This window comes from Tiliqua scincoides, chromosome 1 (genome assembly GCF_035046505.1).
Source record: "Tiliqua scincoides isolate rTilSci1 chromosome 1, rTilSci1.hap2, whole genome shotgun sequence".
In the NCBI taxonomy this organism is placed as follows: domain Eukaryota; kingdom Metazoa; phylum Chordata; class Lepidosauria; order Squamata; family Scincidae; genus Tiliqua; species Tiliqua scincoides.
In genome coordinates, this window is record NC_089821.1 from 32,464,413 (window position 1) to 32,608,591 (window position 144,179).

Below are 144,179 nucleotides of genomic sequence, written 5' to 3' on the forward strand. Positions count from 1 at the left end.
GCAACCGCCATAAACGCAACTGCAAAAATGCAATAAAAATCATTTTTTCTTATTTTAAGAATGTGGAAAATAAATAAATAAATAAATAAATAAATAAGATCAGTGCCACAACATACATAAAACCTGCAGTGTGTGTGAATTCACTAGAGAAGTCAGTGATGTTAGGAATTATTAATGGAACAAGAAGAAGGGGCAGGCAGAGAATGCGCTGGCTTGATACCATTTCAAAACAGATACAAAGATGAATGTCCAACAATTGAAAGGAGCCCTGTTTGACAGAGTAGCATGGAGAGCTCTCACCTATAAAGTCAGCAAGAGTCGGACATGATGGGCAGCCCAATCCTGAACTGCCCAGGCTCAGCGGCACTGAGGAAGGCTGCCGCCAGATCCTGCGCACCCCGGGCTACCGCGGGAGGTGCCTTGGGAGAAGGGGATTTTCATCCCCTTCCCCAGGGTAAGGTAAGCAGCCCCGCAGTGGGTAAGGCACTCAGTAGGGTGTGGAGCCCTCCACGAGTGCCTTGGATCCTGCGGAGCGGAGCTCCATAGACCCGCCTCCCTCCCTCCCCCAGGCACGCCTCCAGCCCACCCCCTTTCCCGCATCACGCCTCTGCGTCACACCTCCCCCCATCCTCTCTCTGCCCCCCGCCGGCCTCCCCTCTTCTCGGAATGCCTCCTCCCCGCCCCCACTTACCGTGCCGCGGCAGCTGCAGAGGCTGGGCTCCTGCCCCACGCTAGCCCAGCACCAGCTGGCACTGGGTTAGCATGGGCAGGAGCCCAGCGGTGAGGCTTGCGAACATGCCTTACAGCACGTTTGCGACAGTGCTTGGTGGCACATTGCCATGCCGCCGAGCACAGGATTGGGGTCTGACTGGATAAAACACACACACACAAAACATAAAGGCGGGCCTCTTTATCTGCAGATCAGGTATATGTGGATTCAGTTATGAGCCATTAGATATTTGATTTTCTCTGTAAACCGCTTCGTGAACTTTTTGTTGAAAAGCGGTATATAAATACTGTTGTTGTTGTTGTTCAGTTATCCGTGGATCGGGGGGGGGGGCTGTGTCCCCTGCGCTGATTCTGGGTTCTCCCTGGAGGATAGACCCTTGCTGTAGTTGTTTCCTGCCCTATTCCTTCTCCTTTAGAGGCTTGGGAAGAACCCAGAAGTGACTGCCTTGTGTCATTTGCAGTACAAGGAAGTCACTTCTGGGTTCTCCCCGGAGGAAGGTGCTTGCTTCAGTTGCTTTTGCCCCAATTCCTTCTCCTGTGGAGGATCCCCTTCAAGGGGATACTCCACAGCAGTAGGGAGTGCAAAGCCACCAGCACTTCCTCCTCCAGGGAGAACTCAGAAGTGACTGCCTTGTGCCACTTAAAGTGCTAGGCAGTCACTTCTGGATTCTCCCCGGAGGAGGGGTGCTTGCTACAGTGGCTTTGTTCCTTCTCCATAGGAAAAGGAATGGGGGTGCGAAGCCACCAGTGCCTCCTCTATAACCAGGGTGGAGCCTGAGGGGCAGTCATGTGGCTCTCTTTGGCATAGCGGCTAGGGTAGTTGGTCCTCAGTCTCTGCCCCGGTTATGCCTCTGGTCCCCTGCCTGCAGTACATAGGCTTGTTGGCAGTATGTCGCTCTTTGGTTCAGCAAGGATTTTGCTTTGTTTAAGGAAGAAACACAAAAACTAAGGTAATGGAATGGATGTGGGGGAGCATGTGGGAGGGGCTGCTTCAGTATTAGAGTAGTGTCCACCCATATCCATGGTTTCTGTATCTGCAGTGTGTGTGTGTGTGTTTGTGTGTGTGTGTGTGTGTGTGTGTGTGTGTGTAAGTAGTTAGCCTTGCATACAGCAGATACAGCCTGGCACCAGCCCTGGGTGTGCCTCAATGATGCCTGGAGGCTGGACAAATGGCAGATCTGCTCTTCCCAGGAGTCTGACTCGGGGGTTGGGCACCCCCACAAGCCTTTGAAATGTTCTTTCTAATTTTAAATTTGACAAAGTGATGGGTCATTTCATGGCAAATCTTCTTCAGCTCAGCTCCAGAGGGTCTGGGAAGGTGACTCAGATGTCCAGCTGCATCTTTCTTTGGGGCATCAGATGGTGCAGATGGTGGGCTTCCAGGTAGGCTTGAGATTTCATCACCTGCCCAAGACGAAGTGCTGCTTAAAGAGCAGAGTGAGTCTAAGGATGTTTTTGACATATGAAATTGGTATCTGGTGGACGCAAAGATGTACCCAGGTATTAGAACCCCAACTCACCGATAAGCAGAAATGAAGCAAAACCGAGCATTACAGGGAGGGTTCTTCTAGGTACATACGCACTCCCAATGGGGCTCATTCCTCCAGATATGGGAAGTGATGTCAGGGCTGATATAGCTACAGAAGGGACCAAAACGTGGCAGGCATCATACTTCTCTGATGTCATATCCCCCACACCTACAAGGACAGCTGTGGTTCTAAAGTTGATGCTATGGGGTAGTGGCTCTCTGTGAGTGCAGTGAAAGGGGACACTGGATACCACTTACTCCCCTCTTGCAGCCTTCTCCTTCTTCCTGCAACATATTTTGCAGAACATGTTGCTGTAGGTTATGATGGAGTAGATCAAGAATTCTGCAGAGATGAAGGACCATGTGAACTGATGTGAGGAAGCAAAGAAACTGGAGGACCTTTCACTCCCCATGAGGTCTCTGACTAAGAGAGGCTGCTCACTAGTCCATATCTCTTTCGTTGTTGAGTGCCTGGTTGTGGGGCCACAAGCCCGTCACACAAATGGGCAAAGAATCAAACATAGAGGAAGCAGGATATCGAGTCTTCATTTCTTTTGAATTCATATATTATCTTTCAGTTTCAGACCGCCAATTTCATAAATGCCAGTTGTTTACTCCAAACAGAATACCTTTTACTCCTACTTTTGTCAGGAGTACAACAGTTAACCTGTTGCTTCTTTTTTCTCTGTTTGATGCTCTGCAAGGCATCAGGCGCTTTTGTGCGCAGTCCAAAAAACCAAACAGATACAAGCAGTCACAAAAACAGCAGCTACTCAAGTGTTGTTGCTCCTTGGTTTGGCATCCTATTACTCACACCACCATAAAATAGCTGCTATCTCACCATATCGACAGATATACTTCAGGCTGCCACACACATTCTGCTGCTGCTTGATTCTTAGGGGATTCCCCAGATTTAGGGGCTACTTTTCATTTGGGGAAGGTTTTATCAGGAAGGTATTATCTTCCTTCCATGTAGGCTCTCTAACTTTGGGTGGCACTGGTGTGAGTGACCTTTCCCCTGTTCACTCCCAGTTAAAAGGGTGTAGCAGGGAGATAGGTCATTGTTAGTCATTGACTGCTAGGTGCTGCACCGGCCAGGCCGTTCTCCATTCACTTACATGTGCAAACAGTCCTAGGGTCTGAACCCGAGGAGCTCTGGCAACCCTCCTTCATGATCCTCAGGTCTTGGCCAAAAAGCTAGTTCTTACATTCAGAAGAGAACACTAGTGCATAGGTTCGGTTCCTTTTCCTTGGGTAAGGTATTGACAGACCCTAGGGAGACCCCTAACACAGACCAGGGCTCATCTTTACTCCCCACACTGAAGCTTTTCCCTTACCCAAGAGCGGTAAACCAACCCGAAACCCCAGAATATGGTGCAGAGCAGCCCTTTTCAACCCTTTTGATCTCATGGCACACTGACAAGGCACTAAAATTGTCAAGGCACACTACCAGTTTTTTGACAATTGTCAAGGCACACCAGATTGCCAGTATCACATCCCCATTGGCCCTATTAGTATATGACTCCCGCAACACACCTGCAGACCAGTGGTGGCACACCAGTGTGCCACTGCACACTGGCTGAAAATCGATGGTCTAGAGCAGGGGTGCCCAAACCCCGGCCCTGGGGCCACTTGCAGCCTTCAAGGACTCCCGGCCCTCAGGGAGCCCCCAGTCTCCAATGAGCCTCTGGCCCTCCAGAGATTTGCTGGAGCCTGTGCTGGCCTGATGCAACTGCTCTCAGCATGACAACTGTTCGACCTCTGGCATGAGCTGTGGAACGAGAGCTCCCTCCACTGCTTGCTGTGCAGCAGCAGCAGCAAAGGAAAGGCTGGCCTTGTTTTGCGCAAGGTCTTTCATAGGCCTCGAGCTATTGCAAGACCTTCATTCATTCATATGTTCCATCTCGAATATATTCATTTATGTCAATTTATTCAAATTTGAAATGTAAATTAATTCTTTTTTTCCCCCCAGGCCCCCTACCCAGTGTCAGAAAGATGATGTGGACCTCCTGCCAAAAACTTTGGACATCCCTGGTCTAGAGAAACAGAAACAAGAGCCGCTTGGACCCTGCAGTAAAGTCACAGTAAGGCATGTCCATCACGAGCACAAACATGATACTAGCAAGAGCTACTCTGGCTTCTGTGGCAGAGCTAATCTCTCCTTGTTAAAAACATCGGATATAACAAGGAGCCCAGCCCTGATTGGCTCAGAGGGCCCTTATGATGAAAACACAGCAGACTTCACAATTAGGCAGGAGCATCACACCATAGCTGTTGAAAAATGTATAGAAATAAATGTTTCTATAACCAAATGATTTCCTATAGAATAGATACTGTAATAGTTCACTCCCTAGTGAATGTACACTCTGTGGTAACCCTGCTTTTGTTGATTTGCAATGTACAAAATGGGCCTTAGAGCAGCTCAGGTTGGAGGGGGCTGCATTTTTATTTGCTGCGTTTTACAACTTGCATTTTACTAGAAGTTTCAAGTTGCATTTGTATTACTGACTGAGGCAATGCTGGTTTGATTCTGCATTCCTAAGACTTGCAGAATAAATATCATAAGCATTGACTTCATGCTTTGTCAACTCCAATGAAATACTCCAAATCCAATGGTTTGGATTCTCATTTCTGTAATGTTTTGTGTAGGCAACAGTTTAAGTCACAGTGAAGGAAAATAGGATGAATCCGTGACATTAGGCCCTGATCTCTTGATTTTGTATGCCTTCTGTTGGCCCGTCTGTACTGCTGCTGCAGTACTTGGAAGAGTGGAAAATCTACACTCATGAGAAGTAAATGAGTAACCAAATACCACAATTGCAAACAACAAAAATAGTGTGGCAAAAATACCCTAGAAAAACACCAAACAAATAACATTGCCAGACAACCCCCCCCCCCCCCCAAATATATTTGGCTGGATTTCAGAACTGGATTTTGCCCTAAGTAGAACAAAACATTTGGTCATACCTGGTTGTACATATTTGGTGTCCTGTATTTACTGACCAATTACAAACGCAGTTCATGCACTCACAAATGGAAGGATACTTATTTTGCCTTCAATTTTAAAAAGAAGTTTATACCTAAGACACTTAGTGAAGGATGAAACTGGACAAAACCAGCAGAGCTTCTCCAAGGAAATGATAACATACAGCTGTGCTAAAACAAATAAGGCCCCTTTTCATTCCTCTGCCGATCCACCAGACAGAGATCTAGCCTATAGGCAAGAAGGTGCCAGTGAAAAAATCTGTTTGTATTGTTAATTTGCCTGTGCACCCTGGCTACTGCTGCTACAGTCTAATTAGAGAGGATTCACTTGCAAAATTACAAAGGTCGGGCAGCTGCTGATGAAAATAAATAGCATGTTGTAAAATGTGCTAATGGAGAAACCAGGGAGAAACCTATATCACAGGTGTAACACACAAAGGAGAAAAGGGTGTACATTTCTTGTTTCGGATGTGAGGAGGTACTACAGAAGGATTGGGATGATTCCACTGCCGCAGATTTTTCCTTTTTCATCAGTCATCTCAGATTAACAATGACAGGACAGAAACACACAAGCATGTTACTAATATATGCATATATGTGTAGCTTTATAATTTTTAAATTTCCTATCCTCCCTGAGCCTTGGGGAACAGGAGAGTTACAGCCCAACCCTATACCCAGTTGCATCACCAGGTGCAGCAGCACCAAAATGGCAACCATTGTATCCAGCAGCCTCACTGGAGGTCACCTTGGGGGAAGAAGACTCTGCCTCCGAGCCCTGCAATCGGGCTTCTTACACCAACTATTTTGCCAGCGCAGATGAGAAAACCTTTGTGTCGGGCTGCAAAGCCCAACACGGAGGATAGGATCTGGCAGAAGAGGGCTGTGCCAGTCCCACCTGCCTTCCACCCTGGTTCCCCTTCACCCTGCCCTTCCCCAGCCCTGGAATCCCTCCCACCGTCCCAAAAATTATTACTGCTGCCCAGAGCTCTTCCATTGCTCCAGGCGGCATCCGTCCAGTGCTGGACCCAGCACCAGTGCTCTCTACTTACAGGGCGCCATAAACCTGCTTCATGACACCCGGCGCCGACACTGGAGCTCAGCAGCAGTGCTCTGAGCCCTCAGGACTGGGCTCTTAAACAAGCCAGCCAATCAACATATTATCTACCGTATTTTTCGCTCCATAAGATGCACTTTTCCCCCCCAAAAAAGTGTGGGGGGGGGAAGTGTGTGCATCTTATGGAGCAAATACTGGGGGCAAGGTCCGCACCGGGGGCAAGGTCCTCATTTGCACAGGTGCCACAGGGGGAGGGCAGGCTTACTTTAAAAGTAAGTTTTCCTCCTCTAAAAACTAGGTGTGTCTTATGGTCAGGTGCGTCTTATGGAGCGAAAAATACGGATATTGGAGAACAACAGTGTAATGTGTGTATATTTAGAGATTTACACACAACATATGGGCTAGGGTGATATACAAAATATGTTACGCAACACCTTGTTTTCTTTACACAGGGGTAAAAATCTGGAACAGAAGGAAATTAGGACAGTAGAAAAAGAAAAATAAAGCAAAGCAGAGAAAGATTCAAGGTAATGGTGCCAGGTGTTGCCTGTCCTACTTGGCTCATGACTCACAAGGGAGCAAGAAAATGTACCTACAGGCTCCAGTAAACCTGTGTTTAATAATTATGTTTGAGAAACAAATATGTGTTGCAATTATCCTTCAGCCAATATTCCTTCCTGCTTCTGAAGCTGGCTTCTCTACACCCCTCTTGACATCTTTCTCTGTTCTTCTTGTACTCATGTGTACAGTTTTAATTTTAGCCTTAGAAAGTATAACTGGAAGGATAAATAGGTTCAATTCTACCTACAGCATGCTTTATGTCTACCACACAATAGGCCCTATCTCTGGATCAATAGTTTATCACTGCAGTCTCTGTTCATTAGATCTTTTTCAGGTGAGGTAATAACTATTTCATTCGCCAGCAATGAGATTGCTACAGAGAGGGAGGGGGAGCAATTAAGTAACCTCATTTAACAATGATCAACTACATGATTTTGAAATGGCGATGATGAATATAATGTTGGAAAAGTTGAGTCATTGCATTGCACTCAGGTTGCATTCAGAGGAATGGGAATGAGGCGGAAAGGTTCCAACCAGTTAGAAAGCAGGCTACGAGCACATCATAGCCTTGCCCGACTCCTCAGAAGTAGCATGCAAACAAGTTGGACTGCAAGACTGGAGGTCAATTCATCAAATCATCTTTGAGAAATGTGGAAGAGCCACAAGATGACCTTCTTGCTCAATATTTTCAGGCTCAAATCATCCCCTGAAAGCACCTCCGTGAGCCAAGTGACCATTTCTCAAAAGGTGATTTCAAAACAAGGGTGTCAAACTTAAGACCGGCGAGTCAAATACAGCTCGTGGAAGCTCTTTGTCTGGCCTACATGATAATTGGGCTCTCCTAGCACCGCTGCTTCTGCTGAGGCTCTAGAAAGAAAAGATGGAAGGAGGTTTTAGAAGGCAAGGAACACTACAGGGTAAGGGGAGGATCAAGAGAGCAGCTCTGCTGAGGCATTGGGAGAACCCAATCAACATGTGGGCCACCCTTTCAGCAGTGCTGCTTCTACTGAGATGTCACTTCACAAAGCACTCTTAGCTGCTGAGCTGTGAAATGATGCTTTGGCAGAAGCGGCGCTGTTCAAAGGGCAGTCTGTGTGATAACTGGGCTCACCCATACCTTAAAAAAATGATCAGGATTTACATATCCATTCGTTATTTGATTTTCTCTATAAACTGCTTTGCGAACTTTCCATTGAAAAGCAGTATATAAATACCTTTAATATTTTATTATTCACAGCTAATGAGTTCCAACAGCTATAAGTTCCAATGAGCGCTTATATTTCACCATCATCAGTTTAATAAAGTCACTTCCTTCTTAATGATGTTACATCCGGCCTTCAGCAGGAACCATATTTGGCCCGCTGTTTGAAATGAGATTGAACACCCCTGCTTTAGAGCCTCTTTAGAAGTTATAACAAGTCATTTTACCACATGGAGGCACTGCCAAAAGATCTGTTAGCTCTGCCAAAGATCTGCTTAATTCCATGAATATTAAAGAATTGTTAGTATTCTTCCACCTGAGAAAAAAGAGACCTTCTAAGCTTATACAGAGATATAGCAAAAGTGAAATTTGCAAGCGACTCTTGAAGCTTTTATGAAGCGATGGATGCAAAGGGTTGTGTGCTTCCCTCACATGACAACATCTAGGGCTCTAAATGACCACTGGAGCTCATCCATCTTAACACCAGGTGAGAAATAAGAATCTTAGGCTGCAGTCCTATAATTCACCTGGGAATAAGGCCCACTGAATTCAATGAGACTTCCTTCTGAGCAGACATGCATAGGCTTGTGCTGTTACTTTGCAGTCAAAAGGATAAGGAATGAAGAGAATGTGCTTTCCAGGCTTCTCTTGCCTCATGTCTGGAACTCAGGGCTCAATCCTATGCAATTTTCCAGTGCTGATGCAACTGTGCCAATGGGGTGTGCACTGCATCTTGCAATTGGGGGGCAGTCACAGAGGCCTCCTCAAGGTATGGGAACATTTGTACCCTTACTTGAGGGCTGCATTACGGCTGCACCGGTGCTGGAAAGTTCCCTTGGCCAGTTTTGGAAGCCTCGAGGAGCCATGCAAATGGTCTGTGTGGCTGTTGTGAACCTGGTGCAACCAAGAGACACCGCTGCATTCTTCCTTAACCCATTTTTGCCCTGCCCACAAGTGTATACATTTGGACCTTGTAGCGTATATACAACTTTTGGGCAGAAATGGCTTAACCTTTCTTTAGATGTTCCTTTACTGGCAACCCAATCCTATGCATGTCTACTCAGAAGTAAATCATATTAGAGTCAATGGGGCTTACTCCCAGGAAAGTATGGATAGGATTGGGTTGTTAGTCTTTGGTTCAAATGAGAGCTCAGGCAGGGAATTGCAGCTAGGTTTGGTCAAATCCTAAAGGCAGCATCTGCCTAGGTCTTTTTTCATAAAGCAGAAGCAGCTGACGGACCAGCAATAGGTGTAGCCCCAAAGCAACTCTCACTGCCAGATCGAAATAATGTATATAAAAAAGGAAGGCAATTTTAATTAGCTACATGCTGACTAAAAAGAACAAAGGGAGTCTAGAATGCAACCATTTTGTAGAATGGACTATTACTATTTTAGTATACAGGCATTCAAGTCCCAGACACATAAGGCGCTCATATTAGGAGCAGGCATATGACAATCTATTGCTGGACAAATGACAGAGTGAAATTTGTCCTGACACTTAACAATGCTATTCCATTGCCAAGGTATCTCTGGCTGAATGAACCCTATAAAATATGTAAGTGCTCTTGCTCCACAACTGTAATTCAGGCATACATATAAGGTACAATAACCAAGGCCTCACTGCAAAAACCTGGAAAAGGACAGGAATACTGTAATGTCTAAGTGAAATTATCAGACTGTTCAGATTGCCCTCTGCTGGCCTCGGTTTGCATTTGCAGGTAAAAAAAATCATGTTCTGTGATTTCAGCTAATTAATCATACTAATTAATTAGCAGACTTTAGGCACAATCCTAACCCCTTATGTCAGTGCTTTCCAGCACTGGCATAGCAGTGCCAATGTGACATGTGCTGCTTCCTGCAGTTGGGTGTCACTCACGGACAAAGCAAGGGAATGTTTGTTTCCTTACCTCAGAGCTGCATTGCCCTTATGTCAGTGCTAGAAAGCACTGACATAAGGGGTTAGGACTGCGCCCTTTATGACTTATCCAAAATCTGATCACCAATGCAGTTAACAAAAGTCTTTGAAACACAGGGCCATTAAAGAACCTTATATGTGGACCGGAGAGATGAACTGGCTCTCTCCACCCAGCATCAGATTGGGGAAAATAAAAACAGTAATAGGCTGCTTTTGGCTGGATCTTGCACAGCACCAATGAACTCTGGACTTGTTTATTTTTTTAAAGTTGTGTACTATGTGTGTGATAATAGAAATATTTCTCTCTTACAAACCTGGATGAAGATTAATGTAGCAAGTGTTTCTGTAGCGATGTGCAGTAGCTGTTTAAAAAAGTGTGAATCCTTACTCCCTTTCTTTTAGACCCTTCCCCCAAAAAAGCTTAGTAAAGTGTTTAATAGACACATTTAAACTGGTTAAAAGATAATCAGATCTATGAACACATTTTGTGATAAAAAAAATTTGCTTAAGTATTATTCAGTTTAGCTCCTGGTCAATTTGAAGGATACAGACTGAATGAAGAGCATGATGAACTTTCTGTATCAGCAAGCAGGAACTTTCACAGTTTTGTCCAATAAGGAGTTAGGGAGGCATGGAGTGGGGTATCTTTTGCTCCTTCTTTGCCTATTCCAAAATCCTTCAGGGCTTGCTCTAGTATACATACTTGCTCTATACATATTGCTCTATGTATACATAAGTACACATACATATATATAGAAAACAAAGCTTGTCTGCCCAGTATTTGCATATCAATGTTAAACGTCAATTTTTGGGCGGGGGAGGGGAAGGGGAGGTTCTGTTGATTTTTATCCCTTATTGACCATTTGATATTAAAAAAACAAAAACCCAGACCAATGTATTTTTTTTCCTTTTTTTGTGTTATGGCCTTCATTGTTTTTAGACAATCTGAATTCTGAGAGAAAAAAAAGTGGGATATACACAGTAAACAAATATCTCTAGCCAGACACAATTGAGACATAGACTCTCTCTCAGCAAGTATCCAGTGGTCTGGCTCTTTGCATGTATACCACACACACTGCAGGTACCACCACTGTAATTTTTGGACAATGGAGGGAAATCAGTAAGATGGCTTCCAACATTCCTTGCGGACCACTGAAGTGTGAGATAATCAGGAACCAACCACATTGGTGGTGGAAATTCTGGAAGTTCACTACCAATTGCTCCCCAAAAACCAATAGCCCACACCCAGAAAAGCTTGACTGTATCCTATGGGTTACATCCAATCCCACTCTTGTGTGAGAGTTGTCTCTTCCTCACACAAGAAACGAGAAGGGGTGTGATTTTCATCTTTCTTCCCCTTCCAATCCAGTCCCCTGCAGCCCTCGAAAAACTAGTTATGAGTTGGGGGTTCTCAGCAACAAGAAGTACGTGGTGCAGGGCACTAGAGAGGGAAGTGGAAATAATCAAATATCATGCCCCCCCCCCTTGTGTGATCAAAGCATGCTCAAGAGAGGGTTTGGGTACTATCCAATGAATTTGTTTAGGAAGTATACAATGTGTATCTTAAAAATGGTGCCAAGCACATTTCAAGCAGAATATGCATTTGTTTAAAATTCTCTTCATTAAAAAATATCAAAAAGACATAAGAAAACACATCGTTCTTTCCACAGAGTACACTCTCAGAATTAACACATTATTGATACATATTTTTCAGTCATTCCCTAAAAAAAAAACAAAAAAAAAAAAAACCTTTCTTCCATCACTGGTTTTTTTGTTTTTTGACAAACAGCATTATCAGTGGAACCTTTGCAAAAGAACAACAAATGAAAAAGCCACTGGTTAGAGTTCATTTTATTTAAAGAAGTTTGTTGCACATTTAACAATGGAAAACACTTTGCAATCTCAAATTGCATATCATATCTGTATTTTCATATATCATATACATATATTTTATACATATACATATATGATATTTTCATATATACAGATTATCATACCTGTATCAAATCATATCTGTATTTTTTTCAGTCAAGACATATTTATTCTAAATGTGAACCAGATGCAAGATTTGTTTTCTAGCTTGCCAAATTTTATTAGAGCCCATTAATTTCAGCCCATTGGTACAAAAAAACAGCAGACCTACACACCCATGTGGGTCAACGCACAAAGGATCTTGACCTACTTCATGTCATTTCTGGAGAAACTGTGTCCTATGTCAATGAAATACCTGCATTTTATTGGATAATTCATCATTGCATTCTAAGCTAGTGGAACTCTGCTTGAATCTCTCCAGTCAAATTGAAATTCCCTTTAATTAGTCTCAACAGATGTTTAGGGATGCTTCAATTTGCTTGGAGCAAGACATGTCCCCCTCTCTCAACAAACAAAGGCTCCCCCTTGTGCTCAATCTATCAGAGGAAACCTTTGGACAAAAGTTCTTGGAAAAGGGGGGGAAATTTCCACTGGTCCAAAGCACACTGAATATCAGCACTAGAATCTCAAGCCACTCCAATCTCATGAGCGACCATGACATACATGTAGTTATACAAACTTGTGCCTATAAGATCATGCAATATAAACAGAACCTACACATGGTTAAATAAAATTACAATGTGGCATAAAGTCCTATGTCTGATGGAAGTCTAACCTATTACTTGAGACAGCAGTAAACCATGTCAACAAGCTGTGATCAACATTTTTCATATTTTTGCTTGACAACCTGGTAAATTTTGAACGGGGTAAACTTCTAACTTGCACTCCCATCCTGATCACCTGCAAGACTAGTCATTTTTGGACAGGTGACAGCAGATGTAACACACTAGCTTTCAGTGAGAGGCAAGGCTCAGAGTTATGGACACAATACAGTACAATATACAACTCTTTGGGCACTCCTGATCTGATGTTGCCTCTTGCAGGTGAACTGAAAGCAGGGTAAGAGGTTTAATTAATATAATACCATACAATCAACTGTGAACTGCTTATACAGTTTCATGTACAAAATTCTGCTTAATGGTAGAGAAAAGACATTAAAAAACAAGTTTATTGAACATAAATATTTTATTCTCGAACTAATTTCTCCCTGCACATGTGGACCAAGAGTCAGTCTCTTTTTCTCTCTCTCTCTCTAATGCTTTTACAAGATATTACATTTGCAAAATCTTGTCTTGATCTTGCTGGCAGCTGCAAACCTTCCTGGAGGCAACTGCACAGAGGATATGGGTAATATGAACCAGTCCTTCAGGAAACAAACATAGGCATTTAGCCCACTATGGAGCAGCAACATCTTAATAAGTATGTCAGGCTCCACAATACAGTTCTAAGGCAGAGTGAAGAAGGTCACTGCAAATTTGGGAAGCAATTTAAGTCAGTGAAGAGCCTTTTTTCACATTCCAAGTTCTACTTAAGGAAGACTCAAGATGAAGCTTCCTTAAGTAGAACTTGGAAAGTGAAAGTATACACTCAGTGTTTACACACTCAGTGGTAAATATGCACCTCTGGAAATCAAAAGCTTTAGGACTAGGCACTAGAAAGTTCTGACAGAAAGCAGTTTGTGTAGATTGGATTAATGTAATGTCACTCACAGCCCAATCCTAACCTGTGCCTGTGCAGCCAGGCTGCTCGGCATGCACTGTATCCTGTGCAGGTTAGGAAGAGGCTGGAGGTCTATTCGGGGTAAGGGGATAGAGAAGCCTCTATGGGGCTTCTCTGAGCCGCACCAGCTATTTAGCCAACACAAATCTAGGAAGCCCAGTGTAACGCCGGGAGGCTTGGGAGTGGGGTTAGGATATGGTGGAGGAGCCCTCTGCCAATCCCAACCCTTCCCATGCCTCACCTGCTCCCATGTCATCTTCCCCTGCCCCGAAATGCCCTCTCCCTGCCACCCTAACCATGCCCCTGCACTGCCTGAAGCCTTGTTTGCTTGCGCTGTTGGCTGGGGCTCCAGATGTGGTGCCGGCAGGCCAATGTAGGCCTTTCTGCAGGTACTGCTTGCCTGCGAGTCAGTGTAAAAGCACTTTACAGTGGCAACTGCTGTGCCAGCCCAGCGCAGTGATACAATTGTGCTGTCAGATGACATTTTTTTCAAGAGTTATTTCATATACGAGATGATGAATATCGTAAGATGAATATCTGCTAAAAGAAATAACTTCTGTACAAGAAACTGAATTAGTCCTACATGCTGTTTTGTCTTATGTTCATAAGAGGGGTCGTACATATGTGTGCAACAAAGAAATTATATTTGGAGTACAGACCATTTTCTACACAGAACAACTAATGTGCCTTCAATTTTTGATTTATGAGAAGTGGCCCTAATTCAGCAAGGATACATTAATTGTTAGTTAGCAACTCTTAAGTATAATTTTACTTATATGGCAGAATGATGGTTCAAGTGTTCCATAATATAATCCAATTAGCACTGTTAGGATTGTGTTGTGAATTCCAAAGACACGATTTCTCTGCCCACACAGATTCCATAAGAGAATATCTACAATATTGATATAACATAGTTGATTTATACCACGGAGTATAACCAACATATTAATGATGTGTAGGATTAAAAATTCAAGTCTCATTTCTCTCCTAGCCCACTCAGATTTGAATTTACTCTGCAGGAAAAATGAAAAAGGCAATTTAGGCAAGGATAAAAATTTCATTTTGAAAGAAACCAACTTCTGAAAATGTGTGTGTTTTACTATTAGATTATACTAGGAAAGAACACTTGAAATCTTGCACATAGACTATTTGCCTAAGTCCTGATAGGTTTGAAAGAGATAAAGGCAGGCATCATTTGGACAGCACTGTAGTCAAAAAACCGGAATGATATGAGATACAAAGGAACTACAGTGGACAACATTTGGCACTAGGGATTTATTAGTTATCTATGGAAGTTTCACCCATTGCTATGTAATTTAATATTGGCCCTCTGTAATACCATAATCACCATCACAAAAATCAATGAAGCAGTTATATTTATAGCATACTGAGGACCAACACAGAATTGCTAACAAAGTTCTTAGGATTCTCATAGCTGACAAAGCCTGGTTCTAACTGGGAAACTTTTTTTGTCTTAATATTCAACTTTCTCTCTCTAATAGCAGACTTGTTGAAACAGACTCATTGCATGTCAACTTCTGTGGCTGACTAAATGTTGGAATAGGTCTTCTTGCTTTCTTCACTCTGACCAAAGATTTCCCCTGAAGAACTGGATGGTTTTGTTCCCTTTCATTTGTTTTCTCATAGGCACATTCATTCTGCCTTATCTAAGATATTCACATCTGAAAACTGAACTGTCACCTGATATATTGCAGCAGGTTGTGTTCTTAAACAGTTTGACAGATTCAACATGTTTAACAGAATATTAGCATATAAAAGAAAAAAGTGGAAATCATGGATCTCCAGAAGATTTTCAAGTTTATTCAAATAAATAGTGTAATTGTCCACCTCAAGTAAAGCATCTGCCTTCCAATGCACCTGGGTTTTCTTCTTCTGTACAACTCCCACCTTTTTTTGCCAAGATGAGGACCAAATTGACCAAATTAATACAAGGCTAGACGGGTTGGATTCTCCAAGTTAGCTTTAAGGCTCCCCAGAAATTCTGAAGCTAGTTTGTCATCTACCACACGGACATCACTTGCTAATGTTACCGTCATGAGCTGGTGTTGCTGAAGTTTCTCGTTCCCTTCCTCATCCTCCACAACTGAAAGTTCTGTCCGAGCTCCTCCCACAGCAAGGAAACAAGCCTGAGGAGGGTTTATGATGCCAATGAAGCTGCTGATGCCAAACATATCTATATTTGAGATGCTAGGGGGGCAGGAGGGTGGAGGAAGAAAGAAAAGAGACATGGAAAGATAAAAATGAAAAAGCAGGAAAATAAATCCTAAACTAAAAAATGCAATTGCAAACGATTAAGTATGATGGTGTATTAGTATAAGATAAATGCTCCAATTTAGAATTTTAGCTTAATGCAACAACCCATTGTTGAAAACACAACTTTACAATGATTGATTAAACAGCCTACACAAAAGAAACACAGCCTGCATTCTCTACTCTGGAGATAAAGTAGATAGATTAAAGCTAACTTTTTTTTTTTTAATAACCTCAGTATGAGCAGCACTGTTTTTATTTTGCTACAGCCAAACTAGGCAGACTCTTTGGAAGTTTGATAGTTATTTTTGTAAAACATTTATTTTACTTGCATTTTCCATAGAAACGTTCCCACCCACCCCAGGCTTCTCCCGACTTCTGCCACACTTGCCATGCCCCTGCCATTCCAGTGCCTTCACAGGTATCCACTATTGTTCCACCTCGGTACTGAACAAGAAGGCAGAGGCGATACCAAGGTTGGCTTAACATCCCACACAATGAACTACAGTAACAGACAACTTGGATGTAAAGTACTAAGCATCCACTGGCAGGGAATTGCTTAACATAAAAGGCTTGATAGGCAGTGCTGTGTCTCTCTGTGTCAACTGGCACAGAGGACAGCAAGAAAAATAATTGTGCCCCATATGCTGTTCCACAGATTCTGAATATTGCAGAAAAGACATACACCACTGTTGACTTGCTGGGGCATAAGTCATGGGTGTGTCCTCGGTGCAAGGAGCTCCAAGGTCTCAGGGAACGCGTCCGCTCCCTTGAAGCCCTGGTGGCCGACCTGGAGAAGCGCAGGCAGGCAGAGGAGGACCGTGGGGAGACTTCCGGGGACAATCAGGCTTCGTCCCAACCTCAGGCTTGCAGCTCCTCAGCTGCCCGGGTGGGAAGTCTCGGGACTGGAGGACGTCATCCTGGAGAGGAGGGAAACAATCCCCTAGGGGGGACCCCTTCTCCAGGGGATGGGCCCGTATCCGAACGCACTCGGGATACTCCTCGGTGGGAGGGGGGTCGGGGGCTTCTTGTAGTGGGGGATTCAATTATTAGAAACATAGAGAGGGGGGTTTGCGACGGATGTGAGGACCGCATGGTGACTTGCCTGCCTGGTGCGAAGGTTGCGGACATCACTTCTTGTCTAGACAGGCTAGTAGACAGTGCTGGGGGAGAGGTAGCGGCTGTGGTGCATGTCGGCACCAACGATGTGGGCAAGTGTAGCTGGGAGGTCCTGGAGGCCAAATTTAGGCTTTTAGGCAGGAAGCTGAAAGCCAGGACCTCAAAGGTAGCGTTCTCTGAAGTGCTACCTGTTCCACACGCAGGGCCAGCTAGGCAGGCGGAGATCAGGGGTCTCAATGCGTGGATGAGACGGTGGTGTAGGGATGAGGGGTTTAGATTCGTTAGGCACTGGGGAATGTTTTGGGACAGGCGAGGCCTGTACAAGAGGGACGGGCTCCACTTGAACCAGAATGGAACCAGACTGCTGGCACATAACATTAAAAAGGTGGCAGAGCAGCTTTTAAACTGATCCCTGGGGGAAGGCCGACAGGAGCCAAGGGGCATCCGGTTCGGGACTCCTCATCCCTATGGGATGAGGATGGGGAGGTTAGAGAACAACAAGACAAAGGCACAGTAGGAGAAGAAATTGGGAAAGGTAGCGTGATGGGATGTGATAAACGGTTTGGCACACTGAGAGGATGCGGGGACAAAGGAGCGAATAAGCAGCCCATCCTAGGGCATTCCGTGTACAAATGCTTTTATGCGAATGCCCGAAGTCTACGAGCAAAGGTGGGAGAACTGGAATGTCTGGTGACAAGGGAAAACATTGACATAGTGGGCATAACGGAAACCTGGTGGAATGCGGAGAATCAGTGGGATACCGCAATCCCGGGCTATAAACTCTACAGGAGGGACAGGCAGGGGCGTGTTGGAGGTGGGGTGGCCCTTTATGTTAAGGAAGGGACAGAATCCAGCAAAGTAGAGATTGAAGGTGGGTCTGACTCCACCGTAGAATCTCTGTGGGTTAAATTACCAGGCTTATGCAGCGATGTAATACTGGGGGTGTGCTATCGTCCTCCAGACCAGAAATCGGATGGGGACCTTGAAATGAGGAAACAGATCAGGGAGGTGACAAGGAGGGACAGGGTTGTAATCATGGGGGACTTCAATTATCCTCATATTGACTGGGTCAATTTGTGTTCTGGTCATGATAAGGAAACCGGATTTCTTGACGTGCTAAATGACTGTGGCTAAGAGCAGCTAGTCACGGAGCCCACCAGAGGACAGGTGACTCTGGATTTAATATTGTGCGGTATGCAGGACCTGGTTAGAGATGTAAACGTTACTGAGCCATTGGGGAACAGTGATCATGCTGCGATCCGTTTTGACATGCACGTTGGGGGAAGAATACCAGGCAAATCTCTAACAAAAACCCTTGACTTCCGACGGGCGGACTTCCCTCAAATGAGGAGGCTGGTTAGAAGGAGGTTGAAAGGGAGGGTAAAAAGAGTCCAATCTCTCCAGAGTGCATGGAGGCTGCTTAAAACAACAGTAATAGAGGCCCAGCAGAGGTGTATACCGCAAAGGAAGAAGGGTTCCACTAAATCCAGGAGGGTGCCCGCATGGCTAACCAGCCAAGTTAGAGAGGCTGTGAAGGGCAAGGAAGCTTCCTTCCGTAAATGGAAGTCTTGCCCTAATGAGGAGAATAAAAAGGAACATAAACTGTGGCAAAAGAAATGTAAGAAGGTGATACGGGAGGCCAAGCGAGACTATGAGGAACGCATGGCCAGCAACATTAAGGGGAATAATAAAAGCTTCTTCAAATATGTTAGAAGCAGGAAACCCGCCAGAGAAGCGGTTGGCCCTCTGGATGGTGAGGGAGGGAAAGGGGAGATAAAAGGAGACTTAGAGATGGCAGAGAAATTAAATGAGTTCTTTGCATCTGTCTTCACGGCAGAAGACCTCGGGCAGATACCGCTGCCCGAACGGCCCCTCCTGACTGAGGAGTTAAGTCAGATAGAGGTTAAAAGAGAAGATGTTTCAGACCTCATTGATAAATTAAAGATCAGTAAGTCACCGGGCCCTGATGGCATCCACCCAAGAGTTATTAAGGAATTGAAGAATGAAGTTGCAGATCTCTTGACTAAGGTATGCAACTTGTCCCTCAAAACGGCCACGGTGCCAGAAGATTGAAGGATAGCAAATGTCACGCCTATTTTTAAAAAGGGAAAGAGGGGGGACCCGGGAAACTATAGGCCGGTCAGCCTAACATCCATACCGGGTAAGATGGTGGAATGCCTCATCAAAGATAGGATCTCAAAACACATAGATGAACAGGCTTTGCTGAGGGAGAGTCAGCATGGCTTCTGTAAGGGTAAGTCTTGCCTCACGAACCTTATAGAATTCTTTGAAAAGGTCAACAGGCATGTGGATGTAGGAGAACCCGTGGACATTATATATCTGGACTTTCAGAAGGCGTTTGACACGGTCCCTCACCAAAGGCTACTAAAAAAACTCCACAGTCAGGGAATTAGAGGACAGGTCCTCTCGTGGATTGAGAACTGGTTGGAGGCCAGGAAGCAGAGAGTGGGTGTCAATGGGCAATTCTCACAATGGAGAGAGGTGAAAAGCGGTGTGCCCCAAGGATCTGTCCTGGGACCGGTGCTTTTCAACCTCTTCATAAATGACCTGGAGACAGGGTTGAGCAGTGAGGTGGCTAAGTTTGCAGATGACACCAAACTTTTCCGAGTAGTGAAGACCAGAAGGGATTGTGAGGAGCTCCAGAAGGATCTCTCCAGACTGGCAGAATGGGCAGCAAAATGACAGATGCGCTTCAATGTCAGTAAGTGTAAAGTCATGCACATTGGGGCAAAAAATCAAAACTTTAGATATAGGCTGATGGGTTCTGAGCTGTCTGTGACAGATCAGGAGAGAGATCTTGGGGTGGTGGCGGACAGGTCGATGAAAGTGTCGACCCAATGTGCGGTGGCAGTGAAAAAGGCCAATTCTATGCTTGGGATCATTAGGAAGGGTATTGAGAACAAAACGGCTAGTATTATAATGCCGTTGTACAAATCTATGGTAAGGCCACACCTGGAGTATCGTGTCCAGTTCTGGTCGCCGCATCTCAAAAAAGACATAGTGGAAATGGAAAAGGTGCAAAAGAGAGCGACTAAGATGATTACGGGGCTGGGGCACCTTCCTTATGAGGAAAGGCTACGGCGTTTGGGCCTCTTCAGCCTAGAAAAGAGACGCCTGAGGGGGGACATGATTGAGACATACAAAATTATGGGATGGACAGAGTGGATAGGGAGATGCTCTTTACACTCTCACATAATACCAGAACCAGGGGACATCCACTAAAATTGAGTGTTGGGCGGGTTAGGACAGACAAAAGAAAATATTTCTTTACTCAGCGTGTGGTCGGTCTGTGGAACTCCTTACCACAGGATGTGGTGCTGGCGTCTAGCCTAGACGCCTTTAAAAGGGGTTGGACAAGTTTCTGGAGGAAAAATCCATTATGGGGTACAAGCCATGATGTGTATGCGCAACCTCCTGATTTTAGAAATGGGTTATGTCAGAATGCCAGATGCAAGGGAGGGCACCAGGATGAGGTCTCTTGTTATCTGGTGTGCTCCCTGGGGCATTTGGTGGGCCGCTGTGAGATACAGGAAGCTGGACTAGATGGGCCTATGGCCTGATCCAGTGGGGCTGTTCTTATGTTCTTATGACCATTTGGCATTCAATCCATTACGCTGGTATCATGCAACCTGAGAACCTGTCAACAATGGTGTTATCTCTTCTTGATCAACTGTAGGGGGATGCGGCTCAGAATCTAAACAATTCTTAGATTTATCTGAAACTATCAGGTATATCATTCCTCTGCAATGAAGTTGTTCTTGCGAATGAGTACCCATATTCTTGCTCAGCTGGATCCTCATTAGCCTGACAACAACAAAAAAAGCCTTTTGCTGAAATGCTTGATTATGATCAGGGAGGTGGTTACTAATTTAAAAATATTTCATAATAAAATAAATAGTGTTGCGCATTAGGCGACTGTATTCCAATTAAGTTGTGTATATCTTTATCGCTAGTGTGCCCTAGGATATTGTTATAGTCATCAATTACATGTACAACAACTGCAACATTTCTACCATTGCTGTCACAGTTGCGCATGCACTGGTTACATCCAGGTTAGGCTATAGCAAAGTGTTCCACATTTCTAAGGTTGCAATCCTGTATACACCTTCCTGGGGGGTAAGGTCCATTGAGCACAATGGGACCCACTTCTGAGAAGACCTACATAGGATTGTGCTGTAAGTCTGGTCTTTTAAAAAGCTTTAGCTGGAACAGATGAAACTGTGAGGTTGCTAATAGGAGTTTGACCGACCATGCCATACCAAACTACTTTGTATTGGCAACCTTCAGTCTCGAAAGACTACGGTATACCAAACTACACTGGCTTCTAATTTGCCTCAGTGTGCAATTGAAGGTGCTGGTTCTTACCTTTAAGGTTTCAAAGAGTTTGGGGCCAGGTTATCTAACAACAATGGTATATTGTATGAATCTGTGCATATGCTAGGATCAACAGGGGAGGCCCTGTTGTGTGTGCCTCTGCCTACAGTAGTGGGGGGCACTGAGACCCAAGACTGTGCATTTTCTGCAGCAATAGGCAGGTAACAATTATAGGTTGGTCCTATTTATTTGAAGATTCGGTGTCCGTGGATTTTACTATCCTCAGGTTCCTAATCTGCAGTGTCAGACTGACCTGTACCCTCTGGACATGTACCCAGAGGGTGTTCTGAGGCACAGGGAGGCTGCACATAGCCTTCCTAGGTCCCAAATGCCTTCTAAGGCCTCTGGGAGGAAAACCAGAAGTAACATTCTAAGGCCTTTTGAAGGCCTGAAGAGGCAGCGCACTGCCACTCCAGACCTCAGAACGCTCTCTGGACACAACTGGAGCACAGCTCCAGTAATGTTTGGATGTCTGGTATGCCCTGACACACAGATTTCATTATCTGTGGGTTTTGGCACTTGCAGGGGTTCCAGGGATGGAACTCCTGTGGATGCCAAGGCACAACTGTATTTGGGTTCATTTACCTGCTTCAGTGATCAACTCTTTGGAAAATCCTGGAAATTCTGTTTGATGGCAGTTTTATGAAGTTGCTATTGTTTATGAAGTTTTTATGAAGTTTATGAAGTTGCCACTACTGAGGGTTTTTTTTAATAGGTATCTGCAACTGAATCTGTTAATTTTTAAAATGTCTTTTTAAAAATTATTAAATTTTTTAAGGCAAGTTGTAGGCGGAAAAAATGGGATACAAATAGATTTGTAAATAAAATAGTTAACACTAGAGTTATGACTTCAGGGAACGACAGTCCTGAACAGATGAAATTCAGACAACTCAAAGAAATTCTGACAGCGATGGAACTGTAGTCAGCAGAAAACCGTGAATAGATTTACAATGTGATACTGTCCCCAACTACTAGATGCCTGAGAAGAGAGCAGATTGCATCTAATCAATTTGAGCTAGAGTTCTTGAACTGCTCTTTTGCTACTAACCCACAACTTCAGCCTGTCTGAATATTTATGGCATTCAACTGCATGGAGCAAGGCTAAAGGTGGAAGGTAAAAGACAGTCCCTGATGCAGTAAGAGAGAAACAGGGTAAACAGCATCCTGTCACTATTCCATGCTCTTTGTGCTGGTGCAGCAGTGGGCCCAGAAAAACTTGAGCAATAAAACACCCTGCTAAGCTTAATGTACAGCCTTGGAGACCCAACCACCCTCCTTCTAGTCATTAGGCAAGTGAACAGAAAGAAACAGCAGTCCAGTAGACCATCACAGAGTTCCAGCAAACATTTATACATTAGGGGCCTGTTCAAAAATATAGGATAAACAGAGACAGGGTCTTCATGAGCATAAATTACGGTGCAATCTTAACCCACTTTCCACCACTGACATAAGGGCAATGCAGCTCTGAGTTCCCTTATTTCTTACAAACAAACATCTTACTTTGAGGAGGCCTCCATTAGTGCCACCCCATGGCAGGATGCAGCACATGTACTATTGACACAGCTATGCCAGGGCTGGAAAGTTGGTTAGGATTTAGGCCTTAGCAAATTAAATGTCCAAACACTTTAGTGACTAGTCCACTGTGAACATACACTCACTGAGTTTTGGGTAGATGTACAAATCTCCCCCCTCCCCCATCAAACTCACAGGAAATCTGTTCTGCAGGTGTGCAGCTAATGAGACTCCGCACACACTGTAGCAGTGGTGATATGTCATGAGTATACAGTGAGTGGTTTAAAAACACCCTTAAAAAATAAAAGTGCCAAATATCTCATTAGATAAAGGTGCAAAGCACTTGAGGGGAATTTTTTTTTTTTTAAAGTAGACAGGCTAACTAAAATATAGAAATGGGAGATAGAGGCAAAGAGAAAGTCAGCATTGGATTCTGATGTTGTCATTTGAACATCCAAGTCAGAAGTACGTTGGGCTCGCCCTACAGCTCACCTCCACAGTTGCTTCCATCTGCAAGTAATATATGAATACACCCCTTGATTATAGAGAACTTAAGAAAACAAGTGTTAAAACTTTGCTTTCTGACAAGGTAATACGCTATAGTACAACCTCATTTAACACTACAACTAATTAGTAAATAATATGAGGGCAATATACCTAAATGATCCTCCTTGGCATTCTTCTGGCAGCAATTTTCCATCTCTTGCTTTCTTTGCTAGAGCCTGAAATGTACAATCCAAACACAATTGTAATGAGTAAAATACATATGCTGTTAAATTAGTTTTGCTCACAATATCCCCCCCCCCAAGAGATCAACAATAAATTCAGACAGCTGTTGCAATTTATGACAGTTAATAGATCTTATATATTTGTACCTTCTGGGAACAGCCTTTCTTTCTTCACTGGAGATTTGGGTGTAGCAAAGAAACTTGGTTAGTTACTCAATAGTCAGCAGTGCCCTATCCACAATTTGCAGAATCCAACAGAGGAATTACTTTGATTGAGGTGCCATGGTCTCCCTGTAAGCACTACCAGATTCTGGAAGATCCGTGATACAGCTATGTATCTAGCATGCTTTCATTTGTGAAGAATCTAAACCAGTGTTTCTCAAACTGTGGGTTGGGACCCACTAGGTGGGTTGTGAGCCAATTTCAGGTGGGTCCCCATTCATTTCAATATTTTATTTTTAATATATTAGACGATGCTACCATGATATATGACTGCATTTGGGGAAATGTTAAAAGTACAGGTCTGTAACAAGTTACTATGTATATTCTTTTAACAATAATAGTCAATGGAACTTACTCCTGGGTAAGTGTGGGTAGGATTGAAGACTAGATTGCTAAAAATTTTCCTGCTTGCTGATTTCACTTCCAGTCATGACATCACTTCTGGTGGGTCCTGGCAGATTCTCATTCTAAAAAATGGGTCCCAGTGCTAAATGTGTGAGAACCACTGATCTAAACTGTAATGATCTTATGGTCTAAGTAACTTATTTAGACCCTATTGAGATCCTGACTCAAATTTCTAAGTAACTCTGATCTTATGGTCTAAGTAACAAGTGCATAAGGATTTCTTTTATATCCAGTGTCTTTTTGAGATGGCACCAGTGTTCATTTTCTCCCTTTTACTATTAGTACTGACAGGGTGGCTGTATTTATAACTTTTTAAGTAATAGCAAAAACCAAAAAGTAACTCAGCTATGTTTAAAAAGACAGACAACAGGAAGTTTTATCTGTGTACTTTAAAAAAAAGCTCTTGGTAAAGTAGACTTACTAAACTACAATAGAGAGAATACATAAATGGAACTTAAGAAACAGAATACTTTCATCCTCTTTAATAGTTAAGACCTATTAATACCATAATAATAGTATTATATTATCAAATCATCATAAATTCCAACATTGTTAGGGAATATAATCCACATGAGGAAAATAGTTTTATCCTGCAATAAGATTCTGAGCGCAGGGGTGGGGATAATGCAGTGTCAGTTCATTTCCTCCAAGAAGCTCATGGACATGATAATCATCTATATTTTCCTATGACATATTTGGATACTTAAAAACAGATGTTACTTCACTGTCTTTAAATGCATTTTTTTTAAAATGGAGATATTCATAGAATGTGTCTGGAATAGAAGAAATCAAATTTCAGCAACTGAAAAAGAATGAGTACCACCCATATATTTGTGAAGCAAGTGTATTTACATTACATGGTATGGCACACATTGAACTGTGAAGCAAAATAAAAGTTCTCAAAGTGGTTTGCATTAACAAAGGAACGAGATGGTTTCCTGCTCCATAAGGGCTCACAATTTAACAAGAGACATAGGGAGACTACAGAAGGTGAGGGAAGTGAAGCATGGGTCAGTGGGGAAGAACAAGCAGTTATTTCTAGTCCCTTTAGTTTCATTACAATATATTGAAACCTTTGTGGATAGTGTCACCTCACAGGAAGGGACGTGATGGAGTTGCTGTCTTCCCTGTGTTGTGCATGACTACAAAAATAAATGAAATGCATGTTAAAGTATGGTCTGAAACAGCTTGAAGACCACTATTTTTGTTGTCCACTTCTTTGTGAACAAGACACAAAATTGTCTTGTTTTTACATAAGAACAACTAGCAAGTCTATTTTTGTCTGCTTTTTGATACAAACAGCCAACGCAAAGAAGTCTGATGATGTTAGAGGGACCGACAAGAAATAGGATAATTCCAGCATGTAATGGGACAGTGCAAGTAGCCAGGTCAATTTTTTTGTATATTCAGGTCCTAGCGATATTTAAGGGGATAATATATACTTATGTTCAAAACACAAAAATGCTAATCTTGAATAGCATTTGTAGTCACAGTGATGCAACATAAAATTTATAAATCTCTGACCGCAAGGGATGTCCCAGGAGTATTAAGACAGGATTGGAATTCTGCTCAAGATATTAAAACCAAAGCTCATTGTTACATAATAAAATCTCAGATTTCCACAATCCATCCATTATTGTTATGAAAAGATATTAATCTAGTGATATTTGGAGATTAAGACTTCTTACAATTCATGTCTCTTCCTATCCCATCATCTTTCCTTTCTACTGCACATTACAGAGTTATGACAACGAGATTGTTGGCAGGCACACATGAACAAGAGAAGAAATTAGCAACACTTTCTTTTCAGATGATGCTCTGGCAGCTCTGAACAGGAGACTGGCTATGAAGTTACAAGATTCCTTATCTGTTAAAGTGACAGGCACTTCTCTGCCAAACATTTAATAAAGTTTACCTCCAATGAAAGAAAATGGAAAGCACCTAACTGAATGGCAGAAGGCTAGTAAGTGTAAAGAAAGTGTGAAGTATATGTTCAGAGTTTAATAGCCTACACTATTCTCAGTGTTTATGACAGAAATTCAATCATTTAGGGAGAAAACTATTATATTCGGGGTCTTATACAGCTGAGCATGTTACAAAGCTAATCCTTTGTGACAAGGATTAAACACTCTCAAAATCTTACATAATGAACATAGAAATCTATTACAATTTACAATTCGTATAAAAAAAACAAGAGTATCAATTTCCAGGTCTGAATCTGTAAGTCCACAGTCACTACAAGTCTCTGAATCTCTAAGAGAACTGCTCCCTCCTTAGAGAATTAGAGGATTTCCATCGGGGCCCAAAAACATGTCTTTTTACTCTAGCCTTTTAAATTTTTTAATATGGACCCTCATGGTTTTTTATGCCGATTAGTTTTATGGTGCATTTTTTAATTGTCTTCCACTGGTTTTTTCTGCTTTTTATCGCTCTTGGCTCTTATACTATTTTTTTTATTAGAGTTTTAATCTTAAGCTCCTTACTTTGCCACCAATGATGCACACTCTTAGTCATACTTTGGACAAATACTAAAACACAGACAGCAGAGCAGGGTGGAGATAAGCATGCATATCAATGGCACAGCAATGAGGCTACCATGGCACATTCACTGAAAGTCCCTTGCAAGCTCCTAAAGAGAATCAACACCTGAACAGGTCTTTGGTTTTGCCAATTACTATAGTACAATCACATGAAATTTCCCATACAAAGGAATTTGTCAGAAAACAGATAGCTAGCTCTCCAGACGTGGTCCAATTGCTAGGTAGGGCTATCCCATGACACTTACCTGACAGTGCCTTCTGTTACCAGGTTGCTTGTTTGCCTTTAGAAAAGCAATAAGCTAACTATGCATAAAGGACGTAATGAACACTTACCCTAATCCTAAAAGGGGATCCTTAGTTTTGAGATGCACCCCCACTTTGTGTTTTTGTTCAGGCAGGGTATTCAGAATTAATTTCTCTCAAGAACTTTACATACACTTAGGTTAAATACATTTGTTGACTTTAATCTCATTTAAAATCCCCGAATGCTTGCCAGGAAACAAAACAAGATACAGTAATTCCTGCGGAATGGCACTTGATCACTGATGTCTCATGTCTAACACAGGAGCAGCTTTAAAGCAGTTTGTTTGAAATCACTTTGAAAAGGAATCTTGTGTTTGTCTGGAAGATGCCTTACATATACCTGCCGATTTAAGTGCTAGTGTGTTCATAGAGATTGCTGTGTAGATGGAAATCTACCTTGACAGAAGTAGAAATTTCCTGAACTCCTTTGGCTGAAGCATCTTTTAAGATTGGTGCCATGACACCTTGGTCTGTCGCCACAACAATAGATATGTCTATAGACTGCAGCTGCCGGGGGCCCTGTCCATCCCAGGTCACATTCACATCTGGCATTTGCTGGAAGAAGGAAACAGAGGGAAACACAGCTGTTAAAAGAATAATGGTGCAACCAATTACAAAGCAAAACCCTTTAGAACTGGTGGCAGTAGATGCATTCACATATGTGGAAAGGTTTGCCTGAAGCAAGAGAAGGTTAATAATACCTAAAGATTAAGCCACGTGAGTCTAAAAATAGACTTATCTTATTAGCTAGCATCCGTGTGTACCCACTTTGCCATAAAGCATGAATGTACACTGCAGACATGAAAACCTAACTGCCACCAGCTGTACAATTGATGGGAAAACACCGTTGCTGGGCTGGAAATGAATCAACAACAGATCCATATTCCATATCAACCTATCAACCTTGCATAGCTATGATATTCTGCACCAGCTATAAGGCAGAGCATATAGCAATGGTTCCCAAACATTTTAGCACCAGGACCCACTTTTTAAAACAACGTATAAGGACCCACCTAGGTTTATCAGACTTTTAAAAAAGAACTAAAAAAATTTATTTATTTATAATAGTAACCAGAATAAAAGACCCTCATCATTTATCTCCCTATATTTACACATGCTTGCAGGGCAGTTAGCAGCTATCTTTCAAACTTCACAAGTTCTTCTGGGAAGCCCTTTGCTAAAGCTCGTCCTCTTTTTGTTTTTGGCTTTAGTTTCTGCCCCCTTACTGGCTCGTGTCAGCACTTCAAACCTCTTCCTGCTGGAGAGAGAAGTGGGAAGGCCTACTGTCTCCTTGTATTATCCTCTGCATGCCTACTCAGAAGCAAGATCCACTGTGTACAATGAAACATAGTATGAGGAAAGTTGTATAGCATTATGGCCAAAGTGGCAGGGAAGGCAGCTTGCAGGGAGGTGCTGGAGTCAATGTGTCCAAGTGCAAATTGAGTCACCGATCCTGACTCGAGTCATAACGTGCGGCCATTGCGACTCGGCCTGAGCTGCTTATAGGGTCATATTTTCACTTGAGTCCAAGTCACTATGAGAAACGAGTCATGGTGTGAGACTGTGTGTGTGTCAGAGTTCTCATTTAAGGCCTAGACGGAATATGCAGGAGAGCAGCAGAGTAAGGAGAAAGGTATGTTGCGCCTGCCATGCCCAAATGCAAAATGAGCCACAAGGTTTGAAGGTGTTCCTCTTCTATCCTAGGAAATGCCTCCCTCCTGCTTTTCCTGCCTCTTTTGCCCTTCTCTGGGCTTGTATCCATCCAGCCATTTGTTCCAATTGCGAAAACCCCCTCCCCCCTCCATTGGGCTCCTCCTTCAGGAAAAAAAACAATCAGGCCATCCATCATTCATTCAAAAGCCCCCTCCCCTGTGTTCTGGTTGCCCCCATCTTCTTCTGGTTCCTTTCCCCAGCCTCATGCAGCCAGCCCCCCCCCCCAAAAAAAAAACAATGCTTAAGGGTTTTTCAAGCAGAAAAATCTTCAAGCAGAGGTTCAACATATGCCTGCTGGAGATGCACTGGGGGGATTTCCTGCTATAGGTAGGGAGTTGGACTAGATGACCTTGTGGGACCAACTCAATGATTCTATTATTCTGACTCTGTCCAAGCATTTCCTGCCCACTGTCTGCAACAGCACAAACTTATTTTTAAATCCTTCCTTTTGGGGAATTATCTTGAGATTTAGTGTTGCAATTCTGCAGGTTGGCAAAATCAGGAGAAAAAAAGTCTCGCTCTACACAGGTAAGGTTCTGCCTTACCTTACAGATGAATTTTTCTTGCTCAGCGTGTTTTAGAGAAAGTGCTGTTTTTAGAACTAGGGTGTCAATCATCTTTCATACCTTATTTGTCAAGAAAGGAGAGGGAAAAGAAAAATCCCCTCCATCTAGATACATGTGGCACACTTCATCATCTAGGTCTGCATTTCAGTGACATGACATTCATACACACAGTCTCTGACCCTATGCCCAGTTAATGTCCACATGACTCAAAATGAAATGGATGGTTGCAAGAACAGTGAATCAAATGCTTTGGGACTAAGCAGAGAAAATCTCATTGAAATGATGAATACTGCTACAAGGCTGCCGTTTTCCCTCTCTGCCAGAACTACTAGTACTCTAGTATATTTCTATTTTGTCTGGTAAGCCTGAAGCTAAATTCTAAAAATATCACAGAAACTATTTGAGCTGATAGGGCAGGGAGAAATATCAGGTTAGACTTTATCAGCAAGTAAAGGAAAAATAGTAAAAAAAAAAATCCAATCCAATGTCCAATCAACTCTACATAAATATTAGACATACCAAGTCAAACGCCTCCTGATTATACAAACTTCCTGCATACTCGGCCAAATAATACAATGGCATCCAGGCTAAGATAAAGTCAGTGAGCTGAATACAAATGAAGTGAATTAGAAATCCCCAAATAATGTTAAACAGATTTAAAACAAAAAAAAAGTATAGAGGAATAATTTTGCTTCCTCTAGGGAGGAAAATGTCCACATCATTATGAAAACACTATTCACGGAATAAGATACTCCAAACCCTATCCAAAATTATATTACCCTACACACAATTCAATTTAGAGAGCACCAATCTGATAACAGTGTTTTTAATAGTTAAGTATTGGATATTAAAAAGAATAAAATACTGTTAAGAGATATAATTGCTACTATACACTGAGTTTTCCTTACTGAGGCAAAATGTAAGAAAAACAAAGAAACAATGAACATACATGCAAATTATGAGGTACGTCATAGAATTACTACTGAGGACAAAATTATGTTGAAGCACGTTTTACATTAAGAATTACTGCAGCAATGTTTAACAGGTCAGATTACATTAAAATCTTTCAGCTGAACTGAAATGTGCCCCAAGTTAGTCAGATAATAGATTTTATACAGAAAGAATTTTATTTATACCCTGCCTCCCCCCCCCCCAATAAAACGTACAGCCCAATCCCATTGGGTTTCAGCACTGGCCGAATGAGTGTTCCGCCAGACCTAACAGCTGTAAAAGTGCTTTTTGGCAGCATGTGCATTAGTACATTGCTGGCTAACAGGCAGGAAGATCAGCACTTCCCAGGTCTGTTATCAGCTCTCCGGCTGCCCACTGGAGCAGATAGGACAGCAAGACAGGCAGGTGTCAAGCTGGAGCAAAACTGAGTGCAGAAGGACATGATGGAATGGAGTGTGGATCCTGTAGTGATGAGGGAGAGGGGTGGATCTGGCAATGGTGCATGCCAGATCTTATCCCCCACTTTGCTGCCTTCCTGCCCTTTTCTCTCCTTAGACTTGTGCCAGCAGTAAATACAATGTATCTTGAGGACACACCAACACTCCCCCTCTAGCTTTTGTTCCAACCTGTGCACATGTGCCTAAAAGAAAAATAAAATAAAAATAAAAAACAGTAACAGCATCTTTAGGAGTCTACATGTATAGTCAATGAACTCTTATAGCACCCAAAAGCAAGGTTTTCTGCATTCATATATTGCAACAACTTAAGTATGGGGAGAATACAGGTAGAAGACAATCTGTAATGGATGGATGACATCAAGTAAAAAAAAATTACCCATAATTAGTGGGTGAACTTAGGACCCAATCCTAACTCCAGGGCCAACACAGCTGTGCCAATGGGGCATGTGCTGCATCCTGTGGTAGGGTGCAGTCATGGAGGCCTTCTCAGAGTAAAGAAATATTTGTTCTCTTTCCCTTACCCTAGGGCTGCATCAACGCTGTAAAGTTGGATAGGATTGGGCCCTAAGTGTGGTGAAACCACTAAATTCACTTTCAGACTTGCACACTCTCACTGAATTGGGTGAATGCAATACTACAACCATTTATGTACACCTTTCCCACCTGCTCAGCACCACACCAGGAAAAAGCCACACTTTAGGACCCAATCCTATCCAAATATCCCACCTGAAAGTGCCCCAAGAAGCTACCTTCATGTATACCATACATTCTAAGAGTATAATAAGAATGGGTGAACAGCCTTTTTCTTTGAACAGAATTCAAAACACTATCATTCAAATAAAATAAGGTAGAACTTAGCACAGGACAGTTATGCCGAAATAAAAGTGTATAATCTGTGTTGCTACTTACCTTAAGAGTAACTGCTGTTGCCTTGATAATAAAATCATTTATTGTCACTTCGATATCATCTATTGGGGGGGGGGGAAGAGACAGAGAAAGAAATTAAGGTGTTTGGTTTCAGGTTGTATAAAATATCACATTATATTTCATCATAAGACCACTAAATTTGGCTTCAGATTTGTACACACTGACTGAGCTATGTGGATGCAATACCGCAGTTAATTATGTGCACCTTTTCTACCAGATCAGCACCACACCAGGAAAGAGGGTACTGACCGGAGACACTTAGACGCTTGACCTTTTCTACGTTGTTTTCAGATCCACACAAAGAGTGGCAATAAACTGTACCACAGGGAAGCAGCTCTCTGCTGCTGGGTGTACGTGAAGGGGATCTTACTTGCTGCCATTATGTCAGTCATCGTGAAACATAGGACTCTACAGTGAACAACACTTTACAGTAACACTGTTAAGATACTTCATTGAAATTAAATAACTGCTTAGAATATAAATTGCTAAGAATTAAAATGGGAAAAGATGCAGATATTCAAAATGAGAATACAAACTGACAAGATTCAGGTTCATTTGTAATAATCACATTAAAAACATGCATGTTTTTAAAGCAGGAGGAAGAAGGCTTTAGAGCAGGGGTGTCAAACATAAAGCCTGCAGGCAGCACCTGGCCCATGGAAGCTCTTTATCTGGCTCACGTGATTATTGGGCTCTCCCAGTGCTGCCCTTTCAGCAGTATAGCTTCTGCTGAGGTGCTGGGAGAGAGACAGAAGGAGGCCTCAGAAGACAAGGAATGCTATGAAGGAAGGGGACGACCAAGAAGGGTGAGAGAGAGAGAGAGATGCTGCCAAAGTGCTGAGAAAGCCCAATTATCATGCAGCCGCACTTTCAGCAATGCCTTAACATACCTACTGATTAAAATGCAGTTGATATTACAGAGTTTTCACAGTAGAGAAGAACAAGACAGCGTAACAAATACATTTAATTTAGCAGAAATTGATGAGGCAATGGTGTTTACAGACAACTCGAAGAGTCTGTAACTGTTGCTGAATATTTGCTGGCATATAGTAACCTTCATTCATTTTTTGTCTATTCCTACCCCCCCCCCCCCACACACACATTGAGCAAGTGATCCATGAATGAATTAAAATTTGAATGTATTACATACTGATTTACAGTCATTCAGAGATCTAGGTCGGCTTAAAAATAACTGTAAATTCAAATTTCATTGTTCTTTTGGATGTCTGACAATGCATGAACTGGAATAATCAAAAGATTTAGCTCATAGCTGTTCAACTATGAAATGGGAACATGGCATTGTGAGATGGCCCCTGTGGGTATTATGCTGCTCAGATTATAGAGGTGAAGGAATCTGCAGATTCTGAAACTGGGTTAACAATAACAGAGCAATAGGTCAGAAACCTTACTTCATAGCCGAGACCTATAAAATATGTTTAGGCAAAGTAAAACAAACCTTCCAAATTAACAACTCAACCTGAAGGTATTCAGTGACTTTGAGAAGTCTGAATTTTTTCAAGCATACATGACATATTATATATTGTTAAGACAATATGTCAAGTCTCCTACCTCCAGCTGAAGAGGAAATCAGTCACTGGCTATGTTCACTCTACAGTATCAGAACATTTGAAGGAAAAAATGAACTAACAAGATACAAGTAGTAGGAGTGGTACAGATCTAGGATAATATATACTGTTGGGTTACAACATACAATAAAATGAGGCCTACAGCCAAGAATGCACCACTCTTATGGAAAAAATTGTACAGGCAGTAAATGGCATTATAGTGGATAATTTTTCATTTGAGCACAGCAGCTTTCTTATGTCTTGCTTATGTGGAAGATAATTAAAAATACATTTCAAACAATACTGGAGCTTTGTTCTGAGTGTGCAATTCTTCTGTTCAAATCCATAATTTCATTAAAGAAAAAAAAAATTTCCCAGCATGCTGGAAGAAGGAAATAGGAAGGTATCCTTAAAAGCCATACATACAAAAAAGATATGTGGTTTATGGTTTAATAGTTGGAGGCCAACACCTGAATAAACTCCATCTACTCCCCCTCCCCAGATTTTAGGAAAGAAAAAAACAACTATTTGGTAGTATCTGAGGAAGAATATCACCAAATCAACATGAGCTTTTCCAAGAATCCATGGTTCTGGACAAGCTGCCTGATCTTTTTTATTCCTGTTTGCCCTATTAAGGTAGGACAGCAGGAGTGAGAAAAACACAAATATTAATGTAGCCATTTCAAACTACCTTATATAAGCAGTTAATAGCAACAGAAACCTCTTGCCAGATATCTGAAAACTGGAGAGCTCCCCATCTTCAGTTGCTGAATTGTAATGCTAAGTGACTAGCAAGGGGAGTTCAAAAACAAAACACAAAGCACAGGATTGGCTCCTTATTGGAAAATCCTGATCATCATATGAATTAACAGTACCTGTTCAGAATTCTAATTGAAGACTTTGGCCTTTACACCTGACAAGGCTACTTATTAAACAGTAACCTTGAAATTCTTCAATCAAGAAGGCATTCCTGGTGGCAAAGCCATTCATATGAGGATATTTACACAGAGCAGCACTGATTCTTTTGAGTGGCTGGAAGTATGAATATCCAAGCTGTTTATCACTTCAGCAAAGGCAAGGCTTACATTAAGCAACATCTTTGGTCTGTGAGAGGATTGCAAGAACTGTCACACACGCACACATGAGGGACAAGCATGCTTGTGGTACCAGCACAAAGGCCTGTGTCGACCTACAGGTACCTGTCAAAGGCCTGTGCCTGCTAAAGTAAAATCTCTGCAGGCCAGTGGAGGGTGGAATGGAGGCAAGAGGGGGTGTAACAGGGCAAGGAGAGGACAGGAAGGAAGTGGATCAATCCTGGGAATGGCAGCAAAGGCCTCCACCACATCCTATTCCCCTTCACAGGCCTGATAGGATTTGTATCAGCTATTTTGCTGGTGCAAGCACGAGTAGCTCCATCACAGGTGCTGGGGTTTACCTGGGGCAAGGGAACGAATGTTCCGTTAACCTGAGGTGTCCACCAGCAGCCTCCTTTTCCACACAGGTTGCAGCAGAGGCCATTTTGGCACCAGTGCATCCCTCTATGGTGCTGAGGATAAGTCTGGGCTGTAAATCTAAGTGGCAGAAAACAGCGTCTTGCTACATATCTAGTAAACATGATGGGTGGTGCATTCTGGGAACATTCTACCCATCCTATTTATTTCAAATAATACTGGGCAGGAGTAAGAGGAAGCTGGTGGAAGAAGAGGTGAAGGTAAGAGGTCTCTGCCTCGCTTGGCTGCATTTTCCTTCCCTTTCTTTGCCCATCCACCTACTTTACCTAAGCAACCAAAAGGGTGAGGTGGCAGCACCAGCAGCAGCCACCACTGCCACTACCCAAAGTGCTGGAGGAAGAGGTGGGCTGCTGCTGCCCCAACCATCTTCCCACTTGGTCTCAGGGAGCAGGAAGAGGAACACAGAGGTGAATGAAGTGGCTTGGTGGGGCAGCAGGCCAGAAGGGGTCGTGGCAGGTGCTCATTAGTTTGACAATCCCTTCCCCAACTCCCTGCTCAATATAAAAAGTTAAGTCAGTCTCATATCTGGGCTAATCCTACTGTCAAGGAAGCTGTGGTTGTCTGCACTGAGCAGAGGGCTGGACTTCCAAGATCCCTCCCAACTCTAACATCCTAGGATATCAGATACAAGTTCCCCCCCCCCATCATTAAGCAGTTTAAATCAGTTGATACAACATTTGTTATATGGTCGACAATGAAAGCTGTGAAACAGGTATGAGCACGCATGTTTAATTGTCAAAACTCTCATGTTTCTGAAATCTAAGAGTAGGCTTGTTTTGTTTCACTTTTTGCTAGAGAAAACACACAGCTATATTGGGAGATGGAAAATTACTTTGAAGGGCCCACATCTGGCTTTTCACTTTTTATAACATTATATACAGCTCCTCTAAAGTTTCAGTTTCCACATAGGAGGGAACTGAATTTAGTCACATTTAAAGTCCTTGGCAAATAAGCTCCTCGATAAATGGAAGTTTATATAATATTCCATCAGTCAGGGAAGCAATTTGATTCTATATTTAAGATAATAAGCAGTTATAACCAAAGTAGAATGAAGAAATAAAGGCAGTTTAAATGGAAAAAAATTAAATTAATTCAACTAATTGCCGCATGAACAGGTTTGATTACTACCAATGTCTGGCCAGGTTGTTAAAGGAATACAGAAACTATCCAAACACTACAGACTAGAAAGCCGATCATGATGGACCAGTTGGTACAGTATACTACAGAAAATCCAACAGTTTTAAAATAATAATAGTTTCACCTTTTGCTAGCTCTTGCCTTAGCTTCAGTACAGCACCAAGGTCACAGTCAGCAGTTGCATATACATGAGGTATAGTTGTTTTAGATTCTGTTAATCGCTTAGCAATAACTCTTCTGTTGTCGCTAGGAGGGACTTCAGTGAATGTGCCCTGAAATAAAATACGTTTTTACTTACTAAACAAAAAGGATGATAAATATGTTCATGGCACAGCATTCAAACCTCAAAGTGGTGTCCAGCGTTGATCTTGTCTACCCAAAAGCTCTACCAGAAAGCTTCATTTTTCAAACCTACAGTGAGCTCTCAGTATCTGTGGGGGGGATTCGTTCCAGTACCCCCGCTCCCCCCCATGGATACAGAGTTCCGCAGATAGAGAAATTTGTGGGGGAGCCTGAGCCAGCAAACTGGAAATGCCTTTCCAAAGCCTCTAGGACACTGGTTCCCAACCTGTGATCCATGGACAGGTGGTCCCGCAAGACTCTGAGAAGTGGTCCATGAGGTCTCAGGAAAAAAAAAATGTGTTTGAGCAAGTGCTCCCCCATCGACCACCAAAGAGGGTGCAGAACAGATTGTCTGCAGCCAGCACTTAAGTTCTGGCTGCAGGCAGTCCATTCTCTGCCCTCTCTGGTAGTCTGTGGGAAAATGCTCACTTGAGAGATGCTTCTCCATTAGCCACTAGAGAGGGTAGAGACAGTGAACTGTTGGCAGTCTGTTCTCCACCCTCTTTGGTGGTCTTTGAGAGAGTGCTTCTCAATGGCCCCCATGGACCACCAGAGAAGGTGGAGAACAGACCACCCACAACCAGCACTGCACATGGTCCACAACAATCCCAATTTTTGCCTCAGTGGTCCACAGGCTCCTAAAGGTTGGGAATCACTGCTCTAGAAAGTCTTCTTAGATGTGGGGGTGTGTGTGTGTCCTGATTGTGTCCAGGATGTCTCAGGGGCCCTTCATCCATGGACTTGGCATCCACCAATATTCAAATCTGTGGATGCCAAGCCTGTGCATAAGGAGGGCCCACTGTACTGACAGTTGTTTGAATTCCATATGGATTTTTTTGTTTATTTTACATTGCTGGTGCAAATGAGGTAGAAGACATCCAAGACCTAACACTCTGAGAGCATTAGGAAATACATTATTATCGTCCAAGAACAAAGGGGCACTCTTTCACTTGCTGTGATTATCCATGACCTTATGGGAAACAGATACAAGACACCCTCATATCTTATTTCAATGGAGAAGCAACACACTCTATTTCCCGTTCCTAGCATCTATCTCTAACTTGGGTCCCGATTTACCTTCATCCCATTGTGTAATTTTCTTAACTCAGCTTACTTGCTTACTTAGTATTATGCAAACTTTTGTAGTACTCAGGATAGTATACTCCACTGCTTTTGCTGCTTGTACAACTCTTGGGAACACTAGTAGTTCTATCCATTGGTGGCCTGTTTGCCTTTGTATACAATCTGTATATGAATCCAACTGCTCAGCAGGAGGACAGGCAAGAGTCTCTAGAACTTTTAACAGAAGCAATCTCACCCACTGAGGAATGTGTGAGCATGGATGAAATCCAGTAAAAACTCTTTGGAATGGGGCTAGATGGTGCAATGGTTTAAGGTAGTTCTTTATATTCTGACCTTTGGTTACAAGTTTTGGACCACCTGGTTTTCTGGCAGGATGCAACTGATAAGAGGATACTTAGATCCCATTCTCAAGGCTGAACATGCTTCTGATCTTTGACTTTTGGGAGTGCACTGAGGGAATTCCCCAACAGCTCTGGATTCAGTGTTCCAAAAACTGAACTGTATTCACATGCAGATAAGGGGTACAAACTTGCTCTGCTTTTTTTCTTAACTAGGATTTTCTCCTCGGGCGGTATGATCTCTTACAGTTTTTCTGCTCTAGCACATTTCTGCCCTAATGGCTCCTTATTACATAATTGTAAAACAGAGCTGATTCTTGTCTCAGACTTTGATCTTCATTTTAGTGGTTTTTATCACTTTTTGCTGAACCCACATTAACATATTTCAGTTCTACTATAAACTATGTTACAACATAAAGGAATAAAAACCTCTCAGACTTTTTCAGACATAATGCCAACAATGATTTGACATTCATGTGAATGAGCTTTAAGTTTGTATTTGCATACTCCCTCCCTGCCTTGAAGAAAATCATAGTTTGCTGATATACCTCTAAAATGTAAAACGATGATTATGTGCTAGTTCTACAAGCCAGGTTTGCAAATCAAGAGGGAGGCAGGAAATTGCAATACACAAGGAAGATCATGAATCCGAGGTTCATTCCAGGTTGAATCGCATAGTGTCAAACTGAACTGAGCTTCAGAGAAATCCCTATGTTGCTACGTTCAGAACTAACTAGCCCTGGTTCACACATGTATGTTCATTACTTGATGACTGTAGCCCACTGACAACATACATTCATCAGCGAGACATAATAAGTCAAATACCACAGGCAGAATTATTAAGGTACCCAGCGCTTTGAAAAAGCCATACTATTCAGGAGAGTCACTCATAGATTTGCTGCCACCTGCCATTGCTGAGAAATAAGTGAAACACACGTGACTGCTGATTAAGTATTAGTACCTTGCTGAAAACCTGCATAAAACAGTTTTACGTTATCGGACTACGAAGAGGTTGGGAATGATGTAATGTTCCACATCCCTAACTTTTATAGATGAGCACTCTGTTTATTCAGAGAGAAAGGCAGGATAAACTAAGGTGTTACACATTTCCAGACAAAACAAGGAAATATGGTGTTTGTTGCTGTTGCATTATTCCCATTACAAGTTCATATCATAACCAACTTCTATAGTTTACTGAGTTATGAAGGAACCAATTATAGCTCTCCAAGATGAACAGTGGCGTAGCTAATGAATGTGTAACCCGGTGCAGAGCTCAAAATGATGCCATTTCTGTTTCGCATATATTTCAATGGGATGCCCAAATACCAGGAATAAAATTTAATGTATTCATCTTCTTCATATGCGTTGCTTTCTTGCCTGCCATTTCTGAGGGACGTCCGGTGCATCTCTCTGGAGCATCCAGCAAAAATATGCTAACATTGCAGCATTCCACTTTCCTTTGTATCATTGTTGCTATTATAACATCCCATTGAAATAGATGTGAAACAGAAATGGTAATTTACTCAGAAATTTGAGCTAGGAGAGTATTTTAACTGTGATTTTCATGTTCAGCAACCAAAAATCTATAAAGAATGGCTAACTTTGTTTTTGTAAAAAAAAAAAAATTTGTTGAACAGTGAATCCACCAGCTAGAGAACCCCTTTCCCTTTAAGGGGTAGGGGCAGGGGGAAAGCAGCAACACGATCCCCAGTATCACACCACTGTGGAGGAAGAGGGGCCCTTTTTTAAAAAAAACAAAACATAACCTACCTGCTGCTGGGGTCCGGGGAATGCAGGGAGCCCCGCAGAGCCCTCTGCAGGGCTCCCTGCACCTTGCAGAAAGTAAAAAAAGCAATTGCAACCCACTTCCAGTTTCGTGATCACAATCCAAAAGTGGGTAGTAATCGCCTTTTTTACTTTCTACAAGCTGCGCAGAGCCTTGCAGAGGGCTCCGCAGGGTTCCCAGCAGCAAGTAAGTTATGTCAAAAAAGCCCCTTCATCCCCCGCAGCGGTGCAATGTTGGGATCACATTGCTGCTTTCCACCCTGGCCCCGCAAACACTTGTCCTGGTCCTCGAACTCCCAGGGAGTTTGAGAATTAGTGCTTTAAGATACTTGAAAGAGATACTAAGAACGCTTTTGCAACAATTCTTCCTGTCCTTTGAAATTAATGTTACTAAGTGTTTTTACACGCAAGTCACGTAAGTAATTCTGCCAGTTATTACCACAGAAGCAGGCCGTCCCGGTATAGAAATAGGTGGACCATGAGGACGCGAAGCAGGAAGAGGCATGCTTGATGCTGGGGCTAAAGGCACTCCAATTGGCCGTGGAGGGGGTGAAGAAGCCACTGGCTTTGCTTCTATAGGTTTCCCTTTCTGTTTCTGTTCCAAAAGTTTAAGGGCATCCCTGTTATTTAAAGAGAGAGATGAAAGTATGTTAAAAGAGACCAACAGCATGAGATACATTTCTCATTCAATAAAATGCAAACAGAGAAGAAAGCGATTCAAACTGACATTTTTGTGGACAAACTGATCTTAATTACCAAGCAGTCTGTGTGTAGTTGCATCCCCATTATTAACCATTCATTGACTAGACATCAAACTGCAAGAAGATGGTTACATGCAGTGACTTTAGCCCTCCCTTTTTTGTGGGGGGGGGGAGCAATCACATGAAAGAGCCAAACACAATAAAAGCTACCACAACAGGTTGGTAGTGTGGGGGAATGCTTGGTTTTTCATGCATTTTCTTCAACATTGTTAACTTTTCTTTTTTTGCCACCCCTCACTTTTCACCCAGGAGTATTTCAGGCAAACATCATTCCATAAGAACATACATTGCATACAGACTTCACCATCTGTGAAAGAAAAGTACAGACAGGGTATGGGATTGAGAACCTAAAAGCTCAAAATGTGACAATACTGCAAATTACTGGTATAGTAACATCTTTAAAATGCAAAACAAAACACTGGAAGCAGCAGTTTTAAAAATCACAGGACTAAAACGTGCATAAAAATCCTGGGTTGAAGTTAGAAGCCGGAGGGGAAAAGTAATCGTAAACAGGCTGTAATCCGAGTCAGGATTTAATCCATTAAGTAGGAAATGAACACATTTGCTTTGGAATTTCTTGCTAAACCAAAATCTCCCAACGCCTGCCAATGCCACTATTATTTTCTGCAGCAATACAATTCAATTCAGAAATATGAAATTTGTTTCATATTATTTCAGATTTTTTTTTTACAATTAATCACACATTTAGGTATTCAGAATTCTAGCAGATTTCCCCAAGTCAAAGATTCATATAGGTTGAATTTGACTTTAAACATTTACTTTTAAAAACCATTCTGGTTGTTTGATTTCAACATACTAAATGATTTCAACATACAAAACGAATCATGTTTCCACAATGTGGCTCTGAGCCACAGCCCCTATCGCTATGGTTCCCAAACTTAGACTGTGGCTTCTCAGGGAGCTGCAGAAACCAGCAAAAGGAGCCACAGAATCCTTGCTGCCCTATACAATGTATAGAATTGTAGCCCTAATGGGGAGTTGCAACCAATAGCCCAGTAAGTAAAGAGAGCCACCAGTCAAAAAAGTTTGGGAACCACTCCCCTAATGTTATTGTTCTAGGTGTCCACTGCTTTAAATACAAAAAAGACAAGACTACGTGACAAAAATGACAAAAACTGTACCAGCTACTGTTTTCCCCTGTTTGCATATATTATCTTGCAGATATGTACTTTAAGAAATTTATGGTCCAATCAGAAAAGTTATTCTGAAGGGTATAAGATAGAAGTTATGTTCTTGGACACCAGTCTGACTACAGCTGTGTCCATGAAGCCCCGCTATCATAGCCCCAGTTCTACTGGCAAACATGCCATGGACAAACATGCCAGCACAACTACCATCAGTATAAGAAAAGGAGAAAGCATAATGTGCAGCAGGTACCAGTAACGACAAATTGCAAGGTGTGCATGTACTGCTGCATTAGGGACCCTGTGTCACATGCAAGCTGAATGATTGGCCCACACAGTACTCCTAATTGGTCCATGCGGTACAGTCTCCCAGACAGACATACCTGTTGATCACACTACATGGGCCACCCAATGGGCCATGAGGTGTTCTTTGCATGTTTCCTTCAGTGGTTGAGTTGTATGGGTCTCTGTGCAGTGGGATACCAGCATCCTGGTTTGTCTGAATGTCCCTGATCTCCCCTTGTGGCTTGCCCCAGTCCCTATTCTGGCAGATGGGACTCAAACCCTTGTGACAGAGAAACTTGGGTGCTTTCACTGCATTTTTGCATTATAAAACAAAAAAAATCTTGGAGGACTTGACTATGAAATGGCAAACAGAAGAAAGATGTTGGTTTCATGCCTAGCTTTAAAGGGCATCCACCTAGCTATAGCTGGAAACACAAACTGGGACTAGACAGGACTGATCTAGGACAGACAAAAGAAAATATTTCTTTACTCAGCGTGTGGTGGGTCTGTGGAACTCCTTGCCGCAGGATGTGGTGATGGCATCTGGCCTGGATGCCTTTAAAAGGGGATTGGACAAGTTTCTGGAGGAAAAATCCATTATGGATTACAAGCCATGATGTGTATGTGCAACCTCCTGATTTTAGAAGTGGGCTATGTCAGAATGCCAATGCAAGGGAGGGCACCAGGATTTAGATCTCTTGTTATCTGGTGTGCTCCCTGGGGCATTTGATGGGCTGCTGTGAGATACAGGAAGCTGGACTAGATGGGCCTATGGCCTGATCCAGTGGGGCTGTTCTTATGTTCTTAAGGAAATCACCTTAAGAAAATAACAGCACTATTTTCTTATTATTTACCTCTACAATACATTCACTTCAGATATCATTGGTAATAAAAGCCATGCAAGCCAGCAGTAATTGTGAAACGCATCAGAGTTGGCATTTCATGTTCTAAATCATAGCTATATTTTGGTAGGTACAAAGAAAAAAAAACACACACCCTAAAGTGATTATTAGGACACACATATTATGGAATAAATCGCTATTTTAAGGACTAATAAAATAAAACCATAAAATGTTGCCACCTTCAATTTCTTAATTTAAAAAGTAATTAACTACCAAGCGCAGAAGGAATGGCAGCTTGAAATACTTATAATAGATTTTATGATGTTTGCTGCATTTGTTAATATATATTTTTGTATTCATCAGTTCTGGAAGTTGTGGTTTAAGTGGGTTTTCGTCCTAGTAGTCACTCTATAAAATATCATCATCAACTCTTGCATAGCGCTACCAGCTTCAGTGAAACATTAACATATGCAAAGTACTCTATAAAACTGAAACAGTAATAAATAACAGGGTTAAACAGGATGTGCCATTTGTCAGTGGTGAAGATGTCTGAACGTACTGAAAATTACATATACATCTTTTAGCTGTCACAGTCCCCCATAAAATTTAATTGCTTCCCTTGAGACTTGCAAGGATAATATATGGCTGCTGGCAATGAATGAATTTATTTGTGACATGCAGTGCTTTACTTATTAATTATGGGACCATTCTGATCAATAGGGGTTTTGCCACTGATTTCAATGACGTATGAAATACTGCCATAAACAACAAAATCTGACACAGATGCAACATTAAGTTGGGCGATTCTGAAAAACTGCAGAGAACTAAGGATACAGCAATTTACTTCACCAGTGCCTTTCATCAGACATTCTCAAGTCATGTCATACAGGGTGACCCCAAAAAAACAGAACCCACAAATCTTTGAATAAAACTGTTAATTTTAATTTTTCTTCTTTTTTTCTTTCAGGGTATACAAGTCGACTTTGTGCATGAAATATTGGAACAATAATCTTCCTCAGACTCAATAAGTTTGAGTCCAGTAAGTTTCTTGAAATTTACTGAACCTTTGTAGGATTTAATAAAATTTTTATGGGTTCTGTTTTTTTTTGGGGGGGGGGTCACCCTGTATATAGGTTTTTCTTCTTTGTATAATGGCAAATACTGTACATTAAAGTGGAAACAGACCCACCTCATCAGAGGAAAAGATTCTGTTCTAGCCCAATACATGGGACACAAGAAACATAGGGTGCACATTCCCCTTCTGCTCCAAGTTCAGTGGGAGTACAGGGGGCAATATTTTTGCATTATAAAAGAAAGGACTATGCCCATAACAGGACAGTAATTGCTCCCCCTGACAACTCTAATCAGCAAAGACAGACACAGCACTTATCTGCAGTGAAAACAAAACCCAGTATTACTAAAACAACAGGTTTGTACTAGCAAAGATTTGGTTGTTATTGGCAAACAATGCTTGGCATTAGAATCCAGATCCATTTCCAAAACATACTAATTTGCAAAAATGCGAGATACAACATGGGAATAGAGCCGCACTCACTGCTTACGATTTCACAGCTTCTAACAATTAAATTCATTCCTCTGAAAACTGTGTCTGACTGCCACCTGCAGTTTTCAGAAGCAGCAGGCTGGGAATTATTTAGCAAAATACTGTCAGTAGGATTAACAAATAGATTGCTAACAGGTGATACAAGACCACATTCCTACAATAAAAATAGGGTAGAGTCACAGTCAGGCATCTGGGATGGACCCCTTTCTGTCCTAATGTTCCTTTAAAGTATTGAACCTGATCAACAGTGTGGAAGTTGTTTGCTAGAATTCTAACAGCTACCTCCTCCTCCATCTGATTCTCCCACTATTCAGTGGCAATGGAATTGTGGTTTTGTCCACTAAATCAAGAAGAAAAACACAAATTAGACCTTGACATTCTTCTATAATACAGGTGTGCCCCCTTATCCGAAGGGGTTACCCCACTGATACCTGAAACCGCAGATAAGGGTGAACACCAGTCTCTGTGGGCCAGCCCCCCCCCCCCCAAGAGGAGCTTCTGAGCTCAGCAGAGGCTGGGGACAAATGTCCCCGGTCTCTGCCAAGAAAGAAATAATGTGACTTCTGGTTTCACGGGGAAACCTGAAGTGGTATTTCAAATACCTAACAAGGCATTGGGAGGCCGGGGAAGCACTGTAGATTCTGTGAAACCATGTTATTTCTCTTTCAGAGCTCAGTCTGAGCTTGGCAGAGGCTGGAGACAGATGTCCCCGGCCTCTGCCAAGCTCAGAAGTACCTCCAGAAGTGAGGGGAGAAGAGCTCCCCTTGCCTCCATAGGGTGTGCAGCCGGGGTGCGCGCTCGGGTGCAGAGTCCAGACCCAATTCATGGATAATTGAATCTGTGGATGGGGGGCCCTCCTGTACATAAATAAGCAGCTAGATCAAGCTAAACACATTGCAGTCTAAGGGCTGAATCCTAAATGTCATCAGTGCTGGCACTGGATGTCACAAACATGCTGTAAAGAACATATGCAGCAAGTGGGGAGGAGGGGCCGCCAATACTGGACCAGCGCCAGTCAGTGCTAAGCCTTAGCGCCGCGTGGAGGGCTGGGCAGCAGTAGTTTTGGGATGGGGAGAAGCGGGGAATGGGTGGAACAGGGTGGGGGGAGGAACCAGCCTGAGAGGAGGGTGGGACTGGTGGAACTCTTCTCTACCATATCCTATCCTCCATGTCAGACTGCAGAGCCCGACATGGAGTCTCTCAAGTCTGCACTGGCAAAACAGCTGTCACAGACTTAAGAAGCTCCATTGTGGGGCTTGGGGTTTCCCCCAGGGAAGGGGACGAAAGTACCCTTCCTCCAAGGAGACCTCTGGTGGCCTCAGCGGTGCAGCTGGCTGCAGAGATAGCGGTTTTGGCACTGCTGCACCCAGTGGAGCTGCTAGCTTCAGGATTGGGTTGCCCTTTGGATACTAGACAAAAGCTGGTTTAGCAAGTTTTTTTTCTGGCTTGGAAAGTCTATAGTCATTAGCAGCACAGGCGGTAAAGTGCTAAAGTAAAACTCCCAGGACAGAACAAGAGAGATCAAGTTATGTAAAAGCTATGACCAATCAGCTTAAGGGACCAGAATATTAGCACAAAAGACCATGAAACCATGAATTGTATTTTAAAGAGTATTAAAACAGGAGAGGGAGAACACATGGAAGCTGAATGCTACTCTAAGGCACTGGAACACAGTATTGGAACATAGAAATAGAGCTACTTTAGAAATGAATCCAAAGAACCTCTTCACACCCACTCCCAGTTTTTTTTTCTACAATTACATTTGTACAATAGAACTAGCTACAACTTGCAGCACAAGTTCAAGGCACCAGGAGCCAGACAAAAGGAAGAAGATTTTATATCTTTTACAGAAGATCTTAAGGCTTTGTCAGGCTTCCAGAGAGCATTCATTCATAAGATTCCAAAGAACTATGCATTCAATGCGTAAAATTAGACTTTGGGCTTGTGTTTCTCAAACAGTAGGTCCCCATACTGCATAGCAAGCTGGGAAACTTTCTGATATGACATGGGGGAGGGGGGCTTTCATAAAATATATACTCTAAGGCCATTTAGCACACCCAAAGTTGTTTATTGTATCCTGGTCTATTTTTGAAAAATAAATGACTCCTCTATTAATTATGCATCTACTGGATGACTAATTATCTCAATTGAGAATCATAAATTTCTAAAATAAACCAGTAATAATTAAGAGAGGAAACTAAGGAAAATGAAAGCATCAAATTGTACATCATTCAAAAGCATTTCCACTGAAATGCATGTATAAAGACAAATAATTAAAAATTCTTCCTGGGACTGCTGTACATAAGAACAGCCCCAACTCCCAAATACTCTCCATGAAAATGAACTGAACATGCTGTACGGTAGCAGCACTCCTTTGAATATTGATGAGTTTATTAAAAAGGGCAGGCAAGGTAAACAATAATTGCAAGACCTATTATGTACAGAATTTAAATCACTGTTTTTCAGTAAAGTTCACAATCCATATTTCTATTGATTCATCACCCTTATCAAAATAACTGAAGACAGTTCAGGTATGCAACTAAACAGCTATTGAGTAATGAGGCAAGCAATTAAGAAGTAGCCTGTTTATTCACTGTCCACTAATACAAAAGACAATTGGGAAATAAGGGCCTGATTACAAAAGTAAAGAGCAGTAAGTCCAAAGTAAAGAAGGAAGAACAATAATTGATGACAATAATAATGTTACAAATAAATATCAGTGAGCCGACTGGTGCACATCAATTCATATCAGCTATTGGTACTGACTTTGGTTTAGTTAATGCTGAAGATGGACAACTTTGAACTATTTTGTTGCTCTTGTGAAGGACTGAAGCTGAAAAAAAATCAAAATATTTTTCAGTTTCAGTCCTTTACAGCTAAATAATCAATAAATGTTTTATACACAAATACAAAATAAATGGTTTATTATTAATAGTTTATTATACAAATGGTTTATACAGAGAGTCAGGGTAGTGTAGTGGTTTGGGAGGTAGACCTGGAAGATCCAGGTTCAAATCTCCCCTCAGGCATGAAGCTTCCTGGGTGACCTTGGGTCAGTCACTTTCTCTCAGCCTCACCTACCTCACAGGGTTGTTGTGAGAACAAAAGGAGGGAGTAGGTGCATACACCAGCCCTGAACTCTTGGAGGTAGGAAAGTAAATACAGTGGGGGTGGTGTGTGCTGGATTCTATCTCCTCTCTTGCAGACTCCTTTCTCTCCTTGTACTTGTGCCAGCAAAATTGCTAGTTCAGATCCAAGGAAAATCTCTGCAAAGCAGGAGGCTTACAGAAGTGTAAGGTGTAAGTTACTTGTTTTTATTGCCTATTGCAAAGGTGGGCAAACTTTTTGGCAGGTGGGAGGGCCACATTATCTCTCTGACAATGTGCTGTGGGTCAGCAAAAAAAGAATTTACATTTCAAATTTGAATAAATTTACATAAATGGATACATTAGAGCAGGGGCCTTCAAACCCCAGCCCAGGAGCCAGATGTGGCCCGCAGCGAGCCTCTATCTGGCCCGCAGCCAGCCTCTTGTCCCCTGAAAGCCTCTGGCCCAGTCGACTAAACATGACCAGAGCTTTGCTCTGATTGCATCTGGAGGGTGTTCTGAGGACCAGAGAGGCTGAGTGAATGAGCCCACTCATTCACTTATTCATTTATCTAAGTTCCATCTCTAACTTATTTATTTAAATTTTATATTTAAATTTTTTTCCGGCCCTCAGCACTGCACCAGATATTTCACGTGGCCCTCTGGCCAAATTGTTTGAAGACCCCTGCATTAGAGACAGAATTTATATGAATGAATGAATGAATTTTACTGAACTTTTTATAATACATATGAGAACTACAGTGAAAACATACAGACCAAGCCAGAAACACATGAAGACCTAAGTTGTTCAGAGGCAATGGGGGGGCGGTGTTAAAATAATAACCTGGGAAATGCAGAAAACACATGGAGACTATAAAAGGCCTTGTCTAACTCGGTCTGCAGCTCATGCCCTGTGGTCACTCACAACCGGCAGTCACGGGCCAGTGTGGGCTCCAACAGTTTCCAACTGTCCAGAGGCTCTTTGGAGACTGGGGGCTCCCTGTGGGCTGGATTGGGGGCCCCAAGGGCTGCAAATGACCCACAGGCCAGGGTTTGCCCACCCCTAGTATACACCTTGCAAGAACAGCCTCAAGCCTGCCAACTAGGAAGGACTTTGTAATGTAGCTTATTCTCCCGCACTTTTCATTTGTCAGCAGGTCATATGTTTCGAACTTGGGTATGTATGAGTAGGCAGGCTACAGACAGCCTACCAGCCAGCAACTATCTATAACACAGAGATAATAATACTCATTTTACAGGGTTCTTGTATTCCTTACAAGACAATACACACTAAGCACTATGAACACTCAAGAGCACTAGACAAACACTTGTCTTGATCATATGGCAGCCCACTCTCGGCATTCAACTCTTAAGTTCTTAAATCAGGATTGTTCACAACAGCATTTGAAAATCCCTGCCCTAAGAAATTCTCCTGTGTTAAAATGTTTTTCTTATAAGAAACTATTACATAAAGAATCCAAGTTGTATCCCAAGGATGCACAAGTGCATGTGAGAAAAACTGCACATGTACAATATCTTGTGCAATGTGTTACATAATTGCAAAGCCAAGTCAGGATTCCATCTGGATTTCTGTGCACAATAACCTTGGGCTCTCTCTTCTGCATGCAGAAACCTCCTTAAGCAAGCAGAAAGGTAACATACAATATAACTCTGACTTCAAATATTGAAAAATATGGTTAATACAACTGCTGAATCTTCATGAATTACAGATTCCAGCCACTTAATAAAATACTTCAGCAATTTGGCTTTTACCCACATAGTACAGCACAAATTTTTCCAGCCAACATTTGTTCAAGATGTTTTATCCACAGAAACACTCACAAATATCTATAGAAATTTCTTTTCAACTGCAGCTAGAAGTAATGTGCTCCTTTATTTTCCATAATTAAATAATTTTAAAATGATTATCAAACAGTAGGTTGCTTTTGTCCCTTCTCATAGCATCTCTAAGACAATTCCTTTTGTCATGAGAAGTAAAGAGCGTAGGTGTGTATATTGTAAAGGCATTTCTTTCACTGTAATCATGTCCCCCATCACAAAGTCTGTGGTATATCTCCATAGTTACTAGAAAACATTAATTAGATATCTTGGTGACCCGGAGGGTTCCCACCTGTCATGAACTAGTTACATACCATAAATTACAGTTACACTTGCATAATTACTAAGCTTCTTGATAATGAGCTGCCATTACAAAAGACAGAACAACTCTCTGCTGCACATAAATTAGGTCATAATGCAAACAACAGAAAAGCTGGACTCCTTGGCATTGCTTTATATAATCTTTTTGTTTCTGTTTATTGAACCATTCAAATCTAAACCTTGACTTAGTATCGGTTTCAAAATGAACAATGATTTAACAAGTCTGCAAACTACACTTGTGAGTCTAGAGGCAAATAGTTTATTCAAAAAGAGAAGAAATTATTCCTATGAGGTGGTATCACCTATTGATAGAAGTCACAGTGCCAGAAATTGCTGGAAGAGAACGCTTGACTGATAAGTGCTTTCCCATTCATTTTAACAGATGCACTGAGGGATACAAAGAATTGCCCTTTTAATGAAAGAAGAAATAGTTTATGCAAGAATCAGAGCGCACTTGGAGCTTATGAAAGGGGCAAAGATAATTAGCTACAGGATGTGGCATCTGAAACGGCACAACTGCAAAGCTCTAAAACCCAGGTTAGATGGGCAGCACACTGAAATTTACCAGTTTTCTTAGAATAAGTATAGAGTGAAGCAAGAATTGTAACACAACTCCTGTTTACAGCCATGGAGTTTTACAGATAGTTTAAAAAACAAAAACAATACAAATACTACATAACTGTAGAAAAAGAACTGGTTGGGCAATTCAGATCAATATATGAAATTCAGTCCCCCACCATGACCTCCTTACCCCTTCAGTTCAGGTCAAAATAGTAGGAAAAATTCCCATGGCATTATCTAGACCTAAACCCATGCCCCCTTAGCTCTCTCTCTCTTGCCTCCCCACTTTCACTCCAATGGTACATAGTCCCTTCTGTATAAGATTCTTCCTTCCCCACACAGTTCATGTGAACATCTTTATCTTGTGCTTTTAAAATTTTTAAAGAAGAAATTATTTAGTTTTTCTTCTTGACTTGGCACCTGTTTCTTCTACTCTTTTCCCCCTCAAGCCTCCTCCACTAGCCAACCTCTCTTCAGATCCTTCTTTCTTGGCCCACTGCTCACTTCATTTCCTTCTTTCACCCTCCTAGCTTTTGGGATCTTTATCAGCTTCTCTACTTCCCAGTACTTTTTCCCAGCTCTCTGCTGCCTTCTGTAAAGAACTGTTAACTTTCCCTTGCCTCACAGAAGCTGGCTCAAAAACCTTTTTGTTTCTTGAATGTTCTATGCTACCAACTCACCTGAGGCAAATGATGTCAGAGGCCACCACTGCTTAAAGTTCAATACAACATACACAAATGGAGAGCCACGCACATTGCTTTTGATGAGAACCAATATAATGAAACAAAGTCAACTTCCCAAAGCTCCTTGCAATGGTGTTAAGTTAGAAGCATGGCCTCAGTGCAGTGAGCCTGTCATTTCTGTGAACTCCACATTTTTGGATTTGTATTTTAAAAATTTCACATATCGTGCTGTGGCCTTGTTCACCTTGCACTCTGCCAATTCACAGATTTTGCTTTGCACCCACCCACTTACGTAAGTTTAGATCCATTTATGCAAGTATAGGCAATTTACATATGTTTTAGGCAATTTGCATAAGGTCAGCAATGTACACAATTTGCACAAATGTACACAGTTTGCGCGAATTAACGCAATTTTGTCAGCATGATCCTTGAACATTTATGGATTTTGGTATGTGTGTGGGGTTCTAGAACCAAACCCCTGAGTATATGGAGGGCACACTGTATCTCACTAAGATACAGTAAACCATCAGGAAGCAGTGGGAGGGAGAGAGATGGAAGTTATGTTCCCGTTTAAGATGCAGCTTACTTCTGCAGCTTACTACAATTTAATCTTAAAAGGAAAACACTACATTTGTTCTGTTATATTTGGTCACTTTTTTTTTACAATGGCAAACAGAGTAAAGTCCTATCTAGGCTTCGTCTCCATAGGAAGACAAACACTGATAATGAAGAAGAGGTGGAGCTACATGTGGGTATGGAGCTAGTTTTTGGAAAGTCTGTATGTGTTGGTCTCCTCATGGAGACAAAGGACTGAAGGAGCCTCTAGCATCCCAAACTTATAATTTAAAAAAAGCATTTTGGGTGGTTATTTTCTGCAGATTTCTCTCTTTTTTTCATTTCCATATTTTAACCCAGTGATTTTCAATTTTTTACATCTCATGGCACACTGACAAGGCACTAAAATGGTCAAGGCACACCATCAGGTTTTTGACAATTGATAAGGCACACCATGCTGACAATGGGGGCTCACATCTCCCATTGGCCCTGTTAATAAATGACCTTCCCCCAAATTCCTGTGGGAAACCTGTGGACCACGCGCGGCACACCAGTATGCCACGGCACAGTGGTTGAAAATGACTGTTCTAACCTAATTTGTGGAAAATTAAGAGACACTTTTGCAAGTAAAACCGATCTCTATTAAAAGTAACACTTCAAAATCTAAAGTCTTTCCAAGGGAGCTTTCTGTAGCCATGAATCAATCCCAACATTCACCTTGCATTTTGTAAACTAAAGAAAAACTAAGAGAGAAAGACAAATTTCATGAAATGAGAGAGAGAGAGAGATGTGAACCAATAACATACTCTTTAGTGAAGATTCCTCGAGGACCTGAGGGAGTGCTATGGCTTGCATCAAGTCCATGAGTCTCCAGAATATTACGAGCAGCAGGACTTAAGCGGAAACTAAAAAAAAAAAACGAGATGAAAATATTCCATCTAAAAAGTGCAGCCAACTTCAGTAAACAAGTTTAGATACAGTTTTCATCTATCACAAGGTCACACACCAACTTTTTCTAGACACGTTCCTATAGTAGAGTAGGCCAGTCAGCTGCTGATAGTAGCCTATATAATTCCTGTGTCTCATCAACATTTTCCCCATAAAATACACTCGTCTTCCATCTCCGATCATCAGCATAATAATATTTTGGCAGATAGTTGATTTTAACAGTCTAAAACCCAGGTATGATCTGGTAAACACTTATTTATCTTCATCCATTATATGTGCAACGTTGGTCTTTTGGATAACACATATCTTCATGGAGATTAACCACTTCTTTGGGCATGTCTTAGCCATCAATTTGCTGACTCTGAATTTTTATTTTGCAAACACTCTCTTTCCCCAGGACACGAATCACTGCACTACCCACATCCAAATGGAAGAACTAAGGGCCCAATCCTATCCACTTTTCCAGTACCGATGCAGCCATGCCAATGGGTGTGCGCTGCATCCTGTGGTGGGGAAGCAGTCATAGAGGCCTACTCAAGGTAAGGGAACATTTGTTTCCTTACCGCAGGGCTGCGTTGTGGCTGCATTGCTGCTGGAAAGTTGGATAGGATTGGGCCCTAATGCAATACAATTTTGAAGGGGTGGGCACTACAGGAGAGACTGCAGTTGTCAGTATTTCAGGAACAGGAGGAAGAGGTGAATAAATGAAACTATCTTTCATACCAATATCCATCATCAGCACATGATGTGCCTTAGAATTCTTTCTTCAGAGTTCTCAAGGCTGTCCAGCTAAGAATGTAAGGGTGTGGGAACTGAAGCACGAATGTCCTGGTCAACATACTACCTGTAGTTGCCACTACTCCAGTGGAATAGCACGAATATGAACTACAGTCAAACTACACAGTACAGGACTAAAAGCATTGGTACATAACATATACAGAAACTCACTGTAGTTTTCCAGGATGGTGTTCAACTTTTTTAGGCACAGAAGTGGTAGGGATGGGAGAAGGGGCTGTCACGGCTGCTGGTGCAGGCAAGGAAGGTGAATCCCCTGCATCACTTGGTACCTCAACTTGTTTCCAATCTTGTCCTTCTTCCACCAGCAAGCCAATTAGGGTGCCCAGACGCACATTAGAACTTCCTTCTTCCTTCTAAAATGTAGGGAGGCAAAAGTTAAACCAAGCAAAGAATCAGCATAGTATATAACACTTTGAATGTTGTCTAAAGAAGTTAAAACTTCAGCCGTATTGTTAATATTAATAGAGATCATTCTGTTTTACTCTTTAAATTAATCCAAATCCAACAAAAGTAGGTATTATTTGGCAACCTATCTAAATCTGTACCAGAGTCTCAAATTATGCAATTACAACAAATTCACTATAGACTCCTCAGGTTGTGGATTATTTGAGCTACTAAAAGCAATAGCATGGATAATACTGTAAAGAAAGCCACTTTAAACATCAGACAATCCAGTTCAACCAAGCTCCACACATAGCATAGCAGTAGCACCAACATGGCATCAGCTGTATCCTGTGGGGTTGTTTCAGCAAGTTGAGGCCTGCTCAGGGAAAGGAAAAATGAGTTCCTAGCAGCCGCCATGGATCAACTTCGGTCCTGCACCAGCTATACAGCTATACAGCTGGTGCAAGTCTGCACTGACCCATGAAGGCAGATCAGGTTCAAGAAGGGGGTTAGGATTCAGTGGGCATCACTGCAGCCAAACTCGGCCCCCCCCCACCCAGGCCCGATCTACTCTCTTCCCCATCTCCTCCCAGTTCCACCCACTGCCTGCCCCATTCCATCCCCTGTATGGCCTTACTGCACCAGGAAGTGTCCCCAGTCCATCACTGCATGGATCAGGCCGTGAGCCACTTGCAGTAGCAGCCTGGCTGTGCGCACTGACACAGTTGCATTTGCAACTGCTATAAGGTGCATTATGCCAGAAGAATGCATATTCTGACAGCATAACATGTCCATAGGATTGGGCTGCAAGACAAAATATATTGAGCAAATATTTGAGACAATATATATTGAGACATACTTCATATAGAACATGCTTCAATAATAGGCAGCCCAATTATATCCAAGTTCCCCTGCATTGAAGCAGCAGCACCAGTGCATCATGAGCTGCATCCCATGCAGGAATTTTGCTCCCACCTTCCATTACACTGTGGTAGCTGAAAAGACTGCAGTGAAAGTTCTTAAAGTTTCCCATCCCTAACAACCCCTTATACCAGTGATGTTCATCCTTTTTCATCCCATGGCAAATTGACAAGGCACTAAAATTGTCAAGGCAGAATTGGGGACCTTTGGGGGCTAACAAGAACCATAGGGGCTCACATCCCCCAATGGTCCTACTAATGATTGCCCCACAAACTCTGCAGCACACCTACAGACCATTCACAGAACACCAGTGTGCCATGGAACTGACTGAAAATTGCTGCCTTACACCATTGCAGGGACTGTGCAGAACAGGGACTGTTCTTGAGCCTGGAACAGCAAAACCAATGACTACTGCCATCCACTTCAGAGGAGGCAGCAGATTTCCTGTTTCAGAGGAAAGGGCTGAAGGGTTCCTTTGTGCCAGTGTTGGTAGCCTATACCTTATAACCAGTGACCAATGTGCAATAGAACATAGGAGTGTGCTGCAAGTATTACATATAGAAATAGCTAACTCACAGCCCAATCCTATCCACACTTTCTTGGGAGTAAGCCCCATTGACTCTAATGGGACTTACTTCTGAGTAGACATGCATAGGATTGGGCTATCAGGCATTCAGACGTGACATGGGGATACCTAAAAATGCACTGGTATTTTTTTACATATATATGGAACACCCCAGAAATGTTTGCAGAAATTGCAAAAACTTGTAAATTAAAAAAAAAAATGACACTGAGAGCTTCCAGGGCCAACATGTTGCGGGCATGAAGATAAGAAAACATTGACATATCTCATTATCTGGACAGGTAGAGAAACCTTCATTTTACTACTACCATGGGGAAAGAGGAGAAGGGGACACATATCTTAATCAAATTAGGAGAATAATGCAAGAATTTGAATAAATGTGCAAATTCTGCATACATGTGCATACACAAATTCTGAAGCCATATGGGCAGGGTGCACAGGACCTAATTTTTATTCTAATTTTTGTTTAGAAATCCTCCCATGGACAATTTCCTTGACTGATCCAAGTAAGCTTTCTGAGGGTTCGAGGGGATTGTGATAATAACTGCACTAACTAAACCATCAAAGAAGAAAAAGAAAATGGGGGACTTTGGAGGACAAATACTCCTGTCAAAGAAGGGCTGCCCTGGCCTGGTTGTAGGTCCTATTGTGTGACATTTATTCATGTCTCGAACAAGCAGGGAGAAAGCCACTGCACTGTGTCGCGTGGCCCACCCAGGCACTTCAGACATTCCAGTAGACATGGCAGCTGGGACAGTACAGTTGAGCACCAAAGGAGGGAGAGAGGCCTGAAGATGAAACCACACAAGCTAAGGAGCCATGCCTAACAGCTGTGCAGTCACTGGTGATGAGGGCAAACACCTGGAGGCCGAATGGAGGCCTGCAATGTGGCACAGGAGCAGGGTGCTAAAAGGACTGCAACGTGACAGAGGATCAGGGTGCCAACAATCTCTCTAAGGCCCCGTGTGGTGAAAAAGGGGAAGGCATCATTATGCAACCCAACAGAGTTGTGAGACTAAGGAGCCCCCCAAAATGGGCAGGTGATCCACCTCTCCCTCCCTCTCCTCTCTGTTTCCTCCCTATGCCACTGCGGGGAGGGGTGCCACAGGGGAAACAAGACAAAAATTTCAGCATCCTGCAAAACATGCTGGGAACAGAGCCCAGATTTTTCCATGTATTTCCTGCCTGTCAACCTATTCAATAGCATTTGCTTTTTCTTATTTGCTGCAAGTTTAGGAGGTGACTTAACAGGTTTCCATGCTTAAATGCCAAGTACCTGGCTGTGAGAAAAGCTCTGTTAATAGAGATTTGGAGCACTGATAAGATGATCCCTACTTGCAAATCTTCTATTACGCTTGCACAAGCAGCTGCAGACAGTGTGCATCCCATGCTGCCAGAGACATCACATCCTAATGAAAATGAGTGGCCCCATTATCTCACACCTCGAGAAGGCATTTTGTTGCTTGGTTTCACCAGTAACTAGTCAGGCTAGTATCCCTTTCATTGAACTGGGTTTCTTGAAACTCATTTGCAAAACACACACAAGCACAAAACTTTTAGCTGGTGGCAAGTTCAACATCGGGATCAGTGACATGAATTTACATTACAAACTGCATATCATGACCCTACCTTAATTGGATTTTAATGTGCAACATTAGTACTCCTCATAATAGCATTTTAAACAGTGCAAGATATGCTGACAGAAGGGCTTTTGCTCATTACTTTGCTTGGTTAGCTATTTTCCACACCCTCCCCCATGCATTTAAGGGTAGTTACAACAAAGAATCGCAAAAACAAGAAGAAACTTTTCCTTCAATGAAAACATTTTATTCTGTACTCATGACAACCACCCATCATACTGGTGATAAAACAAAAAATTATCCCCCCCCCCAACAGCCATCATGTGGTGAAAAAACCAGAATTATTACTAGACACAGGCCTTGATCCAACAAGAGAACATTCTTGTTGCAGAAAGCACTACAAAAAAACAAACAAACACAAAGCTTAGGCAGCAGGTGCTTGTCTGACCATCATAACCATTGCTGATGCAATGGACCAAACTGGCACAGCAGAATAAGAAATAACATATACTCATATTTTATAGCACTAGGAGAGCAAGGAGTGCCAGCACTGGGCCCAGTGCCAGGAGGCCAAAGCAGGGGACTTTCATCCCCTTCTTGCAAAGAGACCTATGGCAGCCCTGGCAGTGCTGCTGGATGCAGCAGTAGCCATTTTGGCAACACTGCACCCAGTGGAGCTGCCAGAGATGTAATTGAGCAGTTAGTATCAGTATATTTAGATTGGAGTAGGGCACTGTAGAATAGTCTTTCCTTACAACTGCTATGCATGCAAGGCTTCTCGGGATCTACTATTCCCATAATATTCCTACTATGATATACTTATACCTATCATAGTAGGAATTTTATGGGAATAGTAGATCCCAGGAAGGATCCAGTGGCGCTGCCAGAGGTCTTCTCGAGGAAGGGGATGAAAGTCCCCTGCGTTGGCCTCCCGATACTGTGCCCAGTACTGGTGCTCTTTGCTCTCCTGGTGCCACAAACGTGCCTTATGGCACATGCAGCATGTGTTTAACATGCTTTATGGCATGTTTTACAGCACCCAGCACTGGAGCTCAGCGCCGGTGCCGGGAGACTATAGGATTGAGCTTTTATGCATGTCTGCTCAGAAGTAAGTTCCATTATAGTCAATGGGGCTTACTTCCAGGAAAGTTTTGATAGGAGTGTAGCCTAAGCACCTAATCCTATCTAACTTTTCAGCACTGGTGCAACCGCAATGCAACCCTGGGGTAAGGGAACAAATGTTCCCATACCTTAAGGAGGCCTCTGTGACTGCCTCCCCACCACAGGACACAGTGCATGTCCCATTGGCACAGCTGCACCAGCACTGGAAAATTGGATAGGATTGGGCCCGGGCAGCCCAATACTACGCTGCCCGGAGCTGCGGGACCTGGCGGCTCCACAAAGGGCTCCCGCCGGATCCAGAGCCTCCCGCAGGACATTCGTCCCCTTCCACCGAGTAAGGGAAGCAGTCCCACAATGGGACTACTCACTTTAGTGGCAACTGTTTGGTCGCCGCTAAAGTGAAGGCCCTCGTGTAGGGCGAGCAGCCCTACACAAGTGCCCTGGATCTTGCGGAGCTCGGATCCACGGACCCGCCTCTCCCCCACCCCTGGGAACACCCCCAACCACGCCTCCCCCCTCCCCGAAACGCCTCCCCCACACCCCCGGGAACGCCTCCATTCCCCTTTCCGCAGCCTGGTGGTTGCAGGCAATGCCGAGTTGCAGAACGCGGGCGCCCACCGGGTGGTGGCTCAGTGCCAGCCGGAGCTGAGGCACCTCAGGTGGGAGCCCAGCGGTAAGCCCCGCAAATGTGCCTTACGGCACGTTTGCGACTGTGCTCCGCACTACAGAGGCGCAGCAAAGACCACAGGATTGGGCTCTAAGTCTGCACTCTTCAATTTTTGTACTCATTTTTTAATGCAAACGTCTTCCCCCTTTACACTGTCATCTTCTCCAACATTTATGCCAACTGCAATTATATTCCATCTTTCCTCCAAGTAGCTTATTTCTTAACTGATTATTAACTTTATCAGTCATTTCAGCAGATACCTACATACTAGGGTTAAGCAATATTTCCAATTAAACAACTGGTTTATAAGTAAGTAGTGATCATGAAAATAAATAATAATGATTATAAATAATCATGACAAATGCTGTACAGAACATTTCAGATGAAAGCTTTCCCAGTCTGAATTACTGCATCAGGTGGCAGGTTTGGGTTGTACAGATGTATATTTGAGAATACGTATAAAGTGGCTCATAGATAAAATAGTAAAATCTTTCAACATTTATTTATTTTATCAACAGCCATTTTACAAATCTGAGGAAAGACAATTTACCAATACTGGAAAGAGAGGTAAATTTGGGCAGCATATAAGAGAAAAAGTCATTTACCAAAAAATTGTTAGGGAAGTTATAAAAACAAAAATAAATCTATCCAACCTAACAGTGGCAGATACAGAGTTAGACATGGAATATTAAAAGAATAAATGTGCGTATAATTATACGACTGAAGAAAATCACAAGTAATTGGCATATAGATTTCTGCTATTGATTAGAAAGTTCATATACCAAAAAGTCACAATATATGTCAAGAAACATAGTCATACCATTATTTTAGCCAATATGCCATCATCACTTGATTCCATGGTAACCACTGCTTTGTCCGTTTCAATTTCACACAGCGCATCTCCAACATTCACCGTTTCACCTGTAAAATGAAGAGAGTTCTCTAGATGCACTTGATCAAGCTTGTAAAAAAAAAAAAGAAGTTGCCATATTAACAGGTTTAAAACCACTGTGACATTTGTTTTAACATGCAACTCACACAACAACAGTTAAAACTGGTTCTGGATATCAAAAGGTGTGTACTTTCAACAGCAATGTGGAAAGGGCATGTAAGAGAAATATAAAAAGTGCTATACTTTGCATGCTGAAGATTGGGAGTGTTTTGGACGCAATATACAAACTGGCATTTTGTTTCTAGTAGCAGTCTTGTAGGATGTACTGAATCATCAGATGCTGGGCACTCCCAGCCCTTCTATTGCCAGTTATTGAGTCAGCCATTTTGTTGATTACAGGAAAGGAGAAGACAGTTAACAGGAGAGAAGTAGCAAATTTCAATAAGATGGGAAGCAGCTGAACCGGCAAGAGCAGGTTTAGAGGTAAGAAAGCAGCAACAGTAAAAGCAGGGACAGCATGAACAAAAGCAGTTGTGGTATTACAGAAAAGGCAGCACTGCAAAGTCTAAGGAAAAAAGGAACAAGGGTAAGGAAGGAATCAGGCTTTCAGAACACCCTGCCAAGTCAAGTCTTAGGGACTGTGTAATTGAGGATGGCTTCTTGGGGTGGTATCCAAATTAACACTTCTGTGAATGGTAGCATGCTCCACAAATACACACTTCCTTGAGAATGAAAGAAGTGTTTCACTTGCGCATGGCCCTTTTAAGCAAGTGGAATGCTGCTTTCATCCTTGAAGGGCGCTCATGTTCATGGAAGTGTTACCAGTGGCATTACTAGGGTTTGCATCATCTGGTATGGGAAGACAGCGCTTCACCCCTACGATGGTCCTCCTCCCATGCAGTGCGTGGGGCAATACCCCGGGTGGTGGATGTGGTGATGTACCTGGGAGTGGTGATGTACCATCGCCCCACTCCTGCTGGTTTCTTGGTTATAACCTTTCATAGAATAGAGATATTTCAACGCCTTGTTCCATTGCATGCTGTATGAAATTACGCATCGGTTGATAACATGATGATATTAGAAAATACCAAAACTTAAAATTTTTTGGCACGTGGTAGTGTGTCCCCCCCCCAGAGCACATCACCTGCAGGGGGCCTGGCACCCCCTGCACCCACCTAGTACCCCACCTGGCACCCCCTGCACCCACTGAGTGTTACTATGAATTCTGACAACCTGAATCATGAGCAGCTAAAATGGACACAACAGAGAAGAACCCATCCCAAAAAAATGAGTATGAAAACATCCACATGGCGATGACTGACAAGAAGAGGCAACAATAAATGCAAGGACAGGGTAAGAGCAAGCACTACATTTTCAAGAATAAACACTGACAAGTTTGCAGTTTCCTGGTCTGAAGGACCACACTGTTCAGTTTCCACACTGAAGGACCAGTATGATAAGTTATCCAAGAATTTCAGAACTAGGAGGAAGGACACAAAACCCCTTGAAGAAGTGGGCCCCAATTGTTCTGAGCTGCTAAATTAGAATATATCTGTTGTCTGAAGTTTAATTCTAAATATCACCCACAGATTTTAAAAAAAACTCCACCCACATGCACCGAGCACAAATCTGAGAGGCAAGTCCACAAGAAGTTCATACCTTTTAACCTCAACTCCACTGAAACAGAGTGCTTTTAGAAATTCACATCCTTTTAAAAGTGAGAATCTGTGAGTAGCAGAAAAGGGATCTTGACACACAGCACACATCTCTATCTCTTATCTCAACCAGTACTTTATTCAGCATTTAAGATAATCATATACATGCCTGCTGCCTTGTGATAACAGACCTATGAAACCAGATTCATTTGTCAGTTGAAGACTGGCTGAATTGCTGCAATTAAATCTGAATTACAGTGGGAATCTGGAGAGGCTCCTGAATGTTTTTGGAGCCAAAGTCACCTAATACTAACCTTTCCTTTACAGAGCACTGAAGTAACAAAGGTTTCATTCTGCAGCAAGTTTACATACAACATTGTTTTCACTAAACTATGAAAAAGGCTTTTAACCATGTTTCCTAAAGGAAACAAAAGTGACTTGTTAAAGCTCTAAATTGGATTTGTCTTTGCTCTATTTATGAAATACTGAGCAATTATGGACGCAATATGCAATGACTGTCACTGAAATGATACACACCCTTTGTCTTTTGCTTCCTGTATTACATTTATGCAAACACACAATTAGAGAACATTGAGAGAAGGCAATATATATGAGTTGGGTGCTTTTGACAACAAGGAAACAGGGCACATGCAAACTTCTTTCAAATCAATATTTAATCTTTATAAATATTTCACCTCAAGGGAAGGAATAACAAACACATTGGTGTTTTTCCTCCTCCCCCTTCCTCTACAAGATTATGTTAATAAAATAGTTTGATGGATTAGAGAAAGGTCTCATATACTTGGTGTCAAAAGTTTTGCCATCATTCTAAAACATTAGTAACATAAAGATTTAATTGAGTCAGAATGGCAATCTCATACTTACTAGCTCCATGATATCATTTATTTTTCATAGATGCCCACTACTCAATGACATCTGTAAAGATCTCACTGATGATACTGATCTCCCCAAGACCTTACTGTTAAAAGTAAGGTTTGATAGTTCAATTATTTCTAAAGCAGAAAGCAGGAGATTTACAATACATTTCAATTCCTGGGTGGCTTTATTAAAAATGGAAGAATGCAAAAAATGCTAAACTCAGAGGCAATGCTAAACTTACAGTGCATTGCTATGCATTATCTACCCAGCAGTAAGCCGCATGTTCGTATAAAAAATTGTGGCCTGTGTTTCTAATGAACGGTTTAATGAAGACTTTAACAAATCCAGAGGCTGGTTCTTTTTCAGCCCTTCTTTAAAAAGTATAGCTGAATTATAATTATTTAAAGCTTTCAACATGTGCTAATAAGGAGCAGTTATTTTTAGGTGGCAAGAACCTGAAAGAACCATGGATGATAAATTGTGTCCCAAAATATAATTTGTGAAAAGTTAGTCACTGTGGATGACTAATTTTTTTTTTTTAAATAGGCCTTTCCTAAAGTAGCACCAGGAATCTGAAATAATTTTTCAAAAAGTCATTAACACTAAAAATTGGCTATTATTAAGTTATTAATAATGTCAGCCTGGGATGCTTTATAAGTCCAAAGACCATGTCAGAATTCTCAAGAGAGATGTTGGATTATTTTATTCCTCCCTGAACTTAATAGACCTCATGCCTATCGAGGTATCATCTACAAAAGTAGATGGGAGAGAATGGAATAACAAATCCGTAATGCTCTTTTATGTTTAAAAGAAACAACAAAAACTAGTACAGACAAGAACAGCAGTAATAAAACTTCTCTCTCTGCTGCATTAGTTTTTGGAATTTTTTTTAAAATCACGTGGAAGAGCTTTCAAAAATGGCACCCACTCAACCACTTCAGAATTCTAATATCTCATTCTGTTGCATGTGGGTTGAAGATCAGGCTTCAGTCAGTCTTAGGATAGAAAGAAAACAACATGCTTTCTTAAAACTCTTCTGTTCTTCTCTCTGTGATCTGCAGAGTTTTGGCCTGGAGTTTTAGACCCCAATCTATATTGCACATCACCATTATCCAGAGTGTAAGGAAGGGAAGTAAAAATGGGAAAGGGGAACCCTCATTCCCCATAAAGAACACTTGATCCTACATTTTAGGTAACATTCCCCTGACCTTTTTCCTTCCTCAGCATTTAAGCACTGGAAGCCAGTATGCAAGACGATTTCTATAGGTTGGACACCCCTGTTCAAAACCTGGGTGAATAAAAACCCATTCTAAACACTAATAATAAATCCAAGTTATGTTTGCTTGAATTATGAATTTTTTAAAATAAATGCTGGTTCATATTACCAACCTACTGAAGGCTTGATCAGCTAAAATTGATCAGATCAATCCCTTAAACATACTAAATTTCTTTTATATAGTAGTAATTTTGAGAAAAAGATATCTGCCTTTTTCAGCAAGGTATTATAAATATTGTATAGTAACTTGTATCTTACTAGAGAGAGAGCCACAAAGCCCCTTCAGATGATTTTGAGCTCCTATTTCAGACCCTCTACCTACATAGGGCCCAATCCTATCCAACTTCCCAGTGCCGGTGCAGCTGCAATGCAGCCCCAAGGCAAGGGTACAAATATTCCCTTACCTTTTGGAGGCCTCTGTAACTCTGTAACTACCCGCCCACTAGAGGGTGCAATATGCTCATTTTAAAGTTATGAACGCTTGTATTTACCTACTAAACACCAAATAGTTTTCCTTTGCATTCCATGGAAAAACACTAATTTTTAAGACAATTCTGCTCATTTAGAGCTACCTCATTGCATGTTGCCAGAACTACAGTGTATAGATTTTTGAATGGCATCCTTCAGTCTCGAAAGACTATGGTATTGCGCTCTGAATGGTGGTTCTGGAACAGAGTGTCCTTTTCAGTGCGCGAAGCCTGGGTAAAGTAGATATGGAGAATAGACTGTTTCCCATGCAGCAAATCCCCCCTCTCCACGTTGCTGAAATGGTCCAACGGAAAGGCAACAGAATCCCCCAGGGGATTAGATTAGCAAACACATATTAGGTGAAGGGGAAACACGCCAACACATGCACAGATACGCAGTGAATATGCAATAGGGAAAGCAAACTGTTTGTGGCTTCTGACACATGGTCATCACATGTTTGAAGATGGGTTTCTCCCTTTCATGTTTACCACTGCAAACACTAGCCACATAGCAATGTCCCTGCAGTGCAGCTCCTCGCTTCAAAATAAATTCTTGTTCCATATTTAATACAGTAAAGAGTGATATCTGGTATCTCCAGATCCAAAAGAGTTGCTGGATTTCATAATTTCCCAGATATTCGAACTTTGGAATACTCTCATATACCCTCCCCCAAAAGAGCTTCACCATAATATTACCAATCTCTTCTACTTTTTTCTTTTTACCTTAGTTGACCCTTTCATGATGAATTCTCATAGCCACTCAGAGAGGCACACAGGTGTTCTGAACTCTCATGGTCACCCAGAATTGCTACTGAGTACTGCCATTTAGTAGAATAGCAAAATGTAATAGGCCTTTTAGCCAATTTCCAGGTAACCTTCCAGATCAAGTGCCAGATATCACAGTTTTTGCTGTATTTAGACATCTACAAATATAGTTTAAATATACCCTTCTAGGTTCCACGAAAGTTGCATTTAGCTGTAAACTGGCATGATTTAACATTATGCCAACCAATGCATGCACTTTTTGGAAACATCTGCACAAAACAGGAAGCATGATGCTAACAGGTCTCTTGACAATTTAAGGGTACAATCCTGAAGACTTGCACCGGCCCACTGGTGTCACACAAGTGCTGTAAAGCACTTTTGTACCACCAGGAGAGGAAGGAGGCCAGCACACAGATGTGCACTGGCCTCCAGAGGTTGACGCAGGACCTGCTTGGCCAGGGCAAATGCTGAGTCTACACCAGCCAAGCTTAGCCAGCGTGGGGGGGGGCGGTGGGGGGGCAGCAGGGAAACAGGGGGCAGGGTCAGGATCCAGCACTTATGGATCCTTTCCCCATTCCTGGGCAGCCCAGGGAAGCTCTGGGCTGCTCAGATCTGTGTCACCTCCTGAGGTGGCTCTGATCTGAGTAGTCCCATTGGGGCTGCTGCCACTTTACTTGGGGTAAGGGGAAGCAATTCCCCTTGCTCCGGGCTGAGCTGCTTTGAGCCCCAACCCTGCCTTGAATGCAATGCAGACTCACTGGCCTGTCTGTTCCAGGGTAGGTTAAGACTGGGCTGTAACTCCTGTTCCAAACCACAAGTATCACTGACAGTTTGTGAGTTACAGGGTATTGACAACATTTATCTTGTTAAAATAAAAACACTCAAATTCTAACAGAGCAACAGCATGATGCTCAGTCTGTGGTCATCCTTTTTGACAAAAGGAGATGATTCACAAGTGTCATTTTTAGCACCAATAATGCATTCTGATTTACCTTCCTTCTTCAGCCATTTCACTATGTTTCCCTGTTCCATTGTAGGTGACAGTGCAGGCATGAGAATTTTAAGAGCTGGGACACCTGAAGGGAGAAAAATTAATATCAATCCTGATAAGAGCATTAACATATTGTATCAGTGTGAAAAACCAGGTATAACAGTTCAAACATGTGGATGTTTACTCATAAATCAATGCACTCACAATTCAGTCCCACTGTGTTCCTTTCACAGGAGGAAGGCTGCATTCCTTTCACAGGAGGAAGTTCCACTAAGCATCATAACAATTACTTCAGAGTAACCATCTACAGAATTGGACTACAAGCTTCACCAAATTCATGTAGTCACATGTGCCGAACTATGTTTATGATGAAGCTGCTGCCACAAGCGAAGCTTATAATTTGTGCCACCACAAAATTACTACAGAGAGTTGAGTGATGGCACAGTAAACATAAGTTGAGATGTAAGATGTGATCATGGATACATATCTTTAACCCACACTGATTCGGTCTCATTAAGTGGATTTTGAATCCATTTAATGGATTCCACAGACTGGCTTGGGCCATTCTTGGGCAACCATTCAAGAGACAAACTAGGTGCGATGCATTAATTCACACACACATTTAAGTTACACATATATACAGTTATACCTTGTAATGATCCTGCAAAAGCTATCATAACAGATATTCCCTATTGCTAGATTTGTCATGGGAAAGCATAACATACAAAATGTCACATGAAATTATTAACACTCAGCAAAATGAATTTTGCAGATGATACTTTTAACATAATGTAGGTTGTGTGTAGTTCACAAGGCCATCCTGGAATCTCGTCTACCTTCATTTCACTGAGTGGTAGATTTGACTTCCTATTTAATTTAGCTTGCCAATAATAACAAGTCTTGGCAATTATGTTAATAGTTCATAGTTTAATGATTTAATAGTTTAATGATTTAAAGTGAGATAGAAATATAATGAAGAGCTGAGGTTTTAAAAGATTTCTTTAAGCAGTAGTGTAATAGTGGAAGATTCATAGAAAGGATATTTAGCAAAGTGCCCTTTTGTGAGGGAAAAGAAAATGGAATAGCAGGCCAGTGAAGCAATTTGTTATAACAATATTACAAGAGAAATTCTAAAAATGGATCATTATGTTAAACAAGAAAAGTAATCTGACATGATGTTGTGAAACATGTTCCACAATATGGTAAGATTAAAACAAAAACAACAAGACCAGCGATTCCTTGTGGCCAATCACAGGTATCTGTTAATCAACGAGCTATTTTGCTACCAGGCAGGGTGCATATTTTCCTGCCATTCAAACAAATAGGGTTCATACCTGCATAACCTCTGGACATTTACACTATATAGGTCACTTCAAATAACTCCTAATTTATGGCCCAACTTACCGCAAACATTGTTGAAAACTGTGTCATTTTGCATAGACATGTACCCCACACATATAAAGTGTCAAGTCTGACACAACCAGGATGGGGATAGCTTAAACACCCACATGTTGTTATATAACACAAGTTTCTATATAATAGCCCATCTGCTTCAAAATAAACTCATGTTCCTTCTTTTTAGGACATCTAAGTTCAGCAATCTGAAAAGCAGTTGCCGTTTGATAGAGTCACATGGATTCAAGTGTGAACTGATTTAAATCAAGATCTAAGTTACCAAGAAAAAGATCAATTTAAACCATTGATGTAAAATCAATATATCCTCTATAGTCATTTTATTTCTGACCAAGCACACACATCACTTTCAATAACAATTAAAATATGTTAAGTCTGCAAGTAAGTAGAGCTCAGAAGCATAATCCAAAAGTTTCAGACATACACTCCACAAATCTTTTGCACCCAAAATTATACAAATTTTGAAAGTAATTTTGTTTGGTTCTCTGTACACAAGTGAAGACATAAAATCACTTTCTCTTGAAGACTAAATTCTAGAATTTCCAGGAGGCAGGAGTACTAGCCAGAACAGTGTTTCTCTATTAATGGAAAAATACGGGCACGATTCAGCCCAATATATTGGGTTGTATCCTATATTTTCTGTAAGCAGAAGGGTTACCCAACATTCAGCAACAAATTGGGGAGACACAAGAAGTTACAAGGTGGAGAGATTGGCAAAAATCACTTCTCCCTCTTATTTGCAAACTGGGCTTCTGCTCACAGAAGAAAACGCAGGATATAAGCCATTAAAATTTAAATCCCACCAGTTTCTGGAATAGCCAAAGATAAGACTGATTCCCTTGAAGCCGGCTGAATTTAAAATGACTTAACTTTAGTTGGTTGATAATCATAATTAGTCACATAAATATACTGACTACAGTATATTACTACATACCTATTGTGTAATTTCCTTCATTTTTTTCCTTTATATAGAAAAGTGGTTCATTGTTTAGTTGAATTGTGATGCCCTTAGCCAAAACAAGACTTGGAACACCTTCCACAGCAGGTCATGAATTCAGTTTTGAATGTGAGTAAAACTTCAACATGCTGGTTTCACGCACCATAATGTATGATAATTGTACAATCAATAATCAATCACCCCAGGGAGGGAGAACAATGGCATGGGTTTTACACTTTGGATTTTGAATGTGTATTAAAACCTATAATAAATGTGTATTATAACCTAGCCGTTAGTCATGCAATAATTCAGGATTAGTGCCGGGATTAGTGTTAGTCAAAAAATATTTGCTTAATTCACCAGTTAAATAGTTCAACAGTTTTTTAAAGTATGAGCTTTATTAGATCAACAACAAAAGATTGGAGGGCCTGAAAACTCATCAGCTCCCACACAAGCCTGCACACATTCTGTACGTCATCTGAAGTACTGTATCCTATCACATATGGAAGTGCAATTGGTGGGGTCACATGACAGGAACTTTTCAAAAATGACATCCAGGCATTCATCCCCACCCCAAGGTCCGACTGGCTCCTTCATTGGAAGTTTTGAAAATATTAGTTGAGATTTTTCTATTTGACTGTTAAAACATACTGTTTTTCTGTAGTTTTCTGCTTGATCTTGCTTTGGTTACTGCTCTGTTTAAGTTAGAACTGTACATTGTGGGCAGTGGTTCCCAAACTATGAGCCATAGCTTCCCAGCGAGTTGTGGAAACCAGCCAGGAGAGCCATGGAATCTTCACAAAAAAATCCACCACCCTTTACAATGTATAGGATTGTAGTCCTAAGGGGCCGCCACAGTCAATGGCCCAGTAGGTCAAGGGAGCCACCAGTCAAAAAAGTTTGGGAACCACTGATACCGGGGTTAGTTTTTTATAACAAAATTAACTAGTTTTAACCATTTCTCACTCACAGCAATATCCTTTGTTTTACTTTTACCAGTACTTTCTGTTGTTTTAACAGCTACAGGCTTGTAGACTTGAGTCTAGTTACTCAAAAGAGTTATACAGAGCAGATGGCCAGACCACATGGAGAGGTCATTTCCTGGTTCCTGCAACCAGCAATATGACAGCACTAGCAGTTACTGTGTTCCTGCTCAAAGACGCCTCAGGTGACTAGCATAAGCTTTGCTACACTGCTCAGTTTGCGTCAACTGCTGCAGGGCAATGTGGGACACAGCCTTCCCTTGCTAACAGTAACAAATGACATCATAATGACATCAGACAGAGAAATTGTTGCCTTCAGAGGGACACTTTCTCCTTCGTGGAATCTTTTGAGTGTGAACTGACTGCATTTCAACTGTATTCAGGATTCAATCGTAAGAGAATCAAAGAGACTTATCAAGCAACCCAAATCTTTCCTCCTCTTTTATGTACTGTGAATGTTCAAACATCTTCTATAGCTCACTAGGTAAAAGCACAAAATACAGTTTCCCATTTCAAACCTCAGCTCATCTAATAATTCAATGGGGCCTTAAGCAGGTCAAAATACTTCAATCTTTTGTCTGTAATATGGAGATATTATTGGCCAACTGCATTATGTTGTTGCAAAGATACCCTTGCTAACTGGGCAAAAAGTCACTTACAAAGCAGCACTCCTCTTATATTTAGCAAGGGAACATCAAATGTCCCTGTTTGCTTCAGCATATCATCATTCCTAGTAACTGTGTGGTGATGTTTCATCTGCATCTTTTAAAGTTTATGAACCATTTTGGAACAGAGAGCAATGTTCCCTGTACTTTGTACAAGGAGCACGTGGAGCTATATGGTAGCTGGGCAGGGGCAGCTCCAAAGCTATTGGTGATGACATCATCACTGAGCTTCAGAGCACCCTGACTCCAAAAGTAATATATAAGAATATTATATGTTAGCTTAACAGTAATTACTAAAAGTGTCCATGAAGCACTCTGACTACTTTGGGGAAGTGTCTTGTGAATAATAATATTATGGCTTATGCATGATTTAAATAAGAGCTCAAAGTGTGTAAAGTACTTACAAATGCAGGATGACAAACTTCTAACATTAAATTTAAAGGGTTCTTCATTCATGCACCAACTGTCTTGCATGTGTGTGCATGCTAACACACCTTCCATATGGGCCACAGGGTAGGCACATCAGATAGGAATCCAACTGCAACTGCAAAAAATCCTGTATAGGGAGGTACTTGACATGTGCCCAGCATTTCATTAAAAGTAGGTCTAAGTACCCTGAACGTACCCTCACCTCAAGGCTGTATTGTGACTGCACCGATGTTGGAAAGTTGGACAGAATTTGGCCCCCTGTTGTGGGCTTAGTAAACCTCTTAACATTGCATCCGTGCAGGAAAACTGCAATTAAAAGTGTGGCTGTAATTACTAAAATAAGGACATGGGTTTTTATGGAGGGTGAGTTTATTAAAAGCTATAAGCCTCAATAGCCAATGCAACTTTTATATTCAGAGGCAGTGCTCCTCAGAATACTAGTTGCTATGCAGCAAACAGTCAGGGAAAGCTGTTGCTCTATCATGCCATTTGTGGGCTTGCCAAAAGCAATCAGCTGGCTACCCTGGAAACTGAATGCTGGATTAGATGATCCTTGCTCTGATCCAGCACTCTTCTTTGTAACAAAACACAAGGTCCATGTGAAAGAAATCTGTTTGTCTTGCATTTTTATGTCTCTCATACTAGGCTTAGTAGGCAAGATCCATAAGCCCATACTGATAGACTATTAAAATAGATTAGCATAAGACCATTTTTTTCTTTTTTTAAAGCTAAGTCTGCAGTCCTATACATTTATTAGGGAGTAAGCGCCACTGAAAATAGGATTTATTTCTGAGTAAACATGCTTAGAATTGCACTATACTACACGCTTAGTCTAATCTAAATATTTTTGGAAGTTTATTATCCCAATATTAATTAGCTTACCTAATCATATTTTACTTTAGCACTTCTCTTCTTATGCATCTACATCCTATATAAATGTCAGTTAAAAAGGACTCTTTCAATACAAATATTCCTTTAAAGTCATCGTATAACCACACTAAAAATAATATGTTTCTGCCACCTACAGGCTAAAATTAGGGTAGATCCTGAGAAGCATACCACAGGAAAGTGCAGCAAGTCTAAAGACAAAATATGTTAATAATGCTTTGATTATCACTTGGGAATGATCTGTGCTTTACTCCAGACTGATAAAGGGATAACCAGCATTTCCAATTAGACTAACTAGCTGCACTAGTTTAGTTATACTAGCTTGCTGAGTCCAGCTCCACGTAGCATACATGTCACTGCACTCCTGTATGCATTCCCATACATGCCACTGAGTTCCCAATACAGCCAGTAATGATATCATTGCTAGGCACTTCGGTAACCAGTGGCTGGCAAGGGCTAGGCAAGCCTAATAATTGGGAAGTGGTAGACACAGAGAGGTGGGCAAGAAGAAGCAGAGAAGGGGAAGAGGATTCAGGGGTAGGAGGACCTGGAGAGGAGGTGGCACAGAGCGGGGGGAAGCATGAAAGGTAGGATGGAAAATCAGAGGGATTAGTGGGGCAAAGAAACAGGGGCTATAAAAGGCAAAGAGAAAGAGCCCCAGATGGGGAAAGTGGACAACCTTTGTCCACACGGGACAAATGGGCTGCAAGTCTACACACTTACCTGAGAGTAAGTCCTACATATAAAACATAGGAGGACTTATGTCCAAGTAAATATGCATAGGGTCAGCCCAGGCATGAGGCTCACTACAGCAGTCACTTTGATTGGCAGGCTGGGGGAGGAGCAGCAAACCGATTAGGGCAGTGGTTCTCAAACTCTCTGGGTGAGAGCCACTAAGTTCTTGAGTGGGCGGGAGGGGGAGGCAGCAGGGGTGGGGGGAGGCAGCAGCACCATCCCCAGCAGCACGTACCCAAGCCCCTGCAGCCTCCCAGGGGTGCAGGGAGCCCGGTGCGACCTGCAGCAGTGAAAGTAGATGCGAAGTGATCACGCCCCTCCTCCGCTAGTGCAATTGCTCCGCATCTACTTTCACTGATGCAGAGAGCCCTGCTGCAGGTCGCACTGGGCTCCCCGCACCCCTGGGAGGCTGCAGGCCCCTGCAAGCCCATGCAGCCCCCCTGAGCGGTACAATCCTGGGGATCGCACGGCTGCCTCCTGGCTGCCTCCAGGCTGCCTCCGCCCCTTAAGGGGGCAGGGGCCAGGGCCCGCAGGCTGGGGCATCACAATGCCCCAGTTTGAAAAGCCCTGGATTAGGGGAACTAAAGGGAAAATTCATTTTTGGGCTATCAGGCCATGTATACAAAAAAGGCTAAAAATATTTTTTCCCAACGATTATGGGAACGCTCACTGCGAATGAGCCAGAAGAAGACTGGAGTAATGACAGTCCACCTTTCAGCACCACCACTGCAAGTGATTGAGCTGCAAGCAGTAGCAGCAGAGAAATTCTGTTTAGATCACTCTCTTCCACGAATGATTATGAATGATCAGAACAGCATCACTCAGCCTGGCAACACCTCCTCCTTTGCCTGCCCAGCAAGATGACAAGGTAGGCAAGGAGGCAAAGCCCCCCCTTCCTCTTTCCTTTCACAGCCATCTGTCTGGTATTGCTTCTTCTTTGCTCTTCAGCCATCCTGGTAAAACATACAAGATCGTGTGTAGGACAGCAGATAAGTAGCATATCCCAGCATGCTGTGCCCATCCTGTTTGTTTTAAGAGGATGAGCAGAGCAAGAAGGATGAGGCAGGGGAGACAAATGACCTACCTAAGAGTGAAGAGGAGGAGAGAATGGGCTTTGGATCATTTGCTTGCACTTCACTCGTCTCCCCTCTCCTTGCCTGCCCAGTTGCAGCTGGGGCAACAGTGGTGACAGGTCACACACACTAATGCACATACAACATTTTTTTTAAGGGGGTGAATGCAGAGGCAAACTCAGGCAGCAGATATGCTGACGCCAGCCTGTAGCGACATCACAGAAGATATCACTGAGGGGATAGGGTATGGTGTCCACAGTGCAATTGCTCTAAGTACTGTAAATGCAAGGTGTTAAAGCCCAGGTGGTAGCTGGATGTGTGCTGCACAGCTGCAGCCACTAGAGGCTAAAATGAACCTAGAAGTATATAAATAGCACCTGGAGGAACTATCGGATGTGGGTTGTAGAAGGAGTATAGGCTGGAGTTAGGAGAGGAGACTGTGACTCTGCTTATTGGCTCTGGATTGGCAACTCTAACTGATTGGACTGACTTACTTGGAAACTGTGGACTGGGACTTGACTCTGACTTTTGCTTGCTGCACTTGTGAGTTTAACAAGGGAAACTAATCAGCCTTAAGCAGGCACAAGGCCCAGTGGGGAGGAGCTGTGGCAAGACACACCCTGATGCTTGGACTCAAGATGCACCAGGTCAAAGGGAAACAGTTATACTCTCAGCATCAGCCCTTCCTACTCTTTCCAAACAGAACGATACTGCTATTAACTGAACTGTTTGGGACAGGAAGGTGTCTCGATTTTGGATTTGTCTCAATATTGGAATAATTGCATAAATATAATGAGAAATGCATCCTGCTCTTTTCACTGTTACCCATATGGATGTCTGCTGGCCTCTGACATTTTTCAACAATGTCTGTACAGGTACACACCACAGAGCAGAGAATCTGTACCTGCCCTGTATGCGGCACTAGAATATGCACAAGACATTCTAGTGTTCATACTACAGAAATTTTTTTAATCCTTGGACAAAAATGTCTGGATTTCAGATAAGGGGTAATCTACCTGTACTCTTATGTTTGTGCCAAGGATTAACATACTATGAAATGCTGAACATTTGAAATGTGCTAGATAAGTACCATACTGTATCATAATTCTCCCAAGGATTGGAACCAACAAGTTTGCGAACCTGAAATTACCATATCTTTATTAAGACTTCTTAAGATTTCAGAACCCCTCATTTAGTATGTTATAGAAAGCCCTAAAAGTGACAATATTCTAAAACAGGGGTGTCAAACATAAGGCCCAGGGGCCAGATGTGGCCCACGGAAGCCTTTTTATCTGGCCCTCAGGCTCTCAGCTGCTGAGCAGTGCTGAGGTGTTACTGCTAAAAAGGCAGCCCCCATGAAAATTGGGCTCTCCCATGTCTTGAAATATGATAAAGATTTGTGTGTTTTCTCTTCTGTCATTTGAAGTTAATGAATTCCTTAGTTAGAAAAAGTGCTAATTTTTGGTTATGAGTTGTTTAATGACATCACTTCCTGCCTGACATCACCTCCAGCCCTTAGTAGGCATCATGAATACCATTTGGCCCTCAGTATGAAACAAGTTTGACACCCCTGTTTTAAAATAATACTTTACCATGTACGTGGAGGCTTTCTAATATAACTAGTGAGTTAATGGAATGTGTTAGTCTCCATATAAGTGTTTCTTAGCAACAGGATGACAATACAGGCCACAGTATCTTCAACAACAGCAACAAAAGCAATGCACTTGCATCACTTTTAAAAAAGCTTGCACAGAAGTCTTAGAGTAGCTACAGTTGGAGATAGAAACATATCTACAATAACACACTAACAGATGCCCTAGATCAGAGTTCTTCAGCCTTGGGGTTGGAACCCAATGGGGTTGTGAAGCCTCAGTTGCGGCAACTTACGAGTATGAAAAAGGGTGAATACTACCAGACTTGAGCCCCACCAGGTAAAGGGAGAGGCAACTGGTATACCCCTTCATGAACCAGGAGATTGTGTCCCAGCCCTGATCAGGTGTTTAAAAATTCTGCTAAAATAGTTTTCACTTGTGCCAGTCTTCATAGTTTTGTGCCAGGCTAAAATAGTTTTCACTTGTGCCAGTTACTTCACAAGTAACTTTTCCTACTCTCTCTAATACAGTGATTTTTCAACCTTTTTCTCAGTGAGTCTCATGGCACACTAACAAGGTACTAAAATTGTCAGGGAACACCATCAGTTTTTGGATAATTGACAAGGCACACCATGCTATTTGTGGGGGATTCACATTGATTGGGGTAATGGCATGAAAAAGTTTAAGATAGATAAAGACAGGTAAAACTTTAGATTCCATCATTCAACAACATATACACACAATCACAAAAATTCCCTACTGTTATTTTTGGGCCAGAGCAATAAAAATATTCAGCCCAGTCCACCTATCAGTCCCTTTCCTCCTCCCCTCCCCCTTCTCTGCTGTTCCCCTTCAATGTCCTTGCTGCCTTCTCAGATCTAGAGCAGGCAGCAACACTTACCCACAGCTGATTAATAGGGGACTTGAGCTGTTACAAGCCAAACACTCACCCAGCAGCTCCTGCGTCGTATGTAGACATTTCCAGCCCACTGTCTTGGGCAACACAGCAAGAGCCCCTTGCCCCAGACGCCTGCCCAGGAGCAGGTTCACCATTGCTCTGCTACCACTGCTCAGCCACAAGGAGGCTGCCATCTTCCCCTCTTCTCCCCCCTGCCTCCCTCCCTTCTAAAGCTGCCCGTGTCAGTGCCTGCAAAAAATACTTCCAATACAGCAGTCTGTCCTTTAGTGCCTGAACAAAAATATACACAGAGAGAGAGAGAGAGAGAGAGAGAGAGAGATCTTAAGCATATCTGCAAGTGCTTGGCTGCTTTGCAGAACAACATATATACAGCAATTCCTCATGCACTGAAAGAGTATTGCATGAAACTGTGATGTTGCCAGTGATGATAGAGGAAAAAGTCAACTGTTTCCCTCTCTGAAGCCAGTTTCCCACATATTATTAATAGTGATATTATTGACAAAGTGCCTTTACCAGCTCCATTAAAGGCAGAAAATCAGCAGGTGCTGTTTTCCCAGTGCTTCCTTTCCATACTAGGAAGAGCTGCTGCACCACCTGATTTTCTGTCTGTGTTGCAAATTTTAAAGGAACAGGGTCAAAGCCTTTTGCCCAGTGAAAATGTGATAGCCCTGCTTGCAAATCAAACCACAATCATACTTGTGAATCAAACAGTACAATCATATGCGTCTACTCAGAAGTAAGTTCAGTTGTGTTCAGTGGGGTTCACTCCCAGGAAAGTGAGTATAGGATTGCAGCCAAAGTCTACACAAGCAGTTCTCTGAGACAGAAAATAAGTATTTTTGTGTGTGTTTGTGTGCATGCATGCAGATCTTTCAGTGCAATCCTAAGCATGTTTACTCAAAAGTAAATCAATTCAATAGGATGTACTCCCAGGTAAGTGTGCGTAGAATTGTAGTCCTAGTTTCTATGTAATTTTGAACTTTTATACTACTTTTCGTACAGCCCAATCCTCTGCAGGTCTACTCAGAAGTAAATCCCACTGTGTTCAATGGGACCAACTCCCTGGAAAGTGTGCATATGATTGCAGCCTCAGTCTTGAAAAAGCAGCTCCTGAAATACTTTCTAAAAACTCTTAGATATGTCAAATGTTTATTGTACTGTTTATAGTGTTGTAGTTAGCATCCAGCCCTAAGGATGTTTTTTGTTTTGTTTTTTAAGTGCTGTGGTTTTAATATTTTTGTTTTGGTTTGTTGATTGCTGTATTTTTAATTATTGTTCTTTGCCTTGAAGCAGTAATGCTGAAGTGCTGCATGTGAAGTGTAATGTCTATACATTTTTGTAATAAATATTTTCTCTTTCTTAATTGCAAAGCAACTGACCAAAAGATCCTGTCTCTTGTTACAAGATATGCATGTCTTGGTACAAGGAAAAGGTATGAAAAGTCATTTAACAGTTTCTGGTCAAGAACATAAGAACAGCCTTGCTGGATCAGGCCATAGGCCCATCTAGTCCAGCTTCCTGCATCTCACAATGGCTCACCAGATGCCTCAGGAGCACACAAGACAAGAGATCTGCATCCTGGTGCTCTCCCTTGAGCTCGGCATTCTGAGGTAGCCAACTTGTAAAATCAGGAGGTTGCACATACCCAACATGGTTTGTAAACCTTGAAGGACTTTTCTATCAGAAATCTGTTCAATCCCCTTTTAAAGGCACCTAGGCCAGACACCATCACCACTTCCTGTGGCAAGGAGTTCCACAGACTTCCATGTCAGGTAAATAAATATTTTCTTTTGTCTGTCCTAACGCTCCAAACATTCAATTTTAGTGGATGTCCCTTGATCAGTCTGGTGTTGTGTGTGAGAGAAAATACCATCTCTCTACCCACTCTATACATTCCTGCATAATGGTTTCCCCATATCATGTGTTAAGGAGTTCCACAGACTAATTCCACACTGGGTAAAGAAATATTTTCTCGTCTGTCTAACACTCCCTACACTTGGTTTTAGTGGTTGTCCCCTGGTTCTCGTGTGGTGTGAGAGGGAAAAGAGCATCTCTCTATCCACTCTATCCCTTCTCTGCATAACGTCTTCCTCCATATCATGTGGCAAGGAGTTTCACAGATTAACACCTCCTTTTGCCTGTCCTAACTCTCCCAACACTCAATTTTAGCAGGTGTTCCCTGGTTCTGGTGTTACATAAGAGGGAAAAGCGCATCCCTCTATCCATCCCCTGCATAATGTCTTCCCCCCAATCATGTGGCAAGGTGTTCCACAGATTAATATTTCCTTTTGTCTGTCCCAACTCTCCCGAAGCTCAATTTTAGCAGGTGTTCCCTAGTTCTGTTATTATGTGTGAGAGAAAAGAGCATCCCTCTATCCACTCTATCCATTCCCTGCATAATGTCTTCCCCTGTATCATTTGGCGAGGAGTTCCACAGACTAATTCCACACCGGGTAAGGAAATATTTTCTTTTGTCCGACCTAACTCTCCCAACACTCAATTTTAGTGGATGTCCCCTGGCTCTGGTGTTATGTGAGAGGGAAAAGAGCATTCCTCTATCCACTCTGCCCACTCCCTGCATAATGTCTTCCTCTTTATCATGTGGTAAGGAGTTCCACAGATTAACACCTCCTTTTGCCTGTCCTAACTCAGCTCTAGTTGGTGTGCCTCGGCTCTGGTGTTGTGTGAGGAAAAGAGCATCCCTGTGTGTCTCAATCACGTCCCCCTCAGGCGCCCATTCAGGACCGAAGAGCCCCACACGCCGCAGCAGGAGGGTGGTGCCTCAGAGCCACCTCCCCTCTGCGCCAGCAGCCAGGAAGGGCCCGAGGTCTTTCCTTCCTCCGTGGTGCTGGCAGGGCAGGAGGCCGAGCCTGGCGCTATGGCTGAGAGGCAGGACTGCAGCTGCCCAGGCGGGGGCGGCGGTGATGGAGCTGAGGTGAGGGGGGGCGCCAGGCCTTGGTCCTCCCCTCAGAGGCGAGGCGAGGCGAGGGGGGAGGCGCTGCCCTTTCAGTGGCGAGCAGCCTCCACTGGGAGGGAATGGGAAAGGCATTCTGGCAGGCCGGTCTGCTTCCTGTGCCTTGAACAAGGTGACAGGCAGAAATGCCACAGGTGGTGCTCGACTCTCCCCCTGAATGTCCCTCCTCCGTCCCAGGGGGCAGAAATGCCACTGGTGGTACTTGACTCTCCCCCTGAACCTGCCTCCTCCGTCCCAGGGGGCAGAAATGCCACTGGTGGTGCTTGACTCTCCCCCTGAACCTGCCTCCTCCGTCCCAGGGGGCAGAAATGCCACTGGTGGTGCTTGACTCTCCCCCTGAACCTGCCTCCTCCGTCCCAGGGGGCAGAAATGCCACTGGTGGTGCTTGACTTTCCCCCGAACCTGCCTCCTCCATCCCAGGGGGCAGAAATGCCACTGGTGGTACTTGACTCTCCCCCTGAACCTGCCTGCTCCGTCCCAGGGGGCAGAAATGCCACTGGTGGTGCTTGACTCTCCCCCGAACCTGCCTCCTCCATCCCAGGGGGCAGAAATGCCACTGGTGGTGCTTGACTCTCCCCCTGAACCTGCCTCCTCCGTCCCAGGGGGCAGAAATGCCACTGGTGGTGCTTGACTCTCCCCGTGAACATGCCTCCTCCGTCCCAGGGGGCAGAAATGCCACTGGTGGTGCTTGACTTTCCCCCGAACCTGCCTCCTCCATCCCAGGGGGCAGAAATGCCACTGGTGGTACTTGACTCTCCCCCTGAACCTGCCTGCTCCGTCCCAGGGGGCAGAAATGCCACTGGTGGTGCTTGACTCTCCCCCGAACCTGCCTCCTCCATCCCAGGGGGCAGAAATGCCACTGGTGGTGCTTGACTCTCCCCCTGAACCTGCCTCCTCCGTCCCAGGGGGCAGAAATGCCACTGGTGGTGCTTGACTCTCCCCATGAACATGCCTCCTCCGTCCCAGGGGGCAGAAATGCCACTGGTGGTGCTTGACTCTCCCCCGAACCTGCCTCCTCCGTCCCAGGGGGCAGAAATGCCACTGGTGGTATTTGACTCTCCCCCTGAACCTGCCTCCTCCTTCCCAGGGGGCAGAAATGCCACTGGTGGTGCTTGACTCTCCCCCAAACCTGCCTTCTCCATCCCAGGGGGCAGAAATGCCACTGGTGGTGCTTGACTCTCCCCCTGAACCTGCCTCCTCCTTCCCAGGGGGCAGAAATGCCACTGGTGGTGCTTGACTCTCCCCCTGAACCTGCCTCCTCCGTCCCAGGGGGCAGAAATGCCACTGGTGGTGCTTGACTCTCCCCCTGAACCTGCCTCCTCCGTCCCAGGGGGCAGAAATGCCACTGGTGGTGCTTGACTCTCCCCGTGAACATGCCTCCTCCGTCCCAGGGGGCAGAAATGCCACTGGTGGTGCTTGACTCTCCCCCGAACCTGCCTCCTCCGTCCCAGGGGGCAGAAATGCCACTGGTGGTATTTGACTCTCCCCCTGAACCTGCCTCCTCCTTCCCAGGGGGCAGAAATGCCACTGGTGGTGCTTGACTCTCCCCCAAACCTGCCTCCTCCATCCCAGGGGGCAGAAATGCCACTGGTGGTGCTTGACTCTCCCCCTGAACCTGCCTCCTCCGTCCCAGGGGGCAGAAATGCCACTGGTGGTGCTTGACTTTCCCCCGAACCTGCCTCCTCCATCCCAGGGGGCAGAAATGCCACTGGTGGTACTTGACTCTCCCCCTGAACCTGCCTGCTCCGTCCCAGGGGGCAGAAATGCCACTGGTGGTGCTTGACTCTCCCCCGAACCTGCCTCCTCCATCCCAGGGGGCAGAAATGCCACTGGTGGTGCTTGACTCTCCCCCTGAACCTGCCTCCTCCGTCCCAGGGGGCAGAAATGCCACAGGTGGTGCTTGACTCTCCCCCTGAACCTGCCTCCTCCGTCCCAGGGGGCAGAAATGCCACAGGTGGTGCTTGACTCTCCCCCTGAACCTGCCTCCTCCATCCCAGGAGTGCAGCAGGCTGACACAAGTCATATAACAAATTAAGTCAGTGGTTCCCAAACATTTTGGCACTGGAACCCACTTTTTTTTTAACCACTCTATCAGGACCCACCTATGTTTACCAGACTGTTTAAAAAGGAGATCTAGAAAGAAATAATATTTTATTTATTTAGAACTAAAAATTGCCTGGAAAAAAAAAAACCCTCAGACAATTAGCTCCCTATATTTACACATCCTTGCGAACTGCAGGAGCTCAATGCTTTGCAGCTTAATTAGTGGCTACAGTATCTGATCTTTGAATAGCCTCAGGGTTTGAGGCAATTAGTTATCTGATCTTTCTGACACACTTTGGGGACCCACCAAAAATCAGGTTGGGACCCAGCAGTGGGTCCCGACCCCAATTTGGGAACCACTGAGATGAGGGGAGAGGGGAGCACCCCCTGTTGAATTTCTAGTTTTCATACCACTGTTTAAATCACACTGACTCATAGCTAGCTAAGAGCCCAATCCTATACATGTCTACTCAGATGTAAGTCCCATTAGGATTGTAACCAGGCAGCCCAATCCTATGCTACCCCGAGCACGGAGCCTCCATAGCACCAAAAATAGCTGCTGCTGCTGAATCCTGAGCACTAACCAGGCAGCGCCAGCAGCACCTTGGGAGAAGGGAACTTTCATCCCCTTTCCTTAAGTAAGGCGAGTAGCCCCGCAATAAGGCTACTTGATTCTATAGCAACTCTTGGGTCACCGTAGAATCAAGAGCCTCTGTGTTGGGCCAGTGGCCCAACATGGAGGCTCAGGATCCAGTAGAGCAGAGCTCCACCTATCCCGTCTCCCTCCCATCCCACTCCTTCCCCTGGCATGCCTCCTCCCCACTTCCCCCAATACCCTCACTTACCTCTCCATCACTCAGCAGTCCGCCGACTGATGCGCAGTGGAGCTCCAGTGATCCACTGGTGCTAGCCCAGTGCCAGTTGGTGCTGAGCTAGCACCAGCGCTCTGCCAGCGCTAGGGTCTTGCAAATGTGCTTTACGGCACATTTGCAACAGTGTGCACCGGCAGGAAGCCAGTGCGCACTGTTTAGGATTAGGCCCATAGGCAGCAGTCCTATCCATGCTTATCTGGGAGTAGGCCCCGTTAGCAATAATGGAACTTATTTCTGAGTTGACATGCATAGGATTGAGCTATAAGTAGTATTGCCAACTCTGAGTGACTTTCTCTTGGAGACCCCCCCCCCCATATGATATGTTTGTTAGCAGTGCTCCTCTTATACTTAGCAGGGGAAGAGTAACTGTCCCTGTTCACCCCAATGCAGTGTCTCTTGGCTGGCATTTCTTTTCTGGCTTCTTAGACTGGGAGCCATTTAATCTGATTTTCTCTGTAAACTGCTTTGAACTTGGTATTTATTAACCTGGTAGATCCAGGTTAAAGTCCCCACTCAGCCATGAAGCTTCCTGGGTGATCTTGGGCCAGTTCTTAGGCTCACCTAATTTGTTGTTGTGAGGACAAAAAAAGAGAGGAAAAATGTACACCATCCTGAGCTCCTTGGAGGAAGGATGGTATAAAAATGTGAAAAATAAATATTCTTAATGATTAATTAATATAATGTAAATTCCTAGAGGCCCCTGTCAAAACCTCCAGGCATAACCTGGTGATTGTTGCTGATTCCTAGAGATTCCACACCAATCTTGCAGGGTTGGCAACCTTGACTGACACCTCTAGCAGAGAAGTGCAAAGCTGAAGGGATCCTAGTAGCACCTTCAAAATATGTAGAACATGTTGCCACTTTGTAACTTTTTGCAAGACCAACAAATTGTAGTATGATAAGCAGAGGGGAGCGGCTTCTGCAAGGGCTTTCTGGATAAGTAGACTGATGGACTTCTTATGGAGAACAAATTTGCCACAAGGCATGTGTGCCCTGAGCAGCACATGTTTGTTTGGGCTGCAGCACTGCAGTGCAGATGGAATCGGGGTCATCATGAACTGATGAACACATGAAGCTGTGTGCCTGATATGCCTGAAGAGCAACCACCCTGTATCTCATCACCCTTGTTTTTGAAGGATTTTTTAAAAATTGGCTTCAAGCACTGATCCAAAACAACATTTGTGGAAGGCATCTAAGATCATTTTCACATGTGACATTTGAAACACCTTTGAACCTCTCTTGAGCTCTTTGCATGCTCGTGTAAGTCTCTGGGGGTGAGAGTGTGAGTCAAAGGGATCCAATTCTAGCCAAATTTAAACCAAATTCTAGCTAGCAAAAGCTTTATGGTTTTTTAACCATAAACCAAAGCTAGCAAAAGCTTTATGCTTTTTTACATTTGAGATGCAGGAAATGCAAAACACAATTTAAGACTGCAATTTTAGGCATGCTTTCTAGGAATTAAAGTGGGACTTATTTTCAAGTAAATTACACATTGTGCCTGACCGTCTGCTGCCACTGAAAATGACATTTGTATATTGAGTTGTTTGTGTTTTTTTTTTTTTTTTTTGCCAAAATTTACATAATTATGTTGCAATTTTATGCATGTTTATTCTATGCATGTTTACCCAGGAGGTCCCACTGTGTTCATTGGACTCAGGCCCAGGTAAATGTGCATAGGTTTGCAACCTAAATCTGTATGGTGCCATCATCATATTGCATAAATGATGCAATCGGACATTGCATCTTCACAGAGATGTTTCAGTGGCAGCCCCATATCTGGCTTAAAGTGACCCACCTTGTGATCTGCCCTTGCCCACCTTGTGATCTACCCTTGCCTACTGGGTGAAGCAGGGAATCTTTAACTGTGTGACAGAACACTTGGTGTGCTACAAGAGGGACTGAAATAAACCTTGAAAAATTAAGCTGCTATGTTGGTTGAATCCGCAACACTATATGCTCAAAGTGGGAAGGCCCTGTGCAACATCTGTTGTCTCTGCCTATATATAAGTTGATCAGTACATGAGAATCCTTGAAGCATCACCATTGCCCAGGAAGTATGGCTGAACCCTGACTTACTGGGCAAAATGAACCTGGGAGAGATTATTAACAAGGCTTCTTGCAGTTGACAGGAAAATGCCTGTGTGTTGATTTGAGAGATTAGTGAGGAAGTTCATATGTATCTTTTTGAAGTATAGAATCAAGTATGCATCCAATTTTAATTAAGGAAAAAAAAATGGATCCCGTTTATCCCTGGGATGAAATTGCTGTTTGTGCATTGGCAGAAAGAGCAGGAAATCAGTGCCCCAGGTGTCAAAAGTATGAGAAGCACATGATAGAGTGCTGGGTTTGGATGTAGGAAACCAAGAGGAGCCAGCTGCAAGATTTTGTGAGCCCTGGGCTAAAACTTCATAGGTGGACCATCTTAATTTACAAGAAATGGAGCATGCCAACTGAATTTTTTTATGGTGCTGCTTTTGCTGATTTGGGAGCCCTGCCAAATGCTTAGCCTCATAACTCTTGCAGCCAATCCTTATCTAGGATCTAATTCCTGTGTGGTCCTGGCAAGGCATGATCCTTGCCACAGGATGTTATACTACAGATGTCTGTTTCTTGCAGAACTACCCATATATGTTTTGTGCATGTGCTGATATGTAGTAGTGTGCACATTGTCATCATTACATTTAATGGTCTTTTTAGCATTAACCGGCATCCCCCCATTAGGCCAGTGAATCAAGTGTTCACTGTACATAATTAGATTTGTGAGTGGCAAATCTTGCTTAATCAATCTCTTTGTGGATGTGTTTTAATCAAAGATGAACCTGCTATTCCAATTACAGCCCAATCCTATTCAAATGCCAGTGCAATATCCATCATATCCTAGTCCTGCTCTCGCTATGCCGCAACAACAGCATGCTGGCACAACAAGGGCCAAATTGCAAGCCTGTCCTGGCAAAGCAATGCTTGTGCAGCCCTTCTCAGTAACACCAAGTAACAACACAGTAGATTACAGTTGTGACTTGTTGCAGTGCAGTGCAGTGGTTTTCAAACTGGGGCGTGGCAACACCCCAGCCTGAAGGCCCTGGCCTCTGCCCCTTTAAGGGGTGGGGGCAGCAAGGAGGCAGGGAGGAGGCAGCGATGCGATTCCCAGGATCACATCTCTAATGGGGCTGCAGGGACTGGGATGCACTCACCAGTCCATGCAGCAGCCATCCTGGGGTGTGGGGAGCCCTGCATGAGCGTCTGCAGGACTCCCCAGGCTTGAAGTGAAAAGTGGAGCGAGAGTTTGAAAATCGCTGTTGCAGTGGTTCCCAAAACTTATCTATTCACAGCACCCTTAGTGTCTGCAATTTTTTCCACAGAACTTATACAGTTCTATTGCTGTTTCCCTTGGAAGTTTAAAATATCCTGTGGTGCCCCTGGGAGTTTGTTGTGGGGCAGCACCTCACACAGTTTAGGAACTGCTGGCTTGGTGGATCAGAAGTCAGCAGGCCTATTTATTGCCTCCTAACTTGTGACTTGAGCCATAGCTGTAGTGGAACAAGACAATTAACCAACAACTTTCTGCCTTTATATTAACTGTGAACTGCTTCTTTTGGGTAGATATTGTATTCAGTGAGCTTCATGGGTTTGTTGGTTATATTACAGCGGACAATACTTTTTTATGTTTTTCACTAATGATGGCATAGATATGGGACTGTGTCTAGATTTACCCACCAGATTTAGAGATAGGAGACAGCTGCGACTCTAAAATCAGGCTTAAAAAGCACACACCCTATTATGTGCAGTAAGCATGTGTTCATGTGCCTGTAGCTCTTGTGAATGTTGTACTCAGCCTTCCTGACTTGCTTCATTACCTTTTACCTCTTGTAAGTAATGTGGAAGGGACTGCAGGTAGGGTCCTGTTTGGGCCAGTCAGGCTAAGGAGATTTCTAAGTCCTAAGGAACTCCTAACGATTGAATCAGAAGCACAAAGGGGCCTAGTAAACCCAGTTTTTAGTTAAAATGGTTAATTTATGATGTTTGGCAGATGTTATCATGAAATAACCACTTTCAAAGGCTTAATTGCATACTGGACAAGAATGTTGTGAGTTTCTGTCATCTTCATGCAGCACTATACTGAAAGCTGCAGGATTGTTATACAAGGGTCATTTGTGGTTCTGGATTATTAGGTTTATCAGCACAGCTGCTTTATCCATTGTTATGCCTACCGTTTATCAGTGCTTCTCATTCCAATAATAAAAGGAATGAAAGTACAGAACCCAAATTCTATTTTGGAATTTGTAAAATTGCAGAACTTCTGGCTACATTGGTTTACTGGTTCCTCTCTATAATTAAGATGCAAATCATTTCCTCCAAAAATAAAACTTGAAATTACATATGGTGTGTATTTTGATACATTTTGTACAGAACTGACTAATTAAAGGTTCTATTGTAACTATTTTTAACCAGGAAGTCTGAACCTTAGGTATTCTTCACAGCATTATTTTAAATGTAAATTTTTTTTATTTGAGAATCATGGCCAGGGAGTGAAGAAGCAGGTAGGATGTTTGACACCCAAAGGGCGGAAACCTAACCCACTTTCTAGCACTGACCAACTCCGAGGTAACAGTACAAACATTCCCTTACTTTGAGGAGACCTCCCTGAGTGTCACCCAACTGCAGGATGCAGCACACATCCTATTGGCACCACTATGTCAGTTTTGGAAAGTTGGTTAGGATTTGGGTCAAAGAGAAACAATTTGCCAACTTCTAAGCTAATGTTTCTCTACTTTGTTGGTTTGTATGTTAGAACATTCCATACAGAGATCTCTTTCATGCAATTTGGTAAATTTTTAAGCAGTCACTTTTTAAGTTGGTAACTCTGTACATCAGGGGTGCTCACACTTTTTTGGCTCGAGAGCTACTTTGAAACCCAGCAAGGCCCGGAGATCTACCAGAGTTTTTTTTACAATGTTCGCGCCATCATAACATATAACATTTATGTGTACAATGTATGTTGGTGTACCTTGAGCCCCACTGAGTATAACAGGACTTACTCCTGAGTAGACATGCCTAGGATTAGGCTGTGAGGCTGCAATCCTAGCCACACTTACCTGGGAGTAAGCCCCATTGAGTACAATGGGCCTTACTCCCGGCGTTTCCTCCCAGAGGCACCTGAAGGAGGGGGGTCGGCACTCCGCGATCTACTCATTTTGCCTCGCGATCTACCAGTAGATCGCGATCCACCTATTGAGCACCCCTGCTGTACATAGATTTTGAAGACCTGCTTTAATCAGTTCAGTAGGTTTCCCAAATAAGGGCGCCAGGAGGCTTTTGCTGCATCCAGCTCAGGTTCATTGGCTGCAGCGGCTCAGCCAGGGGCAAGGGGAACCTCTTCCCCTTACCCCTGCGTAAGGGCTGCTTGCCCCAATGGGTCTCCTCAGACCTGCGCCACCTCTGGAAGTCCGAGGAGAGCAGAGCGACTTGAAGCCGCTCCGTTTTCTGCTGGGACAGGGATTGGGATCCAGCATAACCGCTGGGTCCCAGCCCCACCCCCAGCTCCCAGTGCGCCCACCACTAGGGCTGCCAATTGCCCCCGAACCTGCCTCCTCCATCCCAGGGGGCAGAAATGCCACTGGTGGTGCTTGACTCTCCCCCTGAACCTGCCTCCTCCGTCACAGGGGGCAGAAATGCCACTGGTGGTGCTTGACTCTCCCCCAAACCTGCCTCCCCCACCCAGAAACACCCCCTCCCACCTCCTCTCCACCCCCCCACACCTACTGTTGCCACTTGTGTTGGTGTGGGTGCGCTAACACAAGCGGCGGCGAGGTAGCCGCCATGGAGGCTTCTGGCGGCCTCCGTGCGTTGGTGCATCTACATGCGCCGACGCAGCTTCCTCCCATGGAGGCGCAAATGTGCTTTACGGCATGTTTGCAACCCTCCTGGGGGACTTATGCCAGCCTATGTGCCGGTTACAATTGCGCCGTAAGTGTGTTTTGTTGCTATTGTTGCTATTGCTAGTGTATTGTATGTGTATGTGTAGCTAGTGACTCATGCTATCCCATTCATATGCTATCAAATTCACAGTCCCAATTTTTTCCCCATTTCTGCAAATTTCTCATAGAACTGATGCTGACACCGTTCATTTTTTGCTACATGGGAGAAATGGGTCCTACTCACTAAGTGTAGCAAGATATTTGTATTCTGCGTTGACCAGGCATAAATTTTTCTAACTTAAGCATTTTTATAATTTCTGCATGTTGATCTTGAATAATGAGTGGTTTTTGTGCCTTGCTGTTTTACTTTGCCTTGTTTGATGTTGTTTTAAATCTTGCTCATGCTTATCTTTTATTGTGTGCATTCTGTGTTATCCACTACCTGTATTTCCTGGAAATTGTTTTATGCCAAAAAAGGTCTCAGTTAATCAATCAAATCAAATTCACAGTCTTCTAAGATACAGTGTGACACTCATGTTGGCAAGTCTTGAAAGACTATGGTATTGCGCTCTGAATGGTGGTTCTGGAACAGTGTCTAGTGTGGCTGAAAAGGCCGATTCGGGAGTGACAATCCCTTCCACACTGGGAGCAAGTGTAGTCTGTCCCTGGTCTGTCTCCCTGGCTATGGGCCTTCCTTCTTTGCCTCTTTGCCTCAGTTTGTTGGCCAAGTGTCTCTTCAAACTGGGAGAGTCCAGCCTGCCTCCAAGCAGGACGCTCAGAGGCCAAGGTTTCCCATCTGTTGAGGTCCAGTCCTAAGGCCTTCAGATCCCTCTTGCAGATGTCCTTGTATCCCAGCTGTGGTCTACCTGTAGGGCGCTTTCCCTGCATGAGTTCTCCATAGAGGAGATCCTTTGGGATCCGGCCATCGTCTATTCTCACGACTTGACCAAGCCAACACAGGTGTCTCTGTTTCAGCAATGTATACATACTAGGGATTCCAGCTCGTTCCAGGACTGTGCTATTTGGAACTTTGTCCTGCCAGGTGATACCGAGGATGCGTCGGAGGCAGCGCATGTGGAAAGCAGCTTCCTCTCCTGTGACACTATTGAAAGCATAAACATGAATAAGCATCAATACTTGGTTAGTGTTGGCACCAGGGTGCTGGGGCCCCTGCAGCAAAACTGAATCGAACTTCTCATCTATCCCCTGATGGCAATTCGATGCTACTGGTTCTCATCAGTGTTCCCTGTAATTTTCAAAGGGACTGCATGGAGCCCTCATGGATCTGCACTGGGGCAGCTCTGGAAGGCTCAACATTGGTGTCATCTCTGAGCTCTGGAGTACCCAGATGGAAGCTGCATGGGACTTCAATTCCAGCTTAGAGGAAATGCTGCTACAGATAGTTTAGAAGTCACAGACTGATGTTATCCCTGTACCTAGTGAATATAGCATAGTCCAATCCTATCCCTGGGTAGTGCCAGTCTCCTGTACACTGCCCACACAATGCCCATTGCTGAAGTGCCATAAGGCACTTCACGGCAACCAGGAGACAAATGGCACTAGCGGAGAGGCCAGCACCAGTTGTTGATCCTCCAGGGCAGTGGGTTGACAGGTTGTATCCACCACGGTAAGTTCCCCACTGGTCAATGGGGAGTTGTTCCTGGGAGGGGGAAGGCAGGGAGGGACAAAACTGGGCAGCCTTTGTGGGGTTCAGGCCTGGGAGGGGGCAGGAACAGCAGCAGAGGCTGCCACCAAATCCTATCCTCCCACACCTGAAAACCATACTCGGGCTACTCAAATCTTCACCAGTTATGGAGCTGGTACAGATCTGAGTAGTCCAATAGGGGCTGCCTGGTCCTGACACAGGGTAAGGGAACTGATATTCCCTTACCCTGAGGAGATGTCCTTCTGCTTCCCTGGCCCTGCTGGATACAACAGCAGCCACTCTGGGTCAGGCAGCACAGATAAGATTGGACTAATAGAGTTTTGTGGCATGTTTAATTTATTTCAGCATACGTTCTTGTGGACTACAGTTCTCTTCATCAGATGCACAAAGTGAACACTTATGTAAGCAGTTTATATATAACATGAATATATACAAAGGTATAGAGAAGGAGGAAAAAAAATGGTTTTTTAAAACTGCAGAGGCAATTGCAATAGGCCACCTCAGGTCATAAGTTTAATGCATACTTTGTGAGCATGGTGGTAAGACAAATTGTGTAATACAGGGGTGCTCACACTTTTTTGGCTGGAGAGCTACTTTGAAACCCAGCAAGGCCCGGAGATCTACCAGAGTTTTTTTTTACAATGTTTGCGCCATCATAACATATAACATTTATGTGTACAATGTATGTTGGTGTACCTTGAGCCCCACTGAGTATAACAGGACTTACTCCTGAGTAGACATGCCTAGGATTAGGCTGTGAGGCTGCAATCCTAGCCACACTTACCTGGGAGTAAGCTCCATTGAGTACAATGGGCCTTACTCCCGGCGTTTCCTGCCAGAGGCACCTGAAGGGGGGGATTGGCACTCCGCAATCTACTCATTTTGCCTCGCGATCTACCGGTAGATCGCGATCCACCTATTGAGCACCCCTGGTGTAATACTAAAAGGCCAAGCTTTTGTATAAGAATAGCTTAAAAAGCCATTTTCTAGACACTATCAGAACATACTTACAAAAAGAAAAATGATTAAAGCAGATAGGATATTAGTAGAGGTGTTTGTTTCCGGTTAGTAAGGTAGGATTAAAGCCTAAGGCTTACTGAACACAATGGGCTTACTTCTGAGCAAAATAAATTTTCAAACACCTCTAGATAATTGAACAATTTGGAACAGATAGAACAAAATTAAAGTTTTAGGATAATTTTAATATAACGTTAAATCAAGTCAAACTATACAAATATTAAATATTTTGAAACTATAAATTCAATTTTATTATAATTTTAAAAAATTGCCCATGACTGAGTTATGTTTGCTGTTCTAATAACTTCTAAAATCTTTCCATGATTCCCTGTGTATTTAAAGGGACTATTCTTTTACTCATATCAAGTGAGTTTTATTAATCATACTTGGAATATATGACATATTGTGCTTCATTTAAAAAGTCATGATGTGTGGATCTTACCGTATAATTTGTGGATCTTACTGTGTAATGTAACAGGAAACACAATGGAAAATACCTAAACTTTCCTAGAAATGTTACAGGAACATATACCCAGTTTGCTGAATGATAGTTCCGTAAATCCTTGGTGAATCCTTTTGAAAATGGTATTATGTTGATATTTAGCGTAAGTAGGAGCTCATCTTGAAAGATTTTCTGGTGAGATGAAACTTACTTTCAGCTTATGCAAATGTATCATTTTTTTTCTTTGCAGCAAACAGTGTATAAAACCAAAACTAATACATAATAATATGATGGGTTTCAAGGGGAGTTTGATTTTATAGGCAAATCCAGATTGGTAATGATTCACAACGTTAAGTGGTGTAAACCTGCATAGCAGCATGTGTTCAATAGAAATCCTCCTATTTATGTTAACTGCAGAGCTGCCCCAGAGTATTTGGCATCTGCTAAAATGTAGTAAATGAAGAATGACAAATCGGAGTTGTTAATGGTAATTTCAGCAAAACTCCATTTGAAAGCTATCTTTTAACTCTGTTACTGATGACAGCTTTACTCTATCAAACTGAATGAGTTTCAGAAATCTAATTTATTTTTTCTCCAATTTAAATGTAAATATTTAAGAATCTTGTAAATGATCCTCCTTTGAGGAAAATATACAGCCGTGCAGTTCTAATGAAATATTGAAAATGAAGCAGCTACCCTGCATCTTAAGCTTTTCAGAGCCTCATGCAAATGAAAAATACACTGGTACTGAGATATTCTGTGCTTATCCAAGAATGGAGAACAAACTCCTCATCAAAAGCCCAGACCAAGCATGCACTTATTCTGTGGGAAAGCACATCCATGACTGTCACCCCATTGGAATTGGTGAGCATGTGTTCACTCCAGTTGGGGGTTTATTCATAGTAAAAGCCTCCCTCCCCCATTAGTCCCTCTTCCAGCACTGCCAATTATCCTTCGGCAGACTTCTTGAGTCTGCATCTATAATGGCAGCACATGGAATCCCACTAAGCGGGGTTTCCTCCTGAAGGCTTGCCCTTCTGAGGGGATAAATCTTCCTCACGTGAATTTGCTTCTTCAACTTTCACAGGGAAGTGTGTTCCCCTCATTGTTAAGTCCTGTTCTTTAACGAAGAACATGGAGTTCTCCCAAGGAGGAACTTTTCAAAACTTTGTCTCCGTTTAGCCAAATGTCGATGAAGGCTCTCAAGTTACGCTGTGAAAGATTACACAGATGCTAAGAAATCCCTCACTGCTGACAAAAGTAGTTGCTGACAAAAAGTTGGTGTTCCTGGAGGGGGGGGCAAAACACTAAGTTTCTTCAGGTGACTGGCCGCTGGTGCAAAGCAGTCCCTCCTCCTTGCCTTTAGAGCTAGTTGTGGCTGCAAAAGAGGGACTTAAAAAAAATGACACCTGCTATTCATGGTGTTAGAAGTACTGTTAAAAATAATTCAATTTAGGGGAAAAAAAACTATTGACCCCTTATTTGAAAGTGCTTTTTAATAGATTAATCTAAACAAATTAATCAACTTAACATTGATGACCTAATTTTTTAAAAGCCTAAAGGTTCAATAACTTCTTTTTTCTCCTTCAGGAGAAGTTGCACCCAAGGAATTTGATCCCAGAGCTTTGTCAGCTGTTCTATCACTTAGGATGGGTTACAGGAACTGGGGGAGGAATCAGCATGAAGCATGGGTGAGTGTGTTTGTTTGTTTTCATTAATGCCCCCTCCCCCCCCAAACAGATCAGCAATTTGGGAAGAAACTGAATAGCAAAACATGATTGACATTGCAACATAAAGTGAACACTGGCAACTTCAGACCATTTAGGGCCCAATCCTAAACTGACTCAGTGATGTCACTGAGCCCTAGCACTGGCACTGGGTGATGTAAACATGCCGTATTTACATGTTTACAGCATCCTGTGAGCAGGGAGCGTTGGCCCTGGGCACCAGTCAGGCCACCAGGCCCTGTGCCAGCAGGAAGAGGATATGCCACCGCCCGGGGTAAGTGCAACCACCAGCCAGTGGTATGGTCTCTAGGGGGCAGGGGGAGGTGGAACAAGAGCAGGGTGGAGGGAGGAACCGGAGTGGGAAGAGGGTGGGATCAGTGGAGTTGTGCTCCACTGTATTCTGAATTCCATGGAATCTCTCAAGTCTGTGCTGGCAAAATAACCCGTGCAGACTTGAGAAGCACCATTGAGGGGTTTGAGGCTTCCCCCCAGGAGATCTCTGGCTGCTTCCATGAGCTGGGGAATGATGTACGTACTTTCTCTAGCTCTAGAATATAATCCAGAGGGAATGTGTTGACATTCTTAAGTAATGATGAAATAGCTGTCATGGGCTTGCCCTGCTCTGGTTTTTTTCTAAACCCCTACAATAAGTAGGACAGGAGCATTCTTCGACATCAGGCATTTATATAAGGGGGTTAACTTGTAATTTGCTTGTAATTGTGATTTTACATTTTTTTTGTCTTTGCACCCTATTTTTGTAGGCCACCTTGGGTCCCTTTGGGGAGAAAGGTGGGGTAAAAATACTGTTGAATAAATAAATAATAAATAACGATTCTGTGATGGCTGACATTGTAGACTGGTTTTGGTTTTCACCCTCTGAAATGCAGCCCTCTACTGTATCTGCCCTCTTTTCCAGTTGATCACCTCAATGACATAATGCAAAGTTATAAATTCCCCATCCTAAAGGAAGTGGGACTTGTTCTCCACTAGTTGCCTGAGTGACCTGTTTGTTAAGTGCTCAGAGAGGAGCTTCCACGTGTTCAACTGCTAGTGGGACTGGGGATCCTTTGAATGATGTAAGAAGTTTAAACTAAGAACGACTAGTTTAGTTAGGATTACTTTAAGGCAGAGGTTCTCAGACTGGGGTGTTGTGATGCCCCAGCCTGAGATGCCCTATCTCAGGTCCCTTAAGGGGTGGGGCAAGGGGAAGGCAGTGACACAATCCCCAGGATTGTGCTGCTGCCAGGGACGGGAGGGTTTTTACCTTTTAGCCTGTGCTGGAGTCCTGGAGAGTCCGGGGAGCCTCCACAGGGCTCCCTGCACCTCCATTCTAAAAATAGGGGAAAAAACTGGCAGTTCTGGTTTCGTGACAAAAAAGTGCCCATTTTTTGCTATTTTTAGATGTTTGGAGGCGGGGGGAACCCTGCGGAGGGCTCCCCAGACCCCCCAGGACTCCAGCACTGGCTGCCGGTAGGTTGAAAAAAAACAATCCTAACATCCCTGGCAGTAGCATGATCCTGGTGATTGTGTCTTTGCCTTCCCCTTGCACCACCCCACTGTCACCTGCCTTAGTCCTTCCCCCTCACACACTTACCTCCATTCTCAAATTCACAAGGACTTTGGAAACCTCTGTATTGATGGATTATGTTATTCCCCCTGGTTTGCTAATTTATTCTGGCTGTTACAAATTTCCTGGTGGGAGGATATGGGGGGGGAGGAATGAGTAGCAACTGAGCTCCTTTTGCTGGGTGTTATTCCTCTAGATCAGGGGTCTCCAAACCCCGGCCCTGGGGCCAGGTGCAGCCCACAGCAAGCCTCTTTCCGGCTCGCGGCCAACCTCTTGTCCCCTTGTCCTCTTGCCAACCTCTTGTCTTCTTGTCCCCTGAAAGCGTCTGGCCCACTCAACTGAACATGACCAGAACTGTGCTCTGATTGTGTCTGGAGGGTCTTCTGAGGGCCAGAGAGGTTGAATAAATGAGCCCATTCATTCATTTATTCACTCATCTATGTTCTATCTCTAATTTATTTATTTAAATTTTATATTTAAATTTTTTTTCCAGCCCTCCACACCATGCCAGATATTTGATGTGGCCCTCTGGCCAAAAAGTTTGGAGACCCCTACTCTAGATCAGGGGTTTCTAAAGTTTTTGGCCAAAGGGCTGCATCAAATATCTGGTACAGTATCGAGGTCCGGGAAAAAAATTAAATAATAAAATTTAAATATATACATTAGAGATGGAACTTAGATGAATGAATAAATGAATGGGTTCAAATGCCCAGGTTTTTTCCAAGCACCAACACAGCCTAAGAAATAAAGCACACACTTAAATGGACCCCCATTTCCCCACCCCACAAGCTCAATTCCAGTTGTGTTTGGTCAACTGGTCCAGAGGCTCTCAGGGGATCAGAGACTGGCCGCAGGCTGGATAGAGGCTGGTCGCGGGCCGCATCTGGTCCCCGGGCCAGGATTTGGAGACCCGTGCTCTAGATGTTTGAAAACAGGTGTTATTAACTTTACTCAAAAGTAAGCTCATTGTGTTCAGTAAGATGTAGATCATCTTGTTGTAATCCTGTTTTACTCACTGGAAACAAGTACCTCTAGTTATTGCATCTGTTTGGCGAAAACTTTATGCTGTCTAGCCAATCTTAGGCATTTTCCATCAGACTGCTTGTATTTTTACTACCCACTTTTCTTTCTCCATATTGTCTAATTTCCCTTTTTGTTTAAACTTTTAATAAATTATAATTTGGCCCTTTTATTGCCTGGTCCATGTTCATGGGTAATTCAGTGGACGGTCGCATTTTGGCCTTGCAGATGTTACTGTGAAGGTTGACTTTTAATAAGTACCTCTAGGGTTCAGTGATTTCTTGGAAGCCCCCTCCCCCGGCAATCTTTCTCTTCCTGGTCTCTGTAGCCTGAAATGGTGATAGCAGCTACAATCTACCAGTGTTTTTTTCCCTGTTCCACTGTTGGACCAGCAAAGGGAAATTGGGAAGCAGGAAGGTCCGTCACACTAACCACTAGGTACTACTCTCCTTGGTCTCCTTTTCTCCTGGGAGGCCCTTTTCCTGACATGCTGCTTGACTGAGGAACTTACAATGTATTCCATCCACCATCTTTCCCAGAAGTCAGAGTAATTCACTGTTGTCAAATGCTCTTTCAGGTCCTGCAAGGGGTCCTTCCGCTCACACAAAAGGTCTTTGCTGGGGACAACACTCCTTTAATTCATGGAAGGAGCTTCCAGCAACAGAGTACTGTTCCAGCAAAGCTTAGGATCCAGCCCCTTGTGTTGTCATTGCTGAACTATACTTAGTAGTGAAGGGGTGAGTTAAGGTGCAGCAGATTACTTCGTTTAACCACAGAGACAAGTTTAGTGCACATTTGCAAGAAATTATGCAGCCAGTACTGATGATGTAGGTGTTGTTTGCTTCTTTGATCTAATTAGTCAGACTTGATTTATTATATGCATATTCCAACTGTCATTAGAAGTGATAACATTCTGTGACACATTGTCCCCAAACCTTGTGAGGTAACTCTGCCTTTATTAATCCTGGATTACCATAATTTACAATTTAGGGGAAGGCGGATTGGTACTTGTGTGACGCTGGTAAGTACTTGGGAAAAAGAAGGAAATGGGAAGAGCCTAAAAAGAGAAGTCAGTGTGGAGTGCTCGTTAGTCCTGGACTAGGGAGACCTGATTTCAAATCTCTGCTCTTCCTACAATTTGGTGGATGACCTTGGACCAGAGATTCTCCCTCAGACAGACTCCACAGGGTAGTTATGAAGATTTAATGAGTGAACCGCCCCCCCATCCCACTGTGCTCACAGGAGGAATGGGGAAGTATTAATGTGAGAGATAAAGGGCCCAATCCTAAGGAATGCCCTCCATGCTCAATTAGATATGAAAAGTGCTGCACTTCTGTTCTGTGCATGTAAAGCAACATTCTGTGAACAGAAACCTTGTATAATTAAAATTATGTTTGTATAGTGAATTTGCAAGTATAAATCTGTATAGCTCATTATAGCAAAATCTCATAAAGCAGTTGCTCATATAGTGTATTACTATATTTAGTTATTTTACAGGAGAGTATGCTTTGGACAATGGTTTTCTCGTCTTGTCACAATTTCTGTAAATCAGTTTTTTCAGCCTGGGGGTCATGACCCCCCAGGGCTACTAGAAACACTGCCTTCTCTTTTAAGGGGAGTGGTGATGGGCTGGGACAGAGAGGATAGCATTTCCTGGATCGTGCCACCATCATGAAAGGGGTATTTGTCGCATTTCTGGGGATAGCTCTGGCCCTTCGGAAGATGCAGGGGCTGTGGCCCTCTCTGCGGGCCTCTCTGCACTTCAAAACAGTTCCCTAACATGATAGTGACCCACTTCTGATTTTTGTCATGAAAGTGGAAGTGGATCGTGTTAGGGAGTCATTGTGAGGCGCTGGGAGGGCTGCACTCTCCGGAGTGTCAGCGCTACCCCCAGATATGTGACAAAGCCTCTTTCTCACTGTGGCGGCACAATCCAGGAACGTGTGGTTGTTCTGGATATATCAATAAAAAGTTATGGGTAGGATCCGTACTCGTGCTGCCACCACTGAGAGCTCTCTTCAGGAAATGGAAGAAACTCACTCAAGGGGTCCCAAAAAAAGGAGGTCCCAACAGCTGAAGTGCTAATCACTACTTGGGATGCAACTGTGTATATTTGTATTACTCCATCTTCACACTGTTTTTCCCCCCAATGTGCTCTGATAATGAAATGTCAATAAATGTAAACAAATGTAATGGGAATGAGAACATTTTTAAAGTTCTTAATATTCTCAGCAGATATACCGGGTGCTTTTCATTTTGTTCACATATACAGTTCGGTCATCAAGTGGAAACTTACTTATTTGAAAGCATCTTCTCTTTCCCCTGTTAAAAATAATGCTATCGTTGTCTTGAAATGAAGCTGTGTGTAGCCTGACAGATTATCCACTAGGTGTCTCTGCTCTGCAGATAAGACTTCCAAGCTCCTATATGATTAAAAGCACCACTTCCTCTGGTGCGCTTTACTTCATTTTGCTTTTCCCACCAATTTGTGCAATTTTCTTGTTCCTTCAGCCCTAAATACATTTAAGTTACTTGGCTGCAGAAAATTTTGCTTTCTGCCCCAGGTTGCATAGAATTGCAGTGTCTTTTAGTTACCCTGGCAGTGTGGCATTTCTGCAAGAGTATCTGTGTTTGTACCTGTGCAGATTAACATGATTGGCATGTTTGAAAATGTGTGCAGTGTGTTACAGAGGACAGATGATTTGATTTACAGAGCATTAAAGGCAATTACAAGTAATAGCGCCTTAGCTAATAACATTAATATTGGATGTTTCAGCATCAGTTAAGCCTGCAGCAATAGGTTAGGCACGACTCCTGAGACATAGATTGCATAGTGGTGGGAGCAAATACTGAACATTTTTCTGGAGTCCAAAAATGTGCTATGTAACTCAGAGTGCACTATGCCTGCAAATAAAACTTTATATTTTTCCCCTACAGCAATGAGATCTATATTGCTCCCTCTGGTGTCCAAAAAGAAAGAATCCAGGTATGTACTATGGCTAGCATGTTGTTTGTTTTTAATATCTGCTGTCATCCTTGACAATATATCTGCAGCCTTATCCATGTTAACTCAGACAAGTCCCTCTAAGTTCAGTAGAGCTTAGTTCCAGGTGTCTGTGTAGGATCACGATCACAGATTTGTTTAAAGATATGTTTATTATTAAGAGAGAAGCATGGTGGTTCATTGGCATGATCAGGTTCCATTTGTTTTCTACTTTGAACTGTGATATTAAGGTAATCAATTGAAACGAAAATCTAGGATGGCAGTCTCTGCAAGTAGGAGAGAGTGAAATGCAGCTCAGGCACAGGAGAGAGACCATTGCTCCCTTTTCTTCTTGCCTACGGAGTGTGCAGAAAAAACTTGTCCCTGTTTGGAGGGTGTGTGAAGGGTGTGTGTCAACCCTCTCTGTGACACAATTCAGAGAAACCCATTTTGACTGCAGCAAAACACGCAACTATGCCGGAAACATCCACTTGTGTCCCCTCCCTCTCTCCACTTCTCCATATCAAACTCTGTTCTGGTCTCAGATCTGGACACTGGCAGCAATCCTGAGCAGTAAGTTGAAAGGAAACCATTTTCTTCTGTGCAGTAAACTCTTCTTATTTTGCTTACTTGCGACTGGCAATGGCTTCACTTTCTGATGATACTATTGCTGCTACTGAATTGGTCAGGAATTAAAGCAGGTAGCACTGGCCTTGGGGAATACCACAAAAAAGCACAACTGATTAGAAGCACTTCTTTCCCCCAAAGGAAAGTGGCATATAATTGTCCTACCCCAAACTTCACTTGCTTTCCTTGCTTTGGGAGCAGGAGGAAAGTGGGAAAGGGGTTCCTCTTTTATCCATGAAGAAAGCTGGAGAAGTTAGCGCACCTGACAAGAATCTGGTAGTTTCATCAATCTGGGATGAAACAGTCATGTGTTAATAGTCATAAGCTACCTTTATGCTGGATTCAAGCCAATGTTATTAAGAAGAATTAACTTAGCCTTCTTACAATAAAAACCTTGAATGGTTGCTTTCAGCATTAATGTGCATCTTCCAATTAAACATTTAATCAGGACTCTTCTTGTATTTCCCACATCATTTGCATTTGCACCAGAATTAAAAGATGGATGCTGGGAAATCTCAACTTTCATTCGTTTGCAAGTTGAAAATGGATGGCCAAGCGAAGATTATAGTAATTACAAAGCAAAGGCACTCCCTAAGTGGCACACTTATTAAAGCCAAACAACACAAAATGAGTTTGGCTTAGAACTAAAATACAGCCAGTAATACGGAGAGAGGAAGTGAGAGTGTGGGCCCAATTCTACCCAACTTTCCAGCATCAGTGTAGCCGCAATGCAGCCTTGAGGTAAGGGAACAAATGTTCCCATCCCTTGAGGAGGCCTCTGTGACTAGCTCCCCACCACAGGATACCATGCACGCCCCATGGGCACAGCTACACCAGCATTGGAAAATTGGATCAGATTGGGCCCTGTGCATCTGTTTGATATGAGTTTGATATGAGTCAACATATAAATGAAGTATATTTAAATGAAAGGCTGGTTCATATGATCCTTTCCCAGTCCTTCCTAATGTTGATATTAGCTCATAGAGACATGAATAATTTTTAGACCACACAAGTTAAACATATATCATACAAATATATTGTTAAATAGGACTTGCTACACTTTTTTCTTCTGACAAATCAAGCCTGGCTTTCCCCTGCCTTCACAATCTTTTCAATAGGTATATTTATTAGCAATTTCAATGCTGAACTTAGTTGTCCGACTTGCTTCTCTTCTTCCCACCCTTGGCCTTCAGACAGGCTGTCTCTTTTGCAGTTTCTCTATTTTATTCGTAAAAGGAAAATGCATTTTAAAAGACCTGGAAAACTGTCCTCGCTATGGAAGGAGGGGAGATTGCAGAACTGGTTTCCCCAAGCTCTGGTTTCCCTGCCCCAAGGCAGGGAATTGTATGTCTGTATACAAAGTGGTGTGCACTTCCACAGTAGTTTCACTGCTCAAACAGTGCACATCTTTACCCTCAGAATCTAGTTAAATTGAATGTGTTTCATTCAAATCTGTGGTAATTTTTTTTAACTTGTGATAAATACCCTTGGGCGTAGACATAGTTCTCCAAAAGGCAAGGTTCCTGTCACCTTTCAAACTTCTATAATGCCATTTATCAAAAATTAAACTCTTGTTGGGAACAATCTTTGGAGAAGTATGTGTGTGCTCATGTCCCATTTCAAGGTCTCTCGCTCTTTCATTATAGCCTGAAGATATGTTTGTGTGTGACATAGAAGAACAGGACATCAGTGGACCTCCACTGCATAAGAAATTAAAGAAGAGTCAGTGCACACCTCTCTTCATGAATGCTTACACCATGAGAGGTATGCAGCAACTGCTGCTGATTTTTAAAAGATTGTATTTTTAAAAAAATGGTATTTCGCATACATGAACATGCATTTCTTTGAGAAAATGGAGTGTTCTTCCTCAGGACTACAGTATCACTGGAGCCAGAAGGTCAGAGCTGTAAGTCCCACATGGCTCTGAAACCCACTGTGTAAGCTGACCCTCCCTCACTCTCGGGGCCGTTCGGGGAGTGAAAACAGCACAGAGAAGTCTCCTCCACATTGCTTTCACCCACGGATATAAAAAACAGAATCTTTAATCTGATTACTTTTGTATTGAGCTAATGCAGTTCATTCTGATGAAGATGATATTATTTTAAAATATGTATTATATAGAGAGTCCAAATACAGTAAGCTATGCATTGTTGCAGCAGTACATAAAAAGAAGGAAGCAATCCTTTAAAAAATACATAGCAAGCTATTTTTTTAAGTATTACTGCCTTACTTTTATGTTTCTTCCAAGATGGATATAAGTTCTGTACACTAGAGATGTTGAAGCCAACAGTTCCATTTGGCTTGCTTATTTATTGTTGGCAGCAAGCCTTTTAGATGATAGTATAGCCTGATGTTAGGGGAAAAATGAACAGAGGGCTGTTGTAATGGAGCTTAATTATGTGGACCTGAGTTTCTTCCAAATGTGTTTCCCTCCTCTGCTTCCACTTCCATTTCCACTTTTAGGAGCAGGGGCAGTGATCCATACTCACTCCAAAGCTGCTGTTATGGCCACACTTCTGTATCCAGGAAATGAGTTTAGAATTACTCATCAGGAGATGATTAAAGGAATCAAGAAATGTACCACAGGTGGATATTTCAGGTAATTTCGTTTTGACAAGAGTGTCTGAGTTTGTGCTGCATCCATGCAACACATTGATTTCAGAAGGATCTCTCTATTTACATATAAATGATCTGACATCGTTTTCTTGGTCACCTGACTATCTAAATATATACAAATCTTCCTTTCTTCTAGAATGTTGCTCTCTCTGTGTATACTTATTTATTTAATGGTCTGTAAGATACTATTTTTGTCATCTTGGTCCCTTTCAAAACACAACACTTCAAGATAATTCAATAAAATTGATAGTTAAGATAATTTTCACACAATGTGTAATTGGCATGTAGCATTCACTATCATTGCATATTATGATAATGAGTTGGTATGTGTGGTTTTTTTTTTTAAATTGTTTACATTTATGTATGATTGCTCTGTTGGCTCTACATGCAATGATAGCCAAAAGCACAACCTTCCTATTCAGGCACTATGCCGCTGACTCCAATAAGCTGGTGATGAATAATAATACATGTATACCATTTGTGCACTTTGTTATTGCATTAACAGGCCACTGTTTGGAAACCAAATGCAGGACATGGATAGGATCCTGATGCATGCCACTGCTGCCAGGATCTACCCCTCTCTCCTCCGTTCTGTTACCCAGACACTCCATGTTCTTCCCTCTCAGTGCCCTATTTCTTCTGCTGCCTAAACTTGCACTGGCTTACCTGTGATTTCAGAGTGGTGGTGAGCCACCAACACTTGCTGCAGCAATTCCAGTGGTATAGCCATTTATGATGTTAGTTTGAATTGGGCTGTCAAGTACTTAACTTGTGATGGATCATGCCTGTTAATATCATGCACTGAAATACTCCTACTCAGTTCTATAGACTAGTCTGTGCCAGCACAGATAACACAATAAACATATGGAAACATAGATGATAAATAAATAATAGGATGAATAAATAAAAACACAAATCTTTGTTCTAAGGTCTGTAATGTGTGAATATCTGATGCTTACTATTTTGTTGATTGTTTAGTTCCTCTTTAATTGAAATCAGGGCTTTAGTTCTTTACATGCAGTCCTTATTAGTACCCATGGCGTTCTGCTGCTGGTTGTGTCAGTATGTTAAATTACACATTTAACTGATCTTTATTTCTACCAGATTGTATTGCTCCTCAATTGTCAGCCACCTAATTGTTATCCTGGAGGCTTTATGACGGGAAAGTAGAGCATCAGTGTTTTAAATAAGTACATAAAATAGCGTATAGATTATTTTGGGCCAATGTTTACTAAAAAGCAGCAGTAGTATGCCGACCTGAAAAGGAACAATTTTTCACTGGGTTCCTAGTTGCTACTTCTAACTGGTTACTACTAAGGTTACTACTAATCATTGGTTACTATTATAAATAACTTTTAACAGCAAAAGTGCTATCATTTTTTTTTTTCCAGATATGATGATACCTTAGTGGTTCCTATAGTTGAGAACACACCTGAAGAAAAAGACTTGAAAGAGAGAATGGCACAGGCAATGAACAAGCATCCAGACTCTTGTGCTGTCCTGGTCAGGCGTCATGGAGTTTATGTTTGGGGAGAAACTTGGGAAAAAGCAAAAACCATGTGAGTACAATGAGGAAAACAGCTGATACAATGGTGCCCTCTGCTGTTATAAAGAATGGTCAGAGTTGCACTAAGACACAACTAGGAAATGCATGACTCTCTCAGGGCCATTCTAGATAACACACTCCTGATGTTTCCCATTTGTCCTTTCGAATTGTGTGGAAATGATACTCATACACACAGATTGCCCAGAGTGGAGAACCCTTGATATACCATTCTGTCTTGGTAGCTCTTTTGCAAATGCTTCAAGAGCCACTGTTGGTATACTTAGAAGTTAATGGTAGACTTGCAAATTCTGAAACAGATCTTGGAGGAAAAAGCAATTATATCTGTTTACCAGCTAACTGTAATTATTTAAAAAAACAAAAACTACTAGCACTGGTTAAGATAGTCTTTTTGATGTGTTGAGAGTATGTTACCAAGGTAATATTACAGAAGGAGGAAAGACATTCACATAAGTCATGCTATAATCAGTGGTTACTTAAAGTGTTTTTAAAAAATAAAATTAAAAGTAGTAGCTAGACAATAACTTGTTCTGTTTTTCCTGTTTTGTTTTATGTTTAAGGTGTGAATGTTATGACTACCTCTTTGATATTGCGGTACAAATGAGGCAACATGGGCTTGATCCTACTGCAGTTCCACATGAAGAAAATGGGATCATTTAATTTCTTGATACCTTTCTTTCTCCCTAAGACAGCTCTAATGTCTGAATGCATCAAAGGACTCTAGACCTCATGTACAAGTCATGGAGAGCATTGTATTAAATATTTGCTTCTAGGTTTATATGTACAGTTTCTTGCTGTTTGTTAAAACCATGAAATATGTCCAAGGCTCTGTTTCATAAGAGGAATATGGACTTCCAGCTCTGAATACTGAGTTATACAGGACCTTCTTTGTTCCTCAGTTCACAGCACAACTGACAGTAACCTTGACCTGGGGTCTTCCTTGCAGATCATATCGTGGAATTCTAGGCAGCACTTCTTTCTCAAAATGTGAAGCTTTTTGTAATTTTTCAAACTACTGGAATATTATTTACCATGAGTATTTCTAATAAAAGTTGAACTGTATTATGAAAGGCTAGAATGTAACCTAATGGAGAATTTTCACAAAACGGTTCTAAGCTAGAAAGTGCTAAAAGAGTACTATGAGTTCAGGCATGCAGAAACTGAGAGATTAAGGGCGCAATCCAAACCTGCGCTGGAGCAGGCAAGCCAGGAGGATTGTGCTGCATCCATCGCAGGTTCGTTCGCTGGGTGCAGCGGCTCAACCACGGGCAAGGGGAAGCCCTGGGTAAGGGCTTCGTGCCCCTATGGGTCTCCTCAAACGTGCGCCACCTCTGGAGGTGGCGCAAGTCCAAGGAGAGTGGAGTGACTGGAAACCGCTCCATTCTCTCCAGGGACGGGGGTTGGGATCCAGCATAACTGCCAGGTCTCAGCCCTGCCCCCGGCTCCTCGCGCACCCGCCCCCGGGGCTGCCCATCGCCTACCCTCCCCCCACCCAGAAACGCCCCCTCCTGCCCCCTCCCCATGCCCCCCACGCCTACCTTTGCCGTTTGCGTCGGCATGAGAGCGCTGACACAAGCAGTGGTGCGGGAGTCTCATCTGAATGTGCCGATGTGGCTCCCACCCATGGAGGCGCAAATGTGCTTTACGGCACGTTTGCGACCCTCCAGGGCCTCCTATGCTGGCGTAACTACTGGTTTGGATTGCGCCCTAAACCTCTGTTTTTGAATAAAGTGTAACAGTAACAAAATCTTCTGCTATCCTCTTTGTTTTAATATTTTGGAATATCTTTTCCCATGCATAGATTCCTTCATTCTAAAATACCTGTCTGCTCAGTGCTAATCAAGTTTATTACAATGAAAATTAATAGACTTTGATGAGAATGAGAATCAGACTAGAAACAGTCTACAGAAACGGATAGCAATTTTCAGAAGTCACATTTGCTAATGTAAAAGGTTTTAGAATTAAAATTCCTCTCCCTGCCAATTGAAAGAATAAGGGCACAATACTAAAGTGCCCTTGGGCCGGCGCAAGTCCCTTGTGCCAGCCCAGGAGGGTCACAAACGTACCATAAAGCACATTTGCGCCTCCTCAGGAGCCAGCCACACCAGCACAAGGAGGTGCACTGGAGCGTGGAGGCTGCATCTCACCTCCCCGCTGGCTTGCACCAGGTAGGGTGCATCGACTGAGCTTGGCTGACACAGGGGTTTGGGGAGGGGAGGGAGGAGGCGGAAGGGAGGTGTTCCAGGGCGGGGGAGGGTGGGGAGCTGGAGGTGGAGCTGGGATCCAGCTGTTATGCCGGATCCCAACCCCATTCCCCGTTCCACCTCTGGAGGTGGGCGCAAGTCTTGGGCGCATGATTGGTGAAGAGCCGCCCATCTCTGTCCACCTACTTGGCTCTACTGTTCCTTCTCCTTCTTGCACTCTATGGCTTGGAAAACAAGGAGGGGAGGGATGTAGAGGAAATGTAGAGGAGAGCAGACTGCTGAGCTATAACACTGGAGAGTGAAAGGAGAGGCTGGTACATCATCACGTAAGGGGGGGCAGCATTTGGCCTGCCACCTCAGAAGGTCTTGGCCCTGCCTATCATCATCAAGTCCTAAATCCTGAATATTTCACAAGTATCACTTAGTCCACATGAAAGTGATCAGTACAGTTTGGGAGTAAATCAAAATATGCTGGCTTAAAGATGACATGAATCGGACTATATATCTCTTGTTATCATTGGGGAAGGTATTTTTCCTATCCATTGTAGTTGCTTTGCCTGCTGCATGGTTCTTAATTATTTGATTTATGGTTACTAGCAGATGTTTCATTTAAAAGCAGCCCTACCCATTTCCAGCACATCCTGCATATTGAAACTCCCATTTTAACAACATATGTTTGCGCTACTTGTCACTTTTATTACCTTCACTGGCAGCCAGGGGCTCAGATGCAGCACTGACAGGCTGGTGCAGGCCTGCTTACTCTAGTCATTGCAAATATCCTTTATGACATGTTTGCAATACTTTAGGCCAGTGCAGCAGCCGCTGTGCCAGCGGAGCCAGTGTTTAGGATTGCACTGTCAGGGCAAAACAAAATTTTAAAATACACAGTGCTGTGATAAAGAAGAAAGGGTGGTCTTACAATGAAAATAGTTCATGGATTTATTTCCAGCTACCCACAATGTTTTTTATTTATTATATTGGTTCACACCTACATGGTAAAAATGAATGAATCTTATATGTGTGATCCAGTCTGTAGTTCAGTCTTATTTTTGAGAAAAGGACCTGGGAAGTGTACACACTGTAGTGCTGAAATTTCCCAGTTCATACGTAAGAGCTGCCACATGGCTCCTACTGAAAAGCTGCTTCCACATGGATGGAGCGCCACCTTACAGCAACACAGACAGTACAGACCTAATTCAAACATACAGACATACCATGCAGCATCTTCAACCCAGGGTTATGCCATGTTTTAATGCTTATGTTTCAATCATAAGTGTTAAAATTAGAGAACAGAGTGTATTTGCCTGACTTGCAGTGCAATCCTATGCATGACTACTCGGAAGTAAGTCACAGTCTGTTCCATGGAGCTTACTCCCAGGGAAGTGTGTATAGGATTGCAGCCTCAGAGCAACATTTACTAATAAGGTCATAAAATTATCATTTGGGCCTAATTCAAAATTCAGCTTGGAAACCATGATTTTTTGAAAGAGGCATGCAGAAATTGCACAGAAATATCCCAAAAAGCCACTTAACACAAACCTACCTCTTTCAGTTGGCCACGTTATCCCAGTTCCTTACATTTAAAAGGTTTGTAAGCAGTCTTGGGTTAACATCCGATTTGAAGAGGAATGACTGTACAAAGGCTTTTGTTACACAGCCATTAGTTTAAAATATACTTGGATCTTGTACAAAGTTCTGGAGAAGACGAAATAAGACACCAAAGATATATTCCTTACTAGCTCAGTATGACGCAAAATATGTATCAGGTTTTCATTGCAAGTCAGCACAGGATACTAGTGGTCCTTGCACTCCTCTCCCAAACACTCCCAATTATATTCAGGCTTCTGGGGTAAGCTCCCCTATTAGCAGGAAATGCAGCACATGACATAGACATACAAAGAGCAATTTCAGCCCTGTAGAGTTGAGTTTGTGTTGCATATAGTGGAGTAAAGCAGAACATCAAAATCATCACTGGATCAAGGGCAGCAGAATTCCTATTTATTATGCAAGTCCTTATTTCACCTACTCTGCTTTTCTTGTCTTGAATCTTCCTCTTCTGTTGATCTTTCAGATAAGAACAGTATGCTCTTCTAGGGAATCTTTTGGAATCTTGATAAATACTACTGGTTTTGTTCACTATAAGTAGGCACCTGTAATAAATGCACAGACTGCAGCCCTGTACAATCATTCATCTCCAGGTATGTATGGTCGGGGACAGCAAGATCATGCTGGCAAGCCCCCTTCCCCTGCCGACAAGCACCCCAAACCCCTTTCCACACTTGCAGCATTTGCCTGCAGTGACAAATGTTGCACATATGGAGAGGTGGAATTTCACGAGCAGTGGTAGAGATTACCAGCATACTTTTGCTGTCCTCATCTGTGGAGACCAAGTAAATACATGGAGTACACTGCATGAAGTTAATACTAATGCTACTGCTTGGATCAGAGTTGTAGGAAAGCTCCCGTAATAACATGCTTAATATTTTCATCCAGCTTCCTTATAGTCAGCAGATCTACAAACATGACTACACTAGTGCAACATGAACACAAGCATGCACACAATTGTGCCAATGTATTCCTTGAGATTTTCTGCTCTGAATGAGCTGGCACTTAGTTCTAAGGCAATGATGTAATAGCTAGGAGGAAGGGGAGGACAAGGAGCTAGAGGTGTACTCCAGTTATAGCTTATAAGTCTTCGCGTTGCATTGTGCAAGCTGATAGTTCTGGTCTTATGATAAAGCAAAAAACAAAACAGAAGCTAGGGTCTAGTGCAGCTCGCTCCCCACACTCAGTATCTTCTTCAGGGGCGACAACAGAAATATCCAGAGAACGAGACTGCAATTTAGAATTAAGGACAGAGATCAACAAGTGAAGATCCACAGACCAAATTCAGTCCTCTCAAGAGTATCACAAACTAATCTAAAGGAAAAGGGGCTGTATCTTTAGTGGTAGCTATGGAACTAGGACTTATCATATTCATTTTGGGAAATGGGGAGAAAAGTAAACTCTTCATTTTTTTCTCCATTAAAATTAGTTGTCAGCCAGTGGCATTAATTTTTACTTTTATAGATGTTAGATGCCTAAAAAACCCTTTGTACAAACCCTGGAAGGTTTCTCTTCCAGGGTTTTTACAAAGGGTTTTTTAGGCATCAAACATCTATAGGATTTTATAGGCACAAGTCTGGTTGCTTGCAAAAACACATTCATGACTATGGGTGTAATTTCCTGTTAGAGATTTGCATAATCATAGTCTGGGGAGATCCAGGGGAAACCTGAAGGATTATTTAGTTGCCAAATCTCAAATGCAAATACATATGGCAGAAAGCTTTTTGAATTACTCAATATTTCAGTCTTTCATGACCCAGGATTCTGTTCTGCAGCAATGCCGTCATGTTCCACTTAGTTAGTTCACAATTCACAAAGACATCTCACTGGATTACTATGAATTTGCCTTCACAATGTATGTAGTTTTAAGTCGGTAAAATTCAATCCCTTTGGGGTGTTAGTTATCTCAAATGCCACCTTTTGGCTGCATCCTTGTGAGTTTAAACCTCTGTTACCTGGATCCCTGGCCAGGTCGCAATGACTTTTGATCCACCTCTCATGCTATAAAAATAATCCAGTCTACACCTAGGAAAGATCCAGCCAAAAATGAAACAATAAAATTTCACAATATGGTTAGGTGTGTTTTACTCCGTTTGTCTGTAAATATAGGAGTGCCAGTGTAGGAGTATAATAGGGACTCAAGAGAAAGTACATTGGTAATTAACGACTTCACATAAATCCATGTGAACTCATTTAAAAGCTTAATCACCGGCTCTGTGTTAGCAGCTGAGCTACATTTGGAACCAATGTGACTTCAAATCAAAAGATCTTTACAAACTTCACTGGTGAAAATAAAAAGTTCATGACTGAGCGCTATCTCTGAAAGCAGGAAAACCTGTGGAAGAAAGCTTTTCTCACATAGGGGGAACGGGACAAGACTTAATTTGCCCTTAAGGTTATTGCGAATTGTTTTCATGCATGTATGATAGTTAGAGCTGGGCGAAAATGGTGATAAAAACACACATAACACAATTTCTGCACTTCTCATTTTTATTTTTAAAAAACACCCAAAATCTGAAAAAAAAACATTTTATTTGGTTTTTATTATTGAAATTGGTTTTTATTATTTAATGGGGGGGATGCTTGGGTAATGACAGTTACTGGATCTGCTAGCTACCTATACCAACTATATCACCTACTTAGTACACTTTTAAAGCAATTATAATTTATAATTATAATGTAAATATTGAAGAAAAATACATAACACTGCTTTTTGCACTTCTAACTTTGGAAAACACCAAAATCTGTGACAAAATAAAACCAGTTTCTCCCACCTCTAGTGATACTTTAAGCATAATACAAAGCAGAAAAAGAGGCATTTCTACTTTGAACGCATGTTCTGACCAGTCAGTTTTACATTTACATTACAGACCAATTTAAACCCACTCTCCCCATTAATATGAATATGGTTGGGGAGCCTAGTACAGGGTGAGAACAGCTTTGAGAATTGGTAGTGAGATGCTTGCTGTTGGAGCCTAACAAGCCCAGGATCATCCCTACTTCCAGTTTAGTAGCAATAGCTCTGGAGGAAATGTGGCTGTTCGCTGGGGCTAGCACTGGAGGGGGAGGAGAAGAGCGAGGCTACTTCTGCTGAAATGGATGCTGGCATTGGGGGGCCCTGGCTGGCACTCATGCTGGGGTGAGGGTTACTGGCACTGCTGATAATTCTGGAAAGGGGTGGTGATGTGCATGCTAGCAGGATAGGCAGTGGATTTGCCAAGGGCTGGTGGTTGAATTTGGCACCTGATCATCTTGGATCACCCCCTAACCACTAAGGTTGTCAACTTTTTTTTCCCCCAAATGGCTCTTCTGTCATTAACAGTGATGAAGCTTCCCCCATTACCACAGAGATTGATACCTTCACCACAAGGCATTTGAATCATAGAATGTTTAGAAGTTGTTACATTTGGACTCAGAAAGATCCCTGGAGGTCATCAAACCCTTTAAAACATAAGCAACTACTACAGTATTCCTGACAGGTGGCTGTCCAGTTTCTGCTTGAAAACTTCCAGCAAGAACCCTCTACTGCACAAAGGGAGACTGTTCTAGTGCCAGCCAGCTCTTAGAGTTAGGTTAGGAAATGTTTGAAAGATTTTACATTTGTTACTGCTGTTGGACATATGTAGGACTTTACATTTGTTTCTTTTGAACATCTTGTTGGTATGGCCCAATGATCGCACCTGTCATTTTGTCTTCCAGAGTGTTAGCAGCAAATTTGTGATAAGATGTGAAAAGCAGCTTTGTGAGTAATCCTATGAGAGGTGCATGTTTCTGCAGGAACAGGACCTCCAGAGAACATCTTGTGTACACATATGCTATAAATACTGTTGGCTGAGCTTCTAAATCAGGGGTCTCCAAACTTTTTGACCAGAGCGCAGCATGAAATATCTGGCGTGGCGCAGTGCTGAGGGCCGGAAAAAAATTTAAATATAAAATTTAAATAAATAAATTAGAGATGGAACTTAGATGAATGAATAAATGAATGAATGGGCTCATTCACTCAGCCTCTCTGGCCCTCAGAACAGTCTCCAGATGCAATCAGAGCACAGCTCTGATCATGTTCAGTCAAGTGGGCCAGAGGCTTTCAGGGGACAAGAGGCTGGCTGCGGGCTGAATCGAGGCTCGCTGCGGGCCACATCTGGCCCCCGGGCCGGGGTTTGGAGACCCCTGTTCTAAATGAATGGCCCCTTCCACTGTGTCCATGTGTGTGCGCTGCCACAAACTGTGAACTGACTCTTTGAAGCACTGAGCAAAGGCACTTCAAGAAATAAACACAGCTTTTCAAAAGTACGGCAAGTTTGTGCTGTGCACAAAAATGATCTATGTTCAGGTTCTTTCGGTGAAAGCTGGCAGATGAATTTATCAGTCATTGACTTTGGCAGACCAGTCATTCTTCCATACCAGTTACACTCCCTAAAATTTGCATTGATAATCCCTTTCCTTGAACAATGAGAAAGAGTTGCTGCTGAAACATGCCTGAAAGGATAATTCTTTACCACATAGTATTTATTATGAAAATGTCATTGCAATGACCAGGAAGCCTCATTGTTACATACCTGTTATGTCATAACATGGGATACAAATTCCATCACTTGTACGATCTTAATTAACATTTTCCTGCCTGCCTATAAGTAGAATGCCAGGAAAGGTCAGTGACAGGTTTTTCCCCTCACACTGAAAGTCACCTTTGCCTCTCAAAATTCATGCAAAGCCCTTCACAACTGGATTTGCCTGCTAGTTAACCATGCCTAGTAGTTAACTAGCACTAAGGAGCATTGTGACATCTGCCAAATGGGGACATGTGCGTACTAAGTGCATTTGCAAGGCCTCATTCACATATGAATGTTCAGTGCTCAATGAATGCAACATTGTGATGACTTGCATGTCTGAATGGGCCATCACAGATCTAACCCATCACCTTGGAAACAGCTTGCATGTTCAACTGCCTGTAATTCAGTGAACAAGAATCAAGTGTTGTGTATCAATGTGTGACAGCCCAATCCCGAGCTGCCCGGCACGTGAAGCTGCCACAGTGCCAAAATGTGGCATCCTTAGCATGCCAGGCAGCTGCCAGCACCTCCCAATGCCTCCTCAGGGGAAGGGACATTTGTCCCCTTCCCCCAAGTAAGGTAAGTAGCCTCACAATGATGCAACTCAACTCTGCGCTGGCTATTTAGCTGGCGCAAAGTAAAGATGAGTAAAGTAAAGATGAGTAAAGCTGAGCTCTACCTGTCCCGCCCCTCCCATTGCCCTCCTTCCCCTGCCCCGCCTTTCCCTCACCCACTGCCCACCCCAGAATGCCTCCTCCCCACTTCCCTCTGCCCCGACTTACCTCTCCGTCACAGTGTTTTGCACAGAGCGCCGGGTGGCAGACTGCCAGCCTCCAGCAGGCGCTGTCCCAGTGCAGGCCCACTCTGGGCCAGCTCCAAAGCTGGGCTGACAGTAATGCTCACAAACGTACCTTATGGTACATTTGCAACAGTGCGTACCAGTGGTGAGCAAGTGGTGAGCCAGTGTGCACTGTTCTGGATTGGGGCCTGAGTCAGCCTAAGTCATTATGCATCAGATCTACTACTGAATCCATTTGCCTTTGGGCAACCTAATCCTGAGCTGCCTGTTGCCCGGGGCTGCAGCAGCACTGAAAATGGCTGCCACTGCATCCAGGCAGCCGCCACCTCCTCCTCGGGAGAAGGGGATTTTCATTCCCTTCCCCCAGGTAAACCAAGTAGCACCACAATGGGGTTACTCAATTTTACCCCCTAGTGCTGCGCTAGCACTGGCACTAGGGCCCACAAACATGCCTTATGTTTGTGACAGTGCACGCTGGCAGTAAACCAGTGTGCACTCCTTAGGATTGAACCCTCAGTCTGCATCAGGATAGGACTATGTAATGCCTAAGTAAATTCCAGCTGCACTGAAGGCATAGGGGTTTCAACATCAGGACTGGGCTTCCATGCTTAATGGAGCACAAACTGGCTTCCCACAGTGTGGATAAGAGTTATCAATTTCTGTATGCAGGACATCAGTGATTGTATCTTTCAACATCTTTTGTTTCACAGGGAAGGAGGGATTTTGAATTGGAGCAATGTCACTGGAAGACCTGATCTTTAATCCAGTGGTTCTCAAACATTTAGCACTGAGACCCACTTTTTAGAATGAGAATCTGTCCGGACTCACCGGAAGTGATGTCATGACAGGAAGTGACATCATCAAGCATAAAAATTTTTAACAATCCAAGGCTACAATCCTACCCACACTTACCCATGAGTGAGTCCCATTTACTATCATTGTTAAAAACAGGGCTTTTTTTGTAATAGAACGCACCGGAACGGCGTTCCAGCACCTTTCCCCCCCCCTTTCACTGAGGGAGAGATTTGAACCTCTGACCTCCTGCTCCACAGCCCAGCACTCTCTCCATTGGGATATAGGAAAGCCTGTAGTCAAAGTGCTCAGAACTAATATATAAGGTCTTGAGCCCAGCTGGTGGCCATCAGCACCTCAAGTATTAGTTCCAAACACTTTGAGTCTAAGAGTTCCTATGGCTCAGTTGTTAAAGTGCTGGTCTGTGGAGCCAGGGGCTAGGGGTTCAAATCCCTATGAGGAAAAAAAAATTTTTTTTAGGAGGGGAGGTGCTCCATGGCTGCAAAATACATATAAAGGTTGGTTGCCAGTTGCCAAAAGGGGGGCCAGCTGAGGCTGCAAAACTCATCAAAGTTCAGTTAAAAAATAAATAAATAAATAAATAAATAAATAAAAGATTAACAAGTTGTGAGTTCCTGCACTTTTTTTTTTTTTTTTTTTTTACAAAAAAAGCACTGGTTAAAAGCATATTAAAAGTAGAGATCTTAACATTTCCCCAATGCAGTTGCATGCCATGCTAGCATTAAGTCTAATATACTAAAAATAAAATATCGAAATGAATGGGGACCCACCTGAAATCAACTCGCGACCCACCTCTTGGGTCCCGACCCACAGTTTGAGAAACACTGCTTTCTATTCACACCATTCTCCTGATCTAAATCATCCTCTTGAAACTGTGTTTAGTCCTATAAGGCACTATTGAATGAGTATGACATGCAGCCTGATCTTATGCATGCTAACTCAGAAGTTAGCTCCACTGGGTAGCAAGTCCACAGGTCTGCAGATCTAAGATCAAAAGTGTAAGCAGCATTGTCCAGTGCTTTAACAATATGGCTCTATTACAATGTTAGGATAGTCACATGAATACCTCAGAACTGATTTTGGCAAGTCCATATGTCACTCCAATAATTTGATAGATTGTTGAGAAACAAGGCAAACTTCGAATGAACAGAGTTAGTATTTGCTAAGAAGTAGTGATGCAATTAATTTCCTACCTTGTGTTATTTTAAAACTCAATGTGCCATGCCACACACTTTACTAGCTTATATAACGCTATCAGACTTTCTGTATCTCAGAGACAGAGAGGCACCGTGATTAGCCATCTCAGCAACCACGAACAATTGATAGTAACTGAAAGTAAAGAAGGGATGTCAAAAGGAGAGGGAAGGGAAGAGATGAGAGCATTTCCATTTGAATTTGGGAGGGTCTTGTGCAGGCAAAGAAGGTACTCAGTAACTGAGCAATGGCCTTCCCCCTTCCTGTAACATCTCATTTGGGGAAGTTATCTTCACTCTTTGAGCCTTCCCTCTGCCCAATATTTTCCCTTTTAAATATGTCTTCAGATAAGTTGGTGCCAATTCTTTTGCATCCAACTGGAAAAATGATAATTATGAAAGCAATCTTTTATACTACATGTATACTATATGTAAAGTATACTACACTACTAAAGCTACATGCATCTTTTACCCATGAAATTGCAGCGCATCAAACTGGACTGGGAAAGTTGTATGGGAAAAAGAGTTCATTTGTTCCCTCTTATCAGCACAGCAACCTCAGTCTAAATCAGGGCCTCTTATGGTCTTTAGTCTTTAAAAAAAGTATTTAGTCTTTTAAAAAAATGCTCCATGGATCACATGTAGGTAACCACTAATTGGCTGTTAGGTATTATGAAGTTCTACTTTTCCCATCAACCCAGCATGCTGCACGTGATTAATTAAAAACTAATGGGACTAAATGCCCCATGACATCACTTATTCTTTCAGTACAGACAAAGAGATTGTTGGTATTCAAAATCTCAAAATAAGGAGTGAGCACGCTTTGAAGATAACACTTTCAAAACAATCAGCGTTCCAGCAAAGCATTCATGGTTTTTCGATTAGTATTGAGGCAACTGGTTAACAAGACCAACACCTTTGACAGGCTGAAACTTACTCATGGGGGAAGATAAATTTAAATAGTGATTAATTATTTCCATTAAAATGTGTGAAGTTTCATTCAAAATGTCTAGATTTTCAGAACATTTTTTAGAAAATGTTTATGGACTGAGAATGCATTCAAAAGGGGAGAGGAAGCAGCTTGATTTTAGGAAGTTTGCCACAAATGAGTATGCAGGGAGAGGGTTTCCAAAAACTGAAACTATACCTGACATATATTTATCAGGACATAAGGAGTTTCCTTCTTCTGTTATGCCAATAGTCCATCTAGGGCTAGGTCACAGCTGTCAGTTACTCTCCAGGGTAATTGACTGCCTCCAAAAAAAAAAATGGTTGGGACTTTACTCAGACTCAGAAACACCTGATGAAATCCATTGGCACAGTAAGGTAGCTGGCTCTTCAGTTGCCCGGGGCAGTGAAACATGGCATCACACCCACCCCATCAAGCATGCAGACATGGAAGTAATTTGTGACATCATCACTGACAATTATTTCCATGTTGCAAGCCATTGGGAAGCCACTTGGCTTGCAGCTCAGCTTTGGAGTGTTTTTTCAAGAACCTGAAACTGAGCTCCAAAGCCGAGCTCCAAGCAGCTAGTCGGAGCTCCGCTTTGGGTTCTCACGATCTGCATGAAGCTCTGAGCAGCCATTTTTTAATGCTGGAAAGGGATGGAAGGGCTGCTCTGCCATACCCTGAACTCTGCGTCAGGCTGAAAAGCCTGACACAGAGTCTCTCAAGTCTGTGCTGGCAAAATAGCACATTGCAGGGCTTGGGGCTTCCCCCAAGGAGACTCCCGGCGGCTTCCCAGTGCCTGTTGGATACAGTGGTAGCCGCTTTGGTACTGCTGCTCCAGCAGGTGCTGAGAAGCTTAGAATTGGGCTGTTATTATGCTTAGAACATAAGAACATAAGAAGAACCCTGCTGGATCAGGCCAAAGGCCCATCTAGTCCCGCTTCCTGTATCTCACAGTGGCCCACCAAATGCTTCAGGAAGCACACAAGACAACAGACACAACCTGCATCCTGGTGCCCTCCCCTGCATCTGGCAATCAGAGGCAGCCTGCCTCCAAAACCAAGAGCTTGCACATACCTACTATGACTTGTAACCCGTAATGAACTTTTCCTCCAGATTTATTCAATCCCCTCTTAAAAGCATCAGGGCAAGGCACCATCACTACTTCCTGTGGCAAAAAGTCCCACAGACTAATTACACGCTGGGTAAAGAAATATTTTCTTCTGTCTGTCCTCTCCCAACACTCAGCTTTAGAGGATGTCCCCTGGTTCTGGTGTTAAGTGAGAGGGAAATGAGCTCTTGGTGTTAAGTGAGAGGGAACCATTGCTCTTGCCCAGGGATGCCCAAACCCTGGCCCTGGGGCCACATGCGGCCCTCGAGGCCTCTCAATACGGCCCTCAGCGAGTCCCCAGTTTCCAATGAGCCTCTGGCCCTCTGGAGATTTGTTGGAGCCCACACTGGCCCGATGCAACTGCTGTCAGAGTGAGGGTTTGACCTCTCGTGTGAGCTGTGGATTAGGGCTTCCTCCACTGCTTGCTGTTTCATGTCTGTGATGCAGTAGTGGCAGCAAACGAAAGGCCAGCCTTGCTTTGTGCAAGGCCTTTTATAAGCCTTGAGCTATTGCAAGACCTTCATTCATTCATATAAGTTCATCTTTAATATATTCGTTTATGAAAACTTACGTAAATTTATTCAAATTTTAAATGTAAATTAATTCTTTTTTCCCTGGCCCTCAACACAGCGTCAGAGAGATGATGTGGCCCTCCTGGCAAAAACTTTGGACACCCCTGCTCTTCCCAATCCTGTTACCTGAAAACCTGTCTGCTAGAGATGCTAAGGACTGAATTTGGGTCCTCTCACATGAAGAGTATGTGTTCTACCGTGACGTCGAACTCTTCCACAATGCGGTCATGCCAACATTTCCACAGATGCATTCAAATTTTTGTCGGTGTTTTGCAAACACGGGGCTCTATCTGCTATCATAAGAACAATTAAAGGGCAGAAAGGATCCCTTGGCAACAGAGCTGGCCCACAGAGTCCAGCAATATTAAAAGTTCCTTTGTGCAAACAAGCTAATGCAAATAATTAGTCTTATAAATCAAGGGAATATCTGTGCAACGTGTACAATTTTCACTGCACAAGTCAAGCATGTAAACAAAATTATTCCATTACTTGACCTGGGAGCCTGCCACACCCAGACTGCACACAATAATGCCTTTCATGTTCTGCATGAAAGGATATATTGCAAATGAATTTTGGTACAAAGTTTAAATAAAGAATTACAAAGTAATAATTAACTCAAAGTGTCATTTATTATGACGAGATGGTGGAGCATGGCCTGTCTTCTTGTTTGGCTTCTAACAGAATGTTCTCAGTTCAAAACTGGTACAACCAGTTGGCAACTTGTGCACAGCTCCAAAAGACACACTGTTCTCATCCTCATCCCATTCAGTGTTTTCCTTTATGAAGCCTGTATTTGTCAGATATGTCAACAACAGAGAAAAAGGGACACAGCAGAAACTGTACCTAAATCAGACTTTCATAAACAAGCATGCCCTGGAGTGAAATAATGTGATACAGCAAAGAAGAAAAAAACCAGAGCGTCTTGTTGTTTTGTTCAGGCATGATACTTGAATTAAGGTTGTGCGGTAGGATTTGACTAAAAACTTGTAGGGTGCATGGTTCCAATCAATGCCCATCAATATTCCTGAGCAATAAAACACACCCACCATGCTGGAACAATCACACGAGTGAATGCTCCTCCATCTCAAAGCCTCACTGCATATAGCAAACCAGCACATCGGTAAGAAGACAAAGGCCATTTTGTTTGTTAGTTTCTCACTTGCACAATAATGCACTCCCAGGCCACCTGATTCTTCAATGCAAGTAGAACAGAATGACTGGAGAGAAGAAGAGATACAGGAAATTATGCTGAGGAGAATGGCATGCGATTTCCATTGCGAGTCAGGGGGTTTCATGACAGGGAAGTGATGCTGAAAGATGGGAGTTCTAATCCTTCTCCTCGTGCAATTTTCTCAAGCTACATTACCTCTGTGAAGCAGCTGTTTGTCCTGTGGTAGAAACATGCAGAGCCCTGTATTTATTCTCAGGCATGGTCAAAAAATTTGAAAGGGTGATTTAGAGCAGGGGTCTCCAAACCCCGTCCCGGAGGCCAGATGCGGCCCGCAGCAAGCCACTTTCTGGCCCGTGGCCAACATCTTACCCCTGAAAGCCGCTGGCCCACTCAACTGAACATGACCAGAACTGTGCTCTGATTGTGTCTGGAGGGTGTTCTGAGGACCAGAGAGGTTGAATGAATGAGCCCATTCATTCATTTATTCACTCATCTAAGTTCTATCTCTAATTTATTTATTTAAATTTTATATTTAAATTTTTTTTTTCCAGCCCTGCACACCACATCAGATATTTGATGCAGCCCTCTGGTCAAAATGTTTGGAGACCTCTGATTTAGAGCAGGACAGCAGCATGGAAAATAAACCCCCATCTGCTAGTACCACTTTTGACATCCAATCCCTCCCCCACACACACACGGATACACCTGTTTTTAACTTTAAAAAAAAAGTCATAGCAGATTCAATAACAGATCTTCCACTGTCTCAACTGGTTCAGCCCCAAGTCACAGAATATTAGAAATCCTCAACCCTGTGTTTTCAACCAACATACAGGTGGTGCCTCTGTATTTGTGAGGAATCTGTTCCTGGACCTCCTGTGGATACCAAAAATCACAGATAATTAAATCCAGTTTCTGGAGCCTACTTGAACTCCAAATGCAACCAAAGCCTAGCTCCTGTCATGTCCGGAGCTGTTCTGAGCCTTGGAGAGCCTCTCCAAGGATCAGAATTGGGTCAGGAGCGTTTTTTTTAGAACTTCCAGAAAACCAAAATGCTTAAGCACCATTCTGAACCTTGGAAAGACTATGTGTGGTGTTGTGCTGCCTTTCCAAGACTCCAAAAATGCTCCATCTGGAGCATTTTTCGATGACATCCGGTTTTTACCAAAAACCAGAAGTCGCTGAAAAACTGCTCCAGGCGCCACTCTGAGCCTCACTGAGGCTAATTAAGCCTCCCAGACATGATCAGAGCAAGGTTCTTGTCACCTCTGGAAGGTGTTCAGGTGGGCCATTCAGGGGTTCGGCATCCATGGTGAGGCAGATAAAGAGGCCCCACCTGTATATTCTTAAGCAACGGCATGTGCTGAGATCCAAGAGCTTGGCAACTTGGTGGCACACAATGTATGTTCTGAGAGAGTCAAGAAACAACTAATGAGTTGTTTAATATTTCATTGCCAATGTAACTATGACTGATTAAGAATATATTTTACATTTTAATTATTCTTGTCTCATTGAGGTTCGTATTCAAAAAATATAACTGGATGTTGAAAGTGAATTAACATGATCACACCCGTCATAACTTGCAAAGGGGGGAATCTGTATGCAATTAGATATAATTTACTCGGTAATTGTTTAATAAGTTATTTTAAAATAAGGATGGATGAATGCACTATTGATTTCTTTTGCTGTTTTCCGTTTTGATGCCTCTTTCTGAATGGTCTTCACACTGTTTCAAAATAGTATTATAGCCACTTAAAAAAAATAAATGTGAGCTTTGTATTAAACAGAATTAAAATAACTAGATCCATTTAAAGGTGGGCTAATAGCCTGATGAGTGAGTTTTCTAATTGTAAAGTTGTGCTATATGCCAGGGGTTGAGCCCTTGTCCGACCCCTGCCTTACCTGGATGCGGGCCAGGGACAGAACCGCCAAGTCACAGAGCGGCCGCTGCCTCGCCAACTGACCAGGCGAGACACAAGGGGCTGGGTGGAAGAGATGGTTCCCCCAGAGCTCACCTGACTGGAGCAGTGAACAGGGCAGGATCACCATTAACCACCAGAGAGGAGAGAAGGTGGCTAGGGTCTGGGCCCCTTTAAGCCTAGAAAGGGAGGGAGAGGAGGAGCTGAGGGTGTAGCTGGGGAGCAAGGAAGCCTGTGATGACAGGCAGTTCTGGAGAGGGAAGGCAGGAGACTGGAGCTGGAGCCCATGCCTGAAGACCAAGGGCCTCAGGTCCTGCCTCCAAGGAGGAGGACAAGGGTGTCGTGAACCCCCTCCCCCTGGATTGGTCTGAGGCTTCCCCTGCAGGGGATGCCTGGAAGATGGACTCACCCACCCTGGGGACCCCAAGAGACCAACCAGCTGACCATCGGCACCCTGCCGGGTGACTCCCAGAGACCCCCTTCACAGGGCAGCCCTCACACTATACAAAGTTCTTTTTAAAAATCTTTTTTAAAAAAAAACAAAAACCCACAACATCTAAATAATTCCCTAAAGCAACACTTGAATCTGCTTAACCTATATTCAAAGCTGTCATGACCTCAGCCTCAAGAACCAGCCAGGATGACAATACACAGAAGGAAAAGCTAAACTGGGACGCTGGAAGGCCAGTAGCACCCCCTGAAGAGGCATTTGACTCAAAACCACAGAGAGAGCCAGACTCTGTAAGCAAAGAGTCCCTCGAGCCAGAGATCCCTGAGCTTAGGCTCCCAGCAGCAGTCCCTCCTAAGCCTGATATCCCAGATGGACTGGTTCCCTTTATACTGGGAGCCTTCAATTCCCAGCGTCTCTATCACAGACAAAGCATTAGGCAGGTGTGAATGGAGAGGCAGAGGAGTGCCATCTCCAGGCAAGGTGTTTATCCCTTTAAGACTCACCACTCCTCCGGAAAGGAATGGAGCCTGGAAGGGTAATCAGACCCAGGAAGTACCTAAGGGCTCAGCCCAGCTCTAGACACAGCAAACTGTCATGCAGCTCCAACCTGGCCACACTCACCTGTCTTCTCCACTCTCAGTCATCCACATGTTTGCTGTGGAGACAGGACAGCATCACAGAAGATAAAAAAATTTTTATTTTGACAAGTTAGGCCCTGTCCTAAAAATATTTCGGAGAAGCCAATACTGTTGATTCCAGTAGAATTTCTTTTAAGTTGATGTATTTACTACCAATGTGAAAAAGGCATCATACAGTTACTCACAGAGTAGCTGGGGGGGAAAGGAACCTTGGGCCAGGTGATGCAGTGATGCCCTTGCATCATTGTGTCACCCCCCCCCCCCACACACACACCTGCGCTGTCACTCCCTCCTTCACACATGAGCAGCCCTAACCTTGGAAACAGCTCCATTTGGAACCATACAGAGACGAGGGTGGGTGGGAGGAGAAGTGAGTGCTGTCACCCCCTCCCTCAGGAACAGTGGAAAATCACCATTCCGCCATGGGGGGCAATGTACCCCCCAGGCCCGGCTTAGCTATGCCACTGGACTCACAGACGGAGTCTCCAGTCTTTACACTTCATGGCTGGCAATACAATAGGGTACATCAAATGTGTAGGCAATTCAGTTTAAATTTTCCTTATCATGCATGACCTTTCTTATGCATGATTAAAGTCAGCTGAAACATCATACCGGTAAACCGGGAAACAATAACCTGTTTCCATTTTCCACCTAAGCTTTCTTATTAATAAGTATGTGATCACATTTCTCATGTCAATTACATATTCCAGTAAAATAGCTACTCAAAAATCTTTCTTCACATTCACTATAACAGGAAAGACTACTCATGCAGTGCTCCCTAGAACAGCAGGTAGTCAGTCTGACCTAAATTATTACCTAGACCTCAACTCTGAGTTGTAACTAAGGAGGACCTTCGTCAAATATAATTATTTTAGCAGAGCTCATTGATTCCTAATTGCTTGATTGTTTGGACTCATTAAACTGCAACAGCAAGCCAGCAGATTTTGTGCATGCGTGTACAAGCGAGGAAACTGCTGGACTACCAATAAGCTGTTAAAGTGCTACTATAGCATAATAGCCAAGTTACACTACAGCTGTATGTCCTGTGAGTCATGTTTGCCTGATGGCTGAACCATTGCAAAGTGCCCTCTTTGCATTTGTAGAGACTGGCAAACTACAGTTCCCAGGGATCTTTGTGCTGGGAAGTTTCTGTTGATGAGACTTTAGGGCCCAATGCTATCCAACTTTCCAGCACTGGTGCAGCCATGCCAACAGGGCATGCACTGCATCCTGTGGTGGGAGGGAGCAGTCAGAGAGGCCGTCTCAAGGTAAGGGAATGTTTGTTTCCTTGCCTTGAAGCTGCATTGTTGGAAAGTTGGATAGGTTGGGCTCAAACTGATTTGAACTTAGACGTTTTGTCCACTTTTCCAGTGAGCTTTTCCAGAGCGTTATACTTCTGAATACAGTACTTGAAACTCTTCTGATTGTCATAACTCGATGGGCACTCGAGTCCTGAAGACTCAACTCAAGTTGTGAAAACATGCATTTTCTGTGACATGGGAACTCGAGTCTCACATGTCACTGACTCAGATCCTGCCTCGTGACTCGGGGCAGTGACTCAGAAATGAGTCATGACTTATAGAGACTTGACTAACGAAGATTTGTGATTTTTGTGCCTGTGTCTCAGTTTTGTGTCTCTGTGTGCTTGCTTACTATTTTTTTCGCCACTTTGAGTTGTGCAAAAGACCTGGTGGGGCAATCCAGAAGCCAGCATTCAGACCAGTGCAAGCAACAGATGTGATGAGGGGGTTGGTTAAAAGAAGGGTGGGCTGTAGGAGGCAGGCTTAAGGAAGCTAGGGGAAGGAACCAGAAGGCAGGGCAGCCAGAACATGGGGAAGGGCTCTCTTGTCCATTTAGGAAGGAACAGACAATCCATTGGATGAAGGATGTTTAATTTTTGGACTAGGGAGGGGACAAGGAGGAACCCAATGGAGGGGGGGAGGTAGTTCTTGCGATCAGAACTAGTGGCTGGATAAATCCAGGGAGGGGGCAAAGGAGGCAGGGAAATCGGGGAGGAGGCATTTCCTAGTGATAGAAGAGGAATGCCTTCAGACCTCGTGACTCAGTTTGCATTGAACCAATCGTTTTTCTGCACTGCTACACTCACTCGAATGACAACACAGCTTTTGCTTACATCATTGAAATGAAAATGGTGGTTGAAGTGAAGGACTGCAGCACATCCACTGACTACAAGATGGGATGGGAACATGTGAAATGAGAACTCCAACACCCCCCCCCCACCAGCACCTCTTTTTTTTCTGCAGAGCCATGTCTGACCCAAAGCTTAACTAGTTTCTTGTAAAGAATTGGACTTGCGTCAAAATGACTCAGTTTATGATAACTGAACCTGGCCTTGTTGTTATATCAATCACACCATTCTCTGTCCATCTCATTTTCTTTTTAATAGATGTTCCTTGAATTAAATAGGTCAAATGTGCTGACAAACCACCTCATGATTGGACAGATAGATATAATTGCTAGACAGATGTTAATTGTCAATTATATTTTTTAAAAAAAATCCTCCACCCATTTGATATGATCCTTTGCCAATGATAATGTGCCTCAAAGCACCATAGTTTAATTGGACACCTGCATGTAGTTCTCCCATCGCTCACCCTGCTTGTTTTGCCTGATTTGTGCTGTGTCTTTTGATGGTGGTGATGTCACCTTCCCCTTTGGCTTCCTCATCACAGTGTTTATCTTGACTACACAGCACTGCCTGTTGCATGAGTACACATCTGTTTGCCTCTTTTCCTCTTTTTGTCTTCCAGATCTTGCCAGGTTCCCACACCTGTATTATCCTCATACCATTCACAATTCTGTCCTATATTTCCTCACTTGTGTATCTCTCATTCTCTAGGTCTTTTATATTGCCTCCTTGGATTACTGTATTTGTTTGTTTATTTTTCACATTTTAATACCGCCTTTCCTCCAAGCGGCTTGGGAAATTTTACATCGTTTCTGTCGTCCTTTAGACCTCACAAACCAGGGAGGTAGTTGAGGTTAAGAGATAGTGACCCAGGTGAAGGTCCAAGGTGACCCAGTAAGCTTCATGGCTGAGCAGGGATTTGAACCTGGCTTTTCCAGGTCTGTCCACCTCCTGTACCACTATCATCTGGGCTCTTGAGGATTATCAATCTTTCATGTATTAGGATTTAGCACCCAAAAGCCTCTTTTGTTTTTTAAGTTCAGTGCTGTGGGTGAATGGGTGGCATTGAGAGCAATGCTTCCATGCACGGAAGGGAAGTTCCCTCTGAGGTCAGAAGGAGCAATCTGGTCATGCAAGGAGCCCTTTGCACAAGTGAAACACTCCCTATGTTCTTGGAAGATCTTCTGTTGATGGAAGTGTCACTCAGGATCACCCTACGTATATCATGAACTGATCCTATCTCTGAAGAAATCTAGTCAAAGAACAATTGAGCCCTTGAGGGAGAAAATGATATACTCAGTAGGAGTCACAAAAATGTGTGTGTGTGTATGTGTGTGTTTTGGGCAGCATCCAGAGTAACACGTTCATGAACAGAAGCACACTCCTTGAACACAAACTCCCTCTGAGAATGGAAGGAGCATTGCATGTGTGCAAAGAGTCCTTGTGCAAGTTAAAATTGTCTTTTGCATGAGCGGAATTCTCCATTTTTGGAAGGAGTCATATTCATGTGTTTCCATTCATGAAAGCATTAGTCTGGATGCCACCTTTTATTTATTTTTATATGTAAAAGCTTATACAGGTGTTCCCCTGTATCCGTGGCGGAGACATTCCCACACATCCATGCAGATACCAAAATTGCAGATAAAATGGGACCCTATACTTATTGTGGCGCCAATCATTCCTGTCTCTTCCTTTGCAGCCTGTAGCAGAATGCTAGAAGAGGAACACAAGAAGCAGCCATCCAGAACGTTGGAGGAGGAGGGAGACTAAGAGAATGCTACTATTCTCCCTCCTTTATTGTTCTCGCTGAGTGCTTCTCACATTCTATCGTTCTATTACAGGAAGAGAGATGGGTGCTCACAGTAAGTGTAGGGTCCCTTTTTATAGATAAGTAAGAGACACGGGGTTGGAAAACTGCGGATAAGTGAATCTGCGGATATGGGATCTGCAGATACAGGGGACACTTGTATTACACACTTCTCCCATAAGATCAAGGAGGAGGTTTGACAAGGAGGTTTGACAAAAAAAGATATTTAAAAGAATGTACAAAATGGCTGCCATGGATGCAACAAATAGCTACAAAATGGCCACAGGTAGCCAAGAACCTGAGCCAATACACACACGGGCATGCACTGTTTAACAAACATTCACTTAACAATGGACCACATATATGACCACATATATATATATATTAAGTGGTGTACACCTGTATATCAGATGTTTGCATAGTTCTTCTGGTTAGTTAACAATGGACCACATATATGACCACATATATATATATATTAAGTGGTGTACACCTGTATATCAGATGTTTGCATAGTTCTTCTGGTTCGTTTTAAGGAAGGAGGAATCTGAAGGCTCATTGATTCAAAATTCAATTCGCCGCCCCCCCACACACATCACGTATACAGTACTTTAATTATACTTCCAGGAATGTGTATACAACAATGCATTATTCATCAGATTGATGATAGCATATATGCCTCTTGATGAGGATACATTGTTTAATTGCCTTCTGCTTGAAGGGTAATTTAAAATGTGGGGAAGCTTTTTACTGGGCTTTTATATGACTCTTGTAAATATAAAAGCGTCTTTTTTGAGGCATTGCATCTGCTTGTGGACTTGCTGCCATGGAATGTTGCAATAGTCACTGGCTTAGATGACTTAAAAAATTGATTTTAAACATTCATGGTGTTCTATTGTCTATTAGTGGTTATTAACCATGATGGCTACATTGAACCTCCAGAAGCAGGAGCATCGTAACTGGTTGGGAGTGAGATCATGGAGAGGGAGACATGTGGTGGTTTAATATTGGAGTGAGGGTGCAAAGATTATATATAAGAAGTTCAATAAAAGAAAATGTTCGCTGTCTGCATTTATTTTCTGGCCATTATTATTTTTAATTTCATGTCATGACTATTGCTGAAAATAATTCGGTTGTAAAATTAAAGTGTGTCAAAAATTTATGGGCACTGAGTATAAAATGACCTAGCTGTACCTCTGGAACCCTCCATTCCTAGAAAGGCCCCGGGATTGAAGAAAAGACTCTATTTCTAGACCTCCTTGGTCAAGGGCAAAATGGATAGCAGTAACTCCATCAAAAGTAAGGAAGATAAGCCTGCACCCAGCACTTTCCAATCCTTAAGGCCCAATCCCATTGCAATGGGCTTGTGCTTTATGGCAGTCGCAAAACATGACCTGCCATTCTGTGCAGCCAGGCCACCACCTCAAGTGGCAAGCAGATACAGTCCCACACCAGCAGCCTTCAGACAAGTCCTGGTGCCAATATGGGAAGAGGCTGGGAAGGGGGGTATGTCAAGGCCAGGAAGGGGGCAGGATTGGTGAGAACAGTTACACCAAAATCCTATCCTCAGCTTCAATTGACTTTTCTCCTTTAATATAATGGGCAGCCCAGTCCAATGTAAATTCCTGCATGGTGATGCAATGGCCTACAGATTAAGCTATACATTTATTTAGATGAGCCTCATAAAACACAGTGCAGGAAAAAATATATTTGCAAGTATAACGTGTACAAAAAACATGGTTCAGCCTTGCTATGTGGAGCAGGGAAGAATCAAACCTCCATGCCAAGATGCTCATCTTGCCAAAAAATGTCTTTGGGATTTTTTTTCCATGACAGAGCAATACCTTCATTCATTTTTGCTATGACAAGTTTCAGCCAACTGTATTCATCCTGCTAAAATAAACACCCTATGCTAGACTTGTCAGATGTTCCAAAACCCAAACCTTGACAATAGCTTTTTGTCCCACCAGGTTTTATGATGGGAAAATGGAATCAACCCAAACCGCCTGGGGAAACTCTTGGAAAGGTTGTCAGGGAGCTAAATTGTTTCCCAAATGAGAGTCTCTGTGGACTGGTTCACACATGCGGGCACATTGCTCAGTATGTTGTCACTCGGTGAGTAACATCTGAAGATGCAAACCGTCTGAGTTAATACTTTGAGATGTGAGGCCATATGAAAATTCAGTCTTGTCTGGATCAGTGACTCCTCTTTCACACATTCCAGACATCTCTCAAAGAATATGTATGTGCTAATTCACTATGTGTTCCTTTCAAAGATAATGTTCTCAGTTGAAGAGGTAACGACCAGGGATGGGCCAAGACTCAAATGACTCGGACTCGAGTCACAAAAGCATGCATTTTTCGAGACTCATATGAACTTAAATCACAACTGTCAAAACTTGGGCACTGACTCAGGACTTGTGGGTTTTACCCTAAAAATGAAAAGACTCAAGACTCGCTTTTGTGTGTGCTTGTGACTCTGTTTTATATGTGTGTACTTGTAGGCTTGCTTTTTTTTCACAGCTTCTGGGGCTTGACCTGCTTTCAAAAAGACTCGGACTCAAGTCAAAATGACTCAAAAAATGGCTCTGGATGTGTTGCAATGGCTGCTGTTATGACTCCTGGGCAACTCATGTCAAGGGGGCGGAGACTTGGAACTTGACACGAGTCTTGGCACTGTTACTCCTCTGCATCCCTGTTAATGACAAGCACTATGGTAGGAAACATTTGTTGGAGTTGGAACAACCAACTCAAAATAGTAGAGGGGAATCTCCAGTCTTTAGAGATTGGTAGAGATTCTTGGGAGTCATGTTACCTGGTCAATATTTTATGTTTGTTTAAATCAAGGCATGCAGGAGACATGTGTTTACATGTGGGTAATTGCCAATTACTAATTGGTAGTAAATGCCTGGAGAGCAAAGTGATTTTTGTAATGTGCACAAAACTGATGGGAAGAGGTCAAAGATACACAGGCCAGGAAAGTCACACTTTTCATTGGAACAATTTAATTAGCCCTCCTCCAATTAATCCATGGAGTCCAATGCTACGAATTTGAATGGAGCCTTGTTTTACTCCTTAAATGTAAATAGCATTTTCCTGCCTCCCAAATTCAGATGAAGCTTTCCAGTCCTAAATCCTACTGGAAGAGCATATTTGATGTCTTGTGATTGTAGCCATCTCCCCAGACTCCTGAGTTTGGGAAAAATAACTTTTGTAAGACAAGGAAATCATTTCACACTTCCAGGGATCTTCACCAACCCCAGGATTAAGCTCAAAGTAGGAGCATTTCAACAGACCATCCAACTGGTTACTGCACCCTCAACTGGGTGGGAAAGGAAAGACAGAACCCAGCCGGGATCCTCCACTGAGTCAGTCCACCTCAGAATTCCATAGGATTCTATGGTGTAGAAATGTATAAAAACAATTGACTACTGGAGAATGGTTTTTCTACTTGAAAGAACCAAGGAGGGGGAATTAATCATTTAGGGACCATACCTGAACCTGAATTGCTATTTCATAGCAGAATATAGTATGAGGCATTTTCTTACAAAAGAAAGTTTGAAGAGAAAAAAAAATCCCTAACAAGTTAAGTAGCTGTTTCCATTGTTGGGAAAACCCAGAGTGGCTTGAGTCGAGGTGCAGAGTCATTGCCCTCCATGACTCGACTCAAAAAAGAGCCATAACGGGGGCACTTTCTGAGTCACCAAGTCACCCTTTAGTGACTGTAATGGACTCGAGTCAAGACGCCTCCCCCTTTAAAAAGCCCTCTTTTAAAAAGTGGAAGAAACAGGCCTGCTGCCAGGGAGTGTGTGCGTGTGTCGGTGCTCCCTTTGAACACTCCCCTGTTGTCCCCACCCATCTGTAAATAGGGCAAGAGGGGTGGGAGGGGTGGCGAAAGAATCGGGACAGAAGTGACAAGAGGGAGGAGGAGGGTTTACAAGCAGCAGCTGGGAGGCTTAGCAGGATGACCCAATTCCTGCAGCTCTACTCAGAAGTAGTCCCTCTTTAGCCACTCATTCAATGAGGGTCCCCCACCCAAGTAACAACAGAGCCATGCCTGCAAAGCATGATTGCTCCCCTGCCTCCTCTCTCTCCCTGGGCTGAGTCGCCCCCTTTAAAAAGCCAACTGTGGGAAAAACAGGGCTGCAGCCTGTGTGTGTGTGTGTGTGTGTGTGTGTGTGTGTGTGTGTGTGTGTGTGTGTGTGTGTGAGTGAGTTCTCTTTACTCACTCCCCTGCCACCCCATCTGTAAACATCTGAACTGAGTGAGAGCCGGGACAGAAGCAGTGAAAGGGAGGAGGGTCACAAGCAGCAGCTGTGAGACTTACCAGGATGACCTGATCCTTGGCAACCCTACTCACAAGTAGTCCCATTTGCACCAGCCATTCAATGAGGGTTGTCCCTCCACTGCCCCTCCTTCTGCCCTCCCTCAGCCAATGGAAATATGAGAATGGTCATTCTTTGTCCAATGATCCGCTCCTTCCTTCTTATCAGAGACAGGAAAAGAGAGCCCAGTCCCGTGTCCCCTCCTGCTCGCATTAACCCTTTACTGTCTCCCAGCTGGAACTCCCTGCTGCTCACCCGTCAGAATGCTTGCCCCACGAGGTTTTCCACGCAAGCACAGTAAGAAAGCACACCCAGACACAGGCAGACTCAAGTCAGCATATGTGGGGACAAGTGCTGAGTCAGAGGGGCCCTGACTTGAGTCTTTTTCAGAGTCTTCCATACATGTGACTCTGGAGTTGTCGACGAGTCAGCAAATATCATGCATTTTCATGACTCGAGTCTAAGTCACTGACTCGAGTTCCCAACACTGGTTATTGCTGATGAAGCCAAATTATTTAACAGCTATGGTGGGTGCAAGAATGGAGCTGATTTAATTTCTATGGCTTCTTTCAAGTTTCACCCTCCCCCTTTGTTGCCCTTCCCCTGTAAAAAGCCTTTCGCAAAACCTTTATCTTAGGACGTTTAATAGCAGAACAACTGGCCTCCCTGGGTTAATAGTATATTAGCCAAAGACAGAGTGAACGTGACATTATGCAAATAATGATCAGAGGAGTCAGGAATTTTATAAGCCCAAACACCATATGCTAACTTGGCTGGCATCAGATTAAGCAGATATGCACAGGGTTTCATTTCATTCAGAAGCAAACAGAATTCTGCAGAATCAATAGTTGCTCAACTGTACAGTCTTTTAAAAAAAAAAAGGTCAAGATTTAAATGGCAATTCCTGCGAACAGTGCAAGGGACAACTCCGTATTAGCTTCCAGTACTTACTGCAAGAAATTCAATCAGGAGCCGATAGAAAGATATGAGGCCTTAAAAGTGATGAAAGCAGCAATCTAAAGAGAAGTCTTTAAAACAGGGGTCTCTGAACTTTTCGGCCGAAGGGCCGCAACAAATATCTGGCACAGTGTTGAGGGCTAGAAAAAAAAAATTAAATATAAAATTTAAATACATTGGAGATGGAACTTAAATGAATGAATAAATAATAGGCTCAAATGTCCAGGAATTCTCCAAGCATGAACACAGCCCAAGAAATAAAGCATACACTTAAATGGACCCCCGATCCCTCACCCCACAAGCACAACTCTGGTTGTGTTTGATCAACTTGGCCAGAGGCTCTCAGGGGATCAGATGCTGGCTGCGGGACTTGCCATGGGCCGCAACCGGACCCTGGACCAGGGTTTGAAGACCCCTGCTTTAAAAGATCAATGCTCTACTATGTGTTTTACAGCAACACTGACTCATAAGAAACAGATATGATTCAATTGTCATGGGACCCCTGGGCTGAGCCATAGCTGGGGAAACAAACATTTCTTATCCTCTTCCTAAAAACAGCTACCTGGGCAATTCTTACTCTCCCAACTCTCAGTTACCTGCCTGCCGCATATGTCTTACTCTCTCCCTCCTCTCTTGGCTGGTTCTGAAATGCTTATTTCATGAGACGCAAGAAGTCGCTTAATTGGGTCTTAGGCTAGCAACTGGGTGGGGGAGCAAAGCCTCTCGTACAGATAGACTCCTCACGTAGAAACGGCATGGCAATTCTGCTCTTCAAGTTAGGAAAAATACTAATATTTAAATTCTTCCCTTCCCATGGAACATAGTCACAGTTGCTCTATCTCTGGGAGTCTCTCTTTGCTCATGTTATTGGAAAGCACAGTGAATACTGTACACACACACACACACACACAGAAAGGAGCCCTATTCAGCATTTGTCTCCCCAAGAAGGACAGCATATGAAGGGCCTCCCCTGAGCATTCCTGCTCAGCCCTGTAGATATTGTATTGGCAACCTTCAGTCTCGAAAGACTATGGTATCGCGCTCTGAAAGGTGGTTCTGGCACAGCGTCTAGTGTGGCTGAAAAGGCCAATCCGGGAGTGACAATCCCTTCCACACCGGGAGCAAGTGCAGTCTGTCCCTGGTCTGTCTCCCTGGCTATGGGCCTTCCTTCTTTGCCTCTTAGCCTCAGACTGTTGGCAAAGTGTCTCTTCAAACTGGGAAAGGCCATGCTGCACAGCCTGCCTCCAAGCGGGCCGCTCAGAGGCCAGGGTTTCCCACTTGTTGAGGTCCATCCCTAAGGCCTTCAGATCCCTCTTGCAGATGTCCTTGTATCGCAGCTGTGGTCTACCTGTAGGGCGCTTTCCTTGCACGAGTTCTCCATAGAGGAGATCCTTTGGGATCCGGCCATCATCCATTCTCACGACATGACCAAGCCAATGCAGGCATCTCTGTTTCAGCAGTGAATACATGCTAGGGATTCCAGCACGTTCCAGGACTGTGTTGTTTGGAACTTTGTCCTGCCAGGTGATGCCGAGGATGCGTCGGAGGCAGCGCATGTGGAAAGCGCTCAGTTTCCTCTCCTGTTGTGAGCAAAGAGTCCATGACTCGCTGCAGTACAGAAGTGTACTCAGGACGCAAGCTCTGTAGACCTGGATCTTGGTATGTTCTGTCAGCTTCTTGTTGGACCAGACTCTCTTTGTGAGTCTGGAAAACGTGGTAGCTGCTTTACCAATGCGCTTGTTTAGCTCGGTATCGAGAGAATGAGTGTCGGAGATCGTTGAGCCAAGGTACACAAAGTCATGGACAACCTCCAGTTCATGCTCAGAGATTGTAATGCAGGGAGGTGAGTCCACATCCTGAACCATGACCTGTGTTTTCTTCAGGCTGATTGTCAGTCCAAAATCTTGGCAGGCCTTGCTAAAACGATCCATGAGCTGCTGGAGATCTTTGGCAGAGTGGGTAGTGACAGCTGCATCGTCGGCAAAGAGGAAGTCACGCAGACATTTCAGCTGGACTTTGGATTTTGCTCTCAGTCTGGAGAGGTTGAAGAGCTTTCCGTCTGATCTGGTCCAGAGATAGATGCCTTCTGTTGCAGTTCCAAAGGCCTGCTTCAGCAGGACAGCGAAGAAAATCCCAAACAAGATTGGTGCAAGAACACAGCCCTGCTTCACTCCGCTTCGGATGTCAAAAGGGTCTGATGTGGAGCCATCGAAGACAACAGCGTACAACAGCCCTGTAGATAAGGTGCCCACATTCACCCCACCTAGCATTTGGCTGCAGCAACAAAAGCTGAATGTGGGAAGAGTGTCTCTTGCTTGTGCTTGCAACCCTGGGGCATGTGCCATGAGAGGAAGGTGTGTGTGTGTGCATACATCCTGACCGCCCTCCTTGTGTTCTATTCCACAAAATCATGGGGGGGGGGGGGTTGAACTGATCCAAGTGCCCCTCACTTGTTTTAAACAATTATTAGAGTAAGTACATTGTGTGTGAGAGGTGTTTCAGATACTCAGCCCCCATACACAGTGGGGCAATACAATGGGAGGGAGTGGGGCATGCATGTTCACACTCCTCATCACATGGTTGGCTGGGTTGGTAAGATGTGTGATCTGAACTGGCCCACACAGATATGGATAAGCACATGTAAATGGAGCTGGGGAAAAAATAGGTGTTTTTTTTCAATTCTGCCCCATCCAAGTAACTTGAACTTGAAAAAAATTATAAAGCTAATAGCCTGCCACTGTACAAGCCTACATAAGCCTTTTTCTGAACTATTGTGATGTCAGAGCTTCCAGGACTCTGGCTTCATATCATCATCATCATCATGATTATTAACATGCTTTTCATCAAAAGCTCACAAGGTGGTTAACATAGCAAAATAAATGGAAATATATATATAAATGGAACTCTGTCTATATATAGTTCCCTGTCCCAAAGGCGCAGGAGACACCAGCATTCAGACACTAGAAAAGATGCTATTCTCAAATGAATTGAGGCAATTGCTCTTCCCCAATGTATGTTTATGAAATGAGCCTTTGTGATTTAATGCAACGTTCATGTAAATTTTAACTGCTTAGAGACTAACAGGTGAAAGCCTGAGGGGCCAAAGAGGGTTGGTAAGAAGTAGTGAGGAGAACCTTGCTTTAATATTCATAAGCTTCCAGTTGATCACAGTTTCCTGTTGACATTATGTTCATCCCAAAATCTTTATTTCTTCAGTTCCTTTAAACCAGGGGTGTCCAAACTTTTTGACAGGAGGGCCACCTCATCTCTCTGATAATGTGTTGGGGGCCAGAAAAAAAAAAATTAATTTACATTGAAGTTTGAATAAATTTACACAAATTTACATAAATGAATATATTAGAGATGGAACTTATGAATAAAGGTCCCATCACAGCTCAAAGTCAGTACAAGAACTTGTGCAAAGCAAGGCTGGCCTTTGGTGCCACTACTGCTTCACAGATGTGAATTAGCAAGCAGCGGAGGGAGCCCTTGGCCTGCAGCTCACACAAGAGGTTGAGCAGTTGGCCCTTGTGCTGACTACAGTTGCATTGAACCAGTGTGGGCTCCAGCAAATCTCTGGTGGGCCAGAGGCTCATTGGAGACTGGGGGCTCCCCATGGGCTAGATTGGGAGTCCCTGAGGGCCGCAAATGGGCCCCAGGCTGGGATTTGGGCACCCCTGCCGTAAACGATGACCATGCTTTTTAAAAATGAGATATACATCTCTTTGTTCTTTGATTGGACCTTCACGCAGGCCATATCCCACTGCAGAACTCTGCAGGTTCTGGAATACAAAGGGGAGATAATTTCTAGGATTGTGTTTGCTGAGTAATTGCCTTCAGTTTAGGTATAATAGCCAAATCTGATTTGCAACATGCCAGGTTTATATTTCCTTGTTGCAAGGAGTAGTTATCTGGTAAAATTGATTCTGCTACTTTTGGTTGCTGCTACTACCAATCAAGAGATGCTGGACTATCTTTTTTTGGTCAGGTTCAGCTGAACAGAAAACATTCTTCCAGCTGTTTCATCATTCGTAGTTAAAAGGACTGAGTTGAGCTAAACTATCGACATTTCACAGGTTAAACAGGTAGGCTGAAAATGGTCAATTGGTCAGTTTTGCTTGTGTTAACTTTCTATTTGCTAATCAAATTCTTTTTTGCCTCTATTGCCTCCAATTTAGAAAGAAAAGACAGAGGGCTAGTTCAAAATTCAGAAAGCAAGAGAACAGAAGCCTAAGCGGTGAATAGAGGAGCGGTTCTTCCAAATGACTCTGCCCATCCCTACTCTGAGTCGGCAGTAAAAAAAAATCTCCGATTACCTCTGCCCTTCTCTTTCTTACAAAGTTCATATTGAAATAATGATCTTAATCCCCGAGAAGCAGCAATATTTTTGCTAGAGAAAGTTGCACAACTTGTGGTATGGACCAATGCCATCTATTAGCTGTGGAGCAAGGTTTGACGTAGCTAAAGAACACCAAGTACAATCCTACATTTTATCAAAACCAAACAGCATAACAATGCACACTGGGCCCTTGCAAATAGATCAGACCCTTCAGATTTCAACCTGATAAAGACAATACAGAGCAGAACTATAGGGTACAACACGTATCCCTTTCTAAATAAACAGACCTAGCAGTTCTGTTTTCTGTCCCCACTAAACACTTGGTCCATCAGTCACAACTGCCGATCACCTTTAGGGAGAAACCATTAATTTGGCACCATTACCCAGATGTAGAGATTCAAACGTTGAATATTGGATGTTATTCTTCCTAAATAGTGTAATTGATCCTCAAGTCAGTGCCCAAGCTCTGGAGGAAAGCAGAATTTGTGCTGCTACCAAATCAGACTACAAAAAGAACTTCCTTGAAGATTAACTCTGTGGAGAGATGCCTAGACTCCAGCTTTGGGTATAGGTACAGCTCATGAATCTTGCCAAGGGGGAGAGAAATTCCCTTTCAGACATCGCACCTGAACTACAAGCCAATCCCATTGTCTGCTACACTCATTCATTGCTTTCTGTTCATGCATGCACTGGGGGAGGCACCATTGCTTGCATAAATAACAAATACCCTTTTAACACTCTCAAGACTACTCATTTTATTTCCGCCTAAACCAGTGGTTCTCAAAATCTCTGGGAGAGTTTGAGAGCCACTAAGTTCTTGCGTGGGCGGGAGGGAGGAGGCAGCAGGGGCGGGGGAAGGCAGCGGCGCAGTCCCCAGGATCGCACCACTCAGGGGGGCTGCAGGGACTTGGGTACATGTACCCAAGCTCCTGCAGCCTCCCAGGGATGTGGGGAGCCCGGCGCGACCTGCAGCAGGGCTCCCCACAGCAGTGAAAGTGGATGCGGAGCCATTGCGCCCTGCCTTGGAAGTGGAGCGCAATCGCTCCACATCCACTTTCATTGCTGCAGGGAGCCCTGCTGCAGGTCATGCTGGGCTCCCCGCACCCCTGGGAGGCTGCAGGGGCTTGGGTACATGTACCCAAGCCCCTGCAGCCCCCCTGAGCAGCACGATCCTGGAGATTGCACCGCTGCCTCCTCCCTGCTTCCAGGCTGCCCCCGCCCCTTAAGGGGACAGGGGCCCGGGCCCGCAGTTTGAAAAGCCCTGGCCTAAATCCTTGTGGACCACAGTTCACCAGCTACATGCATCACTTGCATGGCGGAAGAATCCACTCACTCCACTTAACCAGCGCTTTCCTGTATGAACATGCGGTCTGTATCAGCTGGGGTACTGGTGACTGGTTTTGGCCGAAATTCTAACTAACTTTCCAGCACTGACGTAAGGGCAATGCAACTCCAAGGAAAGGGAACAAACATTGCCCTACCTTGAGGAGGTCTCCATGACCACACCCCAACTGCAGGATGCAGCACATGCCCCACTGACACATCTATGCCAGTGCTGGAAAGTAGGATTGTGCCCTTTGAGTTCTAGTCAAGAATGTTAGCAAAGAAATGCTTACTCGTTTTATAAGGTCAAAGATCATACACACATATGTGGACATTGCCAAGTGGAAATTGGGCCAGTCAGAGTTATGCTCACATTAACCCATTTCTTTCTAGCCCACAGGTGTACACATTTGATCCCTGTTGTGTATATCCAACGCTGGGCAGAAATGGCTTAAGCATGAGCTCCCTACCATCCATTTTGTACGATGCCATCATGCCAATCTGTGTGAAATATGCAAAGTTTTATGCAAAACTTTTTCAAAAATACAAAAGTAGACAAGGTTCCATTGGTCAATGCATGTGCTTCAGGTCGACTCACAGCCGGGTTGAAGTCAGGCTGCTGGGTGTGCTGACCAAGAATTAAAATCAGGGGTGTCAAACATAAGGCCTGTGGGAAGCAGGCAGTGCACAAAAGCTCTTTATCTGGTCCACATGATAGTTGGGCTCTCCCAGTACCACCATCAGCTGCTCACAGCTGCTGAACTGTGAAGTAATGCTATTTGGCCTGCTTTATGAAACGTGTTTGACACCTCCAAATTAAATGGTTCATTGGACTTCAGCCACTGACTTGCTTGTGCAGTAACTCAGATATTAGCCATAGGCCAGGACTTATTAATAGTAACAACCGCAACAAGCAGCTGCATTAAACAGCACTTTGCAAGACTGTTTTTCAAACTGGTCTTAACTCCAGTCACAAGTGAACCTGTATTGCTTGCAGAATGGGACGATCACATCCCAAACAAATCAGTGGAACAAACCTGTCCCTTGATGATTGCACAGAAACCAGTCCACTAGTGGCTGCTCTTCAGACATCCTGTCCTATGGAAGAGGCTGCACTTCAGACATCCTGTCTTATGGAAGAGCTGGGGCTGAAAGTGAGAAAGCAGTGAACTGGCTAAGGGCCCAGTCCTATCCAATTTTCCAGCACCACAACAAATGTTCCCTTAACTTGAGGAGGCCTCCATGACTGTCCCTTTATCTCAGAACGCTACACATCCTGCATTGGCACAACTTTATTGGCTCTGGAAAGTTGGGTAGGATTGGGCCATAAGGCCACTGAGTGCAATGAGAGCTGCAACAAGACTTAAACTACAGATTTGCATCTCACTGTCTTTGCTACTGTACTGCGGTGATCTTCCAAATTATTTGGAGCACTATTGCCAAGATAGTGGCAATCTCTTTTCTGCAGAGATTTTTTTTTTTCCTGGTGGACATAAGCATCGAAGTTTGGAACTCTCAGCAGCATCCCACACGCCTGAAATTATGGGGATCAAATATTATAAAAAACATTCCAGTATACCTCTTTGCCATGTCTGGAAAGACCTACCTTGAGGCAGCAACACCAACAGTGGATGAGCTTTCAGCCATGACCGAACATGATATATATGCCTGTGCTACCTGTGAACAAATCTACATGTAGAACAGTCTAGCTGCAGAAATAGTCACTCATGGGAAGGACACACCACTTCATCAATTCAATGTCAAAAACTGGCATGTGCAGAACTATGATTTGGCGACATTGTGCTGCTTGTTCCTCTTTATTTTCTGTCTTTCAGTCTTCCATAATGCAATATTTATATGCCAAAATATTGTTGCTGGCCTGGTTTGAGCTACATGAGAATGTCACGTTTGTTTTTCAAACTGTTCTTCTATACGATTATGAAAAATGGTATCCGTTCCATAACAACCAATTGCAGGAATGTCATGTCTCGCACAAAAATTTAACACAACTTGTCCCTTTCAGAACAGGTTTTACCTATATTAATGTGAGTGCTGTTGATTAAAAGCCAAGACCCTTCTATTACTGAAACTGACACCCAGTTGTAAGATGTTATTCAGAGGTAAGTCTCAGTGGCCTACCTCCAAATAAGTGTCCTAAAATTGCAGCTTTAGTGAAAGAAAGAAAGAAAGAAAGAAAGAAAGAAAGAAAGAAAGAAAGAAAGAAAGAAAGAAAGAAAGAAAGAAAGAAAGAAAGAAAGATGTTTAGTAGAAAATATGCCTTTGGGACTATAGGTGCATTACATTTTGAAAATCAAATAACGCAAGAAGAATGCCATAGTGGCTATTTTAATAAAAGAGCAACATGATTCTATTGTCAGGTTGGGATACTTCTGTGTTTATCCATAGGTTTGCTTTTGTGTGTGTTTGTTCCATTTTGTATATAATCATGATACATCTGTAATATCATAGCAAGAACATCCCGGAAGGTCAAAAGAAAACTTTCAGCCCAATCTCAACTGGGCTTTATGACAGTGGAACAGCGGTTCCTCTGTCCTATATTGTCATACAGCAGTATTCTCAGTGCGCACCGGCAGTCTTTCCACCGCAAATGGCAACAGAGACAGTGAATGAGTGCAGGTAAGTCGGCATGGGGGCAGACAATGGGAGGAACAGCAGAGTGTCTGGGACTGGAGGGGATGGGTGGGAGGCAGAGTGGGGGAGGGAGGGTGGCTCTCAGCGGCACTGCTGTGCACCAAGATCCTCTCCCTGTTCCTTCACCTCTTCCCTTTCCCTTACTCTTGTCCAGGGGTGTCCAAAGTTTTAGGCAGGAGGGCCACATCAGCTCTCTGACACTGTGTCGGGGGCCGGGGAAAAAAAAGAATTAATTTACATTGAAAATTTGAATAAATTTACATAAGTTTTCATAAATGAATATATTAAAGACAAACTTACATGAATGAATGAAGGTCTTGCAATAGCTCAAGGCCTATAAAAGGCTTTGCACAAAGCAAGGCTGGCCTTTCCTTTGCTGCCTCTGCTGCATCACAGACATGAAACAGCAAGCAGTGGAGGGAGCCCTCATCCCACAGCTCACACGAGAGGTCAAACAGTCGCCCTTACGCTGAGAGAAGTTGCATTGGGCCAGTACGGGCTTCAACAAATCTCCGGAGGGCCAGAGGCTCATTGGAGACTGGGGGCTCCCTGAGGGCCGCATTGAGAGGCCGCGAGGGCCGCAAGTGGCCCCCGGGCCGGGGTTTGGGCACCCCTGCTCTTGTCAGCTCTGTGCCAGCAGGATGGCTGGAGCAGATCCTAGAAGACCTATTTCCTTACCCTGGAGCAGTGGAGTTCTTGCCCTGGGGTCAGGGAACAAATGTTCCTTTACCTCAAGGATCCCTCTGGGCGGTGGCGTCGCTAAAGGGGTGGCAGAATGGTAAGTATTGCAGGTGCTACAATGTGCTGTGTAAGCAGCTCCTCTCACTCACCATCGGAGCCACTCAGGGCGATGACAGCAACATGCAGGGTGTCTCCTGCTTGCGCCTGCAGTACCCCTCCACCTGCATGATGCACTCACACTCCCTTGGCAAGACTGCATTGGTGAGGGTTTTTTTTTAATTAGGACTAGGCTGTTTGTTTTCCTCTTGGCCCTACGCTTTTGTTCCCCCACAGGCTGAAATGTTCCACAACAGCTCAAAGTGGCTAACTCCACCCTCCTGGTTCATTGGGAATCTCTGATGGAAGCCTAACATCAATTCTCTGAGTGTTTCATTGTGGATTCCAATGCACTCCTCTTGTGAGATGAAAATGGGGATTTTGTAAGGGTAGTAATGGAGAGGTGGTTCAAGTTTCATCTTCACAGTAAATTTGTGCTCCAGTTTACAGTTCAGTTGAATTCTCTGGCAGAGCCAGAACTAATCGTATTAGTACATAAACACATAAACTGCATATTTAGCTTTGTTTCAATGCAGGCTTTTTCTCTCTCTCTTTTTCTTCCCTGCTTTCCTGTTCTGCAAACAAGGTTGCCCTGATGTGGACAGCTTGAGTTTTTCTAAACTTGAGAAATATAAGGTTTTCCCCCAAAAGTAGCAGAAAAATGAACCATCCCTTTAACACAAAGGTGTACAAGCCATGATAGGAAGGAAATGAAACTTTTTGAAAATGTGCAAAGCTTAACACTCCTAGATTTGGATAATCAACGTGTGTGTGTGTGTGTGTGTGTGTGTGTGTGTGTGTGTGTGTGTGTGTGTGTGTGTGAGAGAGAGAGAGAGAGAGAGTGAATTCCAGAAAAATGAGAGCACAATGGATTTATTAGGGGGTTTCACCACTTCATAATATACTATCGAAAGGACTAATCCTCTGATTATTCACTGTGGTATACTTCAAAATGAATATTATGACAGGATTTCAGAACACAGAGAACATAAATAAGTTTATTAAGAACCTCTGAAAAGGATACAAAACATGACATTTTGGAATAGAATGAATTGATTGACAGCCCAATCCCATTTGGATGCCACGCACCATTGCACAAACATCCTAAACCTGTCTAGGCAATACCAAGCCACAGCAGTGGCTTATCCCAGTAATTATCCCAGTAATGACAAGAGCATCCATGGTGCATCCATCAGTCTTCTGTATCAGCAGGGCTGTCATTGCACCAGTGCATGTGGATATATTCCAATCCATCTCAAGGATAGGCTTGGGCTGTGATTTATTGCTATAACTAAAAAAAGAAAAAAATCATCCATAGCAACTTAGAAAACAAGGTTATGTTAACTGTTGATCCTCTAGATCAGGGGCGGGCAAACCCCTGCCCGGGGGCCATTTGCAACCCTCAGGGTCCCCCCAATCTGGCCAGCAGGGACTCCCAGTCTCCAATGAGCCTCTGGACTGTCAGAGACTATTGGAGTCAGCTCTGGCCCATGACTGCCAGTCAGGACCGCCAGACGCGAGCTGTGGGTTGAGATAGAGCAAGGCCTTTTATAGTTTCCATGTTTTCTGCTTTTCCCTGGGCATTATTTTAACCTTCCCCCCCCATTGCCTCTGAACAACTTATGCCTCCAAGTGTTTCTGGCTTGGTCTGTATGTTTTCACTGTGCAAGTGGTGTGTGGCAAAGAGTTCATAGTTCTCATGTGGTTCAACATGCCTGCATTATAGTTCTCATGTGTCTTATAAATAAGCTCAGTAAAATGCATTCATTCATATAAGTTTCATCTCTAATGTATTCAATTATATACATTTATTCAAATTTGAAATGTAAATTAATTCTTTTTCCCCCAGCTCCTGACACAGTGTCAGAGAGATGATGTGGCCCTCCTGCCAAAATGTTTGCCTACTACCGCTCTAGGTTAACTGTGTAGGATCTGCTTGGACTGATATTGCACAGGAAGGCTTTGGATACTCAATCCTTGGGCTTATGGAATAAACCAAAGAAGCCAGGGTATCTGGTAGGTTTCTCTTAAACTGTCCTATCCCAATCCACCTAGTCCATGACACAAACAAGCACTAATACATATATGAATACTTGGAATTAAAGTCTCAATTTGGATATCTATCAGTGTGAGCAGAGGAATTACTTATGCATGGTGTACCCTTGTACCCTTGCCCAGTGAACTGATGAAACTCAGGTGATCAAGGAGGATGGTATCTTTTTGGATGATCATCTATCTACAGTACTTGCTGTTCCTTTTATTCAAAGATAAAGAGGGTTTCCATACCCAATATAATTATCAATCCAATCTCCAATAGACAAAAGGACATTTTTAGGTATCTGGCAGCACAGAGGGCCAATCAGAACAACACAGCAAGTTCTGTTCACTAATTCACATAGAGAGTTACTGAGCCAATGTCAATTGGGGGGGGGGAGGGAGGGAATGTTATGTGCCTGTTAATATACTGCAGTTTCTTCACTGGGTCCAGGTAGTAGCACTCATTGCTGAGTTCCATGGTGCCACATCTCAACAGCTGTTTTTGTGCGTCCGGTTCCTAGTGGAAAGATTTGATGGGGGTGGGAGGAGGAGTTTGTGAGCCGAGACTGCTGGAATGTACGCCTTTGCTTTGCATGCCTTCAGGTACCCACAAGACATTAGGATTATTTACTGTTCTGTTTAAAAGCTTTGACCTGTTTTAATTGCCAGTGCAAGCTGGAGAAAGTAAATCAAAGCACATGACTCAAACTGGCTAGATGAGTTTGGTGCAAACTCAAGGGCAAACTACATGTTACGTGAATTGCATAGTTTGGCCTTCGGTTTTTGGCTTTCATGGGTTCAATAGCACAGAGGGGGGCACAAAAGAGGTGAACACCACAATAGGGCTAGAGGAAATTTTGAACTTTGCCCCTGCCATCATTCTGACTCCAGCCCAGTGGCATAGCTAGAGAGGGTGTAAAGCACTAAGTTTTGCAGGGAGTCTCACCAGCAGCCCCTCTCCCTCCCCTTCAGAGCCATTCTGGGCCACAAGAGCAAAATGGAGGCAATGCTGTTTTGCTCTCACTGTCCAGATTGGCTCTGAAGGGGAGTGGGAAGTGTCACTTGTATACCGCAGTGAGTCTCCCTGTAAAACTTAGTGCTTTGCATCCCCTCTAGCTACGTCACTGTTCCAGTCATCCACAAAACTATTTTATATTCTTTCAGAAAGGTCTTGCATATAAATAGGTTCATGTAAATGGATCCACAGACATGAGCTCTCAGGAGGATACTAGGCTATGCTGACTGGAGAGCTGTGATACTTAATTTGAAAGGTTCCTATTTGTGCTGTAGTCCCACTCTCATTGCACATCTGATTGTTTAAATCAGGATTTTTGATCAGTGTGTCATGGCACATTGATGTGTTGCAAATGGTCCTCAGATGTGCCATGGGAGTTGGGGGAGGGTCATCTATTAGTCGGGCTACTCAAAAATGTCCAGTGTCTTACCACTAGTGAGTAAATAACAGTATTAAATCTAATGTACAGCAGTAAAAATAGTTCAAGCACAGAACAAGAACAAGCAAATAATAGTTACTAATATAGCACTCAAGAAATTCAATAGACCCAGCAGAACAGCAGAAGTACCCCTGCTAATTGGGTAAGAGGCACTTTTTCAAGTGGGTGCTCCTGTTTTTAGCAGGGGAAAAGTAACTGGCCCACCTCACCCCAGCACTGTTTGCTCTAGTGGCTGTCAGCTGGTATTCATTTGCATCTTTTTAGATTGTGAGCCCTTTTGGGACAGGGAGCCATTTAGTTATTTGATTTTTCTCTGTAAACCGCTTTGTGAACTTTTAGTTGAAAAGCGGTATATAAATACTGTTAATAATGATAATGATAATGATGATAATGATGATGATGATGATGATGATGATGATGATGATGATGATGATGATAATAATAATAATAATAATAATAATAATAAGTACAATTTAACTGTTAACAGCAGCTAATATAACTATTGAGAACTAACAAGTAAAAAAAGGTAGAAACCTGGCACTTAAATAATAATAGTGTAGTTATCTGGAAAAGGTGTTTCAGAGTTGGGGGTGTCAGCATGATAAGGCCCTCCTTCCAATCACTGTCTCCATAGTCACCGTTCATCACTTTTGAAACCTCTGAAGGCTGGAAGCAGAACTTCAGAAGCAAGTGCATGTTGGAGAAGGTGGTACTCAAGTATTCTGGTCCTATGATACTTGAGGTCAAAACTATCATCTTTGAAAATTTATTGTTGCAGAAAATTATGTTATTTGGTGAATGATTAGTTTCTGTTTTTATATGGTTTTGTTACTAGTTTTCTTTCTCTGTGCATATGTATTTTTAGACATTTTAAGGCATATTTAATGGTATTTACGCAGCTTCAATGGTTTGGTGCTAGAGAGAAGTGGCACATTTCAGGCATTTAATTACCTTTCATTCAGCTCATTGCAGATCATATTATTATTATTATTATTATTATTATTATTATTATTATTATTATTATTATTATTATTATTGTATTTCATATAGTTTAGTGTATTAAACCAGTTTTTCTCACATAGTGGGTTGGGACTCACTAGGTAGGTTGCGAGCCAATTTTAGGTGGGTCCCCATTCATTTCAATATTTTATTTTTCATGTATTAACTTGATGCTACCATAGTATGTGACTGCATTTGGGGAAATGTTACACATCTGTACTTATATACTTGTAACAATAACAGTAAATGGGACTTACTCCTGGGTAAGTGTGAGTAGGATTGCAACCTAGGATTGTTAAAAATTTTCTTGCCAGATGATGTCACTTCTTGTCATGACATCACTTCTGGTGGGTTCTGACAGATTCTCATTCTTAAAAGTGGGTCCCAGTGCTAAAAGTTTGAGAACCACTGTATTAAACCATAGTGTTTGGGTGTGCTGCTAACCACTCTATAGAATTTCCAATATTATTAAATCTGATTGACATTTTCAGAGGGGAAAAAGTATGTAGCATCCTATTGAGTGGTACCATTTCAAAATACAGGACGGCTTAATGGGTGAATGCTCCCCTCAACAAAGCAATTTCTAGCTTTTGGAAAGCTAACATGTCAAGAAGCAGGATCTAGTCTAGCTTTCTCTCTGACATTTAATGTTTAGGTACGGTTGTTTGTGAGGATCAATGGCTGAAACCTTATGTAAGTTGCAACACAATAGTGATTTTCATGACGAACCTGTTCCAAACTTGAACAAATGATTGAGAGGTGAATGGTTTCATATGATTGAGAGGTGAATGGTTTCATAGATCATTACCCTTGAACCATCTAATCTTTTGCTTATGTTGTTTGCTTTCAAAGAAGTTAAGCTTCACCCCTAACTGTACAGAAATCAAATACAAACAATATTATGAGATAAACAGAAGATCAGGGCTTACTTTACTGTAAATCAAATCAAGAACAGAATGAATTGAGTCATACTGCATAGATTATGCAGATAGCTGCTTAATAGATGGATTAAATTCATTCAATTCAATTTGGTTGGGTGGATTCTGATCACAGTTTTGCCATTTTTGTGATCCCTAAACCAATCTCATGATTAAAAACATAGAACTGAAGAAGAGTCCTGCTGGATCAGGTCAATTCCCATCTAGGCCACCTTCCTGTATCTTACAGTGGCCCATCAGGAATCACACAAGATAACAAGAGACCTGCATCCAGTTGTCACTCCCTTGCATCTGGCATTCAGAGATAGCCTACTTCTACTACCAGGAGGTGGCATATACCCATCATGGCTCATAACGTGTGATGGCCATTTCCATCATAAATCAGTCCAATCCCTTTTTCAAGGCATCTAGGCCAGATACCATCCCCTATGGCAAGGATTCTGAGAGCCTGGCTCATGGGCAAGCTCTTCGTTCTTTCTCCTGGTATGCTGTATTGTGAAGTGAAACCCGCCCTGTGAGTTTGGGCCAACATGTAATTAGAATTCTCACCCTTTCGTGGTTTCAGTTAAGATGGATTAGGAGCAGAGAAACTCATTGTGTGATGGCCCTGATGCATGCAATATGTTCTGATACTATTGACTTGATAATTCTTCCGGAGGTGGGATGTTCATTATTGCCATGCTAATCCTCATGGCATGCGTATAGCAGCAGTTATAGAATAATAGCTATTATATTATATAAAAATTATTTCCTAATCTTCCCTCATTCTTAGAAAGTG

At 43.1% G+C, this 144,179-nt stretch overlaps 2 protein-coding genes across 5 annotated transcripts; one reads left to right on the top strand and one right to left on the bottom strand.

The window, feature by feature from the left end:
• Positions 1 to 11,806: 11,806 nt before the first annotated feature.
• On the bottom strand, positions 11,807 to 74,824 carry PDHX (pyruvate dehydrogenase complex component X). Its single transcript, XM_066639679.1, has 11 exons — positions 74,671 to 74,824; positions 65,007 to 65,090; positions 58,901 to 59,001; positions 52,974 to 53,176; positions 51,884 to 51,982; positions 39,875 to 40,055; positions 36,012 to 36,159; positions 31,657 to 31,715; positions 27,456 to 27,614; positions 23,519 to 23,583; positions 11,807 to 15,772 (listed from the first exon to the last, which is right to left on the bottom strand). Exons 1-11 carry the CDS (start codon positions 74,810 to 74,812, stop codon positions 15,508 to 15,510), a joined length of 1,506 nt encoding a protein of 501 aa, XP_066495776.1. The 5' UTR covers positions 74,813 to 74,824; the 3' UTR covers positions 11,807 to 15,507.
• Positions 74,825 to 77,466: 2,642 nt separating this feature from the next.
• APIP (APAF1 interacting protein) lies at positions 77,467 to 116,069 on the top strand. Of its 4 annotated transcripts, XR_010794816.1 has the most exons (9): positions 77,467 to 77,574; positions 91,159 to 91,259; positions 96,820 to 96,868; positions 99,139 to 99,256; positions 99,956 to 100,091; positions 101,500 to 101,667; positions 109,181 to 109,223; positions 111,541 to 111,748; positions 115,530 to 116,069. XR_010794816.1 is itself a non-coding variant. In XM_066635997.1 (8 exons), exons 1-7 carry the CDS (start codon positions 77,518 to 77,520, stop codon positions 109,200 to 109,202), a joined length of 651 nt encoding a protein of 216 aa, XP_066492094.1. In that variant the 5' UTR covers positions 77,467 to 77,517; the 3' UTR covers positions 109,203 to 109,223; positions 115,530 to 116,069. The 4 variants fall into 4 exon arrangements, 3 of the variants coding, with proteins under 3 accessions (XP_066492094.1, XP_066492082.1, XP_066492074.1); XM_066635997.1 differs by lacking the exon at positions 111,541 to 111,748; XM_066635985.1 differs by lacking the exons at positions 111,541 to 111,748; positions 115,530 to 116,069 and having other exon boundaries at positions 109,181 to 109,771.
• The last annotated feature ends 28,110 nt before the right edge of the window (positions 116,070 to 144,179 follow it).

Excerpts from the sequence above, each read along its gene's own strand:
- PDHX (XM_066639679.1), bottom strand. The coding sequence starts at position 74,812 with ATGGCAGCCTCCTTGTGGCTGAGCAGTGGTAGCAGAGCAATGGTGAAC. Across the intron at positions 31,716-36,011 it reads AAGGCAAGAGCTAGCAAAAG|ATGATATCGAAGTGACAATA; the intron begins GTGAAACTATTA and ends CCCCCCCAATAG. Across the intron at positions 23,584-27,455 it reads AAATTTCTACTTCTGTCAAG|GCTCTAGCAAAGAAAGCAAG; the intron begins GTAGATTTCCAT and ends TGTACATTTCAG.
- APIP (XM_066635977.1), top strand. The coding sequence starts at position 77,518 with ATGGCTGAGAGGCAGGACTGCAGCTGCCCAGGCGGGGGCGGCGGTGAT. Across the intron at positions 91,260-96,819 it reads GGAATCAGCATGAAGCATGG|CAATGAGATCTATATTGCTC; the intron begins GTGAGTGTGTTT and ends TTTCCCCTACAG. Across the intron at positions 100,092-101,499 it reads ACCACAGGTGGATATTTCAG|ATATGATGATACCTTAGTGG; the intron begins GTAATTTCGTTT and ends TTTTTTTTCCAG.